The 117,316-nt window shown below is 51.6% G+C and overlaps 1 protein-coding gene across 1 annotated transcript; it reads right to left on the reverse strand.

The window, feature by feature from the left end:
* Positions 1-27,866: 27,866 nt before the first annotated feature.
* MN1 (MN1 proto-oncogene, transcriptional regulator) lies at positions 27,867-75,027 on the reverse strand. Its single transcript, XM_082667393.1, has 2 exons — positions 70,103-75,027; positions 27,867-30,889 (listed from the first exon to the last, which is right to left on the reverse strand). Exons 1-2 carry the CDS (start codon positions 73,857-73,859, stop codon positions 30,708-30,710), a joined length of 3,939 nt encoding a protein of 1,312 aa, XP_082523519.1. The 5' UTR covers positions 73,860-75,027; the 3' UTR covers positions 27,867-30,707.
* Positions 75,028-117,316: the final 42,289 nt, after the last annotated feature.

Here is a 117,316-nt window from a genome sequence, read left to right on the forward strand (position 1 = left end):
ATACACAGGTAAGCGAACCAATCGCTAAATAAGTAAATGTTGGGTGAGGCATGGGAGAAGTGACCTGGGCACCGTGTAGAGAGCACAGCCCATGAGGAAGTCAGGGAGGGCTGCCTGGAGGAGGAGGCTCCCAAGTTGAGAGCTCAGAAATGAGAAGGAGCTGCCATGCAAAGGTCTGGGGGAGGAGCATGGGTGAGAGGAATAGAGTGAAAGAAGGATTTGCCCAGTCCCTGCTCCATCAGTGTCAATCTTGGTGTCTGCCTGGCTCTCCACTATGTGACCATACCATCCTTCAGCTGCTGGTCTCATATTGCAAAGCCCTTCATAGTTTACAAGGTACGTTCCTACTCAGGAACTTTTTAGCTCCTCACATCTGCCCTGAGGAGCATAGATGAGGAAACTGATGCTCAGAGAGGAAAATGTCAGCCAAGGTCACACAGCCAGGTGTCCCCCTCCTGGTCCAAGCCCCTACCCCTCTCCACCTGCCTCTCCACCTTCTCCAGAGGGCAGTGGCTGGAGGACCCTTGCCCACACCCCTCCCAAGCCCACCAGCCTCCCGGGAGGGGAGGCGGTTCTGCACCAGCCCATATATAACCCACTCCACGCGCCTTCTCTGCATTAATAAATGGGGAACCAAAGGGTTATAAATCCTGGGGCTGCCAATGTCCCTGGGACCAGCTCTTTCTCTGGCCACGCACTAGTACTTTTTACAACCCATTAATTAGTCCCTCTAATAAAGTTTGACAAAATGATAACTTGCCCATAAAAAGTGTTATAATAAATACATTTTCCCTAACTTTCAGCCATTCGAGCATGGCCACGTCATAAACCCTCTGCCATGGTTCACTGCCTTATTGTCTCTCTATATTTCTCCATCACCATGGAAGTTCAGCACCTGGGGCCTCATGGACCCCGGATAAGCCTGGGCCTGACTACAGGTCCCTGGCATCTCCAGGGAGACAGTCATGGGCAGCCCCTCCCCTGCTCCCAGAGCTGCAGTAGCTCCCACCGCCCAGGACAACGGTCCCCAAACTCCAGTCCCGTCTTCCTGAGTCCTGCTTCATCCACGGGGCACCTGAAGGAACAGTGTCTGGACATTATTTTTTCTTCAAATTGATTCCCTTACATAAATCTATTTTGCAAGAAAACTTTATATCATCATTAGAGGAAACTGGAAAAGCAAAATAACAGACCGTGAAGAGGAAATAAAGATAAATCCAATGAAACAAAAGGATGTCGCTAAGTCCCAGGCAACTAGTACTGCTTTTTGCTTCACACGCTGAGCCGGGGACCTGCCTGCTCTCTCTCTGAGGTAAGTGGGGGTCAGCCAGAGCTAGAGAGGCGCCTCCACACATGGGCATCTCGTGGAGACGTTCTCCTCAGTGTAGACAGAGGGTCTGAAAGAGGATTTCAGGCACAACCACCTTCTCCCTCGGAAAACATCTGTGGTTGAACCCGGTGTGCCACCCAAGAGGGGTTTCATAGCTCGGGTGGCACCCAGGTGGGCCTGGGGGTGTGAGGGGCTGGAGACCCGTCTGGAATCCCCAGGTGCATCGCCAGCCCACCTTGTTTCAGATCAGTAACATGAGACACATTTTACAGAAAGTGGAGAGAACAGCCATCATTCATATGACAGAGTAAGAACCCCAAGGTGTGGCTTGTGGGGTGCAGTCTGGAAGAGTATCAACGTTCACTCTCAATCCCCCGAAATCATTTGTCCCTTCCCTCCTCCCCGTGGAGGAGAATTTAGGACTACTCCTAAGCTTGCCATCAGATGAGCACTGACCGCTGACCTGCCTGGGGTCCCCAGATTCCAGGCCCAGGATCTCTTAGACCTCCCACCCCCCCCCACCATCCTGGCAGCAGGACCGGGTCACCATCCGCCTCCGGGCACCCAGCAATTCTTGCTCCTATCACCTAAGGTGAGGATTTGGACGTAGGGTTGCTATTCTGCATCTGTTCTGGCACCCGACCCTGCACGGAGGAGGGGCCCAGTCAGTGTTGCCTGAATGAGTGACTGAGGGACAATTGGGACGTCTGGTGATGGGTCATCCCCATTTCACAGATGAGCAAAGCAAGGCCCAAGAGCAGGAACGATGGGCCCAGGACCCCAGTGAGTCTGGAGCAGAGCAGACACTGAAGCTGCCCCTGCCCCTGCCCGGTGCTGCTTCTCCTGTGGCCACAAAAACCACCAGGACATTTTGGCTCCAATCACTGTCCACATCTTGGGACCCAGCCCCCTTGAGCCCACCTGGACAGGCAGGGGCTTCCTACTTCCGTGCTAACCTCAGAAATTTGCAAATCCACCAAACCAGCACTCCTCATTGTTAAACGACACTTGCTGACACAGAGAGCCCAGCCTCAGCCCAGGCCCTCACCCATCACAACAATGGCCTTGAGTTCTGTGAGCCACGTTGATGGCGGGCGCCCTGCCCATGCTTGGTCCAGTGCCCCAGGCGGGAACTGCCCATTTGTCACTGCTGAGCCTCTCAATAATCCTTCCCAGATGGGGTGACTCTGCCCATTTAACAGGTAGACAAACTAAGGCTCCAAGAGGTGAAGGCACAGCCCCAGCCCCAAACACATTGGTCCTCACCCCTAAAGGATAATCATCAGGGTTGGCCCTGTTCCGATAGCGTTGCACAGGAAGCATGACTTGTCTGCCACCCAATGCCTAAAATCCCACCATTAGTCTCACCCATTTGGTATAAAGCAACGTATTGCCTGAAAGCCTCCTTGGCATAGCAGCAAGGGAGTCTAGTACAGTAGAAAGAGCCTTGGATTAGGAATTAAAAGAACCAGGTTCTAGTGACAGTTTTTCTATCAACTCTGATCTCAGCTGAGTCTATCCCACCACCTATCCTGGCCTCAGTATTCCAGGAGTAGAAACAGGGGAGGGGGTTGGACGAGAGTGTGGTTTCCCATGGTGTGCCCTGAGAGATGATTTTAGGGAGACATGTGGACCCAGCATTAAGAATTACCTAATGAAAACACTGTCTCCTTTCTGATCACTTCCCGGATTTCTAACAAGAAGAAAGTTTCAGTTTGGTGCTAATGTGTCTTTAACACCTCCCCTTTGGCTATCTCTCTTTTTAACAAAAACTCAGCAGGGCTGAGAGCCCTCTGCAGACTGCAACGCCTGGCTGGATTCTCAGAGAATTCGCTCTGCTCTGTTTTCATTGTATTTTGGTTTAAGGGTGCCCTCTATTTAGGGCAAGTGAAACGCACTTCCCGTTTACTACAGCAGTATAAAATGTCTTTTGTAAATACACCCCTTTGAGTTGAAAGAATGAATTGACATAAAGAAAAACATTGAATAAATGGGAGCATTGGTGGATGTGAAATCGGGGAGACTAGCAAAGTGGCAGATGAGTGTGGATGTGGGGGAGACCCCGGTCCAGGGGCTCTGTTTGGGGCACATGGGGGCGGCCGCTACCTGGCCAGCTAGTCATGAGCAAGCCCTCGCGTGACAGCTTACAGAAGCCCAAGCATGGCTGTGGTTGATGCCACCCATGCCTAGTGACCCCACTTTATAGGCCCTCGTCCACAGCCACGTCCTGTAAGCACCCAGCTGTCAATCACAGGCTGTGATGGGCATCTTGCCGCCATCATTGAACTGTGCCTTACTCCTAGCCTGGGAGTGGGGGAGCACATGAACCCCACCTGCCAGAGGAGGAAACTGAGGCTCAGAGAGGCTGAAGGACTGGCCCAAAGTCATACTGCCATGTATTAGTGTCCTGTGGCTGCTCTAACAAGTGACCACACACTTGGTGGCTGGAGACAGCAGACCTCAATCCCCGCACACTTCTGGAAGCCGGAAGTCTGAAATCGAGGTATCAGCAGGCCCACAGGCTCTAGGGAGAAACTGTTTCTTGCCTCGTCCCGTTTCTGGTGGCTCCAGGGCTCCTTGGCTTGTGGCTGCATCACCCCAATCTCTGCTTCCGTCTTCCTGCGGCCTCCTCCTCTGTGCTATTTCTTCTTCTTCTGAGGACACTTGTCATTGGATTTAGGGCCCACCTGAATCCAAGTTGGTCACATCTGGAAATGCTTAACATAATTACGTCTACGAAGACTCTTTTTCTAAATAGTGCCATTCATTGGTTCCAAGGGCATCTTCTGGGGGGACTGCCATTCGATCCACTATAAGTGGGACACACACACACACACACACACACACACACACACACCCCAGAGCCTCCCTCCCCTGCCCATGCCATCACGGGCTGCCTGTCCCTCCACCCTCATGCCCAGGGACAGGGGGCTCCGGGAGCAGCGGGGCCCAGCTCTCAGGTCAGCCTGGCCCTGCACAGGCCCATGTTCCTGTTTAATTAGGACAGAAGACTGAACTCTGCTCAATGATACCAGCGTCAACCCACCCACCTGCCTGGGGACCCACCTCTTTGAGGAAATTTGTGGCCATAATTTGGTGGGAAAATTCTGGCTACCAGCACCTGAGCTCTGACAATCACCCAGGCACATTAAACCCACCCGCTGATGCCCCTTGATGCCAGAGCCACCCTTACAGAGCCTGTAAAACAGGGGGTGGCAGAGAATGGGGGCCCTCGGGAGAGCCACTGAGCCCCCAGGACTGCAGCAGCCTCTGGAGCTGGGGACAGAGGCCTGGGTTTCCTCCCAGTGCTGCCTAGCTGGGTGAGCTGTGGTGGGCCCTGTGCCCATCCTGGGTGCCAGTGGCCTGGCGGCACCACGTGGTGGGGGGGCGTTGCATGGAGAAGCAGCGGCAGCATCTCGGAGATGGTTAGAGATGTAGGAACTCAGGACCCCACCCTGACGGCAGGCCCGTGTGAGCACAGTCATGTTGGAGAAGCACCAGGAGAAAGCACAGGTCAGAGCACAACCCACACAAGCGCAAAGCGCCCAAGAATCCAGACACCCTCACGGCCCCCCCCCGACCCCCACCCAGCTCATAGCCCCGGCCACACGCGTGTGGCCTCCCCTGCACACAGAGACACACCACACTCTGCTCCCCACCTGGTGCACACACGCCCACCCATGTGCACTCCAGGCTGCCCAAGCACAACACACACACACACACACATGCACATGTGCACAACCCGTGCCCCATGCCCAAACGTCTCCCTGATGGTGGAATTTCAGGCAACCGAGGAAGACGGTCTGAAGCTTCATTCACGTGCATTTGTTCCTTCAGCAAATGTGTACTAGCCAATGACCAGATGCCAGGCACACACCGGGTGCCCTGTGCGGAACTGAATGTGGAGATGAGGAAGGAGTCCCTGGCCTCACTCATGGTCCCTATGTGTCTGATTGATGCAATATCAGGTGGACATGCATAGTGATGGGGGGAGGGGAAAGGGAGGGGGAAGGAAGAGAAGAGGAGGGGAGGGGAGAAGGAGGGGAGGGGGAGGGGGTAATCAACCCCGCCTGTGGGGAGAACGTGGACCAGAGAGACTTTCCAGAAAAAGACACCAGAGCCGGATCTCAATGAATAAGTAGGAATGTCCTTGGCAGACAAAGTGAGGAAGAGCATTCCTGGCAGAGGGAACAGCAGGAGCAAAGGCCTGGAGGCATAAGTAGATGGTTCATTGCAGGCAAAGGTGCGGGGTGTGTGCCATGCCCTGATGGGAGTCAGCCTCCCAAATAAGACTCGAGCCCTCCCATCCTCTCCACCCTCTGCCACGTCACCCCCACCTCTCCCTTGGACCCCAGCAGCAGCCCCTCCTGAGCTCTTTGCTGGACTCCAGTCTTACTCCCTCCAGACCCACTCACCTCCGTCGCAGAGGCAGGGAAATTCCTAATATGCAGAACTGATCATATCACCCTCTGCATAAGCTCTGCCTTTGTTGCCCAGTGCCCTCAGACTAAAGACCAAACTTTCCAGACCCCTCAAGTTCTGGCCTGGTCTTGTATTCAGTTGCATCTGCCATGCTGTTTCCACCTTCCACAGAGCACACCTTGTATGTGCTGTTCCTTCTGCTTGAGAAGCCCTCTCCCAACCCCTTTCTAGAGTTGTCAAACTCCTACTCATCCTGCAAAACCCATGCTGGCAAAGGTCTCCTCATCCACAACACCTTCCCTGACCTTTCAACCTAAGAAATGCTTGGGAAAGGAGAAGTAATTAAGCCTTGGGGTCAGATCTTTAGTTGTTTCTCAGCAATTCAGACTCCAGGACAAGACAGGGACAGGAACGGGCACGAGAGCTAAGGTTCAAATACATGCACTAGGTGACTCCAAAACTTCTTGCAGTTTTTCTTTCTTCTTTATTTTTAAATTAGAGATTCATGTCTTAGAGGTTAAGAAGCTCAAAACATTTTCGGTGATAACCTTTCTCAGTGCCATTAAGACTGCCACACTGATTTGACTTTTTATTTCCTCAGACCTGAGCTTATAAAAAGCTTAGGATAAATGAAATCCTATTTCACGAAGAAGATAAATATACAAAAGCCACTGCCCTGTGGCACTGACTAGATTGAGGACAGAGGTAAATAATACATAAATAATAATAGGTAAATAACAGCAATAATGATAACACAGGCTACAGTCTCCTTGAAGGGGTGTTGTGGACAAGATCTCTGACCACAAGAGAGGTTACTCAGATCCTCATGAAACAACCTCAGACCACTGAGGCAGGAGGCCACAAGCTGAACTGGGATGTGGGGAGATTCCAGAGGCTGATGGAGGGGGCTGTGGCAATCTAGGAGGACTTCTTGGAGGAGGGAAGCCTCTCCTCCCCTACCTCAGTGACCTCCACTCCCTCCTATGACAACAGATAGGCCTTCTGTCTGCCCAGATGGGGCCTGGGCCTGGGTTTGCTGTCTCCTGACCCACGTAAATCGCCCTCTGCAGCTAGTTCCAGTCTCTTGCGCTTGATCGAGGCAGATGCACTCAGAAGTGAAGTCCCAAATTAGGTTGTTTGGAATTCCTAACCAGTGCGATTAACAGATCCCAAACACTGTTAATTATGTTTCCCATGGCCAGTGTACACAGAGGCTGATTGATCCGCCCAACACTGCCAATTATGGAGGTATCAAGACTCCTGGGGGGGGCTCCGAGCAAGGCTTCAATCAGATCCAACGGCATGCCTTTGGGGTGTGGCGACAGCAGGGTCAAGCTGGCCAGAGCTGGACACTCAGACCCAGAGAGCAGGAGGCCGTGAGACCATGTCACTTGAGAAGGAGCAAATGTCCTGATTTCTGTGTGATCTACTGTGTGTGAGCATTAGAGTGTGCATGTGAGATGTGTGTGTGCAGGATACGTGACTGCAGGTTCACGTGTGCAAGTGTGTGCAGGGGCGTGACTGGAGGGATCTTTGAGGGCGTGAGTGTATGTGTTTGTGTCTGAGGACTAGATGTCACTGTGAGTGTGGGTGCTTGTAGGTGTGCGGACCAGGCTGAGCGTGGGAATGTGTGTGATATGTGTGCGTGTGAGTGTGGGGCCCAACCAGGAGCTCACAGACTACTGGGAGAGATAACGTTCGTGGAGTGTTTCAAAAGAGAGATGTATGGAGTGATAAGAGTGTGTATCCACTTTTTTAACTCTTCCTACTTAAAGAAAGTTCTTCCCACTTTCTTTATCTCCATAGCCCAGAGGCAAAGAACAAACTTCCCCCTGGAGAAACGAGCACAGAAAAGGGGGTGTTTTTAAAATCAACTTATTGGACGAATGAATGGGCCTTGGACATCCAATCCATGGATATCACTCAGGCACAAAACTGCCAATCCCATGCCCGTGGCAGACATCACTAATCAATCCCAGCATGCTTTGCCATGGAGCATTGATTTGGTTTCTATATTCTCAAGTCAACACCCCAGGTAGCCACCTCCAATCAATATCGACACAGAAGAAGAAATGAGATTTAGTTGAACCTATCTATCTTGCAGATGAAGAAATAGAAACAAAAGAAAGTCCCGTGAGAAGTCCATATGGACCAGCTGGTGCCCTTTGGCTGCCTGATTCACCCAGCCTCTCCAGAAGCTCCAGAGAAGCCCTTGTCTAGCTGGACAGGCAGGGATGCCAGAGAGGAGCACAGCTGGGCAGCTGGCGTGGGCTCCTTGCAGCACTGCCCTGCACGTCCACGCTGTGATCGCCGCTCTGGCGACGTCCCTTCTGTTTTCTGTTGCCTGCTCCCCACAGCTGCTCTTTTGAAAGCCCTGCATGGGAAGCTGTTGATGTGTCTCTCTGTTCCCTTTTCAAACCATTGTCCCCTCATTGGCTCCAGCCGTGTTCTTCTCTTGGCCGCTTAATTAACAGTATTATTAATGCCAAGAGGAAAGAGTCACCCAGCTCCTTTCTCATAGCAACTCATGCCTGTGAGTACGAGCTGCAGGCAGACAGGAAACAGGGGCTGATGCCAAGAGATGCTCCCCTCCCTGCCTCTGGGGCCCTTCACTTGCCAATGCCCAGCTGGACCACTTGGCCCCACCTCCCAGGGGCAGCCATCGAGGGTCAGAGAGGAGATGGTTTGCAGCAAATCTGTCTAGAGGTGCCCATGCCTGGTTGATAAACCCTGCTCTGAGCAATGGGAGCAAGTTAAATCTTTGGGGAGAGGGGTTAGAGCCCCATCTCTGGGATGGGCTCAGAACCCAACAGTCATGCCTTCTACTTGTAGAGAAGAAGCAGAAGTAGATGGAAAACATGCACAGTAGCTGTGTGACCTTGGGCCAGTCCACCACTGTCTCTGTGCTCAATTTCTCCTGGGTAAAAAGTGTTTCCCACGCACATAGTCCTGGGTTAAGCCCCCTATGTGCATTATTATGTCACCTATTCCTGTTCCAGTAATCTACTGCTACATAACAGATCACCCCAAAACTCAGTGCCTTAAAGCAATAACAATCATTTTGTTTGCTCATGAACCTGTAAGTTGTGCAAGACTCAACAGGTATAGTTCACCTCTGCTCCACACAGCATCAGCTGAGACAACTCAACTATGGGGCGGAGGATCAACTTCCAAAAGGGTTCACTCACATGGCTGGCAGGTTGGTTCTAGCTGTTGGCTGGAAGCTCAGCTGGGAGGTCTCCATTCCTCTCTCCAGGCTGCTTGGGCTTCCTCACAACATGGTAGATGGGTTCTAAGGATAAACATCCCAAAAAAACCAGGCACAAGTATCGATAAATGACATTTCGATGGCCTAGCCTTGGAAATCATACCATCACTTCCACTGTACTCTATTGGCTGAGGCAATCACAAATGCCCATCCAGGTCAGGGGCAGGGGACTTAGACTCCACCTCTTGCTGAGGGACTGTTGAGGTTCTCCAAGGGCATGAGAGATGGGAAATAATGTTGGGATCATCTCTGGAATATATGGTCTGTCACGTCCTTCAAAACAGTTGTGAGGTAGGTAGGATTCTTATTCCCATTTTACAGATGAGGAAAAATGAGGTTCAGAGAAGTTAAGTAATTTGCCCAAAGTCACACAGCTAAGTGAGCTAGCAAAGATTTGAACATATGCAGCCTGACTTGAAAACTTAGGTTTTCAATCATTTTATTTTTCTCTTTAGCTGCAAAATGTTTCTTTCTAATAAAATCTTCTGGGGAAAGATCTGTGAAAGGGGGAGGAGGGAGGCAGTGAGGGGAGAGCTGTGATCACATTTGGTCTTTAGGAGGAGTCCTCTGGGCATGGTATGGGTGATGGATTTGGGGAGAGAGTGTGGCTGGACTGGAGGGGGTTTGGTCATCCTGGGGCTGAAAAGGACAGCACCATCAGCCCTTGGTGCTCAGTGGAGGCCAGGACTCTGGTTAGAGGATGGAGTGGAGGGTCCCTTGTCCTTAGGAAACTCCAACAAGACAGCCCCATGGAGAGAAGAGATGTGAGGAAGAGCAGATGACTCATCAGAGCCCCACTCCAGGCTGCCAGCCGGGCTGCTCTGACGTCAGCCTGAGGCCTCTGTCCGCCCGATCATCACTTCCCAGGATGCCTGGGGTGCTCCTTACATGGTGGCTTTGACGTGAACATGTTTTAACTATAAAAAGAGGGGTTTAAAAATAGCCACCTTGTCACGAGGTGTAGGGAAGAGAGACACCCCCTCCCCACCCACAGGAGTGAGGTGGAAAGTCACCATCACGTGGCAGAGCTGTGCCCGTCACTGCCGCCCCCTCCTCACCACCCAGAGCTGCATCGAGGCAACTTTGCGGAGATTTACTGAAGCCCTGAGCTCGGGAATCTTCCTGCTGCTTTAGGCAAGTCATCCTGGGGATCAGTGATATGACGCCTGCCAGCTTCTTTCTCTCTCCTCTCAGGACTCAGCGAGGCTGAAAAGAAATGCCTGCAGTCATCAAGGGGCCAGCTGGTATCCAGGGGAGCCTGGGGGGTTGGGGGTGGCACTCACAGCCTGGCTCTGAACACCAGCGCACCTGGGTTCAAGTCCTCTCCCTCTCCCTTCCTTGCTAGGTGATCTTGCACGAGTGATTTGACCTCTCGGGGCCTTGGTTTTCACATCTGTAAAATGGGTCCCATAACACAAGGAGACCAGAGAGGCATTGGCAGAGGGGGGAAGGGGATGTGGAGGCACCTAGAAGGTTGGAACTGGAATTCCCCACATCCATCACGCAGGTCCGACGAGACCCTACTTCCCATCAAGATACTCGGCAAAGAGCATGACCCATGCGGACAGCCTGAGCGCCTTCATGCTGCTTGATTAACGTTCCATTTAGTGAAATAAACAATACAATTACTCAACTCCTGCAAACTCCACTCTGAGTGGGATGGACAGTCAGGACAGGCCTTCTGAGTCAAACCTGCTATTAATTAAGGCACTTAAGCACAGCTCTAGAAACCTGTGTCATACCTTCTCAGCTGTTGAAAGGGTGGGTGTGTGACGGGGGATGAAGACGGTGTCTCGTGATCCTTCATTATGGTGCCCGCAAAGAAGGCACAGCCAGAGCTGGCCTAAGAAAGATATTCTCCCCTTCTCCCCCACTGTTACTTCTTGTTCTCTTGGTCCCAATAAATCCATGTGACAAAAGAAGGACAACCTCAGTGGCATCCAATGCTTGGCTGGGTTTCCTCTCTGGTCTGGAGCTCAGCTGGCTGTTGGCTGATCTAGTCTGGCCTCGGTGACTCAGTTCTGTTCCACGTGACTTTCATGCTCCAGAAGGCTAGCCCAGGCTTATTCTCATGGCAGCTGGGCAGGGGTCTGAGAAAGAGTAAAACCGACAAACCCTCTTTAAACCCAGCTTGGAACTGGCATAGGCCCATTTTTAACACATTCTGTTGGCTAACACAAGTCACACGGCCAAACCCAGATTCAAGGGATGGGAAGAGACTCCGTCTCTTGATGGAAGAAGATGCAAAGCCACATCAGAAAGAGGCATTGATAGAGGAAGGGGCCTGGATAAAGAACTGAGGTCTTTTTCAATCAATCTAACAGCACCACCCACCCCGGTATAGAATTTACGTGCACCATCTTGGAATAGCACAGGCATCCCGAGTCTGCCATTTTCACACCATGCGACATTTGGTAAGTTGCCAGCCTCGCTAAGCCTCTTTTCCTCATCTGCAAAATGGGGATAAAAATGGGATCTACCTCATGAGGTCATCATGAGAACTAAAAGACGTTGTATTTGAAGTGACGGCCACAGAGTATGTGCTCAGTAACTCTCTGCTCACCATCATCAACACCACCCACACAGACCAGTAATAAGAGGGTTGAAAACTTGACCTGAGTTTGAATTCTGGCTCTGCCACTTGCCAGCTGTGTAAACTTGGGTGAGTCCCTTAACCCCTGTGCATCTCTATTTCCTTATCTGTAAAGTGGAGTTGTTAATAAATACTACCTCCAAGGGCAGGGTATAATGCAATAAAATATTCCAGCTAGAGGCTTAGTTCAGTGGCTGATACAGCACTGAGTTCTTGGGAAATAGGAGTGATTATGATCATTAATATCTGTAAATAGGAATGTTAATACTTATCTCAGAGAGCGGCTCTGAGGAACAATGAGGGTAATGAACCATGGAGACACCTTGGAAGCCAGGAAAAGCTTGCATTTATCAACACTGTTTTAGTTTTATGGGACAGAAACACAAGTCCAATTAGCTTAAGCAAAGCAAAAGATGTTCTTGGCTCTTGTCACCAAAAATTCTGTGAGGACAGGTGTGAGGCAGACCTCCAGGATGCCAACCTCACCTGGACATTTCCTTTGTCTTCATCTGCTTCTCTCCTTACTGGTCACCTTCTTTCTTTCAGACCAAACTCTCCACAGAGCAGGGAACAGCTCCCTCTATGGAGGAAAAGGAGTTACCTTCACCCAGCCCAAGAGCAGAAATCCCAGGGAAGGCTCTGATTGGCCCAGTGTAGGTCACATGCCCATCTTTAGCCCAGTCACTGCAGTCAGAGGGTGGGATATTATGATTGGCAGCCCCCATCAAAAGCACGTGTTAAGAAGAGGAGGAACAGATGCCTGGAAGGAAAAGGAAGTTGGAGAAAACCAGAATACTTGCTTTGGCTGTGCTTGATACTCCCCAGTTCTGCCTGCCCCATTTCACAGAGAGAGTCCCTTAAGTTTAAACAAGGTCAAGGGACACAGGTCACACACTGGGAAAAAAAACCCTCACTCCCGACACAATGTGATACTGTGTTTCCCAGAGGGAAGAGTCTCTCGTGTCTGAGCAGCCCTGCTCAGCACCTCACCCAGCCTGGCTGAATTCCCCTGCGTCTTGGTCCCTGTCCACGTGTCCCTGGCACATTCACAGGATGAGCCGTGGCATTTGGTTCCTCATGTCTGGACCGGTTGCCACAGCCCAGTGCTGCCGGCCATTCTGCTGAGTCTTGGAGTTGTCAAACATCTCAGAAGCGATTACCCACATATTTTAGGTCCAGCCAAGGCCGCCTGCCTTTGTCCAGCATCATTTGCTGTATATTCCAAGAGAAATTGGATCCACATGGACCAAATTCCTCCACACTCATCTCACATGGGCAAGGTTTTGGCACAAAAGAACTAAGGACTATGGAAAGGCTTCTTCTCCTTCCCTGGGGACCAGAGAACAGGCTCCAAAGCCAAGAGGATGACAAGCTCCCAGCCAAAGGTGCAGTCAATGCCTTCAAAGTCTAAACTCATGTGGTCAGAGAAGGACAAAGGCCACAGATGAGGGAAACCTGTTATCTCGGTGCCCTGGGCTGGGGGAAGGCTAGGGCACAGCCTCTCCGACCTACTGCCTGGAAGCAGGAGGCATGGAGTCCAGAGCTCAGTGCTCAGTTGTTATGCCAGCCTGGCACCCCACCCCAACTCTGCCATTCTTTAGCTAGCTGGCCATGGGCAAGCCTCAGTTTCCTCATCTGAAAAATGGGGATAAAAATGATGTCAATCCCATACAATAGTGGTTTAATAATATCAATGAAGTGAGGAATATAAAAGTCAATGTCAGTTGACAGTAGTGTTTATGCTATTACCCCCACAATCACCACCACCATAGCCAACACCATCATTACCACCATCAACATCATTACCATAATCACCATCATCACCGTCATAATCATCATAATCACCGGCACCACCAGCACCACTAGCACCACATTATCATCACCGTCTCATCATGACCATTATTGTCACCATATCATTACCATCACCAACACTATCTTCATCACCATTACCATTAGGCAAAGCTTACTTGTCAGGCCAGCTCTGATATCTTCTTCCCCAAAGCCACCATCCTCCTCCAAGTCAATATCATCGTTAGACTGCCTACCTACCTCCAGTCTCACTCTGCCCAAAACCCCTGCTTCTGCTCAAAGCCCTTCCCCAACTCCCATCAGACAGAACAAATCCCAAGCCCTTTTGTATATGGTACTGGGGCCCTTCCCCCTCGAGACCCTTCCCACTTTTGTCACCCACACCCTACAGTCCTAGTCACATCAAATAGTACCCCTCTCTCCCAAATACGCCACCCCCCCCCAGGCGGCCAGGTCTATACCCCAGGTGTTCCCTCCACTCAGAATGCTTCTCCCTGTTCCCTGGCAAACTCCCAGTGACCTTTCTGGGATCAGCTCAGATGGTTCCTTCTTAACCAAACTGTCACTAAATTCTAGCCAGACAGCACTGCCTGCAGAAGGCTCTGGGCTTCTTTGTTAAAAAGGGAGATGAGTAAGTGGTGGAGAGAGATGTTAAAGACACATTCGCACCCGCAGGAGTCCTTCCCTGATGTCATGGAACTGGGAAGAAATAGCCGTCTCACTAGGGAATTCAAAATGCTTCATCACATGTCCCACTGAGGGGACTGCACCCCACCCTTCAAGACACAGTGGCAGCTGTGACGTGCCCCACAGATGCTTCATGCAGGACTCTATCTCCCCAACATCCTCTGAGCAGAGCCAGTCCCACACTTTTAGAAGTTTCGCCTTATTTACGGCTGAAGTTACATCATTTACCCTTCTCCGAAGCAGACATTCCTAGTTTAAATCCCGACTCCGCCCTTTCCCGTCTATTTGAAGGACCTAGTCTCCTCAACTATACAGGGGTTGGTTGTAGCAAAGGACCTCAGGGAACCCTTCCTGTCCTGAACAGGGAGATGCAGGGTGTGAAGCTGGCAGACCTACCTGGCAGAGTTGCCCACCCTTAACATGAGAATAGGAGTTTCCCTGCCAGTTTGCTGGACGCGGCACGCTTTGACCTGTGTGGACAGCGGCCTCCACCCTGTGCCCAGCTCTCGTGGAGACTGAACAGTGCTTTTTGAACAAGGAGCCTGGCGCGGGGGAGCCTCCACAAACACTAGCTGTGCATGACTCATGGCTCTTATCCCCTCTGCTCCAAGAGTGCAGCTGCCTTGGGCAGGAGAAGGGATTGGAGAGGGAGCCCAGTAAGGCTAGACGCCCAGAGGGGCCACACCCGATGCCCACTAGCTCCCCTGATGCTCCTTTAAAGCTGTGGCCTTCGTGACAGAGCATTTGGCTGGAGCCGTAAAAACTAAATGATTTCAGAGAAAATGCAAATGACACAGGAAAATGAGCTGCAGATGGCGCCTGCCTCCCAAAAGAGTGCCTCCCTGGCCCTCTCTCGGGTCCTACATCAGCACCCCTCATGCCCCCCCCATCCAGCTGACCCACTGTGCCCCTCAGGAGGTGCCCTGAGGGGGCAGCCAAGTGGGGAGGGCCCAGCTGCCTTCCTGAGCAGAAGAGAGGAGGGAGGGGGCAGAGCTGCCTGTCACCTACCTGCTGAGCACCTCCTAGTGTCAGGCCCTGCTCTGGAGACACCAGGAGGATTTAATCTGATCCCTCTGCTCCAGGAGGGAAGCAGAGACCCCAAAACCTCAGTGCCTCAGGGGACGACTCTATGTGAGGCTTGCCCATCTCATGGGCTCATCTCCAACCACCCTTTCTTCTCTCCTTCCAGTCTAACTGCCCTGGCCTCCTTGCTGTTCTCGCACACATCAAGCACTTCCTGCCTCAGGGCCTTTGCACCTGCCAGTTACTAGGCCTGAAAGGCACTTTCAAATCTCACCCCTTCAAAAGAACTTCTCTGATCACCTAGAGTAATCCCAACCTATCATTCTTTATTAAAGTGCACAGTTCATGTCCTTCATACCTGTTTTCACAACTAGTAACAATGTATTGGTTTGTGCTTACTTCCTACTTACTTGGCAGAACCAGGTAAGTTTATTCATCAATGTTTCCCTAGGACCCGGCACCATGCCTGGAACATAGAGGAACTCAAATATTTGCAGGAGGGAGAAGTGGAATGGTCCCTGCTTGGGGGCTTAAAGACACAAAGAAAAGGCCCTTTGAGCAGGGTTCTGAAGAATGAGTAGGAGTTCAATAGGTGGAGGGAAAAGAGGTAAGGAGGCAAAAAGGGCAGGGAGATGGGAGCATGCAGGCCTGTGACAGTGTGGCCTGGTGGTTCCAGGCCCACAGGGGAGCACCAAGTGCCCTGGGCTTAAACCCAGTTCCCCCATTCACAATGACTTTGGGGGAGTCACTTCAGCTCTCTGAGCTCAGACTTCTCATCTTTAAGATGATGGGGTTCACAGGATCTGGGGAGAAGACACACAGGCTTGGCCCAGCGCTTAACACACTGTCAGCTGGATAAGCAAAATCACTGGTATTTTCGTGCAGGGACTCAGTGGAGGAACTTCTAGGCCCCAGGCCTGGGAAGGAAGGAAGGAAGAAAGGAAGAAAGGGAGGGAGGGAGGGAAGAGGGAAGGAAGGAATAAAGAAAAGAAAGAGAGAATAGAGAAAGAGAGAGAAAGAGGAAAGAAAGAAAGAAAGAAAGAAAGAAAGAAAGAAAGAAAGAAAGAAAGAAAGAAAGAAAGAAAGAAAGAAAGAAAGAAAGAAAGGAAGGAAGAAAGAAAGAAAGGAAGAAAGAAAGGGAAAAAAAGATAGATCTGGCACATCTAGGCCATGAGCCAGGGTTGTCAGGGATCCTTCAGCTCTGTACAAAGAGCCAAGTTCCAAGGAGAAATCTTGGCTGGAGGCCTGGCCCAAGAATTGTCTGGGTGGGGGATGGGATTTAGAGTCACGTGACCCCTGAGGCTCTCCTTTGGGGTCTCTGGCTCAAACCTCCTTCTTTGCCTACACCTCTCCTCCTCAAGGTTCTAGGCTTTGAAAGTTTTCCCCTGAAACCCTTGCTAACCCCTAAGCCTTTGCCCGGGCCATGCCCTCTTACTGAAATGCCCTTTCTTTAACTGTTGAAACGCTCAGCAAATTCGCAGCCTGTCCCCAATGACACCTCAGTCAGATGCTGGCATTAATGTCCCACCCTCTGGCCACTTATAAAGGGGTGATCAGAGTTGTGGCCTCTGGTTTCAGGGTCTGGACAGGGTCTGGACTACACAGTGTCTCCAGGCTTGGAAGAAGGGCCCTGTCCCCAGATGGGAAGTTCCTCAGGGCTAGGATCAGCACATAGTAAATAGTCAGCCAACATAATGAAGAAATAAGCAAGGGTTTGAAGTGCAGCAGGCAGGAAGATTATTGTCCTCTGTAAACTCAGTCCACTTCTGTTCCTCACCAGCACCCGTCCCCATGAGGCAAATCCAATCCAGCCATGAGGATGCTGAGGTACAGAGAGGTCCTAGTTTGGCCATCTATGACCTCATCTGGGTCCCTTCCCCTCTCAGGGCCTCAGTTTCCCCATCTGCAAGGGAAGCAGTGTCCCTGGAACAGGGCCAGCTTCACAAGCATGTGACGTGTACAACCTACACACCCCACGCTCACCAGGGCCCCACGCTTGGTTTAATGTTTTGCTGTCGCCGTCTTAAAATTCTTCATAGTTTTATCTGCAAACGTGTTTTGTTAAGTGAAGTCCCATGGGACAAAGGAGGATGTGTGCAAGCAGATGAGATATATATAACGCATGTCCGCTGCTGTTTCTTGTTGCCCGGTACCCGTGTAGGTTTCACGATGCTCTGTGAGCACAGAACTTGGGCAGACACCCCTACATAATGGGAATTCAGTGAGAGACAAATCAAGTACAAGGTAAGCAGTTTGCATCTGAGATTGAGTAAGTGCAGGTGCTGCCAGCCCGGAGAAATGTCCCTTTCCACCAAACTTACTTCAAATACAGAAGGCACTAAGAAACACAGACAGCCAAGGAACACAATGGCATCCTTTCCAATTTGTGTTTACTGATGCCGAAAATGATGGCAAAGGAAGGGAGAGTAACCCACAATTCCTCTTCATTTCAGTAAGCCTCTCTCCAAAGGGAGAGTCTTGGTAGAATGTGCGTGTATCAAGAAGTGAAATAAAAACAGTTGAGTTCCAAGAAAAAAAAAAAGACAGTTGAGTTCGTTTTCAGCAGCATTTCCACAGTTCTGGTTGCAACAAAGTACACATGCATGTACCAAGTACAAATACAAATTGTGTAATTTCGATGATTCCACACGTGAACTAAATGCTCTTATATTTGTTCTTTGAACTGGCATTGCACAATATAAAGATGAGTGGTGAAATTCATGCTAATAATTCAAAAGTTTAATTTTTCTTAACTTAGACCCACATTAAATAACAAATAAAAAACACCGGAAGTTGAGGGAGTCACCATGGAAGAAAGGGAGAAGCTCTGTATGTTAGTGCCTTTTTGTGTGTGTTTTTTCCTGCCTTTTGAAAAAGGGGTCCATGTTTTTATTCTGCACTGGGCCCCCCAAATTATGTAGCCAACCTATCCTGAATGGTCAAGAAGCCAGCCCAGCTGTGTCTGAGCTCATGGTCCACAGCCCTTGGTCCTCTATCCCCATCCCAAGCTGGTCTGGCCACCCACTCTTCTCCCCACTACAAAGGGTCAGCTGTCACCAGGACCGAGCTGACCGAGCTGGGGGTGGGAGGTGCTCTCAAGTTGAGGTTCACCACATGGCCCATAAGTCAGCATTTCAGACCCCACAACCAGAGGATCAGGTCAGAGCATCTGGACGGGGACCTGGGCCTCTGTAGCCTCTTATATGTCCCTCTGCCCTTGCTCCAAGTGGTACAGCTGCTCACTGAAGGGGGAGACCCTGTTCCAAACCCCAGAGACAAAAGCCACTTTGTTTCAGAGTTTGAGCTGCTACAGGCCTAAAGCATCCAGCTCAGTAATTCAGTTTTCCGGAAGCCCTTCAAAGGAATCATTTAGCCCATTTTACAGGTGAGAAAACTGAGGCCCCAGAGGCAGCCTCTCCTGCCTAAGGTCACACAGCCAGCAGGAGGTCCAACAGGACTCAAACCCAAGTCCATCCAACACCCCAACACCCACACAGCACTCCTCCAGCCCCAAGTGGGGCCGGACTCTGGGGGCCGCAGACCACTCAGGCCCTGCCTTGCCTGCCATGAAGTGACTTCATGGCAGGCCTGTTCCCTCATCTTCAAGCTGACCATGACCATGGGGTCCACTTCAGAAGCCCATCACTATCCCATCCCCATGTCCACCTTTAACATGATACAGGGAAAAGATTCTAAGAAAATGTGAGTGTTCGGTGTGCCTAACACTGGCTTCCTCATCCGTAAACAAAGTGTGATGACCCCACAAACCTGCAGGTACCTGTAGACGCAGGCATAGCCATCACTCCCCCAGACCCCAGTGTGAGCTCCATGGGGCAGGGGTTTGCTCTGTTCCCTCCTGGGTCCTCCAGACTTGAAGTGGTGTCTGGCGCACAGCAGATGCTCAAATATTTGCAGAATGAATGAATAAATGAATGAGTGAATGAATTATAGCAATAAACGATCACATTCTGTTATATGCAATCCTGAAATCTAAAAGGGCTCTAAAAACAGAAAGTTCTTGTCGAATTCTCATGCCTGGAGGTCCCACTAATCCCACTAATGAGACTGTTCCAATGGTTTCTAACATTTGACTGCAGCCCCCCAGGCGTGTCACTGAGCATGTGATATAGGTCCTACTTTACCCAAATTTTCTAAGTTCTCCCAAATTCTAGATTTGGAAACATAGCTGGTGCCAGGAGTTCCACACAAGATGGTAGGCTCAGTATCTATATCAACAATATTCAACCCCTTACATTAGGAATGTAACAGCTACAGGTAACAAGCAGCCACTGTGGACTCTCGGCACCTCCCAGTCACCCCATCTCACAGATGGGTAAATCGATGCTCCCAGAGACAAGGTCTTCAAGGTCCTGCGGAGTTTGCGTGGCACAAGCAGCCTTGTCAGCCCTTGTCAGTGGCTCTGCCCTCCCCCTCCCCTCCCCCTCTGCCTGGCCTGGGAGCCTCAGTGAGCCCCTTGTCCTCCGAGGGGCTCAGAACTCTTGAGGCTTCCTCCCCGGGACAAAGCCTGCTTGGGGTGGCTGGTGGGGCTCCGGAGGCACAGCCAGTAAGAATGTGCTCCCACGGGTGAGATTCCCGTGCGGTCAGGCTCCCCCAACACGGAAGGAGGGGCTATAATGATGGGACCAAGGCTGCAGCCACAGTGCTTGGTGACACTGATCCGCAGTCCCTGCGGCACCCCAGCCCCCCACTCCAGCCCCCATCCCACTGGCCAGATCTGCCAGGCTCCAGCCCCAAGAGGAGGGAGTTCCCACCTCCCACAGGAAGGCAGGAGGGGAGGCTGCCACAGCCAGAGCCAGAGCAAGGGGAGGCATGAAAATCAGGAGGCTCCTCCGCCCAAGCCTCTTCTCCTCACCTCCTGAGCCAACAGCAGTCAAAAGGATGGGAGATTTGACCAGGACCTGGCCTGGGCAGGGAACAGAGAGAGCACTGGTCCAGTGATTACTGCATGCAGGGCACAGAGCAGGGCAGGCAGAGCAAAAACGACCTGACACCTTAAACCTGAAAGACCCAAATTGGGCCTGTGCTCTGTCACTGGCAGGCTGTGTGCCCTCAGGTAAGTGGCTACACCTCTCTGAGCTTCATTGTTATCATCCATTAGGGGCTGGCCAATCCTGGCCCTACGCTGAGCATGACTAGGCCCCAGGATGGGGAGCTTGGCCCAGGTGACCTCGGCCAAGTGGCTTCACCTCTCTGTGTCTCAGCTTCCTTCTCTGGAAAATGGGGCTCATAATAGAGCTGGCCTCCTAAGCTGTTATTATAACGCATCAGTGGAAGTAAAATGCTTCGATCAAGCCCTTGCACATAGCATCACATGAGTGTTTCCTATTATTGTTCATTATCACTACCTCCATTTTGCAAAGGGAGAAACCAAGGCACATAATGTTTAATTCTACCACCAAGAGCAGCTGACATGTACCAGATGCTTGCTCAGAGCAGCCCTGTGCAAAACCCTCTTACTGCATTTAATCCTTGCATCTCTATGCAGTAGGTGCTAAAATCAGCCCCATTTTGCAGATGAGGAAACTGAGGCTCAGAGAGCAGCCGTCAGCCAGGGAGCAAGATTTAGAGCTGATGGGCTGTCTGCCACCCAGCCCCTCCCTTCTCCCCGTTACCTCCCACATCATAGAATGAGGCTAACACCCCTATCTGAACAACAAAGGGGACAATGCCAGACCTGGGTTCCAGTTCCTCCTGGGTCCCCTAGAAAAACAAGGTAGTCATAGGACCTTGCAGGAAGGGGAAGGTTATTCCTGCTTGCTCAAATCCCTATAAAAAGTACAAATAGAAGAAGAGCCCCATCACCCCCACAGCCAGCCCCAAGCTCGGAGCTCTGAGCTTCCCAGATGTGCACCCAGCCAGCCACTCACCTCCTGGGTGATCTCAGCCTGCAGACTGCAGGTCCCTAAACTTCACTCTCCCCATTTGTAAACTAGGAAGGATTCCAAGACCGCCTCTCAGGTCTACCTGAGCATTGAATGTGCTGGGCGAGCACCTAGGCAGCACTTGGAATACCGCGGGCGATCAATAACCCTTCGCTGGTCAGGTTCTGATAACGGACAAGGGTGTTCCCCCAACTCCCACTGGAGTTCCCCATTTTCACCTTTCCCCCTTTCTCTTTTGCTCTCAGGGAAGCCTTGCTTTGGGAGGTTCTGAGGCAGGTACTTGCTTAAGCCTATTTTTCAGATGGGGAAACTAAGGCCTGGAGAGGGGAACCTTGGCTGGTTAGGGGGGAATTCAGCACAGGCTTCCTCGCACCATCTGTTCAAAGCACACCTCGTGCACCCTGCTGGACCAGGGCCTTCTGGTGGTTGCAGAGCAGCAGGCAGAATCGTGGATGGGGAGTCAGGCAGGCCTGGGTTAGAATCCCAGAAAATGGGGACAAGAAGCCTGGGCTTACGGTTGATGCTTGGGGAGTCCCCAGGCGTGTGCTCAGTGAACGGCAGTCAGTATCAGCAGCAACAGCAGCATTATTCGCAATTCCCTCCCCGTCCCTGCAAGCCAGAAACTGTACTGAAACCCCAAACCATCAATATCTAAAATTGAGCTCCCAGCTCAAGTCAAGGAGCATCACAGCCATTCCCTGGAACCTCCCCTTCCCTGCATCCCCAGACCCTGGTGCTGTCCCCTGGGGCCTGGCAACCTCTGCACACACAGATCTTTGTATCACTTCCATTGGCAAAATAAAGTGGGTTGAATGGCTGATAACCAGTGACGTTTGAGTGGAGCCATAGACTCAGAGACCCTGGGACACAGGTCAGGCCCAGGTAATAAGGTAGCAAGTGGGGTCAGAAGCAAAACTCTGGAATCCCAGGAGAGAACGGTGAGAAAAAGAGGACGTTTATTTCAGTTCTTGTCTTTTAATGTACCAGAGGAAGAGATTCAGAGGACGGGGACTAGTTTCTGAAAGCCCATTGTTGTTCTGCCTCTCTACAAACTCTCGGCCCATCAGAACATTATCATCCTGGCCACCTCACTCTTCCTCCAATGTGCCAGAGATACTCCCACCACAGGGCCTTTGCACGTGCTGTTCCCGCTGTCCTGATATCTGCTTGGCTCGCTCCCTGACTTTCTTTGTCTCTTCCCCTGACCTTCTTCAGGGAGGCATTCCTAAGCAATCCCTTGTCACCCTCTATCTCCTTCTCCTTCCTCTATCTTCCGTCTCATAACAGGATTCATTTATCATCTGTTGTGGGTTTTGTGAGCACAGCCGTGAGTGGCCCCGGGAGTGTACATCAGCCAGAGTCAGAGTCTGAACAATCAGCTCCCACCCCCAGACACAAGCCCCATTCTCCACCTATTAACCCAACAGCAGCCAAAGGCGAGGAGGCCTTCGAGCAAAAAAGAGGGAACCACCAACAGCGCCTTTCATTCGACCCATATCTAGTGCGGTTCCACTGCGTGCCAGGCCCTGTGCTGGCTGCTGCAGGTACTGAGGTGAACAAAACAAACTTCCTCCTGTGTGGAGCTGCCCTGCCCTCCAGTTAGCTTGGGCCCAGGTCTTGAGACAAGGGACAGTTAGTGGCAGGAGGCAGGGAGGCAGGGTATTTGGTTCTGGCTCTGTTGCTGACCTGCTGCATGACCTTGAACTGGACATTCTGAGCCTCCGTTTCTTTGCGTATAAAATAGAGAGACTGGGCTTCCCTGGTGGCGCAGCGGTTGAGAGTCCGCCTGCCGATGCAGGGGACACGGGTTCGTGCCCCGGTCCGGGAAGATCCCACATGCCGCGGAGCAGCTGGGCCCGTGAGCCATGGCCGCTGGGCCTGTGTGTCCGGAGCCTGTGCTCTGCAATGGGAAAGGCCACAGCAGTGAGAGGCCCACGTACCGCTAAAAAAAAAAAAAAAAAAAATGGAGAGACTGAGCAATGTTTCTGGGAAGCCTGGGGCAGGATGGCACATGAGGTGCCCAAATGCAGCCTTGAGCAATCCCCAGCCTCACAATGATGAAGTCACTCCTTTCTCAACTCTCTCCAAGCCTTTCCATTGGTGCAAGGAGTCTCAACATCTTTCAGTCTCCAACATCTTTCTCAGATGAGTTGACCTCATTTTCAAAAAAAAAAAAAAAAAAAAAAAAGTTCTCAGGCCAGGGGCAACAGTGACATTGTCATGTTTTCAAAGTGTTTATTTTAGAATTATGGTAGGACACACTGATTCCTTTCTTCTAGACTCCCTCTCTTGTCCATTCTTCAGAGAAAGCATACCAAAACTCCCATGTGACCCCCAGCTTAACATTTATCCATGTGGCAAAAGAGGGGCAACTAAATCAATAGAACAGAGGGTCCAGAAATAACCCCCCACATATACAGTCAAATGATTTTCAGCAAGGGTGCCGAAACAGTCTAATGGAGGAATGGAAAATCTCTTCAACCAATGATGCTGGGACAATCGGATATTCTGGAAATACAGAACTCTTACCTTTGCCTCATGCCATATGCAAACCTCAATCAAAATGACTTCCCTAGTGGTCCAGTGGCTGGGGCTCCTCGCTGCCAACGCAGGGGGCTTGGGTTCAATCTCTGGTCGGGGAACTAGATCCCACATGCCGCAACTAGGAGTTCGCATGCAGCACCTGAGAAGCCGGTATGCCGCGACTAAAAATATCCCGCACCCAGCAGCAAAGATCCTGCATGCCGCAACTAAGACCCGGCGCAGCCGAATAAATAAATAAATTTTTTAAAATGTATCATAGAAAGCTCAACGTGAAAGCTAAATGTAAAACCATAAAGCTACTAGAAGAAAGCAGGACCCCAGGGAAGACACAAATGGCTCTCACCATAAAAGAAACTTGATAAAATGGACTTTGTGGAACTTGTGAAATTTTAAAACATTGGCGCTTCAGAAGACACTAGGAGAAAAACCACAGACTGGGAGAAAATATTTGCAACACACAGAGAAGGGGTTTGTATCCAGAATATATAAAGAACTTTTAGAATTCAATAACAAAAAGACAAGCAACCGAATAAATAATTGGACAAAGGATTTGAACAGACATTTCACCAAAAAAGATATACAGAGAGCAAATAAACACATGAAAGTACATGAAACATCATTAGGGAAATAAAAATTACAACCACAATGAGATATCACTACACACACACACACACACACACACACACACACACACACACACACACACTAGACTGGCTAAGTTAAAAAGATAGATAGTAGCGAGTGTTGGCAAGGATGTTACAAGGAGCTGGAGCTCTCAGATGCTGCCAATGGGAATGCAAAGTGGCACAACTACTTTGAAAAATGGTTTGACAGTTTCTTAAGAAGGAAAACATGCACCTCCTATATGACTCAGCCAAAAAGTTGTACACAAGTCTTCATAGTAGTTTTATTCCTAGTAACCCCAAACTGAAACCACTGACATGCATATCAACAGGTGAATGAATAAACAGTGTTATATCCATACAATTAACTACTACACAGCAATAAAAAGGAATAAACTACTGACTCATGCAACCTCAAAAGCATTATACAGAGTGAAAGAAATCAGACCCCTAAGAGTGCAGGCTGTTTGATTCTGTTTACAGGACATTCAAGATTAAAGAACAGGCAAAACAAAGCAATGGTGATAGAAATCCGATCCCTTGTTACTTTAGGGGTGGGTTAGTGACTGGAAAGGAGCAGGAGGGAACTTTCTGGGAAGTGTGTCATAGTGTATAATATTGATAGAGCTTTGGGTTACACAGGTGTAGACACGTGAGCACACATCAGATTACACACTGAGGATCTGTGCATTTCTTTGTACATAAATTATCCCTCAATTTTTTTAACTGTGAAAAAGGGCGAGTGGGGAACCCTGGTTAAGAAAACAAACCGAAACCTCCTTCCAAGCTGTAAAATGCTGTAGCTGCTGCAGCCAACAGTGTGACAGGTAAACACAGAGTTTCTATGACCAGGTAGTTCTGCTCCTAGGGAGATACCCAAGAGAATTGAAAAAGTACATCCACACAAAAACGTGTATGTGAATGTCCATGGCAGCGCTTCCTACAATAGCCAAAAAGTAAAGACAGCCCTAATTACCTTCAACTGGTGAATGGATAAACAAAATGCGGTATAGTCATACAATGGAATGTTATTTAGCCACAGAAAGCCGTGAACCTCGAAAATATTGTGCTAAGTAAAAGCAGTCTGACAAAAAGGCCACATATTATATGATTCCACTTATATGAAATGTCCAGAATAGGCAAAGCCACAGAGACAGAAAGTACATTAGTGGTTGCCAGGGGCTACCTAGGGTCATTGGGATTGACTGCAAATGGGTATGAGGCTTCTCTTTGGGGTGATAAGAATGTTCTAGAATTGGACAGCAATGATGGTTGCATGACATTGTGAATATACTAAAAGCTACTGAATTATACAGGTTAAAATCATTAAAATGGTGAGTTTTGTGTTATACAAATTTTTATCTCAACAAAAAATTTTTTCCAAGGTTCCTGGGATACCTCATCAGACTATATTATAATTGCCATGTTAGGGTCTTATCCCCATCCTATGATACTTTGTTATACATGCAGAATTGGGTATTCGCTCCCAATCACTTCCGGGTCAGGTCAGCCCAGTCTGGTGACAAAATCTTGGCATCTCTCACACCTTCTATCTCCTTTACAGTGCAGTTGTGGTGCCCCAAGTGGGGTCCTTCCTGCTAATTCCCTCGTCAGTTAGGGAAATCATGTTTTACTCTGGTCTTGGGATCCTTTTCCAATCTTTTTAAAAAGAAAGTGGGATGGGGTACCTTTTCTGTACCACCTCCCAGCTCTGGAAGGGCTGAGGGCCACCTTCCACCTGACTGCTCCTTCATCGTCCCCTGTGAGACAGACCCTCAGCCCTCTGGAATTGTCACGGCTTGGTGGAGGAGACAACCATTCCTCCAACCGGCAAGACACACCAGCCTGAAGCTGGAGTCCCACCCTGCCCTCCCCAGGGCCAACACACACCCCAGTGTTGCAGCCCCATCCGTGTCACATGATTCCCCCCTCGCCAACAATACACCAGTCCGTGGTCCTTAAAACTTTATATTCTAACAAATAAGCTGTTGACCCTTGAACAATGAGGGGTTTTGGGATGCTGACCTGTCCTCAGCCGAAAATCCGCATATAATTTACAGTCGGTTTTCTTTATATGTGTTTCCTCCATATCTGCGGCTCTGCATCCGTGGATTCTACCAGTTCTGATCGTGTAGCTCTGTAGTGTTTACTATTGAAAAAAATCTGCATATAAGTGGACCCACACACATCAAACTCACATTGTTCATGGGTCAACTGTATAAAGAAAACTTTAGGGACTTCCCTGGTGGTCCAGTGCCTAAGGCTCTGCACTCCCAATGCAGGGGGCCCGGGTTCAATCCCTGGTCAGGGAACTAGATCCCACATGCTGCATCTAAGAGTTCACATGGTGCAACTAAGAACCCATGTGCCACAACTAAGATCCAGTGAAGCCAAAATAAATAAATAATATTTTAGAAAAAGAAAACTTTAGAAACTGAAGGGAAGAAATTCAACAAAATTTCTGCCAAATTAGGGTCCATTGTATGTTCGGATGAATAAGGTGAACTCTTTTTCATCCTTCAAAATCCTACCTGGGCATGACCTGCTGGAGGAAGCCTTACCTATGCCTCTTACATGGGGTTCATGGATCTCTCAGAGTGACATTCATCCCTTGTACCACCATGGGTTATTGGGCATATCCCCCTCACAGTTACCTGTCAATTTACTCGTCTTGTTTATCTCCTCCCTACCACAGTTCCCCCCCCGTAGACTAAGGCTCTGCAATGACCTAAGTCTGAGTCTACAGTTGCCAGAGTGAAGTTGCTGCCCAAAGAGTGGCCCATAGGACAGCCAGAGCTTTTATAGGGCCTGTGAGCTAGTGCTCATAGTAACCTTCAAGCTAGATGTGATTTGCTCCATTGTAGACAAGAAAATGGAGGTGGGTTAAACCACTTGCCCACAGCCCACAGCTGTAAGCCGAGGAAGCAGCATCCAACACAGAACAGCCCACCTCCAAAACACTGTCAGCTGCGCCGTGAGCTGATCATGGCATGCCGTTAACAGTTTATGCATATAGAGCCCTCCCACGGGCTGCGTCCACACAAACCGTCTCCTATAACGACTCCATGAGTTACTCATTTCACAGATGAGGAAAAGCAGGAGCTGAGAGCCTACGAAACTTGCAAGAGGTAACAAGGCTTACTGGGATCTGAACGCTGGGACCCAAAAGAATAACCATCACACAGCACAGCCATCTGGATGGCTTCCCCCCCTTGCCCCTCCCCTCCCTCCTGCACCAGTGGTTCTCAGCCCCAGGGGTCATGTCCTGCACAGGACATCGGGCAATGTTTGGAGACATTGGGGTTGTCCCAGGGAAGGGGGAGGAGAAGAGATGTTACTGGCATCTAGTGGGTAGAGACCAGGGATGCTGCTAAACATCCTACAGTGCACAAGGCAGCGGCCCCTCCCCCACTACAAAGACTTATGCAGCCCAAAGATCAATAGTGCAAACTAGAGAAATTCTGAGATGACCCAATTTAGAACAGCATCAACACACACGTGTGCGCGCGCGCGCACACACACACACACACACACACACACACACACACACACACACACTACATCATCCAGACCCCCATGGAATTTGAAGAGACCCATGGAAGAAGGGGAGGGGGTGGAGAAAAAAATGAAGCAAGCCCCGCCCACAAATGTACCACAGTCACCATTAACGTCATATTTATTGTTATTTAGCTGCTCAGGAAAACATATACAGGTATATACAATATGCATGAATACAGAAGACTGCACTTTACATATTTTTTTTAAAAAAGAAAGAAAAAAATAACACTCAATTTCATGAGCTATTGTCACAGTCTTCCAACCAAGCATTTCAGAAATGAATTTCTTTTAAGAGTCAAAAAGATTACAGGATTGCCTAACACACAGCAGAGTTAAGTTTTCATATCTTACATGTGCAATAACGTTTTCGTATTCTTTCCCGAAGAGTTTTGCTATGCAGTACCGATTACCAGTGTTTGTGGAGTCTCGTGGGTTGGGTGTGTTTTTAATCTGCTTTTATTCTTTCCATTAAACCAAATTTAATGAAATAACATCCTTTTGCTTAAGGCTATTTTTAAAGCTGTTCAATTCTGGGGTCGTGGGGAGCGAGAAAGTTTAAAACTTCAGGGGTTTCCGTTGCTAGGACCATGAGACGATGGCCATGTGCTGATGGACTCAACACAGGGCAAGTCAAAGACAGAAGTCAAGACACTTGGCTCCCCGGCCTTAAGCAATTAAGGAGAAATCATGCCTGTTTAAGAAATAAAAGGATGAAGCTCTCCAACAGCTGTACGTTGTGGAATCAGAGGGGTCGTGGAGTTTCGCTCAGACTATGGCTGGCTCTCCTGCAGCCCGTGGCGGCGGGGTGGGGGGGTGCTTTTCCTCACCTTTTCTCTCCTTTGGTGGCAGAACCCGGGGCTGAGTCAGCTCCCACTTTCTTCTCACTGATCAGTTCACATCACCTGTTTCTGCCTGCCCTCTGTGGGGGCCGGGGTCAACCCTGGTCAGACTGCCGGTGTAAGAACCTCGGACCGTCCAGACTCAGACCCGAGCCGAAAAAGCCAGCCCAAGGAAAGACAGGAGCGGGGAATGGAAAGAGGCAGATTTTTCTGTACGCTCTTCTCCCTTTGCTGCAAAGTTCTTTGAAATAAACAATGTGAGTGTTGTACGGTGAGCCCAAAGCCTTCAGGTCACTTGCTAAAAAAAGCCGGGTCTGCAAACTCTGGGGACGTGGGGCGGGGGGAGGATGGAGGGGGCGCAAGGCTCAAAATGCCACATTTAGCAAGATGCTTGTTCACAGAAACTGAAATCGACTACAAGAGTTACTGATTTGGGTGAAGTGATATCAGTCACTTCTTGTCTGGCCCACCCTGGAATCTGGGTGCCTCCCACCACCCCCATGAGTCACACAAGCCCTTGGGAGTCATCAACAGCACCCAAAGGTGCCCCCCCCAACACTGGGCCTCCACTGACCACTGCCCTGGGAGGACCAGGTGACAGGCCTCAGATGGATCCAGGAGCCCTGCTTTCTGCTGCCCTGCTCACCCAGCTGCTCCCACACCTCCGCTCAAAGAAGTTATTCCTTCATGAGGTGCACAGGACGTGGCCCTGGTTTTGCAACAGGCTGAGATTAAATAAAAAGGGGAAGGGAGGATTCCTGGGTTTAAAAAAAGGCCCAAGAATCAAAGTCACTAGTTCCGGTTCCTTTCTCCCTCCTCTAGCCCTCAGGAGTCTGCAAACCCCTGCAGAGAATACACACAGGCTTGGAGGAGGGGGGCTTGGTAGGCAGAGCCTGGGGGCTCCTTCACTCAACAAGCCCCTCGAAAAGTGCCGGCGAAAGCCTGGTCCTTCCCAGGGATGGGGGGCCACCCAGGTTGGAGATGGAACGGGAGAAGTGGGGGAGATAGCCCAGTCCTGTTCCTTCTTCCCCCAATGCCTGGCTGGGAACAGATGTCAGGAAAGGTCAGGGCTAAGAATTGATCCTCAACTCCAGCACCCAAGACCCAGCTGACCTGGCCGTAGCAGAGCCGGGAGCCTGCAGCCTCTAGGGGCTCTGCAAGCTGGACAGGCACCATCCCCACGCGGACGAGGGCTGCTCGGCACAGCGTGAAAATTCAGAGCCTGGGCTTTTGTACAGAGGCCCAGAAAAGGAGAGAAAACACCACTGTTGAACATTCCAGCTCCTTCCCACAGAGCGGACTGGATACGTCATCACCTCCATGGCAGTGAAAGGCAGCTTCCAGCAGAAGAGAGAACGGAGCTGAAGGCTGAGGGTGTGTTTGTGGGAACGAAAATATATCTCTCTATTTTCTTAGGGAACAGACAAAACAAAATCCCAGGCGGAATACCTAAGGGGGGCATTAATTGTTTGGCTCCAGCCTGACTGATGACAGTTGGGTGTCAATATATAATATTGTGATGACAATTTGACTCTCACCCGGCAATATTCCAGAACTACTAGTCTCCAGGATTTCCATTTTAATAAGCAGTGAACAAAGCAAAAAGGAAAAAAAAAAAAAAAAAAACAGGCAGTGGGGAGGGAGGTGGGGAGGAACAAGACTAAAAGAGAATAAAAAAGGAAAGCAACTCTTGTCTTATTATGAAATAACAATACTTGGACATACAGCAGCACGAAAATAAAACAAGGAAAGAGGTCATCTAAAAAACGTATGCCAAGATTACAGAAAAATGGGAATTATCTAGCAGGAAAAAGGCTTCAGCAAAAGTTTGCTAACTGCAGAAGGGTTAACACTGGTAACATACCGTGGCAGACAAATTTCTTTTTTAAAAAAATTTTTTGAGGTTTTTTTTTTTTTTCCCTTTAAATTAACCCTTTCCGGTCCATATGCCACTAAGCAGGTACCAACCTAGAAAAAAAATCATCCACTCAGCAATAGTGGCCCTTTCAAATTAACAGGGCGGGTAGGGGTGGGGTCAGGTGGAGGGGGGAGAGGGGAGAAAAGGGGGAGGGAAGGGCCTGGTTGGGGAGGGGGTATTTCTTGTCAATTCAAGTTAGGGCGGCCACGAATGTCCCGAATCTGTTGGAAATGTCGGAGTGCAGGGACCGCCAGGTGGGCACGGAGGCTCGGGCCTTGGCATCGCCCACGTCGTCTGTGCAGTGGACAGACAGGCACTGCAAGTGGCTGCCGGGCTGGGTTGCCGAGGCCTTGTTCGGAGGGAGGTCGTGGGCTGCAGAGAAAGGAGGAAGAGAGGACGTTAGCTGTGTGCTTGACTCTGCAGGAGGCCCTAATGGGGGTAAAGTGGCAGAAGCAGAAGAGAGGCCATGTCCAGGCCCTCTTTTCATGCCTAAAGATGGTCTAAGGAGATCTAAAGATGTTTGGTTCGAATCCTCCTGCTGTCACCTCTGACTTGGGCTGTGAGACCTTAGCTAAGGGAAGACCTCCTGTTGGGTTTGTTTTTCCCCTCCCCCTTGGGAAATAGGAGAGTTAGGCCGGATAAACTCAGGGTTTGCCCATCTCTGATGGACTAGAGTTCCCAAAAGATTAACTGGACCTGAAGTTAGTTGGGAAGGCTTCCTGGAAGAGACACATCCAAACTGGGCACTGAAGGATGTGTAGGAGTTCATCAGATGCAGTGAAACGGAGGAGGGGAGGATTGTCCAGGTCTCGAATACAGCCCATTCTCTTGTCATCCTCCAGACAGACATTTGCTAAGGGCCTGCTACGTGCTGGTAACTTCCTTACACAGTGCCAAACTGCTCAGAGCCACAGAGACTAAGAGTGTGGACTCCCCAACCACACCAGTGCCCTTTGCCCCTCCCCAGCTGCTGCATGAAAGGACTTTAGGTGATAAGGGTGAGGGAGTCTATTCCTCTCCTACACCCTCAATGAAAATCCCCTAAATTTCCTTCTCATTCAGTCACACAGCACCAGAAACAGCACAGACCATAGTAATGTTTGGATTAGACTCACTTGACAGAAAAGAAATTTGACAACCATTCACACCTTAGCACGAATTATATTAGAAGAGAACAAGGAATCGGGAGTCCTGAGGCAGGGAAGGAATGGAGCAGTCATTTCAGAGGACTTCTAATTTACTGCTGCCCAGTGACCAATAGTTCTGTTCTGAGGCCTACTGAATCATGATTATTCTCATTATTCCTTTTTCGGGGCCTGACTCTCAGAGAGGCAAGGTGACCTGCCCAAGGTCACACAGCCAGGATGGGACAGAGCTGGGTTTGAAGATGGGCTGATGGTGAACTTCTGACTCAGCAGAAATGAGAAAAGCTGGAATTGGCGGTGGGGGCTCAGCTCCGGCCGAGGGAGCACACCCAGATACTGAACTCCATGACTGGCCCGCCCTCCTCAGCACACTGTGCAGGCCCAGCCAGGGCCTGGTGCCAAGCAGGAGTCACCCCGCCCATCCCGCCCTCTGGGATCCGCCTTGAGGCTTCCCCCAAGAGCTGAGCCATGGCCTGCAGAGAAAATCCTCTCAGAGGGATGGGCCCAGGCAACCAAGGCCAGGTGTGACTAACTGGGTTTGGGGTCCCCACCCTGGAGCCCCAGAGACACCCAGCTTTGGGACCTGCATTCTTGGGAGGAGCTGGGGCTGGGAGGGAAGATTCTCTCCTTTGCCTCTTCCTTCCTTCATTCAATTAATAAGCTGAGTCCCTACTGTGTGCCAGGCGTGGTGTAAGCCTGCAGATTCCAGCAGGAAACAAGGCACAGTCTTCCTCCTCCTCCTGCATCTGACGGTGAAGCTGGGAGACAGTATCGTAGCACAGTCATCTTAGAGTCACAGACTGCGGCTTGAATCCAAGCCCCACCACTGGGTGGATGGGATCCAACAATCTCCCTCTCTGAGCCTCAGTTCTATTCACTGGCAAAGTGGGGGTGATGCTGAATCCCTTGGGGTCTTGTAACAGATGTCCTGGCATACAGAGACAACCCCAGACAGGGCTGCTGGGACTGTCATTCATGTCTGAGGTAGGGGAGGGGAGTCAGGAGGTGAGGGGTCCTTGCAACCATCTAGAAGCCTCCAAGCCTTGTCCCTTCCTTGAGACTGGCCAGCTGGGCATGTTCCTGCCCATAAAGCTGGAGTCTTTGTACCCATTTCATGGATGGGGAAGCTGAGGTTCTGAGCCTGAGGTTCCCAAGCTGGTTAGAGGTGGTGGAGCTGGGATGCTGTGACCCCAGCTAGCTAGAGATACCAGACTCAGAGTCCCCTCACCCACAGTGGGCCCTGGACTCCAGCCATGCTGATGTACAGCCCTCATACCTCTGCTCCTGAGCCCACGCTTGCCTTGCTCCCAGTGACACCCTGCTGCTTAACACCTGCAAAAGGAATTTTGTTCTGAACATTGCGAGATCTAGATTGGGGGAAGGAGTAGCATCTGTCAGAGAGAGAGAGAGAGATTCTGAAAGGAGTTCCTTATTTCACTTTACACACATTCTTTCAAGGAGCCAACGCAACAACGCTTGTGCCCATTTTACAGGTAGGAAACCGAGGCCCCTTGCCAAAGTTTGCAAGAGCTAAACAAAGACAAGACCCACACGTGAGCTCCTGACACCCGGCTCCCTTGCTCTGTGGCTGAAGCACCAGGAAGGTAGACACTGGAGGACTAAGACACTCATGGGAGCTGGGTTTGCTCAGCAGCGGCTCCAGACTGCTCCAAATGGCCACATTTCCTAAAGATGTTTTATTCCCAAGTTACAGACGACTCAAACGCATGCCACGCGCCAAAACCACAGACAGCTGCTCTTTTTACTTGGGGTGGATTTAATGAGGGCATCGCAGGCACACAGTTGGACACTTCCGTGTATTATCTAATTCCATCCCCCAGCAAGCCCGGCAGCTGGGTGACCCTTCTCCCCACTTTAGAGCGGGCACCTGGGGCTCAGAGAGGGTGAGGGCCTTGCCCCACATCACAGAGCATGGGCACAGGATTCCCCAGCCTCTGCCTGGAACAAACAAGCGAGTCTGGTATCCATGGGGAATGTTTTTAGGAGAGAATATGACTCTTCAGTTCTTGACAACCCAAGCATGACCAAACTTATCCTCCCGCAGGATTCATTCCAGCTGGGGGAACCCAACACACCCTAGGACTGCGGCTCCCCTGGGCTGCCGAGTGGCTGCCGATAAATCAGTCCCACGGGAGCCGCCTCAAGTCAGGGCCTGCCCCGACCTGGCCCAGGAGAGGCCCTCCATCCCCACTGCTCAGGGCAGCAGGCATGCCGGCCCCCACACCAGGACCCAGAGATAAAACCGCCCCCTCGCCCAGCTCCCAGGGCTGGGGAGACCCTGGAGGTACTCAGCGCCCGGCACTGGCAGACACCACAGAACCTGAAGGGTGTTGTCCTGTTTTCCACTGTTGGCTGTCAGCCTCCCCTATCAGACTGTGGCTGTGTGGGGGAGGGGCAGATTTGGCCTGTTCAGCTCAGCTGGGGCCTGTGCATTGACTGTGAAGGGCTGCTCAGCCCTATTTGACAGATGGGAAGACTGAGACCCCAAGGGACAGGGAGCTGCCCAAGGGTCACCCGAGGCCAGGTCACCAGCTTTGGGACCGGCCCTCTCCTGTTAGCCCAGGATTCCTCGCAGGTCAGGCCGAGGTGGAATCCCGGGTCCCCCAACCTCGGCAGCTGGCCCCCATTTCCTCATCTGTAACTTGGGGATGGCGATTCCCATGGGCCTGGCTCAAGGCAGCTGGGGGAGACCATACAAGAGAAAGAGCCGATGACGCCCTGCCTGTGGGTGGTCAGTTCCTGAGGCAGGGGTGACATTGACTCAAAATGTATAACCATGAGATGCCTCACCCCGGGCAGCACAGGAGCTGAGATGAGAGGCTTCCTGGCATGCCTGCCCAGCAAGGAAGGACCATGGGACTGTTTTTAAGGTCATCCCCCTACTGGCCAGAACAGACCACCTGAGTCCCCACGCACAGGGGCAGGGCCTGGAGCTGGGATACCTCGCTCTCACTCCCCACAGAGTCTCTCCCCGCCCTTTCTCCACGTGCACAAGCCCTAGCTGACCCATCCAGCCCCTTCCCAGAACCCCCTCGCTGAACGCTGCAGACTTGGTATCACGCTATCCAGGTACCGGCTGCTTTGGGCTCATCCTGCCACCAACATGAGACCACATCAGATTTTGTCTTCAGCGCTTCCCTATCCACAAAGGGGATAGTAAATTCCACAAAGGAAAGGAAAGAACCTTGAGCCAGTGCCCAAAAAGTGACCGCGTGGATAACGGATGGAATTCCACCCCTCCTACGGGTTCCACAATGATCATGCCTACCGTCTGGGGAGCACGGACTCCCGTGCATCACTTCAGCTCTCAGAACCTCAGTCCTAGGAAATGGGGGAAATAATAGGACTGGCCGTCATGGAGGCAGTTACGAGGATTAAGTGAAATGATCCATGTAAAGTGCTTAGCACACAGTGCACTCCCACCAGCACCAAGAGGACTGCCTTGTGTGGTTGTCGACCAGCCTGCAGGGACCAGCGGGGCTGGGACTGCCTTGTGCGGTGTCGACCAGCCTGCAGGGACCAGCGGGGCTGGGACGGCTGGCTGGAGTGCTAACTGGGACGGCTGATTGACCCTTTGGCTGGCCACGGCTGAGGTAAAGGGAGAAGGGAAAAGATGTGCATGTCTTTACCTGGGGACATCTCATTGTTAATTTCATTTCTGGAGGTGCCGCCCATGGAGGGGGCTGAGTTTTTTTTAAAGTCAGCAAAACAGGCCTTGTCACTGCCTTGCCCTGCACTCAGTATCCCCGGGAATGGGTTCCAGTTTGGGTGGGCCACATGCTCAGGCATCCTCAGCTCCAGGGGGGGAGGGGGTTGGGGTAGCTGCCGCCCCCCACTCCAGCAGCTGAAGTGCTGCCTTGGTGGTACGCACAGCCACCACTCTGTCCCCAAACCCTCAGAAAGGGGACTTCTGCCGGGCCACCTCCTGTCCCTCTGCCCCCCAGAGGGAAGGCCAGATTATGGGGGTCAAATGTGGGCTCCAAGTTGCACCCAGGTCAGGGGCTCCCTGGGTGCTAATCCAGGGTATAACCTGAGCAAGGTGTTAACCTGGGCTGTAAAATGGGAACCTACTTCACGGGCTTGGAGGACGATGAAGTGAGGTCACATGGGTGAAAACTTCAGCACACGATGAGCCTTCAGAAGAGGTTAGCCGCTCTCAGGATTACTGGAGTTACTATACTTCAACAGCCCAGGGCTTTGGAGGCAGGCAGAGCTAATACTGCCACACACCCGCCTTGTGCGTGGGGCAGTTTCTTCATTTCCTTGGGTGCCAGGGGCCTGCCCCACCCCCTGCCCTCCGAGGCTGGGAGGCCCCCCGGGGTGCGATCCCAGGCAGAGAGGAATTAGAATTCCGTGAGTATTTTTAACCTGAAGCTTATGTAAGGAGCAGTGTGGGCCCCAGAACACAATAGCGAATGACTCTCACAGGCTCACCCTCGCCAGATTCCGACAAAGGGAAATGTATTTTGGTTTTTCCTTTATTTGGACCTGGCAGGGGGTGTGGGGGGGGAAGACGCTGGTGTCTGTGACAGCTGCCACTCAGCTGGGGGCTGGGCCACTGGGCCTGGAAGCAGAGGCAGGCCGGCCGGCCTGGAAACCACAGGGCTGAGCCACCTGTTCTCGGCACCTCTGTCCTGCAGCCCGGGAGTCCCTTAGGGCCCCCAGACACATCCATGTCCCCCCAGAAGCTCCTAGCTCCTAGCCTCCATCTCCAGGAAAGGCCGGGCCATCACACCCAGGCTGGCTCTGGGCATCACGCTTCCCCAAGCCTAGAGTCGAGCACCAGGGAGGGGAGAGCCTGCCTCCAAAATTCATCCACTGCTCTCCCGCCCCGTTGCCCCTACCCTGGTCCAGGCCCCCACTCCCGCCTGCAGCAACAACCTTGCTGCTCTCTCTGCTGCTACGCTGACCCACACGCCCATCTTCCACTGTGAGCCGGGTGAGAAACTCTGAAGCACCAACCAGAGCAGGCCCCTCTCCTGCTTAAAACTTCCATGGCTCCCCAGTGCCCCCAAGATAAAGTCTCCAGCTTCCCATGACGTGGCCTGCTTCCATCTTGGGCCTCCAGCCTCACCTCTCAGCTATACCGTCTCTCAAAGTATATCGAGATCCTTCCCACCTCCTGATGTTTCTTCCGCCTAGAACACACTCCTCACCTCTGCTGACTCCTACCATCTATCTACCTGGCTGTCAGCCCCATGGTGATGTTTCTCCAACACCCCCCGCTTGCAAATGGCACCCCACCACCAGCCACCATAATAGTAATGATGCCACTGGCGACAGCCTCACTGGCTACAGGGAAGTGCTGACACATCTCCCCGGGCAGAGGGGGAATCCTGAGTTCCGAACCCCTTAGCAACAGGCCACCAAAGATGGAAGACATCTTGGGGAGACTTTGGAGTCAGATGACCGAAGCCTGTAACTTGGTCCCTGGCACTTTTCCCAGCAGGGCGACTTTGGGCAAGTCACTTTTCCTCCTTGAGACTCAGCTTCTTTCCCTATGAAATAGGATAAGGTCAGCACCTGGGTCCTCACCGAGTTCCGTCAGGTTCTATCAGGTAAAGGCCACAAGCAATCAGAGCAGGAGTAGAGAGTCTTGTCGGTGGTTAACAAAGTCCAAGGCTTTTTTAAGGCAACACAAAGGCCCATCTCCTAGAACCCGCCCCTGGGGATGTGGGGGACCCAACCCCAGTGGAACTGGTCCCCACACCCCAACTGGAACTCTTCTGAAGAGCCTCACAACCCCAAGGAGGACCCCGCCTTGGCTGCCCGTCCATGTTCAGTCCCTGGGTCGTGTCCCCTCCTTCAGAGAGCTAGACGGGGTCTGGGGGACTCACCGGCTCTAGCCTCAGAGGCAGGAACAGCGACTCTAAGCCAGATGTCAGATGGCACAAAGATGGTCTATAACACCACCAGCCGTGCAGGAAGACGGCACACCCAAATTCCCACCCCTCTCCTTCCCCATACCCGGCAGCTTTGCCATGCTCAGAAACCTGGACTCAAATCCTCCCTCCTCCCTCTGCGTCTCAACTCTGCGCTTCACCAGCTCCATGACCTTGGGCAAGCTCAGCTTGCTGAGCCTCAGTTTCCCCACCTGTAGAAGCGGATAACATTCCCACCAGTAGAGATCACACAAGCCTGGCCTGGATGGAGACCCTGAGAGCAGACACGCCCACGGGGCTCTCCGAGGTCTCTCCGGCCCTGGCATGCGGCAGGCACCTGATAAGGATTTGTGAAATGTGTGGATGAAGACGCACATTCTCATCCCAGCTCTCCACCTGCTTGCCGTGTGACCTTGGGTAAGTCACTCCCCCTCTCCAGGCCTATCGGGTCCTCTCAGAAATGAATGGTGGTGAGTAAATGTACAAGCCCCCTGAATCCTTCTATCCCTTTGGGGTGACCGGATTTTACATTCAAAGAAGGCAGGAGGCTAAGGCAGGTGCCCTCCCAAAACAAGGGACCGTAAGATACACTGACCTCAGGCTCCCTAGGGGGCCGGGCCTTGGCCGATCTCATTGGACCAACACAACACCCAGGCAGAGAGGGCATTTTACAGGGGAGGAAACCGAGGTTCAGAGAGGGGACGTCACTGGCTCACAGTCACACAGCCGGCCTGTGGCAGAGCCAGGGTAACTCCCAGGTCTGTCTGATGCCAAAGTCACAGGAAAAAGTAAAATGTCGCAGCCAAATGGCAGGTACACCCAGTCCCTCCTCCTCTCTCCAGCTCTCTCGTTCCCACCCCCCTCGCCTTCTTGCTCAGCCTCTCTTTCTCTTGTTCTCTCCCTCCCTCTTTATCTTTTTCTCTCTTCCTCCCCCTCCCCCGCCCTCCCTCCCACCCTCTCTCTCTGGATCAACACTCCTGCTTTTGGGGAAAGGGCCCTAAAGCACACAGATGGGATGAGAAGGACCCCGGGTGACACAGCAGCCAAAGACAAACCCCGAGGCCCTGTTCAGTGCTTTCTCCATCGCTGCCCGAGCGTTTCCACATTGGCCCCATCAGATGGGGGCAGCACACGGCACACATGGGGGCTCCTGAGGGACTGGTAGGGCCCCCACAACCATCGGGAGGCCCCCTGAGGGTGAGGAAGGGGCCTCGCTGCAGCCGCTGGGGTAGCTCAGCCTGGGGAGAGGCTCAGCCGGGCCCCCGAAAACCTTCGGAAATTAATTGGAGTTGACTTGGCTGAGGGCAGCTGTCACTTAGATTGAGAACTGGCTGAGGGCTCCGCTGAGGCGAAGCAGCAAGGGCATCACCGGGACCAGGCTGCTGAGAGCTGGGGGCCAGACCGGGACTGGGGCGGGGGGCTGAATTCCAGGGATCCTCCCCAGCCCCAAAGGAGGAGGCACTGGGGTGGTGTTTGAGGACCAGAGCCCAGGCCCCTCTCCCTGGCCTGAGCGCCTCCAGCAGGCTCCTTCTCCTGGCGCCTGCGGCCACGTGGCCAATGACCTGTGACAGATGCAGCCCTGTGCACCCCCCGGGCCACTCCCCGCCTGCCTGCTGCCGAGACGTGACAAGCTGGGGGGCCGTGAGCCGACCCCTCAGCCTGCACCTTCCTTCTGACAGCGTCCACAGGGGTGCATCAAGGGTGCTTGTGCAGGGGGAGCTCTGCACCGCGCGTCCAGAGCACCAGGCTTCAGGACTGGCTTTGGGGATGTTAACTCCTCCCAGCCTCAGTTTTCTCACCCATGAAATAGGGCTGCAGACGGTATTATTCTCATAGGGCTGTTGGGAAGAGTCCAGGGATAATGCAAGCAAAGCGCTTAACACACTGCCAGGCAGCAAGGCTGCCCAAGAAATAGTAGCTGCTCTTAGTATTTCTAGTATGATTATTATATTGGAGATTCTCTCCAGCCCTGTCTCCAGCAGAGCCCTTCCCACTCTGTTTTCTTGCCTTCTCACCCACAGTTCACCCCCATGACATTGGGCCCAGTGCTGTGTGGCCCTGGGCAGGACACTGTCCCTCTCTGAGCCCCAGTATCCCACCCGTACACTGGGGGCAACTTTACAGAAGGGCCAACACCTCACCGAGCTCCCCACTCTGCCGGCTGTGCGGTAAGCCATTCAACCATTATCTTTATAAAACAAGACAAATATACACATGTATTTCTATAGGATTAGAACCGCATTCCTTTTAGCCCATTGGGAAAAAAAAAAAACAGATTCAGTGACAAGTCTGAATTTTAAAAAGTACGTTTTCGAAGCACTGATGCTTTGGGTGGAGGTTCTTGGGGGCATCTGCCCTGGTCACCCATCCACTGGGCTGTGGAAGCTTTGTGCTCTTTCCATGGCAGGTCGGCAGGGAGGCAAGTGGCCCGTAGGCCCAGGTAACTTCCCATAGCGCCACTGCGTCTCGAGGAAGGGCTCTGCGTGGGGGTCAGTCATGGGACAGTCATGCACTTAGGAGACAGAAGCTTAGGCTCAAATGCAAACCCTGTCGCTGCCGGGCTATTTGACCCACGATCAGCTGCTTTTGACTCCCCGGGTCTCCATTCCTTCACCTAAAAAGTGATTTTGGTCATTGCTGCTTTGCGGAGAGGCGGATGAGATGCCTGGTGCCCAGGGGATGCTCGATATCCAGTTACCATAATCATTTCCCCGAACTCGGGCCTGGGGCAGCCTGTAAGAGGGAATCCTCGAGACGGTGATAATAGCTAAAGCACCACAAGCAAACATGTGCTCCCAGCTGTGTGCTGGGCGCTGGGCTCAGGGAGCCCCCAGCCTGGTGGACAGATGTTCTGATAAACACGGAACTGCAGAACAGAGACAATCCCTGTCGGAGCAAAGCGGACCCAGGGGACGGGTGGGGATCCGGGAAAACTTTGTAGAGTAGAGGACACACTAGGGGGACTTAAGGATGAGGATAAAGCTCTGCACCAAGAGAAGCGAGAGGGGGCGCTCCAAGCTCTGCTGTGACTGTTTCAGAAGAGCCAGAGGCCTGCCCAGGGACCCCGATTTAGGGCCTGGGGGACCCAGAGGAAGAGGAGGCAGCAAAGCTCAAATGGAGTCAGTCATGGAGGACTGGAAGCGTTGGGCTTTGTTCCTGCAAAGAGGAGACAAAAAGGTTTTCAAGCAGGGGAGGGGCATCAGGAATCTGTCAGAATTAACAAGAGGCTTGCACCTCATCCATTCCGGCCCTGGCATAGGACACCCGACGTACAAATACACCCCCTTATTGGGGACAAGGTCCCTTGCTCCCCAACTCTAAGCAAGTGGGAGGATTTGATCGCAGCCCCATGAGAATGGTACTCTGACAGAGCTCTGGTCCAGCAGGACCTGCCATTCCTCCCTGGCAGCTTCTGAGTCAGACGCCTGTAACCCACGTCTCCAAGAAATCCAGGTTGGGTCCTAATCCCAGCCCTGCCACGTCTCAGCTGGTGGCCCAAAAGACTCCACCTCTCTGTGCCTCCACGTTCCCTCCGCACAATGGATGAGATCATCATGCCCTGTGTTTTTACATCAGTGAATCCTCTCTGAGGATACAAGTGGGGAAATTGGGGCACAAAGGGGGCAAGATTGCATCCCAGGTCATCTATTAATGAGTAGAAGGGTTGAGGGCAAGTCACTTGATCCCTCTGCTTCTCAGTTTCCCTACCTGTGAAATAAGACCATACACCAACTGGGCAGTGCTGCTGGGAGATTGGCATTTGATAGAATTAACCAACAGACAAGAACTAATTAGCACCTATCACGTGTTTGTTCTTTTAAACTCACTCCTTCCTCACCATAACTCTGGAGGGCAGCTTCTATTCTCTTAGGCCCGTTTCATGAAGAGCCAGCCAGGGTCAGCACACTACAGCCCACAGGGTATGTCCAGCCCACCATCTGTCTTTATAAATAAAGTTTTATTGGAACACAACTATGCTCAAATGTTTACATTTTGTCTATGGCTGCTTTTATGCTACAGTGGCAGAGCTGAGTCATTGTGACAGAGGTTGTATAACCTACAAACCTTAAATACTTACTATTAGGCCCTTTACAGAGAAAGTTTGCCAACCCCTGAACCTGAGGCTTAGAGAGGTGATATCACTTTTCCAAGTTCACACAAGTAGGAAGGAGCAGCCAGGCACCCAGTAGGTGCTCAATACATGCTCCTGAGAAAGGTGTTTGTATGTAAACAACTCTGATCTGTGAGGATCACCACTTGCATGGTGACCCTTCGGGAATCAGAAATGTCCTCCCCATTCATGTGGCCCTGGTCTTCCTTCTCTGGCTATAGTGGAAACCGTCCTGCCTTCCTGCTTAAAAATTAATAAAACAGTAAAATGCTGCTTGTAGAAGAGAGGGGTTGTTGTAAAAAAAAGAAGTTTTTTTTAATCATTCAAAAGCACATCCATAAATGCAATGAAAGAGGAGAAAGGTGAGCTCTCTGCGGAAATGTGAGTCGCCCACATCAGGCAGGAGGAGATGGGCAGCCACCCAGCACTCAGCCCCTGAGTACACCCTCTCAGCTCAGTCTCGACTCAGGGAAGGACAGCGTGATGCGCAAAGTGGACGGTGAGAGGCCAGGCAGGCAGAGCATCCACCCCGGGGCTGGGCCAGGACCTTCTCACTGGCTGATCTCATCTATCACCTCAACAGCCCCATGAGGACCAAGGTCACACAGCTAGAAAGTGGAGAGCTGGAATCTAAACCCAGGTCTGTGTGAGTCCAGAGTCTGTATTCTTTTAACCACCCCGTGGCATCTGCTTGGCCTGGGAAGGGAGACGGGTGGAGCAGTAGAAGCTGGTCTGGGTTTGGAAGAAGCTGGTTGGTCACTCCCATCCAATCAACAGGGACCAAAGTTCCTGGGGCGCCCGGCCTGGCACACCCACCCAGGGGTTCCAATAGGTCCGGACTTGGGCTTTCTGGGTTAGAGGTGTGTCTGCCAAAAACAAACCCCAACCTGCTTTCCCTCCACACTGGGCTTTCCTCCCCTACTCCAGGAAGACAAGCACCAGCCCTACCTGCAGCTAGCTGTGTGACTTCAGGTGCGTCGCTTGCCCTCTCTGGGCTGCCACTGTAAGTGTCAGGAGTCCCGGCTGCCAGGCCTGTAACTCTATGACCTAAAGAAGCCACCCAAGGGACTTCCCTGGTGGCGCAGTGGTTAAGAATCTGCCTGCCAATTCAGGGGACACAGGTTCGAGCCCTGGTCTGGGAAGATCCCACATGCCGCAGAGCAACGAAGCCCGTGCGCCACAACCACTGAGCCTGTGCTCTAGAGCCACAACTACTGAGCCCCCGTGTCACAACTACTGAAGCTCGTGCGCCTAGAGCTCGTGCTCCACAACAAGAGAAGCCACCACAATGAGAAGCACGCGCACCACAACACAGAGTAGCCCCCGCTCACTGCAACTAGAGAAAGCCCACGCACAGCAATGAAGACCCAACGCAGCCAGAGATTAATTAATTAATTAAAAAAAAAAAGCCACCCAACTAGGTGCTCCCCACCCTAAATTATACTCTAGACTGATGGGAAATGCTAGCTAACCTCTACCTTGGAATGGCGGAGGGGACAGGCTCGGCCCTGTGTGTTCCTGCTGGGCGTGCAACGCACACAGTGTGTCTCTGAGGTCAACCTGGGAAGGCGGGGGCCGCTGCATTCCTTCCAGACAGGGAGTGTGGGAAGAGGCAGGCACAAGGGTGGGGGTTAGGTGACTAAGCCGACCCCAGTCTCGCCTTCTGTCACATTTTCCCAGGCCCAGACACATTTTGCAACACCTGTACCCCACCTCTTGGAAGGATTTTCGAGATTTGGCCTATGTCTCAGGTATGGAGAAGCAGGATTAAGACTCAGTGCCTCTCCTCCCACGGCAGAGGTCACAGACCTTTGTCCCTGTGATCTGAGGAAAGCGGAACTAGATTCTAGGAAGACTGGGCTGGCTGGTGCTACACACTGGGGAAACTGAGGCCAGAGAAGGTTAAGTTGGGGGAAGAAGTGTGACCAAATCAGAGGATTCTGGCCTGCCTGCCGAAGCCAGCACTCAGTTGTCTCCTCATTCAGAAGGTTTCACAGTGGAGTCTGCACTACGCTGTCACCAAGTGGTGGCAACGCTACTCTTGCCAGCTCTCTCCTCTTCCTGGACCACTACTGTCACTTCTCCCTTCGCCTAACTAACAATTCCACTTTCTCCTTACTCAGGTAGGTCTCGCCAAGCCTCTCAGTGGGCTCCAATGCCCACCAGGCTGTAACATCTGGTGCTAACCCCAACTTCTCATAATTGTCCTGTTCTGTGCTACTGCCTCTAGAAGGTGAGTTCCATGAAATCAGGAGCCTTGTCTCTCCTATTCACCACTGTGGCCCTGGCACCTGGCACATAGAAAGCTCTCGACCGATATGTGCTGACTGTACCAATTCCTGGGGGCAGGAACAAACCCTAAAGAATCATTAAAATAAGGAAGATTCAAACCACATCACCTGGGCCTCCAGACAGACCTAAATAGGAACTTTTCAAGGCTTCCTGGGTGCCAATGAAGCAAGACCTCATTAGGAGGTTTGCCCACTGCCCCTCCCCAAAATCTACCGAGGAGGGCCACCCCCTCCAGACTATCCCGAAATGGAGGAACTGCCCCCACTTACTCTCCAGATCCCCAACCCAGCCAACAGATTTCCTTCACAGTCCGGAGGTTAGAATTCTCCCCTTTTATTTTAGACCCCACTGGTGTGCGGGGACGGCACAAGAAGCAGGTGCCTTTAATGGAGAGGAAAACGCGAAGGGTCGGCTGACAAATGCCAGCAATTTCCTCCTGCTGGAGGACGATGACACAGGGAGTCCCGGCCACCACCCTCGCTCGGCCACCCTTCCTGCCTACAGACCTGAGCCTGACCCTGCTGGGATAACCTCTGAGATGAGCTTTAAGTTGACACCAGGCATGGGAGTCAGTTAAATTACCCTCCAGGGAAAGGAGCCACGCCCCGGACACCATTCTACACGTTTCTTGCATATCACTGCATTGGGTCCTCTTGTTAAACTTTGGAGGGCGGAGCTGTTATTCCTTTTTTTTTTTTTTTCAGTGTTTGCCCTTGGGTTTTGTTTGGCTCGTTGTGTGCACACATGTTATTCCTTTTAGAGGATGTAGAAACAGGTTCAGAGAGGCAGGGTGACTTGCCCAACATCACACAGCTAGGGAGTGACCAAGGCAGAGTGAAGCCAAGTCAGTTTCCAAAGACTTTCTCCTTTTGCCCCACGCCAGAAAGAGAGGGAGAGGGAGGGAGGAAGAGAGAAGGGAAGGAAAGAGTAAACAATGACTCTCATTCTCCTAAAGGCCATCACCTGGCCTTCCCTCTTGGCCCGTCCACTCTGTGTCTGGAAACACCTGCCTGTTTCCTGGGGTACCACAGGATGAGGAGATGCTGGCCTCCATGTCATGACCTGACGGGGGGATCTGATCCAGACCAGGCCTTGCCCACTGCAGGGTCTGAGTCCTGGGGAACCAGGCCCCCTGGGGAGGCGAGCGGAGCAGAAGGGAAAAGCATTTATCGTCCTGTGCAGAGCTCACCCACCTGAGCAAAGCTCTTGCAGAGGTGGTTTCCAGCTGCCTGGGGGCAGGTGGCTGCTGCTAAGCAACGGGCTTTCACCCAACGACTTATCCAGAGTTCATGGCACGCTTGGGGTATAACAAGCTGATGATCTTGGGGGCCGCTACGAATTCAGGGGCTCTAGGAGTCAAGAAGTAGGCTGTCCAATATGGTAGCCACTAGCCACATGAATTGTTTTAAATTTAAATAATACTTAAACATCAATTCCTCATTCACAACTAACCACATTTCAAGTGTTTGACAGCTGTCTGTGGCTAGCGGTTACCGTACTGGACAGTGCAGATATAGGACGTCTCCATCACTGCAGAAGGTTCTATTGGACAGCGCTGGTCCAGAATTATAATCTACAAAGTCTCTCCCAATCTGCGTCAGCGGCTGCCATGACTACTAGTTTTCTTACAAAAGGAAAGCCCTATCGTCTTTCAGATAGGAAGCTTCCATAGATTGAGGTAAATTTTGGGCCGGAAGGAGCCACAAGGGTCATGTTTTCCAGGATCATCAACCACCTGGGACTCACACCGAAACTTATTTCCTCTTGAGCTCACGGCAGACATTGCTCATCAGCCTTGGCACTCCCTCCCATGGAACCCAGATACAGCCTCAGAGTCTTTCTCAACACAATGCTCTAGGCAGCCAGAACCAATCCATCCAGATTAGCACTTGACACTGAATCTGTAAATCTGACCTAGTCCAATCACAGAGGGGAAGAAAGTGAGACCCAGTGAAATAAAGTGACTTCCCTGAGGTCAGACAATGGGTCAAGGTCAGGCTAGGATTAAAACTCACACCTCCTGGGCTTCCCTGGTGGCACAGTGGTTGAGAGTCCGCCTGCCGATGCAGGGGACACGGGTTCGTGCCCCGGTCCGGGAAGATCCCACATGGCACGGAGCGGCTGGGCCCATGAGCCATTGCCGCTGAGCCTGCGCATCCGGAGCCTGTGCTCCGCAACGGGAGAGGCCGCGACAGTGAGAGGCCCGCGTACTGCAAAAAAAAAAAAAACAACTCACACCTCCTGCTTCCTGTTCTCTCCATCACATCTCCCCCATGAAAGCTCTGGATAGTCCAAGTTCACAGTCCTCAAAAAAGAGGCCAGGAAATGCAGTGACTAAAGACTAAGAAGAGTGATGGTAATATTAGCAATAATAGTGACGATGCCAGGTTCTTGATCACCTGCTCTGCGGCTGACCCCAAGCCTCACTTCTCACCAGCACCTTCCATTATTCTCATGACGACCTATAATGTACACATCATTATTCCCGTTTTCCAGATGATGAGTAAAGGGAGACTGGAAGACCCACAGGGACCCACCCAAGGTCACATCATCACTAAGTGACAATCACAATCTGATATTGACACCTGGCATTCAGAGCACTCAGCACTGATCGTGCACAGCTCCATAGTCCTCACTGAACCCAAGACAATCACTGGTCTCATCTTACAAGACACTCCCCCAAGTCCTCTCTGGCCAGCACAGCAGACGGATCCCACAATCCCCCACATTAATTCATGGAATGATCAAAATTGCCCCCATTTTACAGATGAGAAAAACTGAGGTTCAGAGAAAGAAGGTGTTTTGGCCAAAGTCCTAGAGCTGGGAAGTGGTGTTGCTGGGCTTTGAACCCTGGGGAGAAAACACTAAACCTTGGATCCCGTTTCTGGAGGTCAACTATTGGGATCTTCCAGAGAGGTCTGCAGGACAGGACGCGTGGAAAAATGCGTCTGGAAAAACCAAGCCCGGTACTGCTTGCTGAGGCTCCTCAGATATAAAATATGGGGAAAGAGGCTGCTTGTGTCCTCCTGCTCAGGCCTCCCCAGCACTCTCTACCTTGGGGAGAAATCACCACTGCGGGTTTAAGTCCTGGTGCCGAGCACCTTCGGGGGCAGCTCACACCCAGCCACCAACAAGCCCAGCACCTGGCCCAGCAGGCACCAGCTCAGCCTGTTCTCACCCCAATGCTTCACCACCTCTTGGTATAGAAATTGCATCCAAGATGAACTGTAAGTAATATTTAATTTTATCAAGGATAATTACATGAAATTAATTCAGCTTTACCTGGAAGCACTTTGTTATCATTTGCTTTCCGAGGGAGCTGGGGTGAGTACTGAGGCCCCCCCAGGAGCAACCACGGGAGGGGAGAAGGGAGAGGCTGCTGAGATTGGGACTGAACAAGCAACAGGCATCACAAAGTAATCGAGTGAAGATAACGGCTAGCACTTCAGTGAGTGCCAACTGTATGCTTGTGTGAAATGCTCCTCGTATGATGTCACTTTAACTCAGGACACTCCTGTAGGTGGGCATGTTAGAACACACCCCCCGTGCCCTCCATTTACAGAAGAGGCCACTGGATCCCAAAGTAATAGGAGCAGACATCTAAGCGCCATCAAGGAGAGAGCCTGGTTGAAGCCCTGCCTGGCTACTTCCTAGCGGTATGATCTTGGACAAGCCAGCTTGGGCCTCAGTTTCCTCATCTGTCAAATGGGAATAAGGACAGTGAACTGCCCCAGTGGTTTTGGAGAGTCAATAAGATAGTGCAGACGACACACTTAACACAAGGGGCGCTCAGCAGATGCTCAAAGGATGCTGCTGGCACGTTCATCATCGTCATCACCCAGCAGCGCTGCAGGCAGGCTGGGGCCTCCTGACTCCACGGGCCCCTATTTGAGGCTGGGTTGGGGGAGGATCAGGAGAAGAATCTGAAGAAAGCCTAGCTTTCTCGGCCTCCCCACGGAGGCCTCACACACAGAACCTCTGAGCCAAGAAGTACAAATGAGGCCCCGAACAGGCTGGGAAACCCAGGCTGCCCCTCCCCAGGCTCCAGCCCCCAACCTGGCCCTCCAGGAGCCCCCATTTGGGGGCACAGGCTCCCCTGGGCACCAAGAAGAAAAGGGGGCCCCCTCTCCCACAGCTGCTATCGTTGCCAGCCTCCCCAAGGCCCGAGGGGGGTCTGGAGCTGCTCTGAAAGGGCGCCGGGCGCCGGGGGTTCATTCAGCTGTTTTCGGGTGGCTCCAATGAGTTCATTTTACCGCGGTGGAATATTAAGCAGCTCCTGGGGAAACAGATGCTGGGCTTTGGCTTCAGAGGGAGGGAGGAAGGGAGGCCACAGGCCGGCAAGGAGAGAATTCAAGTTCCGCTTCAGGCGGCTCCAAAGACCTTTCCAGGCTCGGCTCAGCCTGAGTCGTCACGCTGACCGGTGCCTGGGGACCAAGTGCAGGGCATCATGTGGGAGGCCAGGCTGACACCTTGAATTCCTCACTTCACTTAGGCCTCACAACCACCCTAGGAAATAGGAGGTCTACTATGCCCACTTCACAGATGAGAAAACTGAGGCACAGGGTAGCAAAATGACTCACTCAAGGCCACACAACAAAGGAGGGCACCGAGATTCAAACTCAGGCCCCAAAACATCATCTTGATCCTTTTATCTACATAACTACCATTCACCACCCTCAAGGTACCCTCTCAGGGGCACATACCAAGCAAACGGACCCCTGAACAGATGTGGAGCTGCCGGGTGCTGTGCCTCCCCTGTGCTCAGGTTTCCCGCCGCTCTGCAGAGAACGATCCCACCTCCTATTATTCTAATAATCCCTGACATCTGAGCAGCTTTCTTGGCGGCTGCCAAACACATCTGGGTATATCACGTCCTCGAGGCTTCATAGCAGCTTCCCCATTCCAGACGGGGAAACTGAGGCCCAGCCAGCAGGGTGGATCACAAAGCCGCTGCCCAATTAAAGGCAAAGTGATGAAGCAACCCTCCTATGCTCCCCCTGCAGACTCAAGGTCCAGATTCATCCCACTGCCCACCAAGGAAGTTGGCACTCCCTCCTCACCACGGGAGCACAGAGAGGTGAGGTGACTTGCCCAGCGCCACAGAGCTGGGTTCCAAGGTCAACTCCTAGAACTGGGCTGGGTCAGAGCCCCCCACTCCCAACTCTCACTGGCTCCTGGCTATCCGAAGAGGTGCTGAGCATAACATGGGGCTTCTTCCCTTTGGGATTTCATCAGTGTCTACATTTTTTTTCCTCTGTGATTAGGAATAAATAATGATAATAACAACAAGTAACATGTATTGAAGCTTACCAGGTACAAATCACTGATCATAAGACTTAATGCGTATGAATGGGTATAGCCCCCCCTACAGAACCCCGCGAGGTCGACACTGCCATCATCCTCACTTCACAGATGAAGAACCGAGGCTCGGGGATCAACACCATATGGTCTCGCCATTGCCCTTGGGCAACTCCATGGGTGATGGAGACCAAGTGGTCTCGAGGCACGAGCTCTGTACTGTTTTTCCTGTTTCCATGGACTGTCAGTGTCCCCATGCTTAGGGGCAGCCTGGCCCAATGGGCAGAAAGATGGGTGTTGGGGTGGGGGCAGATCTGGCTACACCACCTGCCGGCCACACCCACAAGCAGGTCCTTTTCCTCTCTGCACCTCACCCTTCTCGTCTGTAAAATGGGTCAACAGAAGTAGCTGCTTCATGGTGGGGTGAGGATGCCATGGGTGGCTCACAGGAGGCACTGGCACAAGCTCGGCTCTCAAACTGACCCCCCTGCCCTTTCAATGGCTGCAGAGTGATTAAGGAATCCAAACGCCATCCCTGAGTCAGCCTTCTCCTTTTACTGGACCCTAGAGGTTTGGGGGGGGAACTCCAGTAAATAGGAATCAAAGGTTCAGAACAAAAAGAGCTGGGCCCCAATCCCAGCCCCACCTGTTATCAGCTGGGAGACTCAGTGTGTCAACCACGCGTCCTGGGCCTCAGTTTTCCCATCTGTGAAGTAGGATGCCACCTGGGACGCTGACGGGGTTAAAGCAGTGAATTTGGGAGTCACACTGTGACTCCCCTTTCCCCCAACACCATGGGAGTAGTTTTCAGCCCAAAACCCTAAAAAAGAAGTCTCGGTGACAAAGTCCCCTGACTCTAGTGAAAAAGAGTAGGAGGAAGCTCCCAGAACCCACAGGCAGGGGCTGGGCTCCAAAGGGTTAAGCTCAGCTCTGATTTCTCCCGAATGGCAAAGACAGCAGCTGAGGCTGCCCCCCTGCTCCCCGCTGCATGAAGCCTGACCCCTGACATTTCCACTCCCAGCCGCACTTGTATTTAAAAAAGGGAAGGAAAAAAATTTAACCATCCGCACAGACAAACAGTTTGGGTAGGCAAGGAAGGAGGGGGGATGCTGCAGATTTCCTTTAACTGAGTTCAGTTCACCCCCAAAAACATTTTTTTAAAGAAAGACCTAGAAGGGAGGCAGAAGGGGGAACAGAAGAAAGAAAAGGTGGCAGACAAGTTCTCTGGAATCACTGGGTACCACTACATTTTCTGATTAATTAACCCTGAAAGGGGCCTCTCTCCCAGCCCTTCCTGGGGGAGGTTCTGGCTGGCAGAGCCCCGTTTTCAGAGCGGGACAGCCTCTCTGGGGGGGATTCACTTAGAGGTCCCGGGGGAGCTCAATCCCCTCTCCAGGCCACGCTGCAGTTAAAGCCAAGGATGATAAGGAATTTATCAAATGAGATTTACACAGGGAAACCCTAATTAAGAGGTTAGTCTCCAGTTTAATTGCCTTCAAACCTAGGCAGGCAGGCCCAGGCAGATGGATTTTCAGTCTGACCTCATTAAAAATTAATAATAACCAAATAGAATACAGAGGAAAATCTGAAGTCCACAATGTGGCTAACAAGTAGAGGGGGGCAGGGGGTATGAAGGGCCGGGGACTGGCCTGACCCAGAATGCGCTGGCTTGTGCCCCCGGGGCTGGCCTCAGACCCTGAGCTTGTGGTCCTTCTCTCTCCTCTCTTGCAATCTGGTAGTTCTGGGCTCTCTGCTCCTTGAAGCCTTTTCTCCCCCAGCCCCTGCTCCCCTTGAAGCTGGCAAGCCGAATATAAATTGGAAGCATGCATCTAACCCCAACCCCAGGCGGACGCCACATACCAGACAAAATGACTACAGGCCTTGGTCATCTGGGGTTAAGAATGGTTTTTGTTTCTGGCAGGGAATGTGGAGGAGCCCAAAGGAACTGGCCCGGACAATTGTTCCAGGAATGAAAGGCAGAGAAGGAAAAAGAAGGAGGAGGGGGGAGACGGCAGAGAGGGAAATGGGGCAAACACCTGGGGAACCACAGCTGGAGATGTTTTTCTGTCCCTCGGGGAACGGCCTGCAAAGTTTTTGCACCAGTCTTTAAAACACAAGGGGGACGTGGATGTACCCCACTCTGGGCAGGTAGGATTTTGCTCTTTATATGTACCCTTTTCACGGCCCCCCACCCCACCCAGCTTTGTTTGATTAAACTATAAATTAATGCTTGAGGCAGAGAATCAGAAGAGATTTCTTTCCAAGAGCAAAATCTAGGAAAAAGTCTCCAGCAAACAGACTTGCTCATTGTCACATGGATCTGGGGAGAAACACAAGCAAGCAGCAAAGTCCTACAGGGTACGGGTCACTTCTGTCCCAAGCCGTTGACCCAGGCCGATGACAAAGTAGCAGGTCAGAGTCATGGGTGCTTCCTCCCAGCCAGGCACAGTTTTGAAGGGCGACTCATGGTTTGTCTCTTACACGTCACCATCCACATACAGTGCGATTAATATGCTTTACATGTTATTAGCATTGCTACTGTGATTTTTCGAAGTTTCCTAACATTAGCAAGGGACTGATTTTCCAAACCTTACACAAACAGAGATGCTAAGAAGTGGGTATGCGGGGCCAGGGTATCGAAAACCCTAAGGGGCTTCAGAAAATGCACGACTTTTATCTCAGAGCTGTTTCTCACTGACTTGCATTCTAAAACATCTAGCCTGCTGTCTGGGGAATTTCTGCCAGCTGCAGTGGCCACCATCGCTACCATCCACGGCACCCAAGATCACCCTCCAAAACTCTGCAGGCAGATTTCCCAGCGTTCACAGGAAAGGAGTGATGCTGTCAAGGGGCCCCCACTCCCCTACTTTCTGCAGTGTGCCACCTCTTCCCCTTGCAGGTTCTCAATTCCTCTTGCATCTTACTTACACCAGGGTTTAGTGACCTCTGTGATGTGCCAGACACTGGGCTGAGTGCTCCTCACTGTTTCCCCTGATCCTCACCAAGACCCTGTTTAACCCAAAAAACAGATGAGGAGACTGAGGCCCAGGGCAGGCGGTGAAGGGATAGATGCAGGGAGAGGCCGGGCTGCTACAGCGGCAGCACTGACTTCCTGCGCTGTCCTCCTCCCCAAGGCCTGGGATGCAAAAGCCTGTTCCAATGGCCAGTGGTCAGGTGACTAACGGAGGACATTCCAGCCTCCTCTCACAGCCCACCAGGGTCAGTCAGGCCCTGATGTCTCTAACAAGCCTTGGCTGGGACAGGGGCTGTATCCTGGGCCCCTGGGTCTCGGGCAAGCAGAGCCCATGGAAGGGAGGGGATGGTGAGGACCAGTGTTGGGGATGGAGAGAGGGGGCAAGTGAAGTGGGGCTGAGGAATTCCGATGCCCATGGCTCCCTCCCTTTCCTCCTCACCCCTGCAGAGACGGGGGCTGGGACCTTGACCCTGGACCAGCTCCTCTGGAGGAAACCCCCACCATCCCTGCTAGGTCTCAGGAGAATTCGGGGGGCACTGACTCCCAGCCCTGGGACCACATAAGAATGCACTCCAACCGCTGACAAAGCCCCTTCCTTCATTCATCCAATCACTGGGCATCTACTGGCCATGGAGCCAACGCCAGGTCCTGGGGGAAAAATGCTGCTTCGTCTTCATTTTCCACTCACACATCAGAGCCCCCTGCTCTCCTGGCTAATGGGCCCACCCCAGACCCTCTCTCCTTACACTGGCCAATTTCCTGTGGTTCATTAATGCAACTGTCCTTTTTCTCTATATATTTACTGGGTAATTCCCTCTCTCAACAGGCGTGGCGTCTGTTTTGTTCACAGCACCGATTCCAGCACGGTGCAGGGTGCAGAGAAAGAACGTGACCGATACACAGGCAGACGCTCCCTGCTCACGGGGCTCTAACTGCTGGGGATTCCAGAATTGACCCGCTTGACAGGCACACTGAGGCTCAGCAAGGTAGCACAGCCTTGCCCCAATCACACCAAGCCACCTCCTGGCCCCCAGGCCTGGGGCTCTGACTGCTGCCCCTTCACCCATGGGGAACAGATGGTGAAGATCTGGATAATCAGTGACATGACTGACAGCTGTCAGGAGGACAGTGTGCAGGACTGGGAGCTGGTCTTTGGTTTGGTTTTGGTGTTTGGTTTTTTTGGCCAGTCTCTGTTTTTATTTTTTATTTATTTTTTTTATTGAAGTACAGTTGATTTGCAATATTGCGTTAGTTTCGGGTGTAGAGCAAAGCGATGTTTTCAAGCTTCTGTCGGTGAGAAATCAGCTTCTCAGCTCATCCTTAGTGGTTCTGAGCACGGGCTCCCAAGTCAGACAGGCCCAGGTGTGAATCCGCCCTCTGCTCCCCACTTCCCAGCTGGGTGACCTCAGGAAGGTCACCTTCCCTCTCTGAGCCTCAGTTTTCTCAACTATAAAATGGGGCTTGGTGTGATTGGCACTCAGTGACTGCAGCCTGTTAGGATTCCTTTGCAACTCAGAGTCAGGGAGGAAAGCAAAAGAAAACCCTCCAGAAGGTGGACGCCAGGCCAGGGTCACCCGGAGGCTCAGTCCGGCTGGTCCTGTGCCTTCCTGTCCGGTGACCTCTGTCGGGCCTGGAGAACAATGCCTAGGAAAAGAAGGAAACAGTCTCCCTGGGCTCGGATGTGAACCATGCCCTGCCCAGATCAGGGGGAGGACAGACATCCCGCAAGACCCCCACCTGTGGCAGACTGAGTGCTCCCCTGGGGCCTGAGTCCCCTGTCCTTGGGGAGGGTGCGGACACGCCCTACCCTAACCTGTGGCCCGGCCCGGGTGCTGCCAAACTATTGGAAGAGAGTTTCTGCCTCCTCAGAAGGGGCCAGGCAGGAAGAGAAGGGAAACACATTTCTCAGCTACTCTGGGCTCAGATGCAACCACCATTAGTCACCATTAATCACACATCTACTGTGTGCCGTGAGGTCCCATCCCTCTTGTGCCCAAGGCCCTCCCCTGCCCCCCATCAAACCCACCCTCCTGACTTGAGTGTGATGACAAGCCCTGAGTGGTCCGGCCCCTCCTGCTTGGACAGGCTCTCCCCCCACACAACCCCTTCCTGTTTCTGGAACTTGCCAGCTCAGTCCTGCCTCAGGGCTCCTGCTCTCCCCTTGTCTGGAACACCCTTCCTGCAGAGCTGGACCAGACTGGCTCCAGGGTGTGGGAACCTATTGTTAAATATTCAGGAATTCTGCAAACCGGCTGACAGCTGACATTACAGCTTGACATGGGCCATGGTGGGAGTATTTACACCACGGGAATCGGCAAATGCTCTAAGCCGAACTTTCCCCCTCCCTGGAGAGCCAGTTGTTGAACGGCTAGCAGCACACCACTGACTGACTCCTCATGATTCAGGGCTCAGCTTAACCATCACCACCTCACAGAGGCCTCCCTGGTGGCCCCGTCTAGAACCTCTCATGCCCATCCCCTTCTGATTCTCTGTTTGCAGCCCTGCTCATCCTGTGACATTCTTCTTGTTTGTTGTTTGTCTGTCGGTCTGTCCCCTCCCCTAGAATGCAAGCTCCGTGAGGGCAGGAGCTTTTGCCTATCTGGTTGCCCACTGCATCTCGGCACCTAGAACAGCATTGCCGCATGGTAAATGCTTGATACGCGTTTGTTGAATGAATAAATATGCCGGGCATTTTGCATTCAGACTTTACTACCATGCTTTCAGTATTATTTTGAACCTCACCTCAATCCCTCACTGTAGTTCAGGGATTCTCAACCTTGGCACTTTTGGCATTTGGGGCTGGATAATTCTTTGTCGGGGAGGAGGTGGAGTGAGGATGGCCACTGTGTGCTGTAGGACGTTTAGCAGCACCCCTGGACTCTACCCTAATGCCAGTAGTGCCCTCCTTCCCTGCAGCTGTGGCAACCAAAAATGTCTCTAGACACTGGCAAGCATCCTCTGGGAGGGTACATCACCCCAGGGTAAGGACCACGGCCAGGGCCCTCAGGGAGCAGTGTTACTCTCCCCAGTTTGCCACCGAAGACACTGAGGCTGGGAGAGGTGCTGGGACGTGGCCGAGGGTCCCCTGTGGGAACAAAGAACGACTCCCCTCCAGCTGATTCCAAAGCCCTCACTCTCACCAACCTACCCTGCTGCTTGCTGCCCCTAGGGCACAGGGCTCAGCAAACCTCTGAGAGGGGCACAGGGATTACACCTGTGTTGTGGGTCCTGTAACCTGTGATTCACCTGCCCAAGGTCACACAGCACCCAAGTAGCAGAGCTGGGATTCGAACCCAGGCCTCTGTGACAGCTAAGCCCTCCCACCCTCACCTGGAGCAGGGACCTCGCTTACTCACTCCCTGGCACATTCTCTCTCTCTCTCTCCCTCTCTTTCTCTCATGCTTGCTCTCTTCCTGTTTAGCCCGAGCCTGCCAGGTTCCTGAGGCCCCACCCGAGGTGCCAGACATGGGGGTCTAACTTCTTTATTGCCAGCTCCCAGACTGTTTATGGCTGGCACAGGCTCCTATCAAAGTGCTCGGGGGCCGTGGGTCAGCTCATTTCACAGATTCCTTCCACGAGAAGGCTGACCCTTCCTCATGTGAATCAGAAAACTGTTCCTTCAGAGCCTAGGAGAGCTGTCAAGTGAAAGAAAAATACCAGAGCATTGCCATCCCACCACCAGGGACCTGGGCCTCACCATGGCTGCCCACACCAGGCTGGGGCCAGCTCACCAAGGTCCACACGCGGTCTGACTGCCCCCCACAAGGACGGGGTCTGACGGTGAGGCCTCAGACAGCTGCTGCAGAAGCAGCAGGTTCCAGCCCAGCCCTGCCCTAGGCCATGTGACATGTACTGAGCATGGCCCCAGGCGCCGGGCCCCGTGCTAAGGGCCTGATGTACAGACTGGCGTGGCTCCCCTCCAGCCGGCATGACTCCATAGCCCAGGACAGGTCACATGGCCTCTCTGCTATTCATTTCCTCGCCCTTAAGACAGGACAAACGCTAGCAGCAACACCATCTTGCACTTTGAAGGGTCTTATGACACTACAAATGAAACACCGGGCATACAGCAGGAGGTTAATAAAAGCTGGTGCTGGCACAGCGCTTCCTCATTGTTGGGCAGTCTTCTGAGCATCTACTCAGGCATATATTAACTCACCGAATCCTCCCCCACCCCCGCCCCACCCATGAGGTATGAACTATTATCTTCTTTCCCTGATGAGGAAATGGAGGCACAGAGAAGTTCAGTAGCCTACCCAAGGTCACACAGCTGGGAAGTGGAGTTGCTTGGGTTTGAACCCAAGTAATCTGCCAGAGCCTGTGCTCTTAACCACATCATTATAATCATCCTATTATTTAGCTAAAGTCATCCCATTTAGTCTTCATAATACTTCCATGAGATATGCACTATTTTTTTTTTCCTTTTTTCAATTTTATGAGGAAACCAAGCTGGAAGCACTGAAGAGGTGATAGTCACATAGCTCAGAAGAGTCAAAGAGCCAGGCCTGAAATCTAGGCCACCCATCTGGCAGGATCTGGTGCTACTGTGGCTTCCCCAAGGTCAAGAATCATCTCCTATACAGCCTATACCTCCTGTAGCTCTGAAAGAGGAAGGGGAACAGTGCTGCTGTCATCAGGAATGTGTGTCCTCCATTGGTGCTTCCTACAAAAGGTTTGGAAACTTCTGGTTTAAGAAGACCTGGACTCTGGTTTGCACAGGCTCAGCAAAATCAGATCCTAGCTCCCAGGTGAGGGGTCAAGAGGCAGTAAGGCAAGGTCAAGGCTGAAGTTCAGCTATAGTGAAATCCTTGCTGTGCAGCTGTGCTGTGTGACCTTGGCTGAGTTGCTTGCCCTCTCTGGGCCTTGGATCTCTCGGTTGGAAAACGTTGTGGAGAAGGGGCACAAAAATGAGAAAAGTTTTTTTCCCATTCTATAATTTTGCCTAAACGTTCACCTTCGTGCTATTTCAAGAGTGAAAATTACAAGCATATTTTCCAGGATATCCATCTACCATGACACTGCACCTTCACCCTCCGTCACGTCTGGACATCTCAGTTGCCAACACAAATCTACCCAGTATCTCCACATACGCACACCCTGGCAGGAAAAATTGGGTCAGCAGACAGTGGCCCATGGCAGCCGGCAAAATAAGCTCTCAAACACTTTCCACAGCAATGCTGCCGCAAAGATCTGCTGGAATGGACAAAGTAGGCCTTCTAAGAAGTTCTGAACTTCCACTCCTCCCAAAATGGCCACAGAGGCCCTGGCAGAGAGCTGACCCACAGAACCGCCCCTTGGTGGGTGCTCTGGGGCTAAAAGCATCCTCTTTCACAGCTGTCACATAAAGGGGAGCAGGCAGTGAGCACCCAGGCTTCCTCTGAAGCATTGAAAAAGCAGGGGAGAAAGGGACACACCAAGAGGATGATGGGGAATTCCCTGGGGCAAGAGAGGTGAGCCTCCTACCCAGGGAAGGTGAGGGGTTGAGGGGCACCAAACACAGACAGTTCAAGTTTCAAGACCAGTTTCTCTATCTGTGGAAACCATCAAACCCTCCCAAACGCACCCCAGGAAGAAGGACAAAAAAAACCAAAATGTGGGTGAACCCAGCCCCTCTCCCTGTTCTCAGCCTGAACGTGGACAGGGAAGGGACAGAATCACCATTCCATCCTCTGCAGGATCTAACTTCAAAAATCTTGCGCACAGAGTAGGGAGGCAAGGGGCCTACTGAAAACTGGGACACCAGTTTTTGCAGGCTTAAAAACAGATCAATTTTACTCTAAAGTTTAAAATGAAACATGTTCCTGTTTGGGAAAAGAATTTCATTAGGAGGAAAATATAATATAAAAATACCCATTTAGAAAGAATATGCTATTAATTCTTAGCACTCTATGCAGAAAGGAAAATTGCATTTTTATCTAAATGGTTTTTCTGCATAAGCCATTTACAATATTCTTTGCCTCTCTATACTAGGCCCTGCTACCATTAGTAGTGGGACGACCAGGCTGAGGACTGAAATCGCCCTCAAACACATTTAATACATAACCCCTGAAAATCTATTCCAACAGGGACCTCAGCAAACAGGCCCAGCATTCCTTTTTTTAAGGAAGAAATAAATATTGCTGAGGGGGTTGGGAGTGGTGTGCTGATGGGAGAGGAAGGGACAAGATGGTTTAAGTTAAAAGCAAGCGCTCTGGGTCCCTTTAGCCAGCTTTAAAATTGCAACCGATTTTTGGCTGCATGATTGCAACCATTTGACTGCCTGCGTGTGTATCCACCCCGAACACACACACACACACACACACACACACACTCACCGGTTTCCATCAAACAAGCAAACAAGGAAAGGATGAAATTCAGGATACGAAAACAAACTATTTTTAAACACTAAAGCAAACACACCAAGATAGCAATACTGCTATTTTCCCATTAAACTAAGTTTCTCTCAATTTGAAAAGTGAGAATAATCTAAACAATACTTCCAAACAAACTGCAGGGAGCTTGGGTGTTGCGGCCTCCGACGGCTTTAACAATGGAAAAATCCCCTCCGTAGAGAAGCAAAAACACAGGCGGGGACGGGGCCGGTCGGTTTTGCCACGTCCTGCCACGTCCCACCAAACGGGTTCCCCCAACATGCCTGAATGCCCAGTGGTCTCCAACTTCAAAATGCAATACTTTTTCTTTTTTCCAAAAAGTTGTTTTTTGCTTTTTGTTTTTTTAAAAAAAGTCTTCGAGCTCTTTCTCTCTTGGATTTCCAAAATAACTACTTACTTAATACCAAATGTCGGGGAGCTAAATTAATTCATTAAGGAAATGCAAGGGCTGTGATGGACACGGAGCGTGGGGCCCCCTGTGATTTCGCTGCCATGAGCCAGAACGTCTTGGGCTGCTCTCTTCCGGCAAAGCTCAGTCCATAAATTCTCCCTTTCAAACCAGGAGCCCAGAAATGTCATAATTATAGCTGATACAGGTAACAGGTGTGCCCCTCTGTTCCTCCCACCTCTGCCACCGCCTTCCAGACAAGCTGCTGGAAGATTTAGTGGTCTAGTCAGGGGTGTCGTAATTACCGGAAACGATTCTGGTTTTAAGGGTTAGATAAAGACCCTCTCCAAATTTAAGGCCAGACCGATGTCCATTAGACTTTAACGGGCCCACATAAAAAAAGAAATTGTATCCTCATCTCTCCAAATGCCTGTTTTCCCAGCGCCTCAAGTTCATTTCAGGCTGGCCCAGCGCCGAAAATACTCCTGTCCAGCCCTCGCTCTGCAAAGGCAAGGACTCAGTAGAAACTGACGTTCAAGGAATTAAGCAACTGGGGAGGGGAGGGTGGCTCAGGACACCCATTTGCTCTACAACTGTTAAGCCAAAATCTGTCGTTTAAAAAATAATAATAAAAGTGGAATTTTAACCCATCATCCAGAGATAGAGAGACAGGAAGGCTGGAGGGAGCCCAGGAAGAAAGGGAGGGGGTGTACCCAGCGATGCTTGGCTAAACAGCCCGCCATCAAGAATGACACACTCTCCCCTTCTGAGACTCGGTGTTCGGAAAGGCCAAAGCTGCAGGCTGTTTTGCTCTGGTTTTCTTTTTCCCAGCTTTCGAGACTTACGCATACTTTTTCTTCCTTCTTTGGAAGTCAAACCACGCGTTTCCTTAAAAGTTACACACACACACACACACACACACATGCACGCACGCACGCACGCACAAACACCCAGCACCACCGTTTGTCAAGGAGCAGCATGGAAGGTGCCCCAGAGAGGTTTAAGATTCTTTACTCTTCTCCACGTCTGTGCTCAGCTCCCAGTCAATTAAGAATTAATGCTTGAAAACTTTCCGGGGACCAAGACACCAGAAGGAAGCCGATGGATGTTCTTTGGCCGTGTCCAAGGCTCTGGGGGGCTGAGTTTGTTGGATTGGGCTTTTCCTCCCTCCTCCCAGACAAGTGATGCTTGGAGGGGCCTCGCCCTCCCTTCCTGTCCTGAGGAAGTGGTGGGAACCTCAACTGGGGGCCTTTATTCCGTGACGGCCAAGGGGGCCCATTAGTGCACACAGTCACACACACACACATACACACACACACTTCTAATCCCGGCAAAATGCTTCACACACACTGAGCACAAAATAAATGCTTATTAACTAAACTGACCCCAAATGGTGAAACGTACAAGTAAATTAATCACGCCTCTCCTGGAGGCCTAACAGGATTACAAATTCGGCAAAAATTGACCACACGGAGATCAATAAGCTTCTACTTAAAATTGAACAGGGCCAAAACTTTGCATGAGCTGCTTCTTGGGGAAAAAATTAATTTATTTTTTCGTTTCTTATTAAGACTTCTCAGGCCTGTGTGTGTTCATGTGTGTGTGTGTGCACTCATGTGTATACTCGAGTAGGGGTGCGCATGCCTGCGTGCACAAGCAGAAACCGGCAAAAGGCATCCAGAGCTTTATGCCCAGACAATTTAGAAATAGTCACGGCATAAGGATCGTGAAATTGCTCCTGTTTAAAAAAGCCAAATTTTGGTCCACAGCCTCCCTTCCCTCAAATACTAAACAACCACCAAAAGTTACATCGCAGGAGATGAAAATGGTCAATTTGCTTTGAGCCAATTAGGCCTGCTGATGGCTGGACCGTGGGTCCCCTGAAGGGGAGGAAAGTGAACCTCTAATTCATCCAGCTCCTTTCCACACTCGGCTTATCTCGAGTCAGGGAAATCTTCCTCTTGCTGAATTTGTCATCTACTTGCCTTCCCTTTTTGCCTACTATTCAGAAAATGGAAAAAAATGTATGTATTGTGTGGGAGGGCACTGCTTGCGTTTTAAGACAGTGGGACCTGCCTGCAAGGTCTGTAATAGGCAAGGTTATCCCTAAAGAGGCTCAGTGCTGGGACAGAAGCATCAGTGGTCACTTTACGGGGTCATCAGGGAAAAGGTCACTCCTTTTTCCCACCCCCATCATCCCTCTTTTATGGAAAGATCTGGGTGCATCTGTGAAACTCTATGCTTCTGCAGCAGGCCTCGTGGGACCAGCTTCTCTGCAGGAAAAGTTAGCCACAGCCACATTATGAGGCTCGATCCACCCAGGGCCCATCTGGGTCTTCATCCCCGCGCCCCACGCCCCGGCACCGCATGGCTAGCTTGGCCACTAACTACACAGAAAGGGGCTCTGACTGCTAAGAGACCCATGACGTGGTCATCCGCCCCAGGCTGGGTTCCCCACATCTATTTCCCCCATACATCTGCGGTCACGTGGAAGCCCCAGGCCCAGCAGGGAGAGCTGGGCCAAGAACTTTCTGTCCTTTATGATGGCCAACACCAGCCCCCAAGCAATTCCCTCACTCCCAGCCTCGCCCGGGAGGTGTTACTATAAATGACTTCCACACTTACAAATTATTTTCCACTCCTAAACCCTGTGTCGGTAAATATTTCGACTCATAGGGACACACTTCTCCCCTCTCCATCCATCCCTTGATCACCTGCCCCCGCCCCCGGAGAAAATAAACTGCACCCCCATCTCCATCCAGTCTTCCTAACTGGGGCTGTTTCTCTCTCTGCCTTCCGGCTCAGAGGAAAGGACAGAGTGTCCACATCAGGACTCAGGCCCTTGAATTTCAAGGACTTTTCCAACAGCCCATGCGGTCAGGGTAGAACCTGCTTACTTCCAGTGAACACTCAACCAAGCCTGGCTTTCTCTGGAAGGCTGAGCTCTGGGGATTTCAAAGCAGGCTATGTTTTCTGCCGACTTCCCCAGCCCTTCTCTGATCATAAGATGGTCCCTCAGAAGTATTTCATTCCTGGTGGTCGTTGCCAATCACTCGACAATATTTGTGTTCCCAGATCCAAGGGCATCTGAAAAACACTGCTTCATGGTAACTTTAAAGGGTCATATCTTTTCCGCATCTCACCCTGCCCTGGATGATTGGACGAACAGGGGGCAGGGTGTGTGTGTGTTTGTGTGTGTGTGTTGTGTACAAGTGCGTGTGCGTGTGCGTGTGCGTGTGTGTGTGTCTCCTCTCATTGCAGGAGCTCCCAAATATGACCAGGGGCACCACCAATGGGTCTCTCAAACTGGGGACAGACAGAGTCCTCCAGTCGTACCAGGCAAAGCCAGCTGGGTCAGAAAGGCCCAAGCCCACCCCATTCCAGTGAAAGTGTTGACCCAAGCTCTGAGAGCAAATGAAACCTTCGTGCCCAAACACTCTTTAAATTATCATCAGCAGTTAGAAGGGAAAACTTATTTTAAGTCCTCAGATTGCATCTCCGGGCCACTTAGTTCTCACAAGATGGTCTGCTGGAAGAGGGAGCAGGGTGGGGTAAGGCCCAGAAGGGTCTCAGCACCCAGGTTAGTCCGCATCTCCTCTGAAGGCATGACAATGTCGTCTATTTCTGAGTCTCCCTGGAGCGGGGTTTTGACACGTGCAGGATAAAAACAAGAGCCGGTTCCCTCCAACTTTCCAAAGACCATCCGCGTCAGTGGGCCCCAAAGATGCCTTCACAGAAGGGTCTCCTTGTTTTCCTAAATCATTTTCCAACACACCTGATTCACTTAAACTGAACACTAGCAGAGGTAAGTCATACTGAGACCCAGAAAATCAGAGATCTCTCCTAAGAATCGGAATCCCAGGGCCAATTGTTCCATGAAGAAGCCAAGATCTTCCACAGAGATGTCAAAGACAGGAAGAAGACAGAGCCTTTGGGTCACACAATCCATCCTACCAGCTACAGAGGAAGTGGGGCGAGCTGAGTTCGCTGGACCCCTGAGCTTTAATGATCAGAACGTAAAAACCTGCTTTCCCCCTACCATGTGAGTTTGTGTTGGGATGTTTATTGGAGGTTCCCCCTCTTGGGGGAAAAGTCTATCCCACATAAGATGCTCCATCTGGGACATTCAGAGAGCCAGTTTGTTATCATGAATGCGCTAAGCCCTCCAAACTGTTAAATTCAATTGCCGCTATGTTTAAAGGGCATCTGGGTCCTTACGATGATGCATAAATTGTGAAAGGATCAGCACACGACCACTATAAAGTTCTCCCTCCGATCCTGCTTGGCGAGGATGCGGAGGTGATGAAAACCTACCAGCTTTCTCAGCCAAGAAGGAAAAGGAGAATTTGGGATGCTGGGGCTACGATGGACCCCCCAGCAGTAGGTATCAGGGATGCCAGGTCGAAGTGGCCTTGCGGGGCCAAAACTTGAAGCTATCAGGGCCCACAAAGAGCCCCTTGGATTTCATGATGCTGGGAAGCCTCTCCGCCACTCCGCACCCCATGTCCTTTCTGGGCAAACATCATGTTGGGAGCAGACCCTCCACTTGCTTCCCAAACCTCAGAGGTCACTGATTAAAATGCAAGCCAGCAAACAAAGCCTCGGAGTCCCGCAATAATTACCCCCCGTGAGAATGATGGCTCTCAAACGCCCCTCCTCGTTCAAGTATATCAAACTTAACTCTGCTTTTCCATCCCGGTCACAAAATAAGTTGGGGGTTCTGGGCCCCTGAAGTGCACATCCGTGGGGTAGCTTCTTGCCCACACCCTAAAGTCACTGATGGCCCCGTGAGGCTGCGTGCGGATGTGTGTTGCCCTGTCACTGGAAGATGGCAGAAAATGATCAGGGCCGCCTCGGCACTGGGCGACCCGTCCAGCAAAACGTGATGTGCGAGGGTCCCAGAACCATCTCTTCCTTCCGGTCCCATTCATGAGTTGAGGAGACCATTGGCTGAGCTGTTGTGCACCAGGACACAGAGGGTCCCTGAAGGCAAAGCTGTGACTAATTCAAAAGCCCACCGTCCTCTCCGCCAAGTCGTTGGTACCAAAAGATTACAATAAAGGAGAGGAATTTCCATAAATGAGAAGCAGCGCCCGCTTCCCACAACTGGGAGGGGGTGTGGGGGAGGGGTGGGTGGGCACCGATTCAAAGATTCCTCTCGCGGTTGGAGAGTGGTGTTAGCTGAACTCAGACAGAGAGACACCTCCACGCGCAAAACTCAGCAAGGGGCGACGTACGTCTGCTACCGAAATACTCCAGATCAAAGTCACCCCCAGCCCAGGAGGCCCGGGAGGCCGAGATTTCATAATTAGGATCTTCAAAATCCTCCTCTATTTTTAGGACTTGCGCTCATTCAGTCCTTTACAGAATCAGAACCTGTCAGCTAAGGCCAAAGAGACTGAAGGTTTAGTTTCTCTCCCTGCCACCGCGCGCCCCCCAACTCTGCTTTTGGAAAGCAGATTAACGGTAAACTAAAGGAGTAGCTGGATGATTTGATGGAAATACACTTGGCCATACATATGTATATGTGCGTACGCTGGGGTGGGGTGAGGGGTTTGGGGGTGGGGGGCTCCTTCCCACGCTGAATTGCATGGGCCCTGCTCTCCTCCTGTGGGCTGCAGATAGACCCAGACCGGACGTGGCACCTCAGCCACACCCTTTCAAGCCAGCCCCCAGACCACTTTGCTGGGCCCCAGGGTGTACCAGAAGGCAAGGAAACTTGAAAATTGTTCCCCAAATGTCTCTCTTCTCAATCAGGCACTCATGTATGTATCAACATGTCCGCCACTAGCAATCAAAACCCACACTCAAATCTGTCCACCCAAGACACGCCTAAAAATAGACATCATCCTAAAACAAACACATCGCTGGGCAAGTCAAAATCTGACTTGAGTCAAAACGATGAAGCTGGGTTATTCCTGCCCTTCCAGACGGAAGACTTGGGTGGAACAAGCAGAAGGGCATCGAGGGAAGAATACAAGGTGCACCCACTAGTTACAGGGGACCCCGCCCCCAATAGATCCAGGTCCCCTCTGGCACAAGAGGTTTGGGGTTTTTATATTGCAGTGTGCTTGGGAGGCCTACTTGCCCTTACACACTCCCCGCACATTTGATCCTGTTACATAAAGCTATCGACTTTTAATCTCTAAAATGAACCAAACCGAGGCAAATACAGTATTCCTAACTAGAAATATTTACCTCCTAAATGCTTTCGGCAAAGCATATCACTCCCTGGGCAAAGAACACGACCCAAGGTTATTGTCACTCAAGTGGACAGAAAGGTGATTTTGCTAAAGCTTCCAGCATGGAGTGAGTTCAGGAGATCCTGTGAAATCCCAAGGATGCACTCAAGTTTGCCCTTCCAGAGTGGGAAGAATTTCCCTCCTCTAATTTCACCTGGTCCTCCTGGATTGTTTATTAAAGATGTATATTTTATATCAGCAGAGAGTAGCAAGGAACTTCCTGGCAAGGGCAGCCATATTTTCAGGACCTATTAAGATTTTCTTTGGAAATTTAAATACCTCTGTCAGGCAAACAAAATCATATAAGGAATCACAGAATTTCATTTCTAGAAAGAGAAATTAGATTAACCAACCCTCACTCCTTTCCTAGAAATCTCAATAAAATAGAAGTACATTGCAACAGTCTCTTACTTCCGGTCTGAAGGGGCCTCACAAGAAATCTAATTGAATTTAGATTTAAATTAAGAAAGCTAAAGAAAGCAATCCTGAGAAAATGCCTTCAATCTATAAATATTGTATAGATATATATATATATAGGAGAATATATAAGTATATATTACATATTAGAAGGCAGAGGCTATTTAAAATCAAAACAGCCAGAAAAATCCAGTGGCAGGAACCATAAGTTCAACACCAATAAGCTTCAGGCCCTTAGAAATCCTTGTCCTTTATTAATATTTAGTAGAAATGTATAATTGCAGATGCGTGCTAGGTGGGGATTTTATGTCAGGATGCGGGCAAAGAAGACTGGTTTATTACAACCATGAAATATTGAACAAGCACCAAAGAAGAGTAGTAGTATGTCCCAGACTAGCCAGGGAGCAGGCAGACCCAGACCGTCAGCTGCACAAAGGGGGCTATCTGTTTACATTACCCCTGATTAACACCTGCGAAGTTTTGGGTTACATCTTCCGGATGCTGCAAAAGTCACATGAAGGCATGCAACCCGTGCTGGGTGATTTTTGGGGGAAACAGGAGTGCGAGGCTCCATGACTTCCCAAAACCACTTGGAGGGAGCCTTAAAAATTCTCTCCACGGTGTAAGGAGTGAGGGAAAGGACTCAGAACAAGAGCACTAGGAGCCCTCCGGCTCTTACCCCAAGCCTGCCCCATGTCTAAGGAAATTCAATGTTCAAATCCTGCCTGACTAGTATTTCTTAGCACTGCTTACTGTGTTCCGACTGGAACACTGAGAGAAGCATGAAATTCCAAAAATTTCTCCCGCATCACTGTAAAAATATCATACCTCCAAAAAGGGCAGAATTGCATGCAGAAGTGTATACAGAGACCTCTCCCGTTTCACGGTGTGTGAAAGAGCGTTTCTAGACATCTCCGGATTTCAAGATAGAGAACAACCAACGGACTAGAAGTTTGGCAATGGTAAACTTATTACGGGAATACAGTTAATTCAAGTTTTGAAAATTGTAAGGGGCTGGGGGGGGCGGGGGACATACTTTTTAAGGCTTAATATCCTTTATCTACAAACTATCATTATTTCTCCTTCCCTGTTTTGAAATTCCTCCATAGCCACACAGCTATTACAAAGATAGGTGGATGATTTTGCAAACTAATTTCAAATTTATGTGATCCTCACTGATTTAATAGATGTCTGAATAGGCCCAAACTCAGGCTGGTTTTTTTGGTTGTTGTTGTTGTTTTTCCCTTTGCACAACCTCACCCTTCCCCCACCCCAACTTTGTGCAAACAGAATCTCATGATGAGACGTAGAGTTTTATGATATAAGAGTTGTTTGGCGGGTTAGGAAGTCAGAGGAAGCATAATTTGGAGAGGATTACTTTCCTGGTTAAAAAAAAAAATCATCATCACATGTGATTCTGGCCTAGACTTTGTGAGAAGTGTTACTTGCCAGTAGAGTTCCCTCCCCTCCAAAGGACATCTAAACCCCATAAGACAATCTGGGCACGTCCCAGTGGCTACACAGCTCGTGCAGTTCTAAAGACTTATTCGTTCTCTCCAACCTGAGCACGATCATTTTGTTAAAGACCGACTAGTATTTTGTCATCGGAGCGAAGAATTTCAGAAACAGTGTTAATATTTAATCACATTAGTACTGGCGTGTTTTATGGCGTGACAAAATAAAATATCATTACAAAATTGGGCTTTGCCTGAAAGGCGGGGGGCAGGCGGTCAAAGAAAGTGCTCGCTGGGGCTGGAACCTGGAAAAGGTATATTCAAAGCTGCTTCATGGCTGATGGGACCCTGGGCATGTGTTTACGGAAAAGCAGGACGCTTTCCTTTCAATTCTTTTTTTTCTCAACTCTATTTCAAAGTGGTGCACTTCACTCTGATTTTCAGCCAGGGCACTCGGGGGCCCGTTGAAGGCTCTGTGTACCTATTTATACAACATATGCAGATGGAGCTGCAGGGTGTTATCATAATGAAAAGTTTAATCATCCTTATTTACTACCAGTAAGGGAGCAGGAATCATATGCAGATACCTTATAAAGCCGTAACTAGCAGCCCCAAGGCTGTAGAAGCTGCGAGTGACCTCAATTCGGGGCTTTATCTAGGAAACTGTCCTTCCCACATCACAGAGTGGAAAACAAAGGAGGTCAAGTGGGTGTCCCTGCCGAGGCTTCTAAGGCGGCCAGCCCTGAAGCGGGTCCCTGGAGGAAGTTTCCGTCTCCCGTATGCAGGGGAGGGCTGAGTTTAGTATACAGGGGAAATCAACCCCAAAGTGACTAGCATCTGTTTCCAAAAAAATATTTTCCTTCGTCTGACTGTGATAATGAAACAAACAAAACAAAACATTTCTTTAATGACATTTCTTCATTCACAGTCTGCATTTTTTTTCTGCAAAGGACATTAGTCAGACTGGGAAGGGAACAGTGCAACACCTTAAAAAAAATCTCGTTAAAACCACCCAATTCCTCTGCACCTAAGGCCCTTCAAACGACTTGCAAGCAAAGCATTACTGGTTTTTCTTTATTAATTCTCTAAATCGTGGGGGGTTTTTTTCTTTTTAACTCTTCTCGCCCCATTTTGGCCAATGTGGTCTTAATTACTGTGGGGGCGGGGGGCGGGGGGGAGTGGGAGAAGGAGGAGGGGGAGGGGCAGCCAGACCAAGCCAGGTAGAAGTGACAGGGGCTGGGATTTGTGCTAACCAGTTATTGATCGGCAGGCCCGAGATGTTGTGTACAAGAAAATAAAAGAGAAGCGGGGCAGAGCAAACAGGATGCTGTGTCCAACTCCATTTTAAAAAGGAGGGAGGGGGGAAAAAGGGAGAGGCAGCGGAGGGTCCCAAACTAACCAATTTATGGCCTTGCCTGGGAGAAGCCTGGAGAATGCTGATGCTGGCCGCAGCGTCTGCTGTGCATGCTAAACACCCAGCTTCAAATGAGAGAGCGGCGTCCCGGGCTGGGCAGTAGGCGAACAAAGAGAAAAGCAGCAAGGCCGCATTCATGAATTAGAAAACGCAAGCGGGAAAGCTACCCGGGACAGGCGGGCGTGAAAGCCTGGAGTTCTGAGCCACCCAACTCCTGCCGCACTTCCCCTCCCCCTCCTCCCGCCCCCATCCCCTTCTCCTAAAACCTACCATCACCTTAAACCCTGGGTCAAGAGATGGCAAGATGCAGGATGTGGACTAGGAAAACTAAGGCAGAGGAAAAGAACCTTAAGAGAAGGCGAGGATGGGGGATGTATTTTTTTAAGACACGGTTAAATCGCCAGCTACTGACTCCATGGTAACATTCAGCCTGGTGAAACCAAGGAAATCCAGTGAGTATTTAAAAGAAAAAGGTAGGCATTGTGGGGGTGGGGGTGGGGGGGTGAGGTAGGAAATGATGTTACGTAAAAAGTCCCCATTAAAAAATAAAATGGATAGCTACCGCAGCCCAGTCGTGTTTGGGTTAAAAAAAAAACACTATTATTATTTTATCGGCAATGGTGGTCCATTTACTGACCCCCACCCCACCCACCTTAAAGGCCTCCAGGCCTGGTGGGGAAAGAGTGCTTAGAATGCAAAGGAGAACCGGGACCGGACATCTGTCACCAAAGCCAGGCGAGATATTGACAAACGCGGGTCCTTTGTGTCTTAAGAATATATATCCATATCCCCATACACAAACGAAGCCCGGGCCGATTGGTCTGGTCTCTGCCAAAGTGGACCCCACTCCAGCCCAGGCCCCCCCATCAAATGTCAGGGAGGTGCACTCTGAAGACTGCCTGCCTCCTACCATCCCGACAGGTCTCCAGTTTTTCAATGAAACTCTAATAGTTAAGAAGAGACAAAACAGTTATTCATTAGGAACAAAGGTCAAATTAGGCGTTGCCTCTGAATGATGCTGCAGACACCAGAACTGGTCACTTTTTTTTCCCAAAGATGCTGGCACACGGAAGGGAACTCAAGCTGAAGGTTGGCTGACTAGGAAAAGGTGGGGAGGCATTAACACAGCTTCCCAGGTGTCCTGCCAGGAAGGGGGGGGGTGGCAAACAACTCCTGAAAAGTGGAACGAGCCTCAATGTTGAAGGTGAGGAGGGGGTCTGAGTGTGAAAGGGAAGGGGCCTAGTGCTCTGGGCACCCAGTAACTCAGCTAAAACTTGAGGGGGTGGGGCTCTACAATAATCGCCAAAGGGCTTCCACCTAAGTTGTTACCACCCTCTGGAACCAGAATCTACCTGGCAGCACCTGGGGGGAGGGAAGGGGTCTGCCCACAGAGCCCTAGGTGTAACCAAAGGAAGGGCACCCAGCTCTGAACTGGGCATTAGGAAGGCCCTGCGCCCTCCTGACCCCAAGGGACACCACCCTTTCATGGAGCCTTCAAGGCAGAAGCTAAGGCCTGCAATGGGGGTGGGGCGGGTATCCACCAGGTGAGAAGGGAACAGGGAATGAGTGCATATACCTTCTTTGCTGTTGGGGTTCTGGGGTTTGGCCTTCTCCCAGGGTGCCAGCGTCTTGTCCTCGTCTGCGCCGTCCACCAAAGCCTTGTCGGCCGGCAGGTACCAGGTGGCGCTGTGCTCTGCCATCAGCGAGTCCAGATCGATGGTGCTCATGGCGCTCTTGACGGCCTCGGAGCAGCAGCTGCCCAGCTCGCTGTCACCATTCTGCGCACCAGAAGCCCCCACAGCACACTCACCCTTCTTGCCACCTTTGAGCCCCAGGGGCTGGTCCTCAGAGATGCTGAACTGCTGCCTCTGCAGCTGGATCTGTGCCTGGAGGATCTCCAGGGGGTGGATCTCGTCAGGCGGCGGTGCGCCGCTGCTGCTCGTTGGGGTCCGGACCTGCTCCAGGCCCGGCGTGCCGGGATGGCCCGTGCCCCCGCCGCCGTAGCTGTCGGGGGTGGAGGTAGAGGTAGACAAGATGCCCAGGCCAAGCGGGGCTGGGGGCGCCTTCGGTCCATGTTCCCCGGCGCCCAACCCGCGGGGAGGGAGTTTGGGCGAGCCTGTCACCAGAGGGCTCCTACTCGCTTTGGCCAGGGCTGGGGGGTTGTCGGAGCTGGATGACACCTCGTCCTCGTTGGCGTAGCTCGTGCTCACCTCGTCCGAGGCGAACTCGCCCGCGTGCGGGGAACTACCGTCCGACTTTGCCCCACCGTCCAGGGACGCCATGAGGTCCGGCTGGTCCCCCAGGAGCAACTCGGCCCCCTTCCCCCACGAAGGCGACGTGAGCGCCTTCTCATGAGGCGTAGGCGCCCCGCGCGCCTCGCCTGTGGAGCTTCCCCCGACGGCTGCGCCTGGCGCCTGCTGTTGCCCTGGGCTCACTCCAGGCGCGCCCCCGCTGTCCGGCGCTGCCGAGTACTTGTCGAAGAAGGTCCCGGGGCTCACGTGACCACTGTCCCTTTTTCTGCGACCCCGTCCCCGGCCGCCGCCCCCGGGAACCGGCTTGCCGTCGTTCCCCGACGTTGATTCCAGGGTGTAGTTGGGGGAGAGGCTGGTGCCATCTCCCTGGGCGGGCGGATTGGGCGGCCCAGAGGCTTTGGAGCCGCTGCTACTGGTCCCCGACTGGCCTCCGGGCCCTGCGGCCCCAGGAGCAGTCCCTCCCGGGAAGTAATCCGAGCCCGGGTTGCTGGCCATGGCCGCGCCGTCGGTCTCGTTCTGGCTCAGTTTCCTCTTGCCCTCGGGCGGGTTCTTCTTGTTGAAGGTAACGTTGAGGTTGGGGGCTCCAAGGCTGGCGATCATGTTCTGGCAGGCTGTGGAGAGTGCAGCCAGGCAACTCTGGCCGAACAGGTTGTCCTTGGAGCTGGGCTTGTTGAAGGAGCCCAGCGAGAGCGCGCCCAGCTTACTGGCCGAGGTGCGCTGGCTGGGCTGGAAATCAGGCTGCTGCGGGTATGCGCCCCCGCCGCCGCCGCCGCCCGTGCTGCCGCCGCCCCCGCCCGCGCTCGGGGGCGAGTTCACGCCTGGGCCGCTGTGCGGCGTGGCCTGCCGGTTCGCTGCGCCGAACGGGAAGCCAGGCTGGCCCCCGAGCGCTGGCGCTGTGAAATCGGGCGGCTGGGGCCGGCGCTCGGAGGGAGCGCTGGGCAGCCCCACCCCAGCCCCGGGCGACTGCAGCTGCCCCAGGCTGGCCAGGCTGCCCCCGAACTGCAGGCCAGGGGAGGGCAGCGCGGGCACGTGGCCCTCTCCGGGCATCCTCAGCGGCTCCTGCAGAGAGCCCCGGAACAGCACCCCCGAGCCACCGGGCGGAGGGGGCGGCGCCAGTCCGGGGTCGTGCGGGCCGCAGTCAGCGGGCAGGCCTGAACCTCCCATCCTGCGGGGCAGCAAGTCACCCGGCGGCGGGTGCGGACCTGGGAACCATGCACTCTCCTGCGCCAAGTGCTGAGCCTGCTGCTCGAACGTGCCCAGGCGCCCGGCGCCCGCGCCGCCGCTTTCGCGCTCAAAGTTCGGCTGGGCCAAGCCGCCCACTGGGCCGCTGTGCACCAGGCCGCCCTGGCCCACGTCCCCGGGGTGGCCTAGCTGGGCCAGGTTGGGCTGGCGCAGCCGCTGCTGCTGATTCCGCGACGCCATCTGCTTGATCATGAGGGCCGCGTTTTGGCGTTGCTGCTGCTGTTGCTGCTGCTGCTGCTGCTGCTGCTGTTGCTGCTGCTGCTGCTGCTGCTGCTGCAGGGACTGGTGGTCCGGGGCCGGATGCTGCAGGGGTGGCCCCGAGGGGAAGCTGTCGGGCACAGGCGGCGTGAACTCGCCGGGTAGGCCGGAATAGGCTGAGGGCGAGAGGTGGTTGTCCAGAGCGCCGTTGTGCATGCTGCCGTTCCACGAAGCGCAGCGATCCACTCCCGCGCTGCCCGGGAAGTCAAAGCGCGGCCTCTTGGCCACATTCATGTAGGGGGGCGCGTCGAAATGCTGCAGCCGCTGGTTGGGCGTCTGCTGCGGAGGAGGGTGCTGCATGTTGAATACAGGCTCAGAATAAGGGTGCATGCTCCGGTTCTCCAGCCGGTGGATGGGGTACTCGAACTGCGCGTGTTGGCTGGGCAGCATGGGGCCCCCGTCCTGCAGGCCGCCGCTGGGCGTGCCCGCCTCGCCCTGCTGGGGACGCGGGAGCGCAGGCGGACACGAATTTTGCCGGACCAGAAGCCCAGGCGGCGGCGGCGGCGGCGGCGGCTGTTGCTGCTGCGGAGGCGGCGGCGGCGGCGGCTGCTGCGGGGGCTGCTGCGGAGGCGGCGGCGGGGCCTGCTGGGGAGGCTGCATTAACGGGTGCCTGGAGCCTACTGCAGGCTCCAGACCCACGGGCATCTTGCGGGTCCCGCCGAACCTCTCGAAGAACACTCCGTGCTGCTGCTGCTGCTGTTGCTGCTGCTGGGCGTGCATTTTGGACAAGCCCACCATGCCTGCAGCTCTAGGCATGGCCGAGGCACCCGGGAAAGAGCCCCCGGGAACCTGACGACCCGCTGCATAATGAGGCAGCTGCCCCTCAGAATCAGAGGGGGAAAACATGTCGAAATGTCCCGAGGGCGGCTCGCCCGGGTAATTGTATTCCAGCGAGTCGACGGCTCCTTGGTTCGCCACCCTCCGGGGCTCCAGACTGTGGGAATCGGAGCCACTGGAGGCGGGCAGGCCATGGAAGGAGGCGGCTCGGTTAGGGCTCTGGTCCAGCGGCAAGCATGGGGCAGGCACGGCGTGGCCTGAGGCGCCCGAACTGTGGAAGTCCGGGAGGTTCCCAGGTCGCTGCGGGCCGAAGCTCTCCGGCCCCTGGCTCTCCGCCAGGTGATCATAACCCTCGGCGAAGGGCGGCTGGCTGCCCAGGCCGCCGGCCGCGCCGCCGTAGCCGAGCAGACGACCCCCGTGCAGGCACGAGGCCCCAGGATCCGACCCGCCGAAGTTGCCCCCGAAGTGGGGGTGATGCTGGTGGGGGTGGTGGCCTCCCGGGTGGCCGTGGTGCGGCTGTTGGCCTCCAAAGAATCCGTGCACCGGCTGCGCCTGCAGCCCCCCCGCGTGCAACTCCGAGTGGCCGCGCGCGTGAAAGCCATAAGGCTCCATGTTCATGCCCAAGATCGGGGATTCGCCCAGCCCGCTCATGGCAGGGTCCACGGGGCCAGGGGGTCCCCCCGCGTGGAAAGCCGGGGCCTTAAAGTGGGCGTTCATGCTTAGTCCGGCCTCGTTAAAGTTCCTCTCGCCCTGGCCAGCGTTCCTGCTGTTGATCTGGGGCTCGAATTGGTCCAGCCCAAACATACTTGGCGGGGGGCGGGGAGATCAATAGGGCATGACAGCCTGATCTCCGCGGCGCGCCTCCGGCCAGCTACTCGTTCCGGCCCTGGGTTGGGCGCTCCGGGACGCTCAGCAGCGCAGGGACGCAGCGCGCACCGCCACCTCGCCCGGCTTGTGAAGGCTGGGGGTTATCAGCTCCTCTCCCGAAGCTCTCGCTCTGCCCGACGCGGGCCTCTCACATCTTGCGGCGCCGCGGGGCCTCCAGGAGCCGTGTTGGGGGGCCCATGCCCTGGGACGTTAGCACGGCCGCGGGTGGGTTTGCGGGGAGGGGACGGAGCTGCGGGTGACTGAAGACAAAAAGTTAAGTGGGGGGAAGGAGTCGGGAAGGAGGGAGGGAAAGCAGAGCAATCACCTTCTTAAGTCCGATCGGTTTGGGTGGGGAGCCCCTGGACGCTGCCTGAAGCCTCCCGGAGTCCGTGGCGGAGTTGCTAAGGGGCCAAGCAGAGAGACCCTTCAAAGCCGTGGCTGGCGCCGGGGCAAAGACCGAGCGGTCCCTCCCCCCTCCCCCCGGAGTCCCCGCGCTCCGCAGCCCGAGCCTCAGCCAAGCAGGATCCGCTCGCACAGTCCCCGTCGGCCCGAGCAAGCGGCTACTGCTTCTTCAGGGAGTCGGAGGACTGGAGGCTCCGCTCTGCATCACCGGTGCCGGTCCCAGAGCCGAGAGCTCAGCGGGGCTGAGGAGGAGGCGGGTGCCCGGGGTTGAAACCGAGGGTTGGTGGAAGGCGCGGCTCCCCTGTTCCGCGGCGGGTGCGCTGCACCCCGGCGCGCCGCTTCGCGGCCACGTCCGCCGCCTGACGCTTCTGTCCTCCGCTGTTAGGTCTCTGAGTTCGCAGGGATCTCCGCGCCCCGTTCCAGGCGCGGGCGGGCAGCAAAACGAGGGGTTGGGTCGCTCCAAGGCTAGGGTTCCCTGCCTCCCCGCCAAGGTGCTTCGCAAGTCGCCCTCGGACCCAGGGAGGGGGGCGTACGCTGGTTGGGGGCCACGCTGGGCTAGCAGGCTAAGGCTTTCCGGCTGCGCTCTCGGAGCCCGGAATGGGAGGGAGGCGGGGGCAGCTCTGGGGGGTCCGCGCACCCCTCTCCTGGCTGGCGGGGGGGCTCTGCGTGGGGCGTTCCGAGGGTCTCGGCTCCCCTCTCTGTGTCTGCCTCTCGCCCAGAGCCCGGAGAAGCAGCAACAAGTTTTGCATTTCAGCAATCAATTTCAGCCATTACATTTGCACCAATCAGCGCAGCCCGAGCTCCGGGTCCGGGGCGGGGCCCGCTTTTAAGGTGGTCCTGGGTGCTGACTGCTGAGGCCCCCACCACGAACCCGCACTTCGCCAGCTCGGGGGTCCCCAGCGCCGGTCAGCCTCGGGGTCCGGTGCCAGTGCGCTGCGGGCGCACCCTGGCCTCCTCGCGCATCGGTCTGGAGAGGGCGCAGGCAGAGAATGGCGGGAGCTTGGCTTTGTTCACCCCCCTTCCCATTCACCACAGTTCCCAACTCCCCACCCCCAACTGAAGTGAGACCTGCGGTGTGAGTAAGGGGCGGGGAGGTGGGCGGTAAGCGGTGCGGGGCGCTCAGACAATGGGGTCGCCAGGCAAAGATCCTGGACTCACCGCGGAAAGTCGCTAAGTGTCGACTGCGCTTCAGCTGGAGCGAACCCTCGGCTCTCCACCGCTGTCTGATTACTTGTCGCACCCAAGTTAGCCGGACCTCGGATTTCCCTGGAGGTGAAAGCAGACGGGGAACCCCGAAGTTAGGGATCGCCTCCCTCACTAGGGCGCGCACAATTGTTTCCTATCCCCACTGTCTAGGGTTCCCGGTTCTCAATGGCCGGCTTCCGCCCGGAGGAACCATAACCACTGGGCCACTTTATGGGGGGCATATCAGAGCAGCCCAGCGCCAGAGCGGCCAGGCAGTTAGGAGCCCCGAGAAGACCAGCGCGCAGAGGGCCACACTGGCCGGCCGGAGCACCCTAGTTCAGGCACCCCGGTCAAGGCCCAGGCCCTCTTGGGGCGCGAGGTTGGCCTCCTTAAGAGATCAATTAAACTGAAGAGCCCAAAGAACGGAATTGGGTTGTGATACTAAAATCAATAGGAGTAATTTAATATCTGCCCTGCTCTTTATGAAATATTTATCCCAATAATCTTAGTTAAAATGTTTAGATCTTCCTGATCCCCACTGAGTCTGCAATCTATCTTGCAATTAGAAGTTGGGAGTTAGAGGTGATGGAGGGTAGAGGAAGTGTTTATTCTCTGTGCCTGCATGTGTGTATTTTCCTCCCTAAAGCGTCTGTACGGGAGGAAGGGGGAGCAGGCTTTTAATTTTCCTTGCCATAAAATAGCACGAGGCGATTTTGCTAGCAGACCAGCATTCTTAGGAGAAGGGGAGAAAAGGGAACTTTCTTTGAAGTGCCCCTGATATCGCTATTAAATCTAAATAAAATTAAGCATGGTGTATAAAAATGCCTTTTCCCCCCAACAAAAGAAAGTGTTTATCGCCCAAGACTGTCTAGCGTTTGCTAAATTGCGCATGAAATCTGAAATGAAATAAACGTTATAATAAAACCAACCCCTGAGCCCTTTTTATTTTAAAACCTCAGATTGCACTTCACCGTCGCGGGGCGGGGAGTTAAAAAGTTACCAGGACAAGCGTGCGGATTCATCGCTCCCCAGAGTTACTGCTGGGAAGGCAGACGCTAGGTGTTCCAGAACCGAAAATGCCAGGAAAATGGGCTCAATTTAGAGGGAGGGGAGGAAGAAGCAGGGTCTTCAGGGACTCCGGGAGAAAATAACACCCCCCCTTCGATAAGAATAAAAATAAAAGCAAACAATAAAAACCTGCAACTTTAAAACTCAGAGAGCAGAAGCAAGCTCAGATCCAAGGCCCTTCGTGGGACCTCCCTGTTGTGGATGTCTACAGATATTTTTTTCCTTTTTGAAATTAAAAATGAAAATTACCCCCACCAAAAATTAAGTCCATAAATAAGCATCCGGGAAGAAGTATTTGTACAGGGAGGTGGAGTTTTAAAAGGATTTTTCTGCAGGATCAGGTTGTTGGTCTGTGATTAAATATTGATTTTGTGTAATTAGTTTTCATGTGAACTATCCTCTTGCTGATAGCTTAGAGGTTTCAGAACTAGAAAAGAAATGGAATTGGACATGGAAATTATTACTTAGCAAAGTGACAGGGAAGTGAGAGCCGAAGAAAAGACTGAGGCTTGGCTGATTTCGGCACAAAGAAATAAAGGGCGTGGGTAAGCCTCCAGTGACCTCCCCACCCCCACCCTGGGGCCCCAGGCCAGAGCCGGGGAGACCCAGAGCCTCCTGGGCAGGAAGGAGACCAGTAGAAGGAATGGCTGCCAGAAGGAGGACCCTGCATGGGCAAAGACCTATGCAAAACCCATGACATCTGGTCACATACCTGGTCCAGAGTGGTGGGTTCTGGGTTCTGGGTGCCTCAGGAGGCACCGTTTAAGGGCTTTATGTCTCTGTGTGTCTGGAGAGAACAGGGACAGTTGGGGCCTGTCTGGAGCCCTGGGTGGGCCAGAGTGGTGGGAAAAATGACCCGCAGACCTGCAGGTCTGGGGAGACCCCGGTTGGGGTGTGCTGTTGGCTGAGGCATGACTTCACACGGGGCTGGGAGAGGGTCCCCTGAACACCTGGGCAGGTTTCCTGTGGAATAATTCTGTGCGTTCCAGGGAGGGGTGGTGTGGGAGTATTTTTCTGGGACTGTTTCCAAGAGTTAAGTCTACAAGGTGTGTGAGTGTCTGAAAGCAGATTGTGTTTGGGCCCGGCTGTGTTTCTGTTCAGAATGTGTGTCTGGGTCACCTTTCCTTAACACTAAAGAATGTTGTGCGGGTGTGTGGCTTGTGCCTGCATTTGTGTCTTGGCCCGTGTGTGCCGGTGCAGGGCACCTGCGCATGTTTGTGTCCATGCCTGTGTGTGCCCACGTTCCTGTGTCTCTGGGTGTCTCCGTGAGCGTCCCTGTCTGCCCCCCAGACCCATGCTCCTCTCTGTGGATGCCTCTGTGTTTGTACCTCTGTGTGTGTGGCTGCCTCACACCTTGCGTGCCTGCATCTCTGCTCACGTGTGTCTGTTTTCTCTGCGAGTGTGAGAGGCCGTGCCCCTGCCTGTGCCCATCTGTGCCGGTGGACGTGCTGGCGTGTGCGCCTCCACGGTGTGGGCGCCCCTGCGTGTGCCTGTGTGTGCATTCTGCCTGCACCGGCCCGCAGCTTCTTTGAAACAGACACATTGCCCCCTAGTGCTCAGACACATTCAAAGTTCCCGCCCGCCGGTGCAGAGCCTGGAGCAACAGGAGCAGCAGGGGTTCCAACCCCGGGGCCTTTCCCTCCTCTTCCCCTTCCTTCGGCCTTTCCCTCGAGGGGCGCTGAGTGTGCTGGCACCAGTCAGAAGGGGTCTCCCGGGCAAGGAAAGGAAGAGACACAGCTGGACTGGGGCCCCAGAGCTGAAGAGGGATGCTCCCAGCTGGTGACAAGTGGGGAGCTGCCCCGAATGGCCCCAGGAGCCCCAGTCCCAAAGGGGACTGCAACTAGTGAGCCCCCCACTCCACAAAAAAGCACAAAACAACCCACACTCAACACCCTTTCCTCAGTAGGCACACAGCCTTCACCCTTGCCCATCAGGCCCCCAAAACCAATGCAGGCACACGCACTCACAGACACACTCACACATACCTCCATAGTGGACAGATCAGCACACTGGCTGCTGGCTATTGAAGCCTCCCTGCTTTACATCCAGGGTCCCATTTCATCCTTGTAGCAACCCTTCAAGGTTGGGACTCTGAACCTGTTTTACAGATGAGGACATAGAACCTCAGACTGGGCAAATGGCTTTCCCAAAGTCAAAGAGTGGCAGAGCTGGGATTCCAAACCAATCTGCCAGACCCTGACCCCTGGCTCTTAACCACCACCTGTTCTACCTGAATGTACTAGTTCAGGTAAAGCGATTAACACAGTACGGGGAACGTGGTAAGTGCCAAGAAATGTTGGCTGCTTTTATCACTACTGCCATTATGATCATCATTAATATTATTGTGATGATGATTAGCACTATTCTCTGGGTGTCTCTCTACCACACCAGTGTGAGAAATTAGTGCACGTGCACGTGTGTGCAAGCGCACGCACACACACACACACTTTTGTTCTCAGCCCGCTCCCCACTAACCCCCATCCCCTTTAGAGCTTGGAAGCTCACAGGAATCACAGCAGACCTAGTCTCTCTTGCAGGCAAAGTCCCCAGGAGGCCTGGAGGGGAACCTGCTTCCACTGACACCTCTCTCTCCTGAGTCAGCGGTGGAAAGCATGTGAGCTTTGGCATTGCACACCCAGATTCAGATCTTGGCTTCACCACTTCTCATCTGTGTGACCTTGGACAAAATACTTTCCTCTTCTGAGCCTCAGTTTCCCCTGCTGCGAAGGGGACTCATAGCCAGTTCATATGGAGCATAAGGATTGGCTCATAAGGAGACAAGGTTTTAAAAGGGGCACAGAGCATGGCAGATGGCGGGCATTCATTAGATGGTAGCCTCTTATTACCATTAGTATCATTATTATTTCTTCTGTGTTTGGATCCAGGGAGGTGAAAAGCAGAACAAGGATGCCAGAGAAACTGGGTTTATTTAACAAATCAGCCTTGCCTCACCAGCCAGTCTTTGAGAGAAAGAATGACTCTCTTAGGTGGTCACCTCAAACTCTCTCACCCCCGACTGTGCTGGCGTAAGCGGGTGCAGGCTCAGCATCTGTTCAGGGAGCAGCCAGGGCTGAAGCCTTTGGGGAAGGTCCAGCTATGGCCAGGATAGAGGATATGGTAGCTGGCTAGAGGTTAGAAGGCATGAGACCTTCATGTAGCCACAGGCTGCCAGTTGCTAGGCAACAGTATCCCCTCCCTCTCTCTATGCATGATGCCTGATATCTTTTGGGGTCTCTTCTCCATTGAATAAATACATATTGAATGCCTACTGAATGTCAGGGTTCAGCCTAGGAACTTGGGGAAAAAGTAGAAGATCCAGTCCCAGCCAGATCAAAGGAAACCTCGTATTCTATGCAAAAGAGACTACATTACACACTATAAGGGATAAAATAACTGTCTTAGGAGAGATGGATAATTGAGAAGTGTTCCCAGAGGTGGGTTTTGAAGGTAGAATAGGAGTTTAACAACCCAACCAGGGTCAAAAGACTTCCCAAGCAGGGGAATCAGATTAGAGGGAGTGTGGGAAGTTTTAGGCAGCACTTCGTTTAGAGTAGGACAAGGGAGGGGCAGGGTCTGAAGCCCAAGAGGTCAACAGGAACCAAGATCAGGAGGACCACAAAGGCAGATGGGACATTTTGGACATGGTTCTGGGGAGCCAGCCATGAAAGGGTTTTAAGCAAAGCCAAGCGACATAATCAGAGGCGAGTTTCAAAAGGACCTCAGGATCTCCCTTTTCTTTGCCTTCAAGGTAACCCCAGAAGCCATCTTCACTGGTTTCCCAGAAAACAAGGCCTGGGAGAGGGAAAGTCCCAAGTTTGTCCCCAAGCAGCCAGCACAGATCAAGGCAATACCTGCTGGCTCTCCCACCCCAGGGCTGCTTGCACAGACAAGGGTCCCCTCCTGCCTCAGGGATGACAGATGCTGAGTAGGACTGAGTAGGACTGCTGAGTAGGACTTCCCACCCTCAGCTGGGGGAGGCCAAGGGGCATTTCCAGGAGAGACCTTCTAGGTTCAAAGCCCAGTTCCGCCACACACACAGTTCTGACCACATGACCCTGGGCAAGCCCTGGACTGGAGCTCCATTTTCTGGATCTATAGTAATACCTGTGTCCCAGGGTGTCCGGAAGGCTAAAAGTGTGGGAAAGCACCCAGCCTACACTCTGTATATGTACCATATACAATAGATATCCTCACAGTGTATTATATATTCTATTATTATATTATATAGCTACCCTGTGAGGTGGGGTTTGTTAGTTTTCCCATTTTACAGAGGAGGAAGCTGAAGCACAGAGAGGTGAAGGGATTTGGCCCAGGTCATCCAGCAAGTGAAAGGCAGAGTGGGACTCACACCAGCCCCAGTGTGACCCCACCATCAGCCTGCAAACCAGTCCACAGTCTAAACAACTTGGGCCCAGGTCTGAGTCCCAGAGTTTGGGGCTAGGGAGGGGCATGGGAAGGGCCTAAGAAACGCCCCCTCCTCTGCCCCAGGAGTGCCCAGCCTGGGGAGGGATACCCCTCCTCTGCTTCTTCCTGTACCTCCCTGCTTCCCAGAGGCCCCCGGGGCCTGACACAGAGTTTCAATACAAGGGAGCCACTGACCTTCCCCTTGAACAAATAGCTGGACAAGAAGTGGCTGTTTCCCAGCTCGCCTGGCCGAGTAGGGCCACCTGCACAGGACGAGAGCTCTGGCCACCATAAGGCATTTCGACTTCCCAGGGAACCAGACACACAGGGGCCTGCTTCCAGCATCAAACCCTCCCTGACAACCTAGCCTTCCCTCAGACACACTCCCTTTCCAGGATCTAGCTCAGAGCCAGCATGGACATCCAAACTGCAGGGCAACATGCCTAGCTGTGACCTGGAGGATCAGAAACAGGGCCACTGCCTGGAAGTATGAATAGCAACCTTGATAAGAGCTGCCCCTTATCTGAGCACAGAAGCTCTCCCAGACCTCGTTTAATCTTGAAAGCACTTCCAGGAGGACAGAATCTCCGTTATCCTTGGGAACTTTCTGGAGGCCACGAGGCTTGTCCATGGCAGGGCTCAGTCTCAAGCCCAGCCCATAGGATCCTGAGGCGATTCAGCGGACCTCCCCATCTATGAGGATTTCTCTTCCCCAGATGGCATCCAGCTATGAGCTTCTATTTTCCATTCTCTAAGCGGAGTGCACTGAACCCAGGCCCTGGTCCCAAAATAACTCAAACCAGCCCCACGAGCTGGAACTGAGGCCCCTGGCGACTCCAGAGCCCAGTCCAGCCTCCCCTTGAAAAAGTTCCCATTCAGCAAAAAAAAAAAAAAAAACAAACAGGCATCGTACATAAAGTATCACGCACCACACAATTAGTCAGAAAATGGGAAGTTCGGGAGGGTTCGTGATTATTCAACAAACCTATTTAGCTCGATCCCCCCACCCCTACGTTTTCTCTCCCTGCAGCAATCAGCAATGTGGGCTCATTACTACCGAGAATCTAGCTGGCAAACCAGCTTCATAAACGGAACCAAACAAGCATACATGATGGGAAAACTTTGGACCAGCCAGTCATTAGCCAAAGCTTTTCAAGTCACGTCTCTGTTGCTCCCCCATCCCCACCCCTCCTCTGCTGGGGAAGGCTGCTGCACGCGGTATCTTCATGGGGCTGGGACGGGGGCTGGGAGAATCACCCCCAAGGCAAGGGGAAGGTCACCCAGACTTGGTCCCGCAGTGCCCAGGGCCAAGGACTTGTCTCCCAGAAGGGACCCGCTCTGTGTAGCAGCAGCAGCAGCCGCCGCAGCTGCCGGTGGCCAGGTAGGTCCCTATTTGCTCAGCACTGTCCCATCCCTCTTTGCTTTCCGTCACCGAGGGGCAGGCTGGTGTGGCTCACAGCATCACACAGATCTGAGATCTGTGACCTTAAACAGGTCATTCCCTTCCCTGTGCCTCAGTTTCCTCATCTGGAAAAGCAGTTATCAAAGGGCACTTGTGAGGATAGATTAAGTGTCACAGTCTCGCATTTCTCCTAGGAGGTAAGTGGAGGGGTTATAAGGACACGGAGGTGTCCTCTATAGGGCTTCCTGGAAGTGTGAACCCCCGTGTAGGAAATGCACCCCCTCCTCCAATGACTCACAGTAAGAGGGAAGTGGTCTCCAGTCTTGACGGTGTGCTGAGTTCCATGCTGAGTCCTTGCCATAAGGTTATTTCTAATTCCCACAGCAACCTTACAACAGGGTCCCTTGTGTGTGCCCATTTTGCAGAAGGGAATGTAGAGGAATGCACAGCGCTTTGGGAAGGAGCGTGGGGAGAGTTCCTCCGAAAACAAAGCCCACACCTGTCACCCAAAGGGCCCCAGCAGGAATCAAACAGAACGCCCCAGGGAAGCCTCAGACTCCCCCCCCCAACCCCCAACCCTGGCACTGAGGCTGTGAAGCGGACCCGGGACCAGTGGGCTTTGAATGCCCTTCCCACTCTGACGAGGAAATAGAGTCCAGAGAGAATAAGTGATGTGCTTATTTGAGTCAGATCCTTGGAAAAGTTCACAAATTCTCACTGTTTGGTCCGTGACAGTATGAACAGATCTTCTTCTGAACGTTGTTTTGCGTGTAACCAGGAGGACAGTACCGCCTAGGAGTGAATGGGGTCAACCTCAAGCTCGGCCGCTTATAGTGGCTTATAGTGGCTTTCCCTCTCAGAGCCTCAGTTTCCCCATTTGTCCAATGGGGAGAATGATAGCTCCTAGGGTTGTCAGGGAGAGGGGATCCAGCAGAGAGAGCACTTAGCACACAGTTAACACTCAATAAACAGCCGTGCTACTGCACGGAGCGAGGCCCCTGCCGGGCGGGCCGGCTCCCACAGGGCGGCCCTGAGATGGATTGATGAGGTGCCGGTGTCACACTTTTGCTCCCTCTCAGACCCTGGCTGTGCGGTCCCAAGGCTCCCAGCTTGCATCCAGAGGCCTCGCAATGCCAACACGCTGCCAGCTCCGAGGAGGGGCGGCGCTCCGGTGACTCCACCCTGGGTTCTCCAGGCTAGGCCGCAGCTGTGCGAGGCCCACCCTCCCCTGGCTGCCGCCTCCCCAGCTGAGGCCCAGCAGCCTCTGACATTTGCCACCGGGCCACCTGGTAAGCTCCGGGTGGGTTCCAGGCGCCAGCTGCCCCCCCACCCCGATCTCTGGCTCGGATGAGCTCATCTGGGTTTGGTAACTTCCAAAGCAGCCAGGAATGTTTGCTCAAATGTTCCAGGCCCAGCGAGCAAAAGAGCAAAACTCTGCCCTCCACCCCCCTCGAACACGCAGAAAGCAATCTGCTATAACTCAGACAGGCTGGCTTCACCAGGCCCGGGAGATGAATGCGGCATTATGGAATCTATATCACCCCAAAGGAAAATGCCTCTTAAATCACAGGGAGCCGGGAGAGTGCAGGGGCAGGAGGAGCCGCGATGCTCCAAATGTGGGTCCGTGAGGGAGAGACTGTTACCGGGCACCAGACCTCCTCCCACCATTGGTCACGGCCGCCCCTCCTTCGGAGGAGTCTCAGGTGGAGGGACGAGGGCCTGGAGGTGCTTGTCCAACGTGGACACTCACCGGGGGTGTGTGGACCTGCACATACACACACAAACACACACACACATGCACGTGCATGGGCACACTAATCCTATCCCTCCCCACTTGGACAAGAGCCAGGATCTAAATCTGATCAAATCCAGTCACACCTGTCCCTCCTCCGGCTCCACCTACATCGTTAAAACAGCCAATGGATTCCATCGTTTGGGAATAAAGATCAAATTCCTTGCCACAGTCTGCCCAGCCCTTGAGACCTCACTGTGCCCACCCCAGTCTCCCCAGTGGAGTCACACTGGCTCTTACTCTGTCCTTCTTTCTTTCCCCCTTCACAGGACTTTGCAGGTGCTGTGCCCAAGGCTGGAGAGCTCCTTCCTGCCCACACCCCCTTTGCCCAGGTAAGAAGGCACAGCCATCCCTCTGCTTAGCTGCCACATCCTTCGGGAAATCTTCCCAGCCACTTCTGCCAATCAGCCGACTTCGGGATGCTCTCCCAGCCTGAGGAGCAGGGAGTGTGACATCCAGTAAGTAGCATTACCGCTTGGGATCCTTTAATGAATCTCTGTCCACCCCACTCAGTAGCCGGCGCCCGGTGGGCAGGGACTCTGCCTGTTTCTGGGTCCCTGCTGTTTGCTGGTACCATATAGGTACTCCAGAGGCATTTGCTGAATGAATGAATGAATGAAATGAGACACTTTCTCTGGGTCAGACAGAGAAAGTGACAAGGTTAGGTCCAGAGCAGCATATCTAAGACTTATTAGGTCAAACCCAACAGATTTGCCAGCCAAGAAGGGCCCTTACATTCCAGTTTTCCCTGTTCAGCCCCATCCCCGCTGTGGCCTTTTTCTCTGGTCTCACTGTTACTTTCCCTTCCAGGCCCAATAAACTATTCACCCTGCAAGGGTCCACTCCGTGCTTGTCAAAGTGCAGGCTGTGAACAGTCCGTAGATTAAAAATCATTAGGGAGTGTGGTATATACATACAATGGAATATTAACCATAGAAAGAATTGAAATTCTGGGGGCTTCCCTGGTGGCGCAGTGGTTAAGAGTCCGCGTGCTGATACAGGGGACACGGGTTCGTGCCCCGGTCCGGGAAGATCCCACATGCCGTGGAGCGGCTGGGCCCATGAGCCATGGCCGCTGAGCCTGCGCAACCGGAGCCTGTGCTCCGCAATGGGAGAGGCCACAGCGGTGAGAGGCCCGCGTACCGCAAAAAAAAAAAAAAAAAAAAAAAAAAAAAAAAAAAGAAGTGAAATTCTGGTACATGCTACAACATGGAAATACCTTGAAAACATTATGCTAAGTGAAATAAGCCAGACACAAAAGGACAAATATTGTGTGATTCTGCTTACATGAGGTAATTAGAATCAGCAAACTTGTAGACAGAAAGCAGAACAGAGATTACCAGGGGCTGGAGGAAGGGGGCAATGGAGAGTTATTGTTTAATGGGGACAGAGTTTCTGTTTGGAATAATGAAAAAGTTCTAGAAATGGACAGTGGTGATAGCTGCACAACATCGTGAATGTACTTAATGCCACTGAACTGCACGCTTGAAAATGGTTAAAGTAGTAAATTTTATGTTATATATATTTTACCACAATAAAAAAAACCCCATTAAGCTAGCCAAGTAAGTACACAAGTAAGAATTATCTGGTGAAACTTTTGTTTCATGTGTGTGTTTGTGTAAAATATATTTCCAACGTAGGGTCAAGGTCAAATAATTTTGAAAAACATTGCACTCAGGGGTCACGGATCCTCAGAAGCCTGCCCTGACCTCGGGCAGAGTGACGTTCTGCCCCGTCTGTTCCCAGTCCCCTTTGTGCTGGCTCTCAGCTCTCAGCAAGCTTCCCCTTGTGGTCTAATCTCACGTTTATCTGTTGGTCACAAGAACTGGACCACAAGCTCATCAGGGCCAAGGACTATGTCTTATTCCTCTCTGTGCCCTCGAGATACCAAGTTCAGTGCCTGGCACGTAGTAGGTACTCAGCATTTTTTAGAAATGATCAGGGTGTAGGTGAGTACAGCAGTCCCAGCTTCGGATTCACTGTGATGCCAAGTCCCAGCTCTGCCACTGATATGCTGTGTGAGCTCAGACGAGTCGCCTCACCTCTCTGGGCCTCCATTTCCCATTAATAATAATAATATTACCTACTATATTTTATTGAGCACTTACTATATGCAAGGCTAAGTGTTTTATAAACATTGACTCATTCATTCAACAGATGCTCGAGCATCTACTACAGGCAGCCCTGGAGATTAAAAGGTGAGCAAGACAAGCAGGTCTTGGATCTTTATCTTTATGGAACTTTATCTTAGCAAATCCTCCCAGCATCCATTATACAGACAAGAAAACTGAGGCCAGGAATTTTTGTCTGACTCTGAGCCCGGCCTCTTTGCTGCCTCCATCTCCCTACGAGGGTCATGTGGTCACAGCCCCAGGACTAGAGAAGAATCAATTTCTTCCTCGTCCCACAAAGGCTTCATGAGCCCTACTGTGTGTCAGACCAGCCCTGCACTGGCTGGAGAGATAAACACATGAACGATCACTGATGCCTTTATGGGGGAAGCTCTGGGCCTGCAGGAGCACGGAGGAGACCCTGGAGGGGAAAGGGGGTCAGGGCAAGCCCCCTGGAGGAGGTGACACCCAAGCAGAGTGCTGTAGAAGCAGGAAGGGCATTCCAGGCAGTGGAACAGCAAGCCAACTGGGAGGAGCCCCAGATAGTTCCCTGTTTCCTGCTTGGAGGGCTGGATGGCAAAGCTGGTCCTCGCTCTAATTTGCGTGTGTGTGTGTGTGTGTGTGTATGTGTGAGTGTGTATATGTGTGTGTGTGTGTGTGTGTGTGTCCTGGATGCACTGGCTGGTGGGGAGGCAGGAAGAAGCAGAGAAGAGGTAAGGGGAGGGATGGCGTCAGAGTGGAGGAGTGGAGGGAACTCAGCTGGAGGGGAGGCAGGAAGGCACCAGCCCTGCCTGGCCCCAGGGAACCCAGAATCTTCATTCAAGACACCCCCTGGCTGAATGAAAGAGCAGGAGAGATCCCTTCCATAGCCACGGCTTCTTTCCCTTGGGAGACAAGGTTAGGACTCCTACAAGAGGCAGTTCACTTCAGCGGACTTTAATTGAATACCTACTATGTGCCGGGCACAAGGAATATGATGGATTCAAACAGGCATGGTTCCAGCCTTCAAGGGGCCCACGGTCCAGACGGAAACAGGTATTAATGTGACAATGAGAAGAACAGCAGAGCATTACAGAGAGGTCAGAGCCCTGAAGGCTCTGGAGGGAAACTGGACAATAAGAGCCCACAGCAAAAGACACTGACTAAACCTAGGGCACAGGGTGAACAAATAAGAGTTAACCAGGTTAGAGAGAGACAGAGACAGAAAGAGAAAGGGAAACAGTGCTCCTGGCAGAGAAAATGGCATACACAAAGGTCCTGAGGCAGGAAGCAGCATGCAAAGTTCAAGAAATGATCAGAGGGGCCAGAGACGATGACAGGGTCCAGGCCTGCAGGACTCGTTGACCAAAGGCAGCCTTTGAAGATTAAGGGGCAGTGATACCTATTCATTTATTCATTCATTCATTCAACAAATCAATATGCATTCAGCATCTTCTGTGGACCCCTCTTTGCTCAGCTCAGTTCTAGGCTCTGGAGATACAATGCTGAATAAAATTGACGAGGACCCAACACTCACAGAGCTGACCCCCTCGAGACCAGATCTGTGATATCACATAAGCCTTTCTTTCCCTCCTTCCTTCCCTTCCTTGCTTTTCTCTCCCTCCTTCCTCCCTCCCTCCCTCCCTCCCTTCCTTCCTTCCTTCCTTCCCTCCTTCCTTCCTTCCCTTTTCTTAACTTAAGCCATCCTTTCCCACCAATCTCAATGTTCTTATGTCATATCACCAGCTGGAGAAAAATCATCTTTAAGCAGCTGAACAAGATGGGTGGTTACCCCATGTGTTAGTGTCCTAGACCTGCCATAACAGAGTACCACAAACCAAGTGGCTTCAAACAGCAGAAAGTTATTCTCTCACAGTTCTAGAGGAAAGCAGTCCAAAATCAAGGTGTTGGCAGGGCCATGCTCTCTCCAAAGGTTCTAGGGGAGGCCCCTTCCCTCCCTTGTCCAGCTTCTGGTGGCTCCCAGAAACCCTTGACATTCCTGGACTTGTAGACACAGCACTTCAGTCTCTGCCTCTATCTTCATGTGGCATTCTCCTTGCGTGTCTCTGTATTCAAATTTCCCTCTCCTTATAAGGACGTCACTCATATTGGCTGCAGGGCCCAGCCTATTCTAGTATGACTACATTTTAACTTGATGACATCTGCAAAGACCCTGTTTCCAAATAAGGTCACATTCACAGGCTCTGGGTGGACATGAATTTGGGGGGTACACTATTCAAATCAGGACACTCTGGTTCTTTTAAATCAACTAGAACGTTTTCCAGCGACACCAGCTTCTTTTCTGATACACACTGGAAAAAACTCACGGATAAAAATTTCATGCAATTGTGTCCAGATTCAGCATGTGTTATTCAATTAGGTATTAAAATATCTTTTGTCGAGTAGCATCACAAAGCATTTCATTTCAGTCACAGTCGATCTGCATTTCACCTCATACAACATTTAATAGGTTTCACCCCCAATTAACAAAATTTTTTTTAAAAAATCTAACTGCAGACTGGTTACTTTTGAGCAGCCTACACATTATCATTCACTCAAGGCAGAGGAAAAGTCTGATCGTGATTCACCTCGTTATGGGATACAGTTCGCAAAATATATAGTTACAAACTATTTCATAAATAGTTGTTTTATACTTATAATCTTATAGTATTATAGGAAATGTTTTATAATATTTACTATAATATGTATAATCCATTTGTTATTTTGATCAATTGTATGCTAATAATTACTAAAATAACTACAATGATAACTCAAGACAGAAAAAAGTACTGTAACTCTTAGAGCTTTACAGTCACAGAAAACGAGACAAATATTAAAACTTTAAAAAACATCTGTGTGCAATACTTTGACCTGGAGAGGACGAGGGCTGGGTCTGAGTGGTGACAATAATATTTCTATAGCACGTGGCATGGGCTAAAAGAGCTGGCTGAGACCCACTCACCTTTCTGGATCCTTCTCATGCTTGGGCCAAGACATGGCACAGTGAGAAAGATGCAGGACTTCCAGGGATCACCAGCAACTCAGAAACCACTCCCCACCTGGGCAAGAACCAGATCTCCTGACCCCTGATTGTGAAATTCTTTAGACCCAGAAAATCAGAACCCCGTTCCTGCAACCCCCAGAAGGAGAAACGTCAACACAACTCCTCCAACCAAAGACAACCGCCCAAGAAGTACTTGAAGTCCTGCAGAATCTAATTTTGACCTGGAGGTGACCAGAGCTCGGGGATTAGTTCTGCACACACGTGAAGAAGCCAGGGTTGGAAGAGTCAGAAGGGGCTGCTCTCCCTTGCACATCTCACTGCAGACGTGTCTCCACTGCACCCTGGACATCTGGAGAAACATGAATTCCCCAGGCACAGACGTTCGGGTATCTCCTGGCGGCCTGAGGCATAGTGAAGGCAGCTGATGAGTTGGTTCACCTTGCCCCATGGAAATATATTTCAGTAACAGCAGACCCTTCACCTTGGTTTGATGGGCTCCCTCCAGACCTCTCTGGGGTCCTCGTTGTTAAGACAGGTTCCTGACAGGACCCCACGCTCACCCTGACCTTGCACCATCGGGGGAAGCATGTAGAGGGCTTGACACAAGCCCGGGGGGTGGGGAGGGGACACAATGCAAACCCCTTTCCAAGGCCACTGTAGGGGGCATGTGGAAGACAGGCCAGGACTGCCAGAAAACCACAGGCCAGCCCCTGTACATCCAGCAAGCCTGGAATCCTCCCAGGACCTCTACTTTCTCACGTGTAAAATGGAGCTGCAGAAATCCTATCCTTCCAGAGTCACTGTGAGAGTCACATTTTTAAAAATGGGGGTGAAATTCCCATAACATGAAATTAACCATTTTAAAGAAAACAATTCAGTAGCAATTAGTACATTCACAATGTTGTGCAGCCACCACCTCTATCAAGTTCCAAATGTTTCTATCACCTCAAAAGGAAATCCTGTATCCGTATTACTCCTCATTCCTTCTCCCCCCACACTTCCCCAGCCTCTGGCAACCACTAGTCTTCATTCTATCTCTCTGAATTTGCCTATTCTGGGTGTTTCTTGTAAATGGAATCGTTCAATATATGACCTTTGTGCCAGGCTTCTTTCCCTTCGTATAATGTTTTTGAGGGTCATCCATGTTGTAGCCTGGGTCAGTACTTCTTTCCTTTTCATGGCTGAATAGTAGTCCATTGCACAGATAGACCACTTTTGTATAGCCATTCCTCCACTGACGGACACTTGGATTATTTCTGCCTTTTGATTATTGTGAAGGGTGCTGCTATGAACACAAATGTACGTAATGTTGCTGCTTTTTGAAGCAATCTACTACGTGCCAGGCATGGTACTGGGCTCTGGAAAAGCAACAGGGAATAAGCTGGAAACATATCTGCTCCCTTGAGCTCTTTGCAACACAGCATGGGATGAAGTGTGTGAATTATAAAGTGGATTACCTGCTGGGCAGTTCCTCTTTTGGTTCTCCAGCTCCTGGCACAAAGTAGGAGCTCAATAAATATTAGTTGAATGAATGAGTGAATGAATGGATGGATGGATGAACCAATGTCTTTGTCTTGTTCATTACTGGATCGCCAGTGCCTGGAACCCGGGCTACGTGTTGTAGGTACTCAACATACAATTGCTAAATGATTGGATCTGAAACCCAATGCCTGGTCCCACAGAGGCACTCAGAGCTTTGTGTTCAGAACTAAACACAAATTCCAGCTGTGCCATTCACATGTTGGGTGACCTTGGCCAAGTCCTTCGCCAGCTCCTCATCTAGAAAGCAGGGATGAAGCTAGTGCTCCTTTCCCAGGCTACTGATGGATCACCAAGGCCGGGACACACCAGGGAAGGGGGTTGTCAAGCCCGGCAAGTTTAAGGCCTTGCTGTGTCACGTGGCTGGTTGCCCTTCTTATCCCGACAAAAGGCCCAATTTAATCCAGCCGCCATCACTGCTGTGGCAGCTGGGGCACAATGCAGCAGGTTTGTGGCGAGCATCTGCCGATCAGGTTTCGAGTAATATCCCCGCCAGCCTGCCCAGCCCAGCAGACAAAGGTCTCTTTGTTGCAAATATATATTTTTTAAATCCCTAAAGATATTAGCAGTGCTGGGGAGCTCACACTGCAAGCTGGTTCAGAAATTGTTTAAGGAACATGTTTCAAATTTGGGGGTGATTGTTTAAATGGAATCTGCCCTGTGCTTTCTTATCAGGAACAAGATTAGCTCAGGGCAGACTTGGCCCTTGGACCTGGGCTGGGAAATCTCAGTGGCGAAATAATCCTAACAGCCATCATAACAACAAAGCCAGTTGTGATTTACAGAGCCCTGGACAGGTGCCAGCCCGCCTATGCTTGTTACTTCCAATCCTCAGAAGTTCCTCAGTTACTTCCAATCTTCAGCTTTAGACTTATGCTACCATTCTGTGGATGGGAAAACTGAGGTTTAGGGAAGTCTTGGCCCAAGTGACAGAGCCAGGCTTGAACTGGGTCTGTTGGATCTTCTAAACTGCTTCCCGTGTTCTTTCTTCATGCTGTTGATGGTCACAGACGTAAAGTACATCCCCACCTCTGAGCTTTGTCTCACTGGTCACCCAGGAGGACAGATGATGGCCACTTGACCCCATACGCACCTTATTCCTTCAAGTTCACACAGGAGTACCTCCCTCAAACCTCTCCTGCCAGCTGGTCTCACCTCCTCTGAAGCAACTCCCCTGGTTCCAGACCTTGCCTACCCTTGAGTTTTTAATAAATGACAGTGACAGTTCTTCAGGGCTGTGTGGTAGGCTAAAGCATGCAGACGTTTCCATACCCCTCAGCATCGGGAGAGCACTTGGGTGAAGTACTTGGACCTGGATCAGAAACACCAGCTCTACCTAGATTTTCACAAGCTGTGTGACTGGGGGCAAATTAAGAGTGAATTCAGTTCCTCTATAGTTAAACTTAGAATCACCTTATGACCCAGCAATTCCACTCTTAGGTAGACACCCAAGAGAATTGAAAACAAGTGTTTCAACAAAACTTGGACATGAATGTTCACAGCAGCATTATTCATAATAGCCAAAAGGTAGAAACAATGTAATGCCCATCAATAGAAGAATGGATAAGCAAAATGTGGTCCATTCATATAATGGAATATTATCCAGCAATAAAAAAGAATGAAATACTGATACAAGCTACAGTATAGATGAACTTTGAAAACATAATGCTAAGTGAAAAAGCCAGACACAAAACATCACAAATTATATGATTCCATCCATATGAAATGTTCAGAACAGGCAAATCCATAGAAACAGAAAACAGATTAATGATGGGCTCGTGCTAGGAGGAGAGGGGGATAGGGAGGGATTGCTCATGGGTACGGGGTTCCCTTTTGGGGTGATGAAGACATAAATAGAGGTGGTGTTTGTACACCATTGTGAATGTTCTACATGCCACTGAATCATTCACTTTAAAACAGTTTAAATGGTGAATTTTATGATATGTGAATTTTACTATTTCTTAAAAATTTACTTACTGTCTCTGTGCCTGTTTCCCTTACTTTCACACACTATCGTGAGGATCCAGGAAGATCACATATTTAAAGAACTTGACACCAAGCGAGTGGCAGCAGCTCTTTTATTTTACTTTAATTCTCAGAACTGCTCTTTGGTTCCCTTTGTAGAGCAGGGAGCTAGTACTCAGGGGTGAGGTGTGGCAGACCCCGAACGCTGCTCTGTCTGGACCTCAGCAGTGTCCACCCTGTCATGGTTACGTCTCTGGAAAAGAGGACGTTCCGATTAAAAGATGCCATCAACTCCCCACTCTTCGTTGGGTACGTTACCACTGACTGATCTTTTCAGAGCAAAGTCAAACCAGGACTTGAGACCCTGTGCCCAGTCTGGCCCTTGCTTCTGACTTTTCTCATCGAATCAGGGCTCTGTGCTTCGCAAGCATGTGAGAAGATTCTCCACGTTTATGGACTGAGAGATTACTCTGTGCCTGTATCAGCTGGGGTCCAGCAGGAGCGGAGAGTGGTGGGGGGATGTGATAGGTTTAATAGGAGGTCATTTGTAGGAGCAAGGGCCAGGGAACATGCCTGCAGAGGAAGTGTGTGCACCAAGCACTTCACACACACAGGTGCATGCACACGCACGTGTGTGCACACACACATGCACGCTCACCAGGAGGACCCAGGGGACAACACATGGAGGCCCCTCTCATTCTCTTAAAACTGGCCAGGATCCTCTCACTCAGACTACGATCAGTAGCTGGTGTGGACACAGGCCATAATTTAAACTTTACCCATGATAAGCTTTGGACCAGTCCCTTCCCTTCTCAGAGCTTCGGTCTCTCCCTCTTTATAAAAGGGGGTGAGTTTGGGTGACAGAAAGCTCTCTCCAGCTTACAGGTCATTGCAATGCTGTCCTCTCTGCCTGGAATTCTCCTGCCATTCCTCTTCCCCAGCTGAATTCTCCTGCCATTCCTCTTCCCTCACCCGTCCCAGCTCACCTGGATGCCACCTCCTAGTTGAAGGCCCAATATCACACAGCTTAGTGCTTCCTCAGGGTACGCATCATATTCACGTGCTTCCCAGATGGTCCATGAGGATGAAGGACCCATCTGCCTAGGGAGCTGCTGCAGCCTCAGCCCCAACCGCAGTGGCTGGAATTTAACAGACGTCTGCAAACATTTATTGACCTTCAGGGGTGCACCGAACCTCTGGTGGCTCAACTTGAACCTGTAGGTTTCTTGATAAGTTTAACATAGTTACCCATAGGACCCAGCAATTCCATGCCTAGGAATATACCCAAAAGAATTGAAAACAGGTGTTCCAACAAAAATGTGTACATGAATGTTCATAGCAGCATTATTCACAATCGCCAAAAGTGGAAACTACCAATGTCCATCAACAGATGAATGCATAAACAAAACATGGTCTATCCATCCAGTGGCATATTATTCAGCCATGAAAGGAATGGAATACTAATACATGCATGCTACAAGGATGAGCTTGAAATCATGCTATTGAAAGAAGTCAGTCACAAAGACCACATATTGTATGACTCCATTTATATGAAAAGTCCAGAAGAGGCAAATCTATAGAAACAGAAATAGATTAGTGGTTGCCAGGAGCTGGGAGAAGGGGAATAGGGAGTGGCTGTTAGTGGGTATAGGATTTCCTTTTGATGTGAAAATGTTCTAGAACTAGTTAGAGGTGATGGTTGCATAACACTGTAAATGTAATTAATGCCAATGAATCATTCACTTTAAAATGATTATTTTATGTTATGTGTATTTTACCATTCACACACACACACATACGCGCACACACACACACACCTGTATGTCAGTCCCCTTTCAGGAAAGAGGTGACCTGAGAGAACAAGGAAAAGAGCATCAGAAGACATAGGTCCCAGCTAAGCTCTGTCCAACATGCTGGGCGTCCTTGGGCAAGTCAGTGCACCTCTCTGAGCATCTTTGTTCTCCTCTGTGCATCAGGCCTGTTGCCCTTGGCCCTGCAGATCTCACAGGCTCAGGGCAAGCTCATGCAGGAGACCATATTGTTCAAAAAATTCATATCATGACGATGAGAGCAAACAGGAATAGAACCTTGGGCTCCACGCTAACATTGCTCAAGCTTCCCTCCTTTTTCCAAAGGGCCCTACTTCACTTTGTTCTCACAAAATCCCTGGAAAGAAGGCAGGCCAGGGCTGAGGGGTGTTCTCCAAGCACAACCTACCAGCGCATCCACCCTGGCCAGCTTTCCAGAGCACACCCCATGGGTGTACCGAGGGGGGCCTTCAGATGCCTGTCTGTGCTGGTAGCTGCCCACCCATCTCACTGGCAATATGTCTTGGCAAGTAAGGGCACGAAGTAGCAGCAGGCACACCAGCCTCAGGCCCCCTGATGGCTCTGCATGTTCTTTCCCACCCCCAGGACTTTGCATATGCTGTTGCCTCTGCCTGGAGCTCTCTTCCACAGTATTAGTTTCCTGTTGCTGCTGTAATGAATTACTACAAACTTAATGGCTTAAACGAATACAAATTTATTATTTCAGTTCTGGTGGTTAGAAGTCTTTCCAGTTCTGGAGGTTAGGGTCTCCCTGGGCTAAAGTTAAGGCGTATCCTTCTGGAGGCTCTAGGAGAGATTCCGGTTTACTGCCTCTTTGAGCTTCTAGAAGCTGCTGCATTCCTTGGCTCACGGCCTTCTTCTTCCATCTTCAAAGCCAGCAGGATTGTACCTCTCCAAGCATTCTTCCATAGTAACATCTCCCTCTGAACAGAGTCCAGAAGGATTCCCCTTTTTGAAGGGCTCATACAATTACATTGCCCCAGATAATCCAGGATAATTGCCCCCATCTACAGATCCCGAATCTTAATCCCATCTGCAAAGACCCTTTTGCCATGCAAGGAAATGTAGTCCCGGGGTATAGGGATTAGGATGTGGGCTTCTTGGGAGGCTGTTATTCTGTCTGCCACAAGCACCTCCTCTTACCTTAACTAACTCCTACTTATTCAGTGATTCAATGCATACATTTTGTGTGCCTACAATGTCCCAGGCACCGTGCTGGGGAAACAGCAGTGACTAGGACAAATGCAACCTCTGCTGTCATGGATCTCTTAGACTAGCAGGTCTCAGCATAGACAATCACCGCCTCCAAGAAGCCTTCCCTGACTGTCCCAACTTCTCCTTTGGGCTCTCCTGGCCCCCTGTGTCACCCCCATCTCAATAGCATCATCTTGTAAAGATACTGGCCCCTCTCCTCAACTAGGTTCCTTAAGGCCAGGGAGTGTGTTTCATTCACCTGCATCTCATCAGGGCCCCCATCTAGCTCATAGTGAACACTCGGGAAACATTGGTTGAATGGGTGAACTTGGGTTCCATCCCAACTCCACTGCTTCTGGCCACGTGACCATGGGCAATCCCTTTCCTCCTCTGAGCCCAGTGTCACCAGCTCTAAAGTGGGTATATTCAGCAGCACCTGGCTTCAGAGGTTCTTGCAAGAATTAAGCCAGACAAAGTCCATAATGCACATAGTAGGTGTTCAACCGAACAGCAGTTCTTTTATCTCTTTGACCTATTTCATGGAGGCAGATTCTGAGTTAAGCAACCCTTTGGGGTTGATTCCAGGCCTCAGATTTCTCCATCAAAGATGTAGGTTATAGGAGCATTCTTCATAGGCCCAGCTGTCCAAGCCGCACAGTGTGGCTACAGGTGTCACCTTCCCTAACACAGCTTCCTCCTACGGAAACACCACATGCCACCTTGGGAGGACTGGCTAGAAACCTGGAGCTGTCTTGGTTGGATATTCAGCAAGAAAGCAACATGAAAGATGAGAACGTATCTATTTGCACACAGTAGGTGCTTCCATCCAGGATCAGGCAGTGGTGAAAGTCTGGACTTTGGAGTCAGGTAGAACTGGATTCAAATCACTGCTCTCCAGTAATCAATATACTGACCTTGGATAAGTCCCTTCCACTTATCTGAACTTGATTTTTCTCCAGCAAGATGGGGATAAGAAGAGGACCTGTGTGTGTGGAATAAATAAGATAAGGAAGCACGGGGCACACAGTAAGGACCAGATCATTGTGAGTACAATGGTCAGAGAAAAAACCCATCACCGTTGAGGAACCGGCCAGGAGACAGGGCCCCTGGAAATTACACAAGGTTGGTCTCTGATTTCCTGTAACTTGGAGACTCCTACTCAACTCCTAACTTTGGAAAATATTCTCTTAGCGTTTGCAATTCTTGATCTGGGACCAACACTGAAATTATTGCAGCCCTTTTTTTTCTTCTTCTTCTTCTCTTCTCCTTTTGACAGCTTGAGCAAAAGGAGTTGTTTTTGTATTTCAGAGGGGAAACACACACACACACACACACACACACACACACACACACACACCCCAAACAGCATCATTTTGCAGGACAAAATACCCCCTGTGCTCCAGAGCGGGCAGCCCAGGCCCCTCTCCACTGGCCTCACAAACACTTACTGTCACTGGTGGTTATGTAAGCGCGGTTTGGGCCTGCGAGGTTGGACGTGGCCTTGGGTTTTAAAAGGAGGCAGAGGAGTTTGGGTGAGGAGACGTTTGGCTCAAGATAAGTCCAGGAACTCAACGCAGAAAAAAAAATCCCCAAGACTCTAATGGAGGGAATATTTAGATGTATAGAACTCAGAAAAATCAAGCCAGAGTTTGGCCAACGTGACTTTCTCAGCCCCATCACGCACGTGGGTGAGGCTCAGAGGCCAAGGGAATGAGGGGTCGGGGGGAGGTTATAATGTGACCCCCTCAGGGGGATAAAGGGCAACATGCAGACCACATCACTCCTGGAAGGAAAACACCAATTCTTAATATTTTCAAAAACTGTGCTTTTGTTCACTAGTTTCCAGCCCTTTCATTGGGGCCCCAGATTCAATGATTCCTACTGGCCAGTGGGACCAATGCAGGCAAGCAAGATATTTGATCTGGGGAGAAGAAAGCAAGAGATGCAGGGCGCCCAAATCCTCCAGATTTGCCCAAAACCTTCGCAGTTTTAAAACTAAAAGCCTCACATTCAAGGAAACCCCTCAGTCCAGGGTAGATGGGGGCAGTTGGTCACTCTACAAAATAGAGTAATAATGACAACCATCGTAACCATTATAGAGCATCTGCTAAGTGTCCCTTGTCATACTAGGGTTTATATAAATACTGTCACATTTCATTTCCCCAGCTACATTTTCATGTCGATTATGCTCATTCTACAGACCAGGCAACTGGGACTCAGAGGGGGAAGTCAAACAGCAGGGGAGCAGAGGACCACTGGGGGCCCCAACTCGGTAGTTGGGGACCTGCACTTATAACACACACTCCCAGTGATTCTATGAGCAAGTAATTTCAATGTGCAAAACTCAACCAAGCTCTGCTGGGAATGGCCTCGGAACTGAGCGTGGAAAGGCAAGTTCAGTGGGGACAGGCATTTGAGCTGGGGGAATAGCATGAGGACGGGCACAGAGCTGGTGGAGGCTGGTGAGTGTGCAGCTGAATATAATCCCCTCGAGGGACAGAGCAGAAGAGGAGGCTGCTGTTGACAAAGCCAGGTCTGGAGGGCTTCAACACCAGGCTAAGGAACTTTTAATGCATCCTGAGGGCAACTGGGGAGCTGTGGGAGGGTTTAAAGAGTAATGACAAGGTCAAATTTGTACTTTTGTAACCCACCCTCCCAAGTGGGTCCCCAACAAGGGTCTTTCTGCCCAGTGTCGTTTGAGCCAATAGAATGTGACGTAGTTCGGTTCAGAAGCAAAGGAAAGCTTTATTCTCCGATCAAAGAATGGAGAGATGCGAGCTTGAGCTCTACACTCCAGGGTCTCCCCAGCAGGCTCCCCGCCCCAGTGGGCGGGGCTGCTTTATAGGGTCAGCGGCGAGGGGGCGGAGTTCTGCGCAGCTGTGCTGCTCACGGCTCCAGATCGCCGTGCTGGGTGCAGCGTCTCTGAGCACAGCCGGCCGCCGCCATCTTGAATTGAGTGTCGCGTGCAGCGCTTCGGCACGCTGCCCGCCGAGCTGACGTGTCTGCGCAGCCATTTTGCAACAGGAATTCTGGTCTCAAGTGCCTGGTGCGAGGCCTCTGCACGCAGCCCCCTATGAGCGCGCGAAACTAGACTGACCACAGAGGAAAAGGAGAAAAAAGGTTAGACTTTATTATACCCGGATTCTATTTTTATTTCCCAGGAACTGTTAGGGGGCTTTGCCGGTGACTAACGCCTCCGCTGCCTTTTTCCTGCTACTTATTTTCCAGGGGCGCTGAGGGTGCAGTTCTGTCTTCTGTGACTGCTTCCTGCCGAGCGCGGGCCTCGTGGTGACCGGGTGGAGGAGCAGAACTGCTTCTCTGGCCGCCTTTAGATGTGTTTGGTGTTCACCCGTCCTCGGCCCTGACTGTCCGCATCCCTCAGCAACCCAAGGTGGCTAGAGTGTTACTGAAAGACATGAGCCCCAGTTTGGGGCCTGTGGGGTGGCAAGTGCATCCCGGGAGTCTGTGTAAACATTTATGATCTTCCGTGTCCTGAGCTGGGGGGAGGGCTGCCAGCTCAGCCTTTTTGGGCAGAAGTCCCTGGGGGAGGCTTCATGCCTCTGTGACTTGGGTGTGGGCGGTCACTGCGTGTCCCACCAGCCTTTTCCCTTCTCTCCGTCTGTGCATCCTTCCCCTTCTTTCTTGAATGTAAAGGTCAAGGGGTTTAGCTAAATCTGGAAGGGTCAGGGTGGGCCTGAAGTACAGTAATTGCTTTTTTGACTCTTGAAAGGTCCCTTTGCATTCTGAATTCATTCAAAAGGGTCATCATCCTTTCCTTTCAACGTTTCATTTGGAGGCCTAGGTATTAGATCATAGTTAGGGATCCAGACGTGGCAAAACCCAGCCATCCCCAGGAGCCCCCTAAGCTGCAAATTACTTCTCTCCTGGGCTAGGCTTCTCTGACCTTCTGTGAGAAGGAAACCGAGGTAGGTCACCCTAGTTTGTGACACTTGAGCCTTGCACTTGGACACCTTATATCCTTTATCAGCCAGGTGGCCCAGGGTGGTTGCAGTATTTTATCAGAGGCCTCCTTGGTGGGACTGGTGATCAGAATGTTGTCTACGTGTTGGAGGAGGGTTCCCTCCTCCAGCTGTAGATCTTTTAGGTCTTTAGCTGAAGTTTCCCCAAAGATAGTGGGGAAGTTTTTGAGCCATTGGGGCAAGGCTGTCCAGCAGTATTGTTGTTTGTGTTGTGTGTTTGGGTCCTGCCACTCAAAAGCAAAAATGTCTTGTGACTCAGGGGCTAACAGAATACAGAAGAAGGCATCTTTTAAATCTAACACAGAACATCAGGTCCTGGTGGATGGTAGAGTGACTGGCAAGGTGTAGGGATTAGAGAGCACCAGATGTATATCATTGATGGCTTCATTGGCTGCCCTGAGGTCCTGTGCCATCCAGTATTCCCCACTGGATTTTTTTTTTTCTTTTGGTCGCACTGCATGTCATGCGGGACTTAGTTCACCGACCAGGGATCAAACCCACGCCCCCTGCAGTGGAAGCATGAGTCTTAACCACCGGACTGCAAGGGAAGTCCCCCCACTGGGTTTCTTTACGGGGAGAATGGGAGTAAAGGCTGATTCTCCTGGTCTAATAAGGCCTTGGTCTATTAAGGTCTAATAAGGTCAGTTAAGCCCTGTATGACGGGGCAATGCCCAAGAAGGCCTCCTGACAGAGAAGGTACTGTTTTCTATTGGCTGTGTACGTTCCGGTTTTAGACGGACTATCAACAGGACTGGCTCCTGCAATTCGTCCCACCGGTCCCTGAGCCCAGCCTTCGGGATTTACTCCAGGGAGGTCGACTTGCCCTGTCCGGGGAGGTTTGTCCTCAGCTATTAACGTTGTCATCTCTGCCCACTGTCTAGGGGACGCCAGTCTCCAGTTTGCCTCCCAATAGGTGGACGGCAACTCCCTGTTTATGTAACATATCCCTTCCTAGCAGGGGTATAGGGCATTCGGGGACGGATAGGGAGGAATGGAGTGTGTTCATCCAGTTTGCATTCTAATGGCTCTGTGAATGCTTGTTTTTGGGCCTTCCCACATATCCCCATAATATTACAACTCTTGTGACCGAGTTTGCCTGATCTGGTGTTCAGAACCAAGAATAGACCATGAAGGGAAGGAACGAAGTAGCCCAGCCTTGGGCTGGAACCCACCGGATTATCATTCCCCTTTGCCTGAAGTGGAAACAGAGAGGTGAAGTGACTGATGAAAGGTCACACAGCAACCCAAGGTCTCCAGACTTTGTTCAGACAACCGTTAAGGCCTGCAGTCCACCTTGTGGGCCCTGCAGGGTAAGAGTTATGCACAATCCTTGAAAACAGCCTAGAGAAGCTGCCCATGGACTCTCAGAAGTTTAAGAAGTTTCTCTAAAAGCTGCCCTCCTGCACACCCAGTCTCAATATCCAATCTTTCTGCAGGCATATGTTAAAAGGGCGGGAGCCTCAAGAAATCTCTGGTCTAGAGTCAGGATTGAACGGGTCCTGGAAGCCCCCAGGACAAATCACTTCCTGTGTGAGGCATGAAGAAAGGGCTGCAGGTCATGGAGCTGGGGTCCATGAAGCATGTGATACGACAGTGAACCGTCGCCAGGGCACAATTCATTCCGACATGCAGAGCTGTGTCTGTCTGGAGCGGGGGCTTCGCCGTGTGAGCAGGGGAATAAATAGCCCCGAGCAACACAGCACAGCACACGCTGCGAGGTCTCTGTCCTTTACCTCTCTGTCTCCTTCCCAGGCTGTGAGTTCCAGGAAGGCGGGGGTCATGTTGCCTGTGTCCTCAGCACCTAACACAGGCCTAGCACACTGTGAGGCCTGACAAATAGTTGTTAGATCAATGAATGGCTGCCTCAGTTGTCTTGCACACCCCCAGGCACTGGAGGCTCACTGCCACCAAGATGGTCTGTCCCTTTGTTGAACAGCCCTGCTGGAAATGCTGTCCTTAATACCACCCCCCTCCAAATGGCAAAATGACAGAGCAAGACCCAGGGATCTCCCAATTTGAAATTCATCCTCAGAGAATTTAAAAGTGGCAAAAACAAATTATCCATATGAAGATGTTCATTCTAGTGTTGTCTACCATGGTGGAAATCTAGGAGCAGTCTGAACACCTCACAGGTGGCAAAGGTTGTATGTATGTGTATATTTGTGTATACATTGTGTGGATGTGTATATGTGAGTGTTTGTGCTTTAGTTACTCCTGAGTCAACTATAATGGACAGTTAAGCAACCATTAAAAATGCAAACCGTAAGAACCATGTAGAAATGTGGGGAATTGTGATCTAACAGAAGGTTAGGAAAAGCAAAATGCATGCCACGCCTGCAGCCACATAAGCCAAGTGTGTGCAGACAGGATGGAGTGGGAACTTGCAAGGAAGGAAATAGCTGTGGGGTCAGAATGCCAGCACCTTGGGTTGTTTTTAAAGTTTCTTTCCAGTTTTATTCCCTCATCCTACAGATACTATTATTCCCATTTTAGGGATGAGGAAACTGAGGCTCAGGGAGGTGAAACCATTTGCATGTGGTGGCTGCTGGGACGAACCAGGCAGTTGGCTCTGAGCCCCCTTGTGATCCTATCCGCTGTCTCCACCTGGCCTGCAACTTCCGCAGCCCTCCTGGGACCTGAAGACAAAACTCTTGCCTCCAGGGCCTTCTCTCCTCCTCCTAGACTGTTCCTGCACCCTCACTGTCCCTGCTAAGACTTGGCCTCAAGTCCCCCATCGCAGACCAAGAGGGAGCAATGGCCGGAGAAGCCCGCACGACAGATAAGAATTGCCTGAAAAACATCCACATGGCCACGGCCTGACTTTTGTGTGAGTCTCGGAACAAAGGCCCCTGTGCCCACCGGAGCGGCACTGCCAGTCGGGCAAACAGAGCGATGTGTCACAGCCGCCCAGCGTGGCCATCTGCTCTTTAGAGCGCAATTAAATCTGACCCAGCAATTATGACTTCCCAGTAGGCGACGGCCTCAATAACCACAGCGCATGCATCCCCAGGCTTCAGGCTCCAGGCTCTGCAGAGAATTCTAGAGCGTCACACGCTGGGTGAAAAGCCCCTTCTTTTAAGGCAAGTGGAAGAAGTAACTTGTGTCTACAGACAGAGCTGGCTGTGCTAGGCCAGGCTCTCATGTTAACTTATTTACTCTTCCTGAGATCTCATTAAGGTACACGTCTTCCTCCCTGTTTCACAGATAAGAAGCATGAAGGATGCTTGTCTGGCTCTGAATATGCCCCTGTCCTCCAGCCCAGGCAAGCAAATACAACTGTCTTCCCTCCCCTACCCCAGCCCCAGATTCTTTGCTTCTGAGTCACTCCTTCAGGAGTTTTCTTTAGACACAAGCCCCGTTTTCAGACATTCACTCAACAAACATTTATTGAGCATTGACTATATGCCAGAATCTGTGCCTGGAGGAAGGGAAGGTGTCATGAGCAAAAAAGACACAGCGCCTGCCCTCATGGAGCTTATAGACGAAAGAGAGAGGCTACATTCAACAGCGCAGGCAGCTATACAGTCTGAACAATGAAAGGAGGGGTACACGATACCATGAGAATGTGGGGGCCATGAAGGGCTTCTCCAAGGAAGTGCCACACGGGCTAAGAGCTGAAGGCAGGTAACAAAGCAAAGAAGTGTGGGGGGGGAGGGAACAGTAGTCCATGCAGCAGAAACAGCATGTGCAAAGGCCCTGTGGTGAGACCCAAAAAGGTCAATGTGACAGGAGCACAGATGTGTCCGGGGAATAAGATAAATGTTGATAAACTCCTGACGCAAGTGATTCCAGCTAACATTTGCCCTGTGGCCAACACATGCTGACTCTGAGCTTCTTGCACAAAATCTCTAAATCCAGTGCTTCCACGGTGAGGGTATTTCCTTAAAATGGTAGTTGACTGAGGGGGTGTCACACTGTGCCTGGCTCTGTGTGAAGCACTTTGCACACATCATTTCAGTGAGTCTGTGATCTGTGAAACAGGGACCTTTATTACACCCATCGTAGAGATGACCAAAAGTGAGGCTCAGGCAGGGCGTGTGACCCCTCCAAGGTCACAGAGCTTGGAAGCTGCAGAGCTGGGGTCTGAATCCCGGTGGGCTTGGCTCCAAGTCCAGGGCGGTTTCTACAGTATCAAAGTTGCACCAGCTTCAAAATGTTTGTTGGCTGAAGCCAGCCCCGTCCCTGTGCACAGACATGGGTGAGGGATTCGTGTTTGGCTCCACGTCTCTTTGCTGCTGCGGCTTTACAGCTTCTGCAGATCCATGGGCTGAGCAACCTCCAGCTGATGAACTAGGTGCTCTCTCGGTGGCCAGTGCCATCTCGCTGTTGGTATCTCAGGGCCTGGCCCCCCCTCACATTATCACTTGATTCCTTCGACACTACCCCCCCAACCTTAGCAGGCATCTAGGCACACTCATTCTGGGTTCCCCTAAAAGCAGGCCCCAAGGAAAGGACTTGGAGGCAAGCACTTTGATTAGAAGGTGATACAGGAAGTAGAATGGGGAGCGAGGAAGTGAGACGGGGGAGAGCCATTGAGGATGCATTCAGGAGTGGGTTTCCACTGTGGGCAAATTCCTGTTGGGACCTCTGGGAGAATGCGTTGCCCCCACCCACCTAAGTTGCCCCACCCACCTGAGGGGTGAGGGAGTTGGGGTATTTATCCCCCAAAGCCCATCCTGCTATGGCTAAAGGCTGTTTCTGGGGTGGGTGTTTACTCTCCAGGGCTTCTAGCCAGCCTGCCCACTCATCTGGCCAGAGAGCACAGAGGCTGTCTGCAGGTGACCTCCAGGGTGGGCCGGGAGACATGGCTGGGGCATCGATTACAGGAAGTTTGTCCATCCATGCAGTCTGGCAGGCAGCAAACCTTTCTTGAGGCCCCAGGTGCCTGGGGGTGCTAAGCTCTGAACAGAGACAGCCTGGAAGGGTAGAACAAATGAGCACCTACTGTGCATCAGCTGAAAACTTAAATCCATAGTCTTTTTAAAAACCATGTCACCAGACTTTGCATCCTCCTACTCACTGGCTGTGGAACCTAGGGCATGGGAATCACCCTTGAAACCTCGGTCTTTCCATCCACAAAATGGGCGTGACATCAGTATTCGTTTCAGAAAGTTGTTGAGCGGATTAAACTGCGAAGTTCTTAGAAATGGTACCTGGCATGGAGTAAGCATTCTATAGACGGTAGTGATTCTTGTATTTTTCTCTTCTTATCACCATATGTCACAAATCTACGACACCACATCCCAATTTTAGAGATATTAAAATGCGAGAGAGAAAAACATAACTTTTTAGAATTGATGGAATACAGCATAATTCCTGTTGCCCAGATTGAGGCGTGGAGGCTTGGGGCAGGGATATAATTTGCCTGTTTTTCCCCCTATGTTCCCTGCTTCTTGCCCCCGGACAGGGCCTTCACCAGGTCATTCTGGTGTCAGGTTCAGTCAGACTTTGCTGTTAATGCCATGTTGCAAGAGGAGATTCAGCCCTTTTTGAGCCATGGATTAACTTATTTTACTGCGTGTCAAAGAGAAGCAGAATTCGGGAGCAATTATGCTGATGGCGGCCCCACCCACCCAACACCCTCCTCCCGGCCTCTGCCAAGATGACTCAGCCCAAATTATCCTGCTAATTGTATCAACCTGTGTGGACTCCCAGCTGAGGCCCTCCTTCCCCCAAACAAGTATTACTGGATCCTGGAGGGCTGCAGGCAGGTGGAGAGAGCCCCTCTCTCTGAAATGGACTTTGGACTTTCAGGCCCTTCCACCATTCCTCATAAACCCAGTTCCCACTGCCCGCCCTCCTCTGCACGCATGCCCTGTTGTTGATGACATTTCTGAAAGTTCCTGCTTGGAACAGAGAATCTCTTTCTTTGGGCATCCCTGTTTCTCTCTCTACCCCTGGCCTTGCCCTGTGCTTGTTGACCTGCCTGGGGAAGGAGAGGTATTGAATTTGAAGTCCCATGAGAAAAGGAACTATCTTGCTTTGACATCTGAATCCCACCCAGCCGAGTTTATGGCACAGAGAAGCTCTTTAAGACAAGTGGGTTGAATAAAAGAGAAGAAAGGAAAAAGAACCAAAGAACTTTGGTTATGGAAGAGAAAACAAGGCCGCCAAGGAAGGGGATGCTATGGCTGAATCAAACTCCTGTAGTGAGAATAAGCAGACAGCAAAACAAAATGGATACAACAGCAAGAACAAGCAGACATACCAATGTTCCATGCAAATCAGGGGATCAATAGAATCTCACAGGGAGAGAGGAGAATGCACTAAGTGGTGGATTTTCATGTTTAGGGTTCAATAAAGGATCTTTTGTTGGCTGAGAAAATGCTCCTAGTATATCGGTTTTATGAATGCAGGAGTCCCATGAATTGAACAGATATTTATTAAAGACCCACTGAGAAGGTAGACTGAGGCTCCAGGGACCCAGGCCCAGGCTGTGCCACCATAGGCTGGGAGATGCTGGGAGCCTGATTTACTTACTTTTAATTGGCAGATGCACAGGGATGAACTGATTCCCTCAAGGACACTCATCTGTGAGCAGCTCAATATCATCATCAGTCTAGACAGACCCACCCTCCCCCCCAGTCTGTTCCCTCCTTGCTACCATAGACATGGGCATAACGTATTTAATGTAATTTCAAACTTCCAGGATGCTTGCCACCCCTTTACGGACATTGCCTTGGGCAGGTGGTTTTAAAATGAATGTAAGTGATAACGTCCTCTGTGGTTCATTTGCAATTTTCTTTTCTTTGTCAGTATAAATTTTCAAGGTTCATCCTTGCCCACTCCTTTTAGCTACTATATAATACTCCATTTTATGAACAGCCCTTATTTTATCTGTCCGTTCCCCCACAATGTAAGTTATTTCTAACCCTACCCTACCAGACACCTCATTTCCTTTTATGAAAATGAGGTGCCACAGATGACTTCCAGGTTTCCACAAGCTGGCTGCCTAAAATGCAGAACTCACCCCCAGGAAGCTCACAGTCTGGTTGGAAAAGTCACGATTTGTACAAACGAGGGATTTCACTACTTGGCTGAACTGGGCGCCAAATACATGTCTTAATTTTCGTCTCTGTTTTTGGCCCCTCTCCCCCTGAGGATGCTTTGCAGAGCGCCTGGCACTCCTGAGTGAGGCCAGTGAGTGATCTGGCATGCGGGATGGGGGTGGCGGGGGAGGGGGAGGGGGTGCAGCTCCACTGATTCCGTAAGGGGGCCCAGTCTCGTCCATCAATAGCAGCCCGAGCTGGGCAGCTTCCTGCCCCAGACCAGCAGGACGCACCTCACGTCACGCAGCAGGAATCCTCTCGCTGTTATTTATGTTGGCTGCAAAATCCAGGAAATCGCCACTGGATATATAGCCCAGTGTCTCAGGATTAAATCTTGTTAGCATGAATCTCATTCCCCAGTATTCCCCTGTGATCCAGACCATGGGGCCCACCCGATGGTGCATCCAGGTTGTTGTTACGGGGAAAAAGAAAGAAACCAGAGCCCACTTCGGGGAAGCTCAGAATCAGATCTATGGGCTGGTGGAAACACTGCCATATGCTTAATTGTACTCCAATTACACAGATTCCTCCAGAATCGCTGCTCTGGGGTGGAGAGACGCTAATGGCCATCATTACATTTGGACAGCCCTGTTCGGTTATACTGTGATCTTTGTGTCTACCATGTGGTTCACTGAGAGTCACCAGCCTCCTCTCACATGGGAGAAACGCCAGAGTTACTCATTTGCAAATGCTTACTGAGCACCTAGTACAGATCACACAGGGTTCCAGGCATGGAGGGCAGCACGAAATTGGCTCTCATGGAACTTCTAGTCCAGTGGGAAGAGACAAGCAACACACACACACAACACGTACCATGCAGGTAGTGATAAGTGCTATGAAGGATAAAGAGCTATGACAGATGCGGGGAGGCCTGTTTTGTATAAGGTGGCCTGGGAAGGCCCTCCTGGACATTAGAGCATCTGAGTGAGGCAGGAGAGGGAACTGGGAGGGGCTCTGGTGGAAGTGTTCCAGACAGTGGGAGCAGCCAGTGCAAAGGCCCTGGAGGGGACTCGCCTGTTGTTTTGGAGAACTGGCCCGCAGGAGGCCAGTGTGGCTGGAGTGGAGCGAGGGAGAGGAGGAGCAGGGGCTGGTAGGGACAGAGAGGCGTCTAGTGGGTCACTGTCAGCTACGCAGGGGCACTCTGAGCAGAGGGGGGCACAACTTGTTTGATACTTAAAAGAACCACTCTGGCTTCTCTATGGGAAGAGAAGGGGCCAGTTAGGAAGGTCTTGAGCAACAGTCCAGGGAGAGAAGATGGTGGCTGGGCTGGGTTACGGTCGTTGTGGGTGTGGTGAGAAGGGTCGGAGTCTGGATGCGCGTTCAAGGTGGAGCCCATAGGAACCAATGCAGGGATGTGGGGTGGGAGAGGCGCACTTGACCCAGTCGGCGGGGACGTGGGGGGCTGGGAGGGGGGAGATGGAGGGGGGTGTGGAGGCACATCTGCTCAGCTGTGCCCCGGGCTCCCTCCACTGCAGCCTGTCACTGGGCTTTGCTTTATCCACTTGAACAAGCATGCTGACAGCCACCAAGCCCAGTGGGTTCAAGCCAGCGGGCGTGACCCCTGTTAAGGTGATCCCTGGGCTCCCTTTTACCTTCGCAGACTCTACTCCTTGTGTGCACTCCCTCTTACCAACGGGATTATCATGAACAGGGTTTGGGACTAGGACCCTGGGTCAACCTCAGTGTTTTCACAGACACGTAAAACCCATACAAATAATCCTTTATGTTGCACCCACTTTAAAGCCATAACCAGCGAAGAGTCTTTCCATCTTTATTGAAAAGACAAGGAAACTACATTAGGAAGCAGCAGGATCTGCTGCCTGAGGCAACTCAGTTAAGCTGGAGGTTGCACTCCGGTGATGGGGAGACCGCCATCACCTGGCTGAGCCCTGTCCAGGCTGAGGGGTGAAGGATTGTGATGCTGGGATCCTGCCAGGGCCAGACACTGGCTCCTACTCCTTCCCCTCAGCTTAGCATGTTTTCTGGGCTCCCTGATCCCCACTGCTCAGCCTGGAGACCTCACACTTGAGTCCGTCTTCGTGCACAGCTGTGATTATTTGAGGAGCTGCAGACTTTAAACATTTGAAAGCACTAAGGGATGCTAGGCTTTGATAATCAGGTACATGGCATATGGCCTCTTGTTCTCTCTGCCTGCAGAAGCTCCCATGACGATTAAGGAAGAAAACAATTCTGTCTTAGGACGTTCACGGTTCCAGTCCATTCCATTTTAGAATTTCTTAGATCTAATTGCTTATTTGTTCCATCTTGGAACGTTCAAGGTTTTCACTCCCTTAAAAAAATATCCTAGATCCAATTCCTGCTCTACTAGAATTTCCTTGATCTAATTTCTAATCGAGTCCACCCTAGAACTTTGGAAAAGTACGTGGGAAACAGGTCTGGGTCACTTTCCCCGGCATGGATATTTGCTTGTATCCAATTATTTCTTCCGTCGGTCTGTTCTGAGTGTCGACTGTGAGCCAGACACAGAGCTGGGAACTGAAGGCAAAAGCGAACTGGGCTGATCCCTTCCCTTGAGGATCTCACAGTGAGGGAATCAAACACTCTACCAAAGAAAGTGATGAGGGTATCGTGTGCTACATTCATGCAAAGTGAGAGAACACGGGCCCTGAGGGTACCTGTGGTTCCAAGCTTCTCAGAATCACCCATGGGAACTGATCAAAACTAGATCCCTAGGCCTGAGCCCTCAGAGGTTCTCATTCTGGGGTCTGGGGTAGGGCCCAAGTAGGGTGACCAACCGTCCTGGTTTGCCCAGATCTGGTGGGGTTTTCCAGGACACAGGACTCTCAGTGCTAAAACTAGGATAGTACTGAGCAAACTGGGACAGTTTCTCTCCCTCAACCCAGGCGTGTGCATTTTTAACATCCTCTGGTAATTCAAATGTAGGTGGTTCCCAGGGACCTGGGCGGGTACAGAGAGGAGGCCCTGAGTCCCAGTCTTCCCCAGGGTAGATGGGGAAACATGGCTGGGCTGGGAAGTCCAGGGTGAGTTTGCAAGGGCAAGGTGGCTGGCGGGGGTGCGTAATCTCGGCAGATCAGGCAGTCAAGACTCCCGGGAGTGGAAACACAATTGAGACTTAAGCCCCCGAATCTGCTGACCTAGATCTCTTTCAGAGCATCCCATCCCCCGGCGTGGCGGGCCAGTGTGGGCAGAAATAAAAGTAAAAACGGATTGATTAACCCAACCGGGTGGAGATGTCCAAGCTTGTTGATACCACTGGGCCAAACTTCCCAGCAGCCCCCAGCTGGGCACAGCTGAGCTACGGCTTCCGTGAGCGGCAGGATATTTGGAATCAAGGCTCAACCTTGAAGAAGTATTAATGAAAATGTCACAGGCACGAAAGTCAAAGCAGATGTGAAGCCGGCTACATGGGCAGACATAGCTGATAAGAAACAGCCCAGGAGAGAACAAAATCTCTTGAGATTAGGTCACGGGCAGACCAGGAAAAAAAAAAAAAATGACATCAGGGGTCCCCCATGAAAACTCAGAGGAACACTGTCGCTCCTGTGGACAAGCCAACATTTTTTGTGCTGCTGCGTTATATACTGACATCCCGACGGGGCAGCGTTTGGAGGCTTCCACATCAGCAAATAAATATTACGTCTCCATCTTCAGCTAAGCAGAGCTGTGGTGCATTCCTATTACTTCATGTGGATTAACCATCTGGAAGTTGAATCAAGCCACAGAGTAAAGAATGGGATCCAATTTTGCATTCACCAAAATAAGCCGTACTAGTCTCAATTTATGGCAGATGGTTATGCAGTCTCAGCGGGCCAAAAAATCTCTCTGCAAAAGAATAAAGTTTATGCCAATTACTGTAATAGGAACCAGCACAACAACTGTGTGGGTTGACTAAGATCGCAGATATCGCTGTACAGCTCATAAACCGCAGGGGGCTGCGGGAACGATGGGACCCAGTTAATTCATTAAGATAACGCGAGAGAAATGAGGAGCAGAGTTTAGTCATAAAACAGAAATATTTCCTCGCAAATGATGGGAGGGGAGCGAAGTGGGGTGGCTGTTACTGGGATGTGGCCTCGGTTGGGCTGCAGGCAGGGTCAGGGAAATGGTTAACAGGTAATGATGGAGAGAGACTGCCTGCTGCTCGGTGGGAAAGGCGTGGGAGGAGAGGGGTTAAATTTGGGGCTTCTCGGCTCCATTCATTCAAAACAGATCTGTGGAGTGTGGATGACTCCGAGGCAGGCCCTGAGCCTACGCTGGCGGGTGCCGCTAGTGCTCCTGGTACCCGCCTTTATGGCGCTCCCGGCTTGGCTGAGATGGCAGCACCCAGTAGGGATGCTGGTCTATTCGAGAGGTCAGGGGAGGCATCTTGGAGGATGGGGCCCCTGGGCTGAGGTTGAAGGATGAACAGGGGAGGGAAGGGGGCTCCAGGCCTAGAGGGCACCATGGGCTTTGGTCTCAGAACCTGGAATGAGGCACATGTGGCTGAAGCCTGGAGGTGAGGGTGAGGATGGAGAGGGTTCCGGGCCAACACACAGCAAGGAGGTTGGTCTCTGTCCTGGAAGCAAAGATGGAATGACCTGACCCACCTGCTTTGGGAGAGAGGCCTTGACTGCAGGAAGTGCAGCCTCTTTTTAGCCGAGGACAGCTTCTTGACCTATGGGAAGTGTGAGAACTTCCTGTTCCCCAGGATGGTGTCAGGGTGAACCTGTGAGCTGGAGCAGAGGAGGCCTGGGTGGAGAAGGGATTTGCTCCGTCCTTGATGAGTCACCCCACCTGAGGAAAGCACTTCCAGGCCCTCCTGGCCAGCACCTCCTCGGGCTGGAGAGAGAGAGGCAGTTAGTTAGTTTGGGGCACATCAGGCTACAAAACAAGTCTGTTTCCTATACAATTTGGGTTCAGTTTATTTATTTGTTTTTAAGTGAAAGCTGTTGGCTTCAAGAATCTTGACATTTGGGGCTAAAAATAAGGTGACCAATGGTCTTAATTTGCCCAGGACTGTTTTGGTTGTAGCACCCAAAGTTCCATCCTGGGCGAACCAGGATGGCTGGTCACCCTAGCTGATTAGTAGACCAACCCAGGGGCAAATCCAGTGCTGGAGAGATTTTCACACACTACTTACACATTTGTGTCTCCTGGCCACGTTCCATGTTGCTATTGTTACCCCAACCTTCACTGGCAGGACAGTGAGGCTCAGAGGGGCCAAGAGTTATTTGCTGGCCCGTTGCTCAGTAAGTGGACGTGGCAGGCTTGGAATGCAGGCGGTGGATGGCAAAGCCCCCATGTCCAGCGGGGCCTCTCTGGGAGAGTCAGCGGCAGTGACCATTAGTAAACCCCATGGCAGTGGTCATGGTTGCCGACCTCCACATTCTCTCGTGGGTTGACAAGGAAGGGATGGAGCTCTTTGCAAGCAACAGTAATCCCACTGTTCCTCTCCTGGCTAGAGGACTCTTCCGTACTCACTCTCAGGCCTGAGCAAACACAGGGGCTGCATCTCAGCCTGGTGGCCCAGAGCCAGAGCTGGGTCAGGCTGTCCCCAGCCTCCGATGGAGCCTCCCCACCCCATGGGTGGCAAGCAGGATGGAGAGGGCCAACTAGGGGAGTGAATTCCAGGGCAAATGAGAGAAGCCCCTGCCTAAGGCCTGGCACTAGCATATGTGGGGAGCTTGCTAGCCAGAATGCAGGCACTGACCTCAGTCACACAAGTGGAAAATCTGAGCCTGTTGGGTTGGGAGGTGCCAGGAGGAATCGTGAAATCCCCCCCGACGGCTTTCTGGCACGCACCTAGGAAGAGCAGTGAGCTCATGGGCCACCAGATGCTGAACTGAAAATTCTTATCCCCAGTGATACAAGGCACGACTGGGCATTCACATATGGGGAAGTGCTCTCAAGGTCTCGTGCGTTACAAAAATAGTTTCAAGGAAGAGTCTCTTGTAAAGTGAAATACTGAGGACAATTCTTGGAGGAAAAAACTACCCACAAGCCCGCAAAGCTAACAAAACAACCCTGGCGGCTCCCCTCCAGGTAGCCACAGGCCTCGAGATTTCCTGCAGCTGAAGAGTGATTGCAGTTCTTCTGATTTCTCACCTCAGTGGAACAGACGTTGTGTTTCTACATACATCAGAATCATCACTAAACCTTTCCCCGCAAGGGGTTTGAGGGAACTTACCTAGCAGTCGTGGACACAGGAGAACCACAAACCCTCAAATTTCACAGCACCGTCACAGAATTCAAGTATGAGGGGTGGCAAGGGGGACTGGGTGGGTGGGGGTGGAGTGATGCCAGGAAGCCTGCCTAAAGAGGTTGCCTCAGTTGCACATAAAATGCAACATGGGAGTTTCCTGACACCAAGACTGAGGGGGAAATTCAACACTGTTGAGGAAGTTTTCTTGGCTCTGAGCTCTGGGAAGAATCGGTCATGGAATTTTGCTCCTAAGTGGTGGTTAAGAACACAGAGTGTCCTCAGTAGAATTTTTATCGTGATGGCTGCTCCTTATGTTGGCCTTAGTATATGCCACAGGCATGGAAACTTGCAGCTGTCAGACACAGGGAGACGGGACGATGGGCAGTGGTTGTGCGTGACTCCGGAAAGGTCCCTGGATTATATCCCTGGCTCCCCTGCTTTCTGTAATAATACCTAGCAAAACTACACTTACCTGGGTCTCAGTTTCCTCATCTGTAAAAAGGGGTGATAACAGCACCTACTTCATAGCGTGGTAGTGAAGATTAAAGGAGGCCATTTACGTGTTGTGCTTATTAGAACGATGCCTGACATACACTACTAAGTGCTGGCCGCTTTGGCCGGAAAGAATCTGAAGTAGAGCTCGGAAAACTAGGGCCCTGGGGCTAAACCCAGCCCACCACCTGCTTGTGTAAATGAAGTCTTATTGGAACACAGCCCCGCCCATTCACTTACACAGCATCTGAGGCTGCTTTTAAGCTACAAAGGCAGAGTTGAGTAGCTGCAACAGAAACTGTATGGCCCACAAAGCCCCAAATATTTACTATATGGCCCTTTATAGAAAAAGTTTGCCACCCTCTGATCTAAATGAACGAATGGCTGTTCTGGGCTTGGTCCTAAGCCTCCCTCCAGACTTACTTGAGAGAAGTCTCAGCCTACACAGTGTCTCTCTGGGAACATTTCTGGAGTGACGGCTACGGAACACCCTGGATGGGAAGCACTCACAGCACCTCTTGGCAAGCTGAGTCGTTTCAGGCCTTCCAGGGCCATGGGAAAGTCGAGGCGGCTCTGAGAGAACATGCCATCAGTATTCCAGGCTGCAGGGAGCCAGCGTGCAACGGGATGCCCAGAGGCGAGGCTTTTGTTTAGCACATACATTAATAAACACCGTAAGCCACTCCTCCGTTCCACTTCATGAAGCTCCCTCAGTCTGGAGTGCAAGGCAATTCTGCTATCGGCTGATTAGCAGGTGGTGTCAGAATATATAAGGGATCAACGAGGCGGAGACATGTCAGTGCTTTACTGCTTCTCAGAAATCCAAGGAGTAAACAGATCCGACCCAAAGTTGAGTGTCCCTGACTCAGGGAAACTCCGGGCTGCTTTTCTAGGCAAAGGCCTAACCTTACCATGCCCAGTCAGGAGCCACGGAGCCGAGCTCAGGTTAACACGTTGGCAGTGGTATCTAAGGAGCCAGATTTTAACTGTGGAAAATGTATAGGGCATCTGTGAGCTTTCCCGTGAGAATAGCATTTTAGTTTAACAGCCACAGATGGTATTTTCTGGACAGCAGACATACAGCGATATAAAATATGCCAATCGAGAAGAGTTTAGCTAACCAGCATTATCTTCATTGTATTTTATACATCAACAGCTTTTGTTAGCACACCACAGCTCTACCCTTCAACTTCCGGTTGGGTATTGGCTGGGAATCAGATGGCAAACAGCAGCAACTGTCTTCCTCAGCTTGGAGCCTTTCTAGGGACAGCATCCATGCCGGGGCAGCGGAAATCTGCTCAGTCCCTTTCACCCATCCAACGGCCATGAGGTGGATGAACGTCACTGGCTCCACTTTACCGACAGCAGAGTGAGGCTCTCGCTGGTCACTGGCCTTGACTGCACTGGTCTCTTGGGCCTCACGGAGCCATGCAGGTGTTCAAGCAGGGGTGTAGCACCATCAGGGGCGTTCCAGAAAGTCACCTCTGGCAGAGACTGATTAAGGCTTTCCATGCTCTAGACCAGGTCTTGGCAGCTACGGCCTCACCAGCCAAATCTGGCCCACTGCCTGTTTGTGTAAATAAAGTTTTATCGGAACAGACACACTTACTTTACATATTGTCTACAGCCGTTTTTGCATTGCAAGGGCAGAGTTGAACAGCTGTGACAGACCATGTGGTCTGTAAAGCCTAACATATTTACTGTGTTTGCGGACCCCTGCCCTAGATAAGAGGACAACCCATCGGAGCATGGCTTGGACCAGGATATTCAAGAGGAGCAGGATTTCACAAGCGTTTGGGGGCCCTTTTAAGACTCGGTGGCCAGCTAGGATTTCTAGCTTGGGCAGCACAGCCAGTGACACAGTTAACTGATGGGAGAAAGAAGTACAGTTAGGGGAAAGAGGAAAGACTTAAGAGTTTGGTCTTAGACTTCTTCAGTTTGAAGAGTCTACCAAAGCTCCTGTTAATGTCTGGAAAAGTGAGGAGGGAATGCGGACCTGGAGCTCCCTCGTCTGTTCTCTCAACGTACTTAGTAGTACCCTGAGCTACCAGAACTGCTACCTCCTGCTGCAGCTGGCTGTCAGGATTTGATTCTCTGAGGGCAGAAATCTGATCTTACTGAATTTTTCATCATACTCCCCTCCACTCTAACCCCAGGACTCAAAGGGGGCCTTGCACAGCATAGGCAGGAATCTGTTGTGGACAAAAGGATCAGTTTCAGAGTCAAACTTTCCATCGGGAGAGGTGATTCTGGGGTACAACTGTGACTCCTGCCCATGAGGAGTTCCTGAGCTCACTTGGGAAGCAAAACATACAGATGTATTAACCAAGGCGGCAGTCTGTTAAGAGCCAAGGGAGGGGTGTAGACTGCTAGAGGTCACTCCAGGTTAAGAAAGGCTGCCCTGGGCTTTGAAGAATGGGCAGGAGTCTGATTACTTGGAGAGAAGGTCTTCTCGATGATCTTCCAGGAGCAGGAATTCTCTAAGCTGTCTCCCTGGCCTTTGAAAACGGGGCACACTGAACCCAAGCCATAGAAAGGCAACTGGTGGGCAACGGTATTTTTAAAGGCTCCCCCCATGATTCTAAGTGGAGCCAATGTTGAGAACCTCTGATTGACACATGCTGAATTTTTTTTGAACCAGTAGCCCTAGCATAACAGAACACTCAAAATTTTCTACTTTCCCTAATCCAATCTGGTTTAAGAACTGGTTTTGAAGGGATCGCTGTTGTTTAATATTTCCAAGTCAGAAGACATAACCCCAAGTGATGGTGGCAGGGTTCCTAGGAAGCACACCCTGTAGATGCTCCAGGGTCAGTAGGACGACCTTTAACCTATCCCCCAGCACCTTCCCTCCCTCCCTCCAGTCACGTGAGGTCCCAAACTCTAAAGCTGACAGTGAGGGCAGCATTGAAAAAAATCGAATTTTGGACTCACTGAACTCTACCTCCTAACATTCAGTGGCTCTCAATGGTATCAGGTGTGAGGGTCTAACAACAGTCAGAACATTCTCCTTCCAAATCGTCAGGAACAGGGAATTCTATGCCGACCTCTTGTCAACTCGACTGCTGAGGGGAAATGGACAAAACAACTGTTAATAAATGTCTCTTACTTCCTCAGAGACAAGATCTGAGGGGGAGGTGGGGCTGTGAAACTTTACAGCTTAGCGAGTTGAAAAGGGGAGAGAAAAGTGAGCTATTTAAAAGCCAGGTGTTAGGTCCACAGTGATTTTTAGATCAACCAGGAGGCAGTTTGGTAAATGGATAGAACAGGAGGGGAGAAATCACACTGAAGAGGACACAACACATGCTAGAGGATACAGTGCCTCAGCCGACCCTGAACACTACAGGGTACCAGGGCCCCAGTGACAGAAAAGGAGTCCAAGACTCGGCGAGGGGCGAGGAGGGGGGCTCCAAGGGTCCCCACTGCCAAGCTGCCTTTGGCCTGGACTTTTGCTTTCTCATCTGTACGATGTGGATGACATCTTAAGATCTCTCTCCACCAATTCTCTACTGTCAAACGACTACTTAATCAGACTGAGCTGTCATCTACCTCTTAACACGCCTGTCTCCCACCCTGGACTCTGCACTGCTGCTCACTCTGGCACCTCCAGGGGACCCGAGTACTGGGCGTGGAAGAGCTCAGCTCACACTGCTGAACACACGAATGACGGTCCACGTGAATGCAAACACCCTCTGAAATAAAACACTAAGAAAATCACTTCAGAAAGCAAACACAAGAACACCCTGGAAATAAAACATTTTATTAAATCTATCCAGATACCTGGCCACCTCTCTGAAGGTTGAACCGCTCTAGAATGTAAGTTGGCACCACAAGAA

The sequence above is a fragment of the Grampus griseus genome (assembly GCF_964374135.1).
Source record: "Grampus griseus genome assembly, chromosome: 12".
NCBI lineage: Eukaryota > Metazoa > Chordata > Mammalia > Artiodactyla > Delphinidae > Grampus > Grampus griseus.

Bases quoted from the DNA above. Each gene is read 5' to 3' on its own strand.
- MN1 (XM_082667393.1), bottom strand. From the start codon at position 73,859: ATGTTTGGGCTGGACCAATTCGAGCCCCAGATCAACAGCAGGAACGCT. The intron at 30,890-70,102 runs GTATATGCACTC...CTTTCTCTGCAG, and splicing joins GAACCCCAACAGCAAAGAAG to CCCACGACCTCCCTCCGAAC.